This window comes from Carassius carassius, chromosome 1 (genome assembly GCF_963082965.1).
Source record: "Carassius carassius chromosome 1, fCarCar2.1, whole genome shotgun sequence".
NCBI classification, from domain to species: Eukaryota; Metazoa; Chordata; class Actinopteri; order Cypriniformes; family Cyprinidae; genus Carassius; species Carassius carassius.
In genome coordinates this window covers 38363376-38507554 of record NC_081755.1, presented here as the reverse complement: position 1 = coordinate 38507554, position 144179 = coordinate 38363376, and the positions used below count along the sequence as shown (strand labels likewise).

At 36.9% G+C, this 144179-nt stretch overlaps 6 protein-coding genes across 9 annotated transcripts; 2 read left to right on the top strand and 4 right to left on the bottom strand.

The window, feature by feature from the left end:
* Nucleotides 1-18865: 18865 nt before the first annotated feature.
* On the top strand, nucleotides 18866-42577 carry grifin (galectin-related inter-fiber protein). 2 transcript variants are annotated; one of them, XM_059531520.1, is made up of 4 exons: nucleotides 18866-18977; nucleotides 41507-41586; nucleotides 41820-41982; nucleotides 42097-42577. In XM_059531520.1, exons 1-4 carry the CDS (start codon nucleotides 18972-18974, stop codon nucleotides 42256-42258), a joined length of 411 nt encoding a protein of 136 aa, XP_059387503.1. In that variant the 5' UTR covers nucleotides 18866-18971; the 3' UTR covers nucleotides 42259-42577. The 2 variants fall into 2 exon arrangements, with proteins under 2 accessions (XP_059387503.1, XP_059387422.1); XM_059531439.1 differs by lacking the exon at nucleotides 18866-18977 and adding an exon at nucleotides 39732-39830 and having other exon boundaries at nucleotides 42097-42573.
* A 3150-nt stretch (nucleotides 42578-45727) lies between these two features.
* Nucleotides 45728-48329, top strand: LOC132121645 (neuropeptide FF receptor 2-like). Its single transcript, XM_059531311.1, has 2 exons — nucleotides 45728-45838; nucleotides 46558-48329. Exon 2 carries the CDS (start codon nucleotides 46732-46734, stop codon nucleotides 48019-48021), a length of 1290 nt encoding a protein of 429 aa, XP_059387294.1. The 5' UTR covers nucleotides 45728-45838; nucleotides 46558-46731; the 3' UTR covers nucleotides 48022-48329.
* Nucleotides 48330-62665: 14336 nt separating this feature from the next.
* On the bottom strand, nucleotides 62666-67494 carry LOC132149570 (carbohydrate sulfotransferase 12-like). Its single transcript, XM_059558946.1, has 2 exons — nucleotides 67318-67494; nucleotides 62666-64993 (listed from the first exon to the last, which is right to left on the bottom strand). The coding sequence occupies exon 2, from the start codon at nucleotides 64938-64940 to the stop codon at nucleotides 63630-63632; it is 1311 nt and encodes a 436-aa protein (XP_059414929.1). The 5' UTR covers nucleotides 64941-64993; nucleotides 67318-67494; the 3' UTR covers nucleotides 62666-63629.
* An 819-nt stretch (nucleotides 67495-68313) lies between these two features.
* Nucleotides 68314-79666, bottom strand: eif3ba (eukaryotic translation initiation factor 3, subunit Ba). The gene is made up of 19 exons (XM_059558935.1): nucleotides 79424-79666; nucleotides 78845-79037; nucleotides 77993-78112; nucleotides 77636-77693; nucleotides 77393-77521; nucleotides 77147-77304; nucleotides 73397-73528; nucleotides 73222-73288; nucleotides 73091-73137; nucleotides 72003-72213; nucleotides 71844-71916; nucleotides 71631-71753; nucleotides 71455-71533; nucleotides 71234-71372; nucleotides 70320-70445; nucleotides 70157-70234; nucleotides 69939-70047; nucleotides 68860-68972; nucleotides 68314-68775 (listed from the first exon to the last, which is right to left on the bottom strand). Exons 1-18 carry the CDS (start codon nucleotides 79524-79526, stop codon nucleotides 68872-68874), a joined length of 2046 nt encoding a protein of 681 aa, XP_059414918.1. The 5' UTR covers nucleotides 79527-79666; the 3' UTR covers nucleotides 68314-68775; nucleotides 68860-68871.
* A 5898-nt stretch (nucleotides 79667-85564) lies between these two features.
* LOC132149558 (guanine nucleotide-binding protein subunit alpha-12-like) lies at nucleotides 85565-115826 on the bottom strand. Of its 3 annotated transcripts, none has more exons than XM_059558913.1 (5): nucleotides 115456-115826; nucleotides 115037-115364; nucleotides 106890-107105; nucleotides 87753-87803; nucleotides 85565-87051 (listed from the first exon to the last, which is right to left on the bottom strand). In XM_059558913.1, exons 2-5 carry the CDS (start codon nucleotides 115331-115333, stop codon nucleotides 86482-86484), a joined length of 1134 nt encoding a protein of 377 aa, XP_059414896.1. In that variant the 5' UTR covers nucleotides 115334-115364; nucleotides 115456-115826; the 3' UTR covers nucleotides 85565-86481. The 3 variants fall into 3 exon arrangements, with proteins under 3 accessions (XP_059414896.1, XP_059414903.1, XP_059414885.1); XM_059558920.1 differs by having other exon boundaries at nucleotides 115538-115825; XM_059558902.1 differs by having other exon boundaries at nucleotides 115037-115825.
* Nucleotides 115827-123001: 7175 nt separating this feature from the next.
* card11 (caspase recruitment domain family, member 11) lies at nucleotides 123002-139108 on the bottom strand. Its single transcript, XM_059558857.1, has 23 exons — nucleotides 138900-139108; nucleotides 136746-136883; nucleotides 136129-136454; nucleotides 135777-135956; nucleotides 135552-135698; nucleotides 133743-133868; nucleotides 133452-133646; nucleotides 133136-133285; nucleotides 132986-133037; nucleotides 132737-132843; nucleotides 132540-132643; nucleotides 131031-131083; nucleotides 130799-130934; nucleotides 130419-130617; nucleotides 130194-130320; nucleotides 129676-129916; nucleotides 129412-129496; nucleotides 127830-127925; nucleotides 127602-127722; nucleotides 127109-127291; nucleotides 126215-126339; nucleotides 124184-124299; nucleotides 123002-124043 (listed from the first exon to the last, which is right to left on the bottom strand). The coding sequence occupies exons 1-23, from the start codon at nucleotides 139099-139101 to the stop codon at nucleotides 123839-123841; spliced, it is 3414 nt and encodes a 1137-aa protein (XP_059414840.1). The 5' UTR covers nucleotides 139102-139108; the 3' UTR covers nucleotides 123002-123838.
* Between the last annotated feature and the right edge of the window lie 5071 nt (nucleotides 139109-144179).

The following is a 144179-nucleotide window of genomic DNA, read 5'->3' as shown; positions in this document are numbered from 1 at the left end:
TAACCTGACCCCTGAATAGTAGTGTATAATGGGCACGGTCTCGTGGTATGATTAGATTTAGGTGAAAGTCTTTCTGAGCCAGAGAAGGCTGGTCAGCTCTTGTGAGTGTATGTGAGCTTTCTAAACTCATACAGTGAGCGTGGGAACAGACTGCATTTCCACAGGTTACAGGGATCTGATTTCCCACGAGAGAAATCACAGAGGAGCAGGTTAACTCGCCACATTTGGACTCATTTAAGTGACTGCTGTAAGCACATGGGGCTATTAAATGAAGAAACCGAGCGGCTCAAATGAGCTGGAAAAAGTGTTGTGAAATGACATAGACAAACTCCTTTGAGTCTGACCATTAAGTCTTTGCTCATTAAGGCAAAATTGATCCTTTAATTTATATTTTCCCCCATGACAGATGTGTACTTCTCATAATGTTTCACTCATTTTCTTGTTTTCCCTTTGTTTCAGCTTGATAAATATGCATCTGTTCAGCTGGTGTGCTTCTAATGTTTAGTTCAGCCATAAAAACTTATATTACCACAAATATTTGTTTGTGGTAAAACATCAGGAGTGTAATTCTGGCCACATCTGGAGCATCTGATTGGAGGGAGGAAACAGCAGGGGGTCTTGGCTGTCCTGTAAAGATCAGCATAGTTGGGCACCAGTATATGTTCAGTTTTGAATGTCAGTCTCCAGTTTGAGATATCCAAACAGGTTAGTCATCCAGCTTTTTCACAAATCTGTTTCTGTTCCACCATCACCAGATCAGCAAAAACCAGGTGTTTTTCATAATACTAGTGTTTTCATTAGGGTAAACACACCGAGCTGAAATTCGAGTTCAATATAAACTCTATGGTAAGGATAAATGCAAACCTGTTAAGGCTCCAGTTAGTCTAATTTGCATATATGAGTAGAGAGATTCTACACAGAATGAACATCCATAGCTGATAACTGTGTCATCTGATCTCTCCATGTTTCATTTTGTGGTCACTTTGATTTTTCAGAATGCTTGTGGCAGAGTAAACATTCCTCAGTCACATGAGGCTTCCAGAAAGATGTTCTTGTCCCTGAGTAAACCGCGTTTGTCTACATTTAAAATGCGTAAACAGCTTTTTAAATGCAGCAGCAGCAGCAACAACAACAACAATAATAATAATAATAATAATAATAATAATAATAATGACAATAACATTTTTCTTCTTTGAAAATTAAGCTGCTTGTTTATTTTTAGCTAACAATTATTTATTTAAAAAACGATTTACTCTACAGTATAGTATTAGTAGTATTAGTGGCTATTTGTATATTTGAAAATGAAGTTAGATGATTAGTTAAGGTATGAATGATACTTTTACTGCATTTTTAAGCTAGGCTATTGATCATTTCTGCAATTCTAGTAGATTTTTAACATTCTTTTTAAATAGTACATTAATAAATGATGAAAAAAATGTCAAATATTAAAAAAAAATGTTTATTTATACAATTTTATTCCATTTTTATACATTACAAAATTATAGAATGTTTATTTATACAACCATTGTAAAGTGTTACAAAAATAGCACACTAAAATTTCTCAACTGTAATAAATAAATAAATGCAAACAAAGAAGTTAACCTTTTTCTTTTCCTTATTCTTTTCTTCTATCTTGTCTAGGGCACCAATGAACAAGGAATGCCCCCCCCCCCCTCTCTGGTCTGCATGCTGAGAAAAAAATACAAGAGACTCCTAAAGAGTGTGGTTAGGCTGACAGAAGTCATGGAATGAGGCCAAACACATGTCCTTTTAGCCACAAGAACAAGTTTGAAGCTTGTACAATTACCACCTGTTATCCTCGACACACACCCTCATTCCACGCAAGTCTTTTGGGCTCTTGAAACCACTTGATCTGAGGAATGACACTTATGTAAGATCTCTCAACTCTGAGGAAATCCTTTAAACACCTCCTGTCCCGTCCAAGTTAACTGGGGTAACCTCATGTCCCGATCATCATGGAGCCGACTAGCATATTAGGCCCACTATTAATAACCTCTGATTGTGTCCAGTCGGGTCGGCAGCAGCCATAGACAAGGCCACACTTTCCACGTCTCTTTCCCACAACCCCCAGGCACCTCTGAGCAAGTCATCCATGCCTTAATGTGCCTCCTTAATCAAAGGCTGAATGTAGAAGTTGTCCTGGAGGTTGGCTGTGGCGATTGCAGCATTAGCGAAGCACATGCTCGCCTTTCAGGGTCCAACAATGAGGCCTGTTGTGCTGCTCCAGATCTGTCTGTTCTGATTTAGGATGGAGCTCCAACAGAGACAAAACAGGGGAGATGGCATGGGCTCTGAAGGGACAACATGTCCTAATGAGGATGTGTTTGTGAGCAGCACAACTGTTGATAATAATAAGAAATGTTTCTTGAGCAGCAAATCAGCATATTAGGGATTATATGACACCAAAGACTGGAGTAATGATGCTGAAAATTCAGCATTAAGAGTATTTAACAGTAACAATATTATCTATTTTTTTACTGTATATTTTATCAAATAAATGCAGGCTTGGTGATCATAAGAGACTTACATCACAAAAAAGTCTTACCAACCCCAAATTTTTTAACAGTAGTGTATATTCCCTAATATAATTCTATTATATGGGTGCTTTACAGGTATGAAAGGGAATTGAACCCATAACCTTGGAGTTGCTAGCGCAATGGTTTACTGTTCAAACTACTTTATTTTATTACTATATAATTACTTTATAACTGTTTATTTTATTTGTTGCCAATTGTGTTGACAAGTGCCAGTGTTACCCAATAAAATGGGGCTACTTTGAAGGAGCCTTTTTGATCACTTCTGACGTGCAGTGTTTGTTATGCAATGCTATTAAGGACTGCTACTAAGTTCCACCAGGCCTTTGGTCTTTTGAACTGTATGTTCTCCACATGTTCCTTCCTCTAGTGCTAAATATATGAAAATATGATTTCCAGGTTTCAAATGATGGGCTCATCCGAGGAGGCCTGATTCCCTTAATCAAGGCATGAACCCAAAATGAAGTCAAAATAAAGGTTGAGACAAGGGGGCTATAAAACTGTATACCAGCAGTGTTTTCAAATGTTTCAGTAATCACAAAAGTTAATTACAAGAGTGTGTTTTTATTATCTGACGAGCCATTTAGAAAACATAAATGCTGTGTTTACATATAACAAAAACATAACAAACTACTCAACTGTTTTGTTTAAGATAAATAGACATTTAGTTAACTACTAGGGGTGCCGAAAGGAAAATTTAGATAGCGTGAGATGAACCTCAACATACTGTGCCTAGAAAATTTACTATAAAATTACTTTTATATATATATATATATACATAGATAAAGGAACAGACCTCCCTGAAAGTCATGTATAGTTTACACACTGGCTCAGGTCTTGTGCTGGATATGAAATGACAAATGAGGCATGTTGCCCTGCGCTGGAACTCGCTTCACCAATGAAAAACACATCTCTCACAGCAAAAACTTTCCATGTAGAGTGTTTTTCTTTATGCTACGACTGATTGTTTTTGAAATGAGCATGACTCCAGTATGGCATTAGCTGATTTTATTGACTTTGAGAAAACGTGATTCACTTATCACCATTTGTAATCCTACTCTGTTTCCATCACGCTGTCAAAAAGCGGTTAGTATAATCATGTTATTTTGACAGTCAGAGCCCAGTTGTATTTGTTTGGATCTGGGGTCTGATAAATGCTTACCGCTCACTGACCTCACATTTCTATTCATTTTAATTGCTGAATCAGGAAGCAAAACAGGCATCATGTAGGCTACTGTTGAGCGTTAGCACATTAGAAATGTATGGATGTAGACACTTGAAAAATTATCTTGAAACAGAGTTTTCCATGAAAGAACTCCTAATGTGCTGCTTATTAATAGTTAGTAAGGTAGTTGTTAAATTTAGGGTAAGGGATCTGAAATATTGTCATGCAGAATAAGGCATTGTGTGGTTTATAAGGACTAATAAACAGCCAATATGCTATGCTAATATGCATGCTAATAAGCAGTTAATAGTGAGAATTGGTCCTTAAAATAAAGTTGCCAAAACATCTTGACCCACCCACAACCACAAATAAGATTCTTTCTTTATGTAGCCTCGTCACATAAACAAGTTATGAAGATGCAACTACAAACAAGACTGAAGAAAAATATAGTTACATTTTGACTTGGAAATAAACAGTATGGTAGACCTTGAAAACATGCACCGCATGTGTCTGATATAAATCAGATGCATGATAAGGACTATTTCAAGACTTTCATAATCACAATCTATCCAGTTGTTTTTTGTTTTCCTTGGTCGTTCTCCCATTGGAAAACTTCATGACATTAGGTATGGTCTTGATCTTGTATCCATGATTCAAGCTGGCACTTTCAAAAACACAGCCTCTGATTCCCAGCTGTCTTACATCATCATTCTTATTTATGCATTGAGTTTTAGCAAACTCGGACTGTCCTGCCAGGCCTTGTTATCGTGTATTTTGTTTAAATAAGCTCTCGATCTGAGCCAAAACTGCCTAAATACATTTCAGACTCATTGCATGTGGACAAAGTAAAGGTGTTCATAACATGGCCGGGGTTTCACAGTTTTTATTGTGGCTGTTTACAGTGTGTCATGGCAGACATGTTAAAGCAGAGGATCTGTGCTTTAAGAAGGCGTACAAAGCCTCAGGCCGGGACACAAGCGCTTTTCTTTCTCTCTGTATGTGATTAGGCTCAGCATCAGGCTGTTTAAGAGAACTCTTTCTTCTTGGAGAGAATGCGGCTTTTAGGGGCTTTATGCAGGGGTGCGCTGGAGTGGTGCTTCTCCTTTCTCTCTTTCGACGAGGAGGCTATTTTGATTTAAATGAAGGCTATCTATCAGAGGGTGGGAAGGCTCTTTCAGATCTGAAGAAAGGAGATGCTGTCAACAGGCCTGTGTGCGAGCTGTACGGACATGCACACAGCAGATGTGTTAAAGAAAGCACAGCCTGTCGCTACAAACTCTGAATAAGCTCTCTTGGTTTTCTTCAGAACAGCTTTATGCTAATTTTCCTGCAGACAGTCAGAGAACTTGGATTGTCTTGGCCTTTGGGCCTGTGGTGAGCGCAGTCATGACACAATTTAACCACGGTGACTAACTTTTCCCTTCTTGCTTTTATTGTAAACTGGCACCAAGAGCACGATGTGCCAGTAAAGTCTGAAGGGGAATAGACGCCTCACTTCCCCACAGCTCCTCGATGCTGCCTCTTCACTCATGTGGTTTTACCATACCCTCAGCTGAAGTAGTGCAATATAACGTAAGCAGATCTATCATGTTCATTAAAACTGACGGAGGCATACATTTCCTCAGAATTTCGAGGATTTGAAACAGCAAGTAAAACAACTGAAACCAAAACACATAAAATGTTAGTCATTTGACTATAATTATGTGGAATAAGAACTAATTCTGCGATCCTTTTGCCTCAGAAATCGGATGTCAGAGTTGGAAATTATATATATATTGTAATTTTTTTCCCCTAGGTCATTGTCATCGGGGACAGTACCACTGTACTTGTTTTGTTTTTTGTTTTGATGTTTTATTTTGCAAGAAGCACCAAGTAATGCCCGATGCACCTTCAACAAAACAGGTGCATGGCAAAGTCAATAAGTGACTGTAAATTGCCATTGTATGAGTTCAGAATGGGAAGATCTCCCTTTAATGTCACCATTCCACAGTTAAGTGTCCATAAAAGGACTTGAGTATTACTCATCCCTAGCCAGCCATGGACAACCATTTTTTTCTCAGTGCATGAATGGAAGGCACCTACAAATTCAGAAGAGCCTCTGCTTTTGCTATGTCGATGTCTCCCAGGATAAGATCTATTGCTCATCTCCCAGTATGGTGCTCGGAGTGACAGAAAAAGAGTGAAAAGGATGACTGATAGTGTGTGCATCAATCCCAGGGGTAAATAAAAGAGGCTTGGCTTGGAGAGCCCGAGGCGAGCCATCTGCCAGAGTCAGTGAGAGCTGCTATTGTCCATGCTAGAGGAATGTTCAGGCAGATTGAATAGGGTTTGCATGGGTCATTCCTACAGGGACGTCAGCATGAGCAACAGGGGTTGTACTCCTTCCACACAGCAGATACAGCCTGCGTTTTCAGCAACATGTACCGAGCACATGTATGCTTTGATGACCTCCAAAGCCAAGGAAATCCTAAAAATAAATGCTCTTTGGTGGCATGAAGAACCTTTCCATTTGACAAAAAGATGTTTACAGTGGAAAAAGTTTCTGTAGATTTTAAAAATGTTCTTTATACTAAAGTGGGTCTTCGGAGAACCAAAAATGGAAAATAATTATTCTTTGTTGGCATCTTTGGTTCCATGAAGAACCGTTAACATCCTTGGAAGTTTTTCATTCCATAAAAGGGGACGGATAGGGAAATGTTCTTCAGATTGCAGAAGAAAAAAGAATGTTTTAACCAAAATGGAACCAAAAATTGTTCTTCCATGACATCACTGTGAACCCCCCTTTGAGAACCCTTATACTGAAGAGTGCAGCCCGTTTTGTGATCTGAATTAGAACGTTGGGAGCGGTTCGTAGGTTAGTTTGAAATAGCCCACCAATGTTGTAGATCAAAGCAGCTTAAAATGTAATCCTCTTACAGTCATCGTTCATTTCACAGACGTTTCTTTTGAACAAATTGTGCTGTTTTCAGTATTCTGGTGTTTAGTTTGAATGTCCTAAAAACGAGAGCACAAACTGCATGCTGCGTAATGCGGTCGCCTGGGCTGTTGTCCATAACTGGCAGTGCCTTTGATATTCAGACGAGTGAGAAACCATCTCAACGAGCCACTGAAACCTAGTTTTGAATTATTAGATGGTGAATTTGTCATGCGCAGTGGAAAGTTCTCCTCAGATGGAGGGACAAAGCCAAAGGCGGCCTGCAGTCAAGCAAAGAAGCAGTAATGTGTGCGTGCTTGGAGGACGACCTCTGACCCTCTCAGCAGGTGTGAGTGACCAAGCTTTCATGGGAGAGGCGCGCAGAGCATGTGGGGCGGGGACTTGAGAGGGACAGATGTTGTATGGGGAATGCCCCAGGGGAAAGTGTGGCGCTATAGAGGAACAATCGTACAATAGAGAAAGACTCTCACAACCAGGCCTGTCTCCACGGAGAACAGTTGCCATGACAGCGACAGTGAATGCTCTTGGAGCTGAATGTTACTAGTCCTTCCAACTCGACATACTTTCATATACTCTAGTCAACTCTAGAAGCCTTCAGGCTGTCAAAACTAAAATCTATAATTTGTTCTGTGTTTTAAGTACTTGGCTGATGAACACTTATTATTTCCAAGTCAGATGGTGCCAGTATTGCCTTTGAATATTACATTTTCCCTCAAAAAAATTATATATATATATATATAGAGAGAGAGAGAGAGAGAGAAAGAGAGAGGATACAATATTTTTCAATGAGTTTTAACACCTTTGCATTGATGCAAATGGACTGATATCTGTGTGCTTTAAAAGGATAGTTCACCCGAAAGTTACAATTTTGTACAACTTTACTCAACCTCATGTCATTTAAAACCTGCATGAGTTTCTTTCTCATGTTAAACATAAAACGAGATATTCTGTGCGAATGCTGGTAAGCAAACAGTTGACGGTCCCCATTGACTTCCATAGTATTTCTTTCCCTACTATATGGAGACCAATAACTGTTTAATTCTACACAATTCTTCAGAATATCTTCTTTTGTGTTCAACATAAGAAACAAACTCACACAGGTTTGGAACAACATGAGGGCGAGTAAATGATGACAACATTTTCATTTTTAAGTGTCCGATGCTGAAGTGTCCAAATACTATTCATATGCAATGTATTTTGAATTGTAATTCTGATACATGTTCAACCATCAATGCTTTTTTAAAAGTGAAATCATGTTAATTTCTAACTCAATTTGTGCCAGTTTTTCTTTTTAAAGTAAATTGCTTAGCAGTCTGCCCACTAATTTGGTCTAAACATCAGAACAGCTAATTTCCATGTGTCCTGGTTAACATATTTAGGAGCTGAAGAGCTGTGGTGGGTTAATGGCACTTGTGGCAGACGGCAGGGCAGTCTGGGAGGAGACATGGTGCTCTGCTGGAGGCCTGCAGTAGTGAACTCATGCTATGAAGTCACTGGCACTGCTTTACACAAGGAACTGTGGAATTCACCGGCTACAGACAATCCCATCGCTGGACTACAGCAGCTCCAAACCACGGGGATCTGCAGACACAAGATAAGGATAAAGGCTGCTTGTTCTTAGAACTTTTAAGTACTTGCCAGAAATTTCCTTAGTTGTAGCTTATTAGTGTCAATCAATAAGTTAAGATCCACAAAGACGGCAAACTATAAGAGTACAATGTGTTCAGCCACAGCTTGAGATTGTACAGAAGACTTTAAGAAACACATTCTGATGTGATTAAAACAATCAGATTTCCCACAGGAACATGCAAATTCCATAACTCATTGCCAAATATGTCATAATTCAGAAGTAACAAACAAACATGAAATACCAAATTTAACATTCAAAGCACTTTTTTGGCAGAAAGCACTGACACAAATCACAGGAGAGAGCTATTTGAGTCTGGATAAGTTCAGAATGTTTTATTATAAGGCTTGAAACAACATTTCAGAAGGAAAAATGGGGTGAGGGATGAATTTAATTAGTTTATTAATCATTGCAGAAATTGAAAATAGTAATGCAAAGGAAGATGGAGAACTGCAGTGCAAAAGTTCAAAACGCAGTGCTGCTGAACTGGAACAAAGCCAAAGCGTACAAGTGCTTTCTAATTACAAAATCAATACAAAATGTATTGTGAAAGGGAAAACTTACACTTGGTGGAAAATGCATTGCTTAAAGTGACTAAACAGCTGTTGGGCTTCCATAGTGTGTATACAGGTTTGGAACAACTTGAGGGTCATTAAATGATGAAAATTCTCATTTCTGTGTAAACTTTCCCTTTAAGTGTTTATATCTAGGCTCAGTGTAATATGACTGAATTGAGAAGTGTGTTGAATGCAGTCAGCAACTTTACTTATAGCTAGATGCGACAGCTAAACTTTGTTGCTTGTATTTAAATAAATACAATTAAATAAAAATTTTTTTAAAATTAAATAGGACAGGGTCATGAAAGACTCAGGAAAACTGTAAATTATGAACAGAAAAAAAGGGTGCATTTTTTGTTGTTTGCGTGACTTCGCTCAACAAATGCTTTTGTTTGGTTCATCAAGGTCCCATTTGAGCAACCATTTGTATGGCATCTGTCGGTCTGCTAATGCATGACATTAGCTGAGCCTGGGGTCAGAGAGTGCAGAGAGTTTAGGAAAGCATTGGTCTGGCTGCTGATAGAATGGGGCAGAGGCTTGAACTTTAGCCACTGAGTGAAAAGCCCAGGTCAAGTCAAAAAGTTTTAGCCTTGAATGAACATCCAGCTTTAGTCATATGTTCATCTGGATTCTTTCCACACATCCTTGACTTGTGAACAAGCTTGAAGTCTTTACTTTTGTTATTTACTGTAAACTGTGGGATTGCTGGCACAGTCAGGTTAGATAAAGTACTGATATTTCATTGACTGTTTAATATGCAGAGTCATAGATTGAGGTACTGCTTACTGGTTTTCATGGTGGTCTGAGAGATCTGTGTGGATTAAGTGGTTCAAAAGATAAATTCTCTCTTTGTTCTCTTCTGGAGCAAATAAGCTGCTTGCCTGGGGCAAACCAAGGCATTCATGAGAAAAAGACAATAAATGCTCACAATTTTATTCACAAAGTAGGATGTGTTACAAAACTGAATAATCAGTATAAAATTGTCTTTTTTATATTGGAAAGCAAGACAGGCCTCAATCAAGACTGTTGGATTTAAAAAAAATCTATTTTTAATTTACAGTGTGAATGAAAAAGATTGAATTTAGGATTCGGAAGGTCGACTTCAGTGAGAGGTTAAAGGCAGCTTAGCTGCAGCATGTTTCAAATGTTATCATATGGACGTTGATGTAGTTGAAAATGTGAGTCAGTCAGAGGTCATAAGGCCTCTTTTATGTGCTGGAAGTGGCAGCTGTAGCCAGTGGGCCTGTTATCTGACACGCTTCAGGCCTCTTTTATGAACTTCACCCTTCTTTATTGGGGAGTGTGCTCACATATGCTGTGTTTTCCACATCTAAATCACCCAAATTGACAGTGGAGGAGAAGTAGAAATTTGGTAATATGCAGTTAAAATATGTCTAATTTTTGCACCAAAATATCTTGACAAGAGGAGATGGAATCCTATTAATATGCATAAAATTGGTTTGTGCCAGTATTGCCAATGCCAAACACTCCTTCAATCTTCCATTGTTTGGATAAACAGACAGTCCCATACTAAATTTAGGCCACATGTTGCTAGGTCCGACTGCTCACGCAGATTTGTTTTGAAAGTGGAAAGTGGAAATTGTTTTTTTTTAAACAATAAACTATTTTTTTAAGGGGTACTTATAATGGAAATAATATACTGTAAAGGAATATACTTAAATGCAAAATGAATGTAATGTTTTCAGACAATAAATAGCATATTATTTACAAATAAAGCCAATTGAATTATAGTTTACATTTATATTAAATGCAATTAGCTTAACCTGACAGTGATTGATTGATTGATTCATTCATTCATTCATTCGTTCGTTCGTTCATTCATTCATTCATTCATTCATTCATTCATTCATTCATTTTGACCGAAATAAGTTGGACTTAAGAACCTCTTTTTAAATAATTTAATAATTCAATTTTTTTTTTTTAGCTATGGTTTGTGTGTGTTCACAAGTGTACCGACAAGCATTTATTATAAATGTACTTACAATACAGTTACTTATACTAAAATATACTTTAATGTAATTTATTTTGTAACATATGTCATGAACTAAAACTTATTTTTTACATGTAAGTAATTAGGAAGTTGAGGTAAAGTACATTTAAAATATATTTTATGGGAAGTGTAATTTCTTGTACTACAGTTAAAATTAAAACCAAGCACTTGTGCTTTAATATGTTTGAAATGTTAGCCAGCACATCAAAATAAGTGTTCTTCTTCAAAGCAATGTTATTAAAACAATGATTTCAAATGCACTTATGTACATTAATACAAAGTGCCCTTTTTTATTTGCTCAAGTATGTGCGGAATCAGTCATGAAAATGTATTCTATTTAAGTGCACTCTAGTACCCTTTTATTTTATTATTATTATTATATATATATAGATTCTGGGATGCACAAATGTTTTGTTTTTGTGTTGTATCCCCTCTGTTAGTATAACATACTTTTAAATATTATTCCAGTTCACACAGTATTTGATCGAGAGGGATCACAGGTCAGTCATTCATAAACTGTCCACACAAGCAGTCAGGATATGGCCATCAATCCTCTTCACTGTGTTTTTTATTGTTAGCCAAGATAAACACAGAGACCTTATCATAGGGTGAGGGTCCATGCTTTGGGAGGAAGTTTTTCCTTCCAGCCAGCCAGAGACTGATTTTTAGGGCAAAGTCATCCTCCTCTGACATCTTGTCATATTCTTCTTTGGGGTAAAAATGGAAAAAACATAAATTTCCATTCAGGTTAGGGTGTCCACAGGAAGCTCTGTGTTTTCATATCAACCTGACCAGCCACTGCTCCTCTGACCTGCGTAATGTAAATGTGTTTAAATTTCCAGGAAGACCCCTGATCACAAAAACACCCAGCCGTTTGCCTGGATTCCACCCTCGTTTCCCTTTCAGCCGGGACGTGGACCTGGACACTCAGAGGTCTCAGATGTCAGAGAAACATTCCTCATGCGCTTCCTACCGCACAACAATCATAATATCAGTCATCCTCTGCTGAGACAGAAGCTCACAGAGAGCTGAGATTGCAGTCATGCTTTATAGTGTAGTCTGTTGTTTTGTAACACATAAGCACTTCATCATCTACGGTGGAGATTCCCACCATTGTCCACAGATTTTCATAGGCTGTTTTGGGAGTTATTTATCACATCCCTACTGTCTCTCTTGGACTGCTTACATGGAGGCCCAAACATATCTGCTAGAACCGTAAATCCTGTTTGGCAGTGTATTAAATGTCTTAAAGGAGCCAATGTGTTGGCTGTTGTAATCATCACAACATTCGACAGACAATGCTAAAGATAAAATAGCACTTAACATGTTTTATTGTACAGATTTAAATGGTTTCATCTTATTTCAGTATTATAACCAAAGCTAGTGATGCTACTACAGCATAACATATTTAACTTTTCAAAACAGTACAGTTTTCATGACATCTCTGTTAATTGTATTCGATCCTAACAAGTGGACGCTGATCACAGCAAATTGGGTGATTTGTTTGAGTGTTGCTTAAATGTTGCTTTTACATTGTTTTTTTTGTGTGTTTGTTTTTTTTGCAACCAACTGGTCAGTGCTGTTTTTCAGTCAATTTAAATAAATGATGCTGTCTGTTACTAGTTCCATTTACGCTGAATCTGTATTAAAGGTAGCTAGCTTTGAAAACATAATCACTCTCCAAAGCCATGCTTCTAACAAAACACATAACAGAGGCAGACCAGAGGATAACCAGCGTAATGATGAGAGATAGCGTTGTTGGAGGGTTAAATGCAACACTGTCAGACTACCTTATGTCTCATTCAGCAGTGAGAGAACATTATAGTACAAAGCACATAATATCATAATAATAATGCTTGCTCGGTCTGCAATAGTGTAATGGAACGTGTTGATGACGTATCATGTCTATCACAAAAAGGGTGTGTAGATGTATGCAAATACATAAATTTACATGCAATAGGACAGCCTATCGTGGCCCCCGGACCTAGGAATATGATTGAACAAACATTTTATGGTCCTACAACTTCCAAAGCTGATATAAATACATATAAACCCATTTAGACCACTTAACTTAGTGATTGTAATTGGGATGTGAAGAGACTTTCATTCAGCATAACAAAAACTTTTTTTTTTTACCAAATCACCTATACCCTGCATTTAAAGTTTTATCTTCTCACCCTGTTTGAGGTCCTCGTTGTGTGCCAGATAAATTTCTTAAAATACTGTATATAATCCGATAATCCTACAATTACAAATGTAATGCCTTTTTGGATATCTTTAATATAGTCAGTCTTTTTTGTTAGTCAGTTGTAAAGTGGGTTACTTCCTTTATTTGACATTGTTTTGTACACTAGGCTACAAATGCAGACGTGGCCGTAAAACCTCAACTTCCCAGCAATCCAAAAGGCAACAAGAAATCAAAATTCACTATTTACTTTATTAATGTACATTATTGATCTTTATTGTGCACGTTTCATGAGGGCATGTCATTTTAAAGGAAATAAATTGTTTGTCTTTGCAATCTTGTTGCGTTTCTGGTGAATGCCCACTTTTCATGATCAAATTAATTCCCTTTTAGATAAAATCAAGTCTTGCCCTATATCCTGTTTCACTTGGAAGTACATCACATTATAAAAGTAAAATGGTTTGTAAATGTAGTTTCATGTTTAACAGCAATTTTTAGCAATTGTTCCTCATCAGAGAAAACCGTGGAAGGCATTTGTAACTGAAAATAATACTGAACTCAGTTGTTCCCCTTATTATCTGACTTGTTTTGCTAGCTGATGTTATGTGTGGGAACATGGCGTAAGTTTATTAGTGCTCGCTTTGATCCGATAAAGTCTTACTGTCTGTCTCTCGCAGAGGAGTGAACAAACAGAGCGAGCACTGTGAGCGAGGGCCCGGCGCGACTGACCACCCTCCTCCACTCTTCCTCTTCCCTCTCCATGGGTGGGACTCCCTCAGGGCCGCAGAACCAAACACACCATCTCTCACACTGAACATTATCATTGTTCCTCTAATCACACGAACCGTGAACTCTGACTTTTTTGGGTAGGGCCCACACGGCAAGTGGCGTGGAATTGGGGTCCGAAGATCATATCGCCCGCTGTGCCGTGAATACCGAGGGAAAACTTGTCAGATTGTTTCAGTTGGGCTAATGCCATATCAGATATGAAACTGCCTCTCTGCACAGGAAATGAAAAATAACTCTGGAAAATACTTAAAAGCACTGATTAATAAAGTGAAAGTTGCCTTTGAGAGCGACCTCAGCGTGTTTGAGCTCCAACATGCTCCAACAGTGATCTAAATAAAGCAAAAACATTTTAAGATAAGCAAATCATAATTCTTGTTGGTGGTTTGATATAATTTTAAGTGCACTTTCTAGAAACACCCACGCCAAGGCAAGTGTTAAGATAGTCTGCCAAGTGCAGCTGAAAAGCTCATAATGGCGCATATAACCTCCATTCATCCTTGTAATTATGACTTCCCATCAGACGTATTTGTCTGAAGCACCAGTTCAGTCATACGGACTGAGAATTAATGCTAGGAATGTAATGTTCCCTCAGCAGGAAATGTGTTTGCCTCAATGCACATAGTGGGAAATAGACACTGGGCTGCTGAAAGGATCTGTGTTTATGTTGTGGCCGGCTCAGCAGCGAGGCCAATAGCATCGGTGGGCTTCCCAAGCCACACCATGAGTCAGTTTTTCCACTCGATAGCCACTAAGCAAACAGATCAGCGCTGCTGGACACAGATATGCAGAGAGCACAGGAAGTGCTGCTGTTGAACATCCAGGGGATTTTTGTGTTTCCATTGGAATGCCTCATTTAAGTCTCGCTGTGTTTGTGTCTAATCATGCAAATTTGAATGATGACTTAAAGCTTGGACAGATTTGTTGGTAAATGATCTGCGTTAAACCGAAAACCTATATTCATCTGACAGTTTGCACATTGCTGTTCTCCATCTTGCAGGTCAGTTCTGAACAGTCCGTTTTGGAGGACGCAGCAGATGCTATGATCTGGCCTAAAGCATTATTTTACTACTGTGATAAGCTCAGCTGAATCAGCTGGACTACTTATTTAAAGAAGTATTTAAAATATATAGTAGTAATACCTAATAGAGGTGGAACTGATGTGGTGGTGAGATGATGGAAGTAAGTGGCAGTTTATTCAGTTAGGTGGGTTTTTTTTTCTTTTGCAATTGTTTGCAGTTGTTTTTAAATAAAGTGACGAATTCAAAAGTGAAAGTAAAGAAAAATGTGTAATACATGTGTAATAAATGTGTTGGGTTTTTTTGTTATCATAAAATCTATCAAATAAATGCTGTTTATCAAATAAATGTTTATCAAAAAACAGTATATTAGAATGATTTCTGGAGGATCATGTGACACTGAAGACTGAAGTAATGATGCTATAAAAATTCAGCTTTGACATCACAAGAATTAACAACATTTTATAATATATTAATATAGAAAAAAAATAAGATAAGCGGTAACAAAATTGCTGCTTCAATGTATATTTGATCAAATAAATGCAGCCTTGGACAGCATAAGAGACTTCTTTCAAAAACCTTTAAGAAATAATAATAATCTTACGGACCACAATTTTTTAAATGATAGCGTACACCTTCTGAAGAATTCATTTTGAACTCAATCTAAATATCTATGCCAAAGTTTTAACCAGCACAGATAGCACCCGGTCAAGCTTCACCTCAGATGGTTAGTGAATAAGATGTTGGTTTTCCCTAAAATGCCACAAGCTCTTTAATGAGCTCACCCTTATAGTTACATAGGACAAAGGCATCTGTTAAATGGCTACTTACTAGAAACACTCATTAAGAGAATGTTCCTTCTGTCTTTATCTATACTGATTAGTCTCAGATGGTTGCTGTTTAAAGGCCCTAAGATTATAGCTCTTCTTAGAAAGTGGTGTAAATCTTCACTAGTTGTCATTGTGACAGCTTTAGGGAGAGTGTGTAAACAGAACTGCTCTGGCCCATGGACTGAAGGCATGTGTGACCCCATCTGACTGCTCGGGGCGGATGAGAGCTCCTGGCCCAAGTAAGATAAGAGCAGAGAGACTCTGACTAAGACCAACATCCTGTCCTAAACCTCTAACTCAACAGTTTTATTGTCAGTCTGCAAACCAATCACTTATCCTTTCTTCTTTCTCTTTCCTGTCTGCTTGTGCATGGTTGAGCTTTCATTAAGATTGCATTTCGATTACTTCTGCAAATATGCAGCCAAATTGCACTGATTGCATCAGTTGTGTCAAAATTTTACTCAGTCTAGCTTAAAACATACTTTATTGATAGTATAGTATAAAAATTGTGTTGGTTAATAGTATTGATAAAATTATTCACATTTAATCGTACTTAGAAGTAAAGATTTGTCTTATTTTTTTACTGACAAATTGTGCAACTTTTTTATCAGAATTGTCTTAAATATATTTGGAAACACTTTCAAAATGTCCGAATATGTTTTTAAGTACTTAAATGTATGTTTGAAGCAAAACTCTATGTATCATTTAAGGGTTAAAAAGGAACAAAACTGGACCATTTCTCTTTTTTTACATTATGTTAACACCCTAGTGACAACATTGTACCTTTTTTCTGAGAGTATAGTTGTGTCCCAATGCATTTTTTACTTTATAAAATGTATAAAATTTCAGTTGAAAGTTGTCATTTGACATTTGGCATGAACGTATACATTTGGCAGAGCTGTTTATAAAAATGATATGTGAGTTTTGAGTGTCTTAAGTTTCAGTCTAAGATGGACACATAAGTACTGATGCCATTTCTACTTGCCCAGCAGTCCTCAAGTACTGCATTAAAATGACAGGATCCATTTTATCCTACTGTTTGAGTTAGTGTGCTTGTAGATGTTATCATTTAAAAAATAACAAGGAGAGATGTTTGTTTTGACATCAGGAGAGAGCAAGGCTTTGTTTTTCCTCTCCAGCAAGTTTGCTGTGAGTTTGTTTTTCGTCCACACAGTGTGCAGTATCCGCTGCCATGACATATTTGAGAAGTCTCATCAATACTCTCAGAGAAAAAAGCTAGTTTAGGAACCACAATATCACAGTCCTCATTTTACTGTCAGATGAATTTTCATACTCTGTGTGAATAGATCAGTAGGGATGCATTGTTTTGATTCAAAGCCTTGTTGGCAGCGAATATTCACTGAATAGGCCTTTACTTAGCCAAGCATATTAAGAGCTGACAGAACTAGTTACACGTTAGCATCTGTTTATTTTATTCATGGCACCAAATAATGATCCTGCTGAATGTGAATGAGAGTATCTCAACCCATAAACCTGCTGCTGTTCTGCAAACCTATTATAATGTAGATGAAATATACAATGGCATGGTAAAAGCACATTTACAAATCAATATACTGAATAAGGATGAGCATTTGATTGATTAGATCTGAAATCAACTGAGATGTGAATGCTGAACTCTGATTTCTCAATTTTCTAAGATGGGAAGGGTGGTATAAAGTATGGCAGGGAAAGAGGGTTGCAGGAAACGGTCATCTCTAGAGACGTTTAGATAAGAGGTAGGACAAAGCTTTGGGTTACAGTTTCCTGAGAGCCATTTCTCTTTGTGTGCTTAGATGTTGGATCTTATGAGGCCAGTCTGAACTGCTAATGGCTGTCCTACAAAAACATTATTAGGTAATTAACTGGAGTGTAGCCTATCATAGAAATATGCATTTTATTTGTAATAATCTAAGATGGAAGGATGAAAACTCAAAAAAAAAAAAAAAGTGTAGTAGTTCACAAGATTACTGAAAGTCCGATTAGGTTGGAAAGTAATACAGATTTTTCTTTTTTAAAGTCCTACAACTGATATGTTAACTGACTGTACCTCTAAAAGGTACTCCGCTCCACCTGTCACATGATTCATTTGTACTCAGTAATGGTTTTGTGCCCCAGGTGCTCTCATGAAACCCCTCAGCACATTGAAAGCATTTGAACCACTTCGTTCCTTCCTAGCCGCTTCTTTTTTTAGTCAAAGAATAGCGAGCGAGATCGTTCAGATTTAAGACTAACACGGTGATTAGCACAGCTATAGGGAGGATCTGTGGATAAAACCTCCATCTGAAGCTACTGGAGATAACTATCCCAGCACTGCACTGGTGCTGTGTTTCAGAAGAATAACACTATAAATCATTCAAGATAGATACACCCAATAAAACTCAGGGTCACGGATATTCTGTATGTTGGCTGTTTATGTGAATGTTCACTTGATTGCTATTTAATATCCGAGGGGACCCTTGTTTCGGCACATTCCAGGCTGGGTCAGTCAAACTCCATGTGTGGATTTAAGCCAGTGGGGAGAGGGCAGGGATTTGGGACTGCGCCTGTGTTTGGACTGATAAAGGGGGTGTTAGGCGTGATGTGTGTCTTACAAGTTTCTGCTGAGAAAGATACTCCACTGCAATGTTGAAAACAATTAGCTTTTATTTTCAATTTGTTCGTTTTTTTAATTACTTTTTCTGCTTTTTCTAACTCTTATAGTTAGAATATGGCATGCATTTTTTTACAACATGCATTTGGAAAAATATCACAATGACATTATTGTACAGACTTTATAATATGTATTTAAAAAAATATATTTTTCAATATTTTCAATATTTTTTATATAAATACATATTATAAAGTCTACAGTTGGAGACCTATGAATGCTCTGATATTGTAGCTTGTGTTTGGGTGGCCTGAGTTCGAACCCGGTTTGGGTCATTCGCTGATCTCACCCCTTCCTTCTCCCCATCATTTCCTGTAACTGTCCGATCAAAAAGGCAAAGTCCCCAAAATTAAAATAAATAAATAAACTGATGGTCATGTTGAGACAACTAATTGCTAGCTCAACAGAACATACGGTTGTATATCTGTATCTACACATTCAAATGCAAGACAAACAATGCAAATCCAGGCTGTATATAAAGTTAGCTTTTTCTTTGGATTTTACAGTGGACATCAATTGGTGACAATGGACAGCTCCAAAAAACAGAAGTAAACAAAAACAAAAATATCAAGATTGAAAATATATTGGCATCCAGCAAATGTTTGGTTAGCCACATTCTTCAAAATATCTTCTTTCACACAGGTTTAAAACAAAATGAATGTGAGTAAATTAAAAAAATTAATTTTTGGATGAACTGTTGTATCAAATGTGCAATTTATTACTTACTATACTTGTATATTATATAATATTAATGAAATAAAAAGCCACTTAAGTGTTTCTTAACACATTTAAGTACATTTTTAATAAGTTCATTTTATAATTATGTCAAATGAAAAGCAATTACTTAAATTAAATTTTTTTATCTTTTATCATGCTTTTGAAGAAGTGCTCCTATTTTAATGTCTTCACTACCTGCAGTGTCATTCAATATTACATTTACAGTGAATATATTTTAGATATAAATTTATCAGTATACAAATACAATGACATTCAAGTTTTTAATTGAAACAACATAAAAGTATATTTTAGTTTACCCAGTAGCGGTTTTAGGCACGGGCGAACCGGGCAGCCGCCCGGGGCATCATTTTTTCGTGACACATTGGGGGCGGCAGCACGAGCAGATAAAAAAAAAACCTCTGCATCGCGAAACGGTTTTTCATCATTTATATCATTTCACTGTGCGTGGAATTGGCAAATTGGCGCTCCCTGCAGCTGCCGGCGCCCCTGCTTGCTGAAAATGTACAATGCACAGAAGCTGTGTATTGTGAGAAAAGTGTAAAAGGGGGCGGGGCGAGAGGCGCTGGCGACATTTCACCTCTGGGTCTCTGTAATTGAACGGACAGGGCGGGGGGGAATCCACACTATTAATATAATTAATAATAGGCTAAAATCAGTCACACACCTCGACTTTCTTCCAAATAATGCACATTTCATTCATAATGTTATAATACAGGCATATAGTTCCTGCAAATTAAACTAGGTAATACAAAACGATTATGCGGTCATCAAGGTGAATTGGTTTAGTTTTGACTTCTGGTCGTGAGGTCATGAGTGACAGTTGGGGGGATGGGAAATCTGTTGATTGTCGAGTGCCAAATAAACAGAGATGGAGAAGAAAGGTCAAAGCCATCAGGAGCCCAATTTCGAAAAAAAAAGAAAAGAAGAAGAGGAGAAACAAGCAAAAGATAAAGGTATGCAACTATGTTCTCTCTCTCTGTATGATTACAGTATCCATTTCATGAATGAAGGGCTAATGTTAATTGGTGGTGGGTATAACTCTTTGTTAGCCTTTTTGCTATGATGCTTGCTATGCTTATACAACAATAATTTGGTTTCAACTCAATCATGAGATCTAATTTATAATATTGTGCTTTGCAATAAAACTGTTACAAGTTCAGTTATCATTTCCATCAGTTGGTTTAACGTTAGGCCCTGTAAATAACCAACGGCATTTTCAAATCTGTAGGTTAAAGACGAACATTTGCTATTTATTTGCTACACAGTATGCTAAGTATAGTTTCCTAAGAATACAAGTCATAACTAAGAGTGTGTCATGCATAGAATTTGAGACAGTAACCAAAGAGCTAATGGTTCCTCCATGAAAGTTAGATTAATATACAAATTTTGGTTGAAAAATATCCTGAAACCCAAAAAGTTTTTGGTGATTAAAAAATAAAATCCCATTGTTTTTGCCTATACATATAATTTAAAGTCATTTTATTTTTTAAACAATTGAGTCCCAGTGACCATAGCATAACATGAATAAAATAAAATTTCTATATTTTTTTTTACCATTTGTTTCTATGCTCTAAACAATGTGATGACATGGGGGGGGGGGCGAAAAAAAAAATAATAATAAATGTTTTTTTTCCGGGTCTAGGAGGATAGCATGTAATAACAGACATTTAGTGTGTAAGAGCATGTTTATGTAACCCTTCTATTATGTTTTGAGTCAATTTGACCCCAGGCTGTTTTAGCTTTATAAAACATTATCCTATGGTCTTTTGATTTCAAATGCAATTCAATTGCAATTTCAAGGGCACTTCTAAAATATTTTGGAGCATCCTCTGCCACTGGTCAGGATGAGCCAACCACCTCCTCCGATACACACATGTCTCCACAAATATCTGATATTGAGGATGAAGACCTCTTTGCCTCTACTTCTCCCCAGCATGAGCTTTCAGGTGTGCATATCGTGTGTGTGTGTGTGTGTGTGTGTGTGTGTGTAGGCTACAAGACAACTGGACAACTGCAATTTAATGTAATTTTAATATTTCTGATAATTTATGAGTAGGACTATGTTTTTTCACTGCTATGTGTTTTGAGTAATATGCCAATATGCTGTCTGATAGAAATGCCTGGAGCTGAACTCCCACTGAGCCCCACTGGTGAGGATGAGCCTCTGTCAACCGACCTTGCTAACTGGCCCTCACATCTGACTGACAGGATTCGGACTGAGCTGATTCGCAGAGGACCAAGTAAGGTGCCACCTGGCTTTGTTTTCCGTAGGAATGAGAGTGATGGGAGAAGTTGCCACCACCAATATTTTAAGAAGACATTAGTAAGTGGTGAAAAGATGGCAAGAAGTTGGCTGATTTATTCAATTAAGAACAACAGCCTCTTTTGCTTCTGCTGCAAATTGTTTTCCAAGAGGAACATCAATTTAACAAGTGCAGGAATGGCAAATTGGAAACATGCAAGCAATTATCTCACATCACATGAAAACAGTACAGAACACCTCAATTGCATGAAAGCATGGAAGGAACTGTCAGTGAGGTTAAAAAGTGGGACAACTATTGATAAGCAGGAGATGGCACTTCTGGAGGCTGAAAGGGTGAGATGGAGAGCAGTGCTGACACGTCTCACTGCTATCGTGCAGTCACTGGTTATTCGAAATTACTCGTTCACACAGAAACACTGTTCACACCATCAAATGGGAACTTCCTCAAAGAGGTCGAACTTATGGCCAGGCTTAATCCCATCATGAAAGATCACCTTAACCGTGTCAAAAGAGGAACAGCAAGTCATAACAGCTACCTAGGCCATCATGTGCAGAATGAGCTGATTGATTTGTTGAGCAGCAAAATCACATCTGCTATAGTGGATGACATCAAGCAGGCAAAGTTTTTTTCAATAATTTTGGATTGCACCCCAGATATAAGCCACACAGAACAGTTGTCAGTGGTCATTAGATGGTCTCGCTGATGGAGAAGCCCAAATATTCTTCATATTTTTTGTTGATAATATTGTTGCTCTCTGCTTTTGTTACTTTTTATATATCTGATTGTATATATTTTTGGCATATTAATATAGTGTATATTTATTTAAGTTCTGATGACTTATACTCATATTTTGTGCAGAATGGTGTTCATTGTCCTTTGGCAATGTTGGAGGTGGAAATTGTGCACCTTAAAAAGTGTGTTTGCTGTTTAAATTGCAATAGTTAATAAATTACCACTTATGTTGTTATAATAAAATATAACTGTTTGTGCAGAACTTTGTTTATTTTTGTGTGTGTGTGTGTGTGTGTGTGTGTGTGTGGTGGGGGGGGGTGCTCGAAAGGGGTCTCGCCCAGGGTGTATTTCAATGTAGAACCGCCACTGAGTTTACCATAAACTTGTACATTCAGCAGTATACTTTAAGTGCATTTCAGGAGTAGACATGAAATTACACAAACATGTACTAAAATAACTACTTCAATGGATCAAAAGATTGGTTACTATTTCTGTGCTCTTTTTAAAAGTATTCAACTAATAAGTGTACTTCTTTTTCATAAAGAACATGTTGTCTGTATATGTATGCATTTGTATCTCCAATGGTATGCTAAATTATTATCTTAACATGGATAGAAAAGCTAAATGGATAAATTTGGTTCTATGGGTGTTTTGAATTTTGGTAGTTTCATACTCAGGGCAGTCAGTAATTTAGCCCACAAAACACACAGTGGTCAGCAAAAACCACATTTATCTTTTTTCAAAGTGAACCCATATTTAAAGACATCCACTTTTTAGCTTGCATAGCTTGTTTGTGGTTTTTGAAGACAAAATTGCATAACCCATGCACACATGTCTGATACATTTGCACAAAAAAAAAGCATGAGCTTAATTAAATTCCTCTGGAGCAGTAGTTTTCAGTGTGCAGACTTCACTTCTTTATTTGATTATATTATTCAGTTGTCTTGCACCTGCGTCCTATTTGGATGTTTGGGATGTGCACACCATTTTTGTGTTATTGAGTCTTTAACAAAACAAAAAAAACCTTGAAAGCAGCCATTTTGGGGTCACAACTCACTACCAATAAAGCACTGTTCAGGAATTAAACCTCAAATCCAAATATGCAGTTTGCATGTCTCTGTGTAGATGAATGACCATCAAAGATCTATATCCCATCTCTGTGCATCGCTGGGGATGTTAATGTTGGGGTGTAATGAGGAGACTGCATTGATTGTAGAGCCGTTCCCAGGGTCCGGCTCTCCAGGGAGAGATCTGGATTGTAGTGTGGATCTCTCCACCATCATTACAGCCAATGAGACGCACAATAGGTCAGGGAGATGAGATAACATTGTCTGCTGGGGAGCCGCAGGTGGGAAGCTCAACAGGGCATTATTAGGTGTCCTGGTCTCAGGGTATAACATTGCTCTTAGCCTCAGGGGCTCTGCCCCACCATCTGCCATCACACACTATCTCTCTCTCCCTCCCTCGCTCCTTGGACATGCTCATGCACATGCTCTTTACAGCACGATTCACATCTGCAATCAATGTTCCTCTGGTCGTTTTGAGTGAAAAGTATGATCAATTTACACTTGCTTCTTCTGTCATCAAGCTGTACACACAAAAAGTTCAATAAGACTGTTCATGCCCTGTTTCCAAGAACCTCTGGTTCTCTAGATCCTCTCCCTAGTCTGTCTCTTATGATTTTTGTTCTTAGAAACAAATGCTGTTTGTCAAATAATAAAGGAACAGCAACAGCATCAGAACAGTAGATAACAAAGAAAGCTGTAAGTGATATCACCACACAAAGCCTCTCGTCGCAGTTTGACCTGTTTCCGCTCTGTGTTGGGTCTATTGAACGTAAAACAGTTGGAAAACATAAAGTGATTGTTTCTGTCCTCAAGTTACCCCCGGTTGAGTTTCAGAAACAGTGAAAATGAAATCTTACAGGCATTTTAGACACACAGGAACTTGAGCGATTTATAGAAACTAACAACAACTTCACGACAATTGCACCATGTTGTTAAGAAAAAAAGTCTTCTCTTTACTTTAATTTTAAATGTTCAGTAAACACCAGGCAGCACTGAGCTCTGTTTGTAAATCCATTAGTAGTTAAGGGAAAAGGAAGTGCTCTTGTAAGTGAGAGAACAGTATAGAAGAATGCAAACAAAAGTATGTGATGAAGTGTGGAGGAAGAAGCTTTCAGTACCAAAATTTACATTCAAATGGGTAACAGGATGAAGACAAGAGAGCACCTGCGAACATCATGGCAACATGCTATTTCTGTCAGTCTCATTTATTTATAATAATGATCAAAATAATAATATTAAAAAGAAGTATTGGTTGATTAAACAAAATTAACAAAATTATATTTTCCAGATATTGCTTCAATGATTTATTTTATATTTTAGTACAGAGACTAATGCAAGCTAATCACTAAATTTAGCATATTGTCATTATAATATCACATTTAAGGGTTTTTATTTATTTTTTCCTCTAGTAAGTGTAAACATTCAACAATGTTCAAAAATTTGGGGTCTTTACAATTTTTTTATGTTTTTTTAATAAATCCCATATGTGACCCTGGACCACAAAACCATTCTTAAATTTGTAGCAATAGCCAACAATACATTGTATGGGTCAAAATTATTGATTTTTCTTTTATGCCAAAAATCATTAAGATATTAAGTAAAGATCATGTTCCATGAAGATATTTAGTAAATGTCCTACCGTAAATATGTCAAAACTTAATTTTTGATTAGTAATATTTGTTGTTAAGAACTTAATTTGGACAACTTTAAAGGCGATTTTCTCAAGAAAAAAAAATATATATATATATATATTTTCAAATCTTATTTATTCAGTATAAATCCTAATTTCAAAAAATTGTGGCTCATGGCTTTGTGGTTTTGAGGTCCAGGGTCACATATGCTCATCAATGCTGCATTTATTTGATGAATAATCCAGTAAAAGCAGTAATATTATGAAATATTATTACAATTTAACATAACAGTTGTTGTTTTTTAATATATATAAAAAAAATTATATCATTCCTGTGATGCAAAACTGCATTTTCAACATTACTCCAGTCTTTAGTGTCAGAAATCATTCTAATAGGCTGATTTGCTCAAGAAACATTTCTTATTATTATCGATAAGGAAAGCAGTTGTGCTGCTGAATATTTGTTTTTTTAAATGGCAATACATTTTTCTTTTCAGGATTCTTTGGTGAATAGAACGTTTTAAAGCATTTATTTATCATATAAATCTTTTGTAACATTTTAAATGTATTTACTGTCCCTTGTCAGCAATTTATTGCACCCTGAATGAAAGTCAATTCATTTATTGTATATTTGTACATAGCTTCCTTTGTATTTTTGGAAGGTGGTCCCTCGCAAAGGGCTTTTTCATATTCGGGGGTCCCTGGCTTCAAGCAGTAAGCTCTTGCTATGCTTAAGATGAAGAATAATGGTGGTTTTCATCTCCAGATTTGGTGTATGGATCAGATTATCCTGGGTGTCACTCAGTATAATATGTGGCGCATTCTGCACAAATGGTTTCTTTAGGTAGAACGGCTGGTCAGAGCGTGAATCTGTCAGCGTCTGCTTTGTGCACATTGTGCCCAGACCTCCAGTCCTGGCCATCCTTTGATCTGAGGCCAAGGTGTCAAATCAGAGATGATTCCTCTAACACACGTGTGGACCATCACTCCAGATGTGACACACAGCAGAACATCAGGGATATTGAATTAAGGCTTGCTGTCTGGCCCGCAGGCTTCAGAGCACGAGGGTCATTATCTGCATGTGGACAATCACAACATAATCGCTCAAAAGAAATCCAAAAACCACCGTGGGATCTTCACAGCTTCTTGGTCACATGGTGACTGTACTTTTAAAAGAGGCAAAACACTGTCTTCTCAAATGTCGTAATCTTTGTACCCTTTGAAGATCTCACATAACAGATGTAGGTGTTCCTACCTGTTTTGATTTTCAACAAGCCAAGCACATTTTTCTCGTTCTCAGTGAATTTTCTGTGTTTTATAAACATCCGGGAACTGCAGACTTGCTGTCTACAAGACCAAAAAGTGTGCAAGAAACTGGAAGTATGATTTGGGTTGCGTCTGGGAAAATACTCAAAAATTATTAAAGCAACTCACCTTGTGCTCTCACACATGGTATATTCGTCAGTAACAGACACCTCAGGCCTGATCTGTGACCTCTGAACCCTGGCTAACATGCTTAGAATTGCTAATTATCAACATATCTCACATTTGAACCATGTCGCCATATATCCTGAAACTGTTCTCGGCTTCTTTCCATTCATTAATCTTGCAAACATGTCTAATGGTGGGGCGTTTGGAGTGCCTGGTTGTCTTTGGCATTTCTGCCGTCTTGTTTTGAACGGGTGAAATGGACAAGCGTCTAGAGCATCTAGGCCAGATTTGTTGCATGACGGTGGATGCAGTAGATGCGCTTGTGGACGTCTAAGAGGCTAATGATTTTTGCAGATGACCCCACTCTGACCCTAAAAGAAGCCCTATGCCCCAGAAGACCTCCAATATCATGATTTACGCTTGTCTGGTAAACAAAACGTCTCAACACGGGCTAAAGCAGCAAAGCACATTAGCATAGGAATGCTAGTCTGACACTGTACAGACTACATTATAGTCATAGACCAGTTATCAATTATATAAAGAACTATTTACCCCTTGTTCTTTTTCATTATCTAATCATAATATAGAAAATAAGGTAACACTTTATTATAGGGACCAACTCTCACTATTAACTAGTTGCTTATTAGCATCCCTACTATTTACATATTGGCTGTTTACTTATCAAGCACATATTCTATACCTACACTTAACAGCTACCTTACTAACTATTAATAAACAGCACATTAGGAGTTTATTGAGGCAAAAGTTGCAGTCAATGGTTTGTCAATGGTGAGAATTTGACCTTTAAATAAAATGTGAGCAAAAAGGACAAACTGTAATACGCAGAGGTTTTTTTGTTTGTGTATGTTTGTTTGTTTGTTTTTTCATAAATTTTGATTGAACTATAACTATTTGACTATAAAATAGTGACAAAACACACTGCGTGCTATTAATATCATGTTATGTTTAATAATATATAATAATATACAACAAATGTATTGCTTGGTACTGCTTGGCAAGTATAAGAAAGGTTTAACTGTATTACTTGTTAGAATAATTGTTCATTCTGATTTTAAGTATTCGCAGTTCTACTCATAATAATTTTGGCAGATTATCCAAGATGTTTTACCAAACATTTAATTTAATTTTACCAAAATAAGAGGGATAAAAAATGGAAATAATAACTGAATTTACACAAATAGACTTCTGAACCAGTGCATTTGTGTAAATTCTCATATAATTTTGTCTGTTGTGTGAAACAGCTTCATCAGGATGATACTTCAAAAAAAAAAAAAAAAAAAAAAAACATGCAATTTTTATGATCCCTCTTATTTTGGTAAAATTATTACCATCTTGCCTATTCTGCAAGAGGTATGTAAACTTGTAAGCAAAACTGTGTTTAACATTGTGTCTTTTGTGCATTCACATCAGCAAACACTGATTATTGGTCACTTTACCAGTGATAAAATCATTATAACTCACAGCCACTCATAGCTTATCGCTTTAATATTATATAAAAGATTGTATATTAATTAACGTGTCTACTGTGTTTTGAAAATAAATAGTTTGAAAGGAAAGGCAGAAAAAATAGAACCCAGGGGCCACAAACCTCTGGTCTCTGTTTCTGCAGGAGCCCTGCTGGGCACCATAAGGCCTCTGCTTTACTTGCTGCCATTTCATTCTCTGAGATGAGGCCATTAAAAGCTGAGCAAACAGAGCAGCCCCCATGTACTAACAACTCAATAGACGGATTGTCAAATGGGCAGAATTATGAGAAGGATATGAATGATGGTAATTATGGTAAGTGCTGTATTAGTGTTTAGTGTCACCTTGACAGAATGGGTTTCTGTGAGGAGGACAGCAAAAAACTTTCCTTTCTGAAGGAAAGAGCTCAGTCCTAATGATCCCACGCAGTCTAATCTGGGCCTGTCATGGGCAGACCGGAGGGCAGGTGACATGCCTCCTGTTGATGGGCCGTTCAGTGCAGGACTCTGTACTGTTTTACCTTTTGGGAACTGACACAAATGTTGTCTTCCTGTCTTACAAAGGCATTTGCAAACAAAAAAAGAGTGTCACAGTTTTTCAGTTCTTCTCTTCATTTCTCATCTCCTTGCATCTCTTTTCTATTTTCTCTTCTCTTCTCTACACTTTATGTCTTGTCTTGTCTCCTCATATATTCTCATTTCTTCATTTTTTTTATTTTTGTTTCTTGTCATCTCTTTTCATGTCTCATCACTTCTTTTATTATTTTGATTTTGCCTGTTGTTTCACACTTTTTTCTTAATCTCATCCCATATGTATTTATTTTTTGCAGCATCTCTTTTTGTCTCAATTTCTTTACTTCTATCAATGCATTGTTTCATCTCTTCTTGTCTCTAATTTATTCTCTTCTCTTCATTTTTTTCTCATTTCTGGGGTTCTCGTTCTTCTTTTCACGTTTTGTCTTGTCATCTCTTCATGTCTCAACTCTTCTTTTATCATTTTGTTTAACGGAGTTCTGTCTTGCCTCTTATTTGTTATTGTTTCTGATTAATGTTTCATTAGTTTGTTTCTCATCCCATCTAATTTTATCTTCTCTTATCATTTAATCTCATCTCTTCTTTCGTGTCCTGTTTTATCTCATCACTGGAATATTTTTCTCATCACTAGTCTCTATTTGCTTCTTTTCTTTTATAATTGTATTTCATTTTCTTATTTATTTGCATCATTTACTCATATTTCACCTCTTCATGTTTCTTCTTATCTTATCTTCTTTTGTAATCTCATCCCATCTCTTCATATTATTTTGTCTCCTTTCTTGGTCTCTTCTTTTCTTGGGGATTTGCTGGTTCAGTAGTAAAGACAGCATGTTTCCTAAAAGGGTCTGTAAGTCTTACCAGACCATGAAGGAGTTTGTTTAGCTGAGATTTAGAGGCTCAAATCCTGTGAGTCAACAAGCGAATGAGCTGGAAAGGTCCTCCTGGGTCTCTGTCTCCCCCTCACAGTATTCCCTTGAAACAGAAGGGACCATTGAGGAGCATTACATCATGACAAGGGAACATTTGCCAACCTTGTGCATTATTCCTTGAACACAAATACGTGTGCTGGATTTATAGCTGTTCCCAGTAAGAAGAATATCACAAAACATATCTGAACCTACAAATCCGATTATTATTTCACAACTTACACTTCAGTAAACAAATGTTTAACTGTTCCTGGCAAACTACAGAGTAATATTAGTACTCTATTAGTGCTCTTGGCTTGCAGTTCAAGCATTGCTTTATCTGTCAAAGTTTCCTTATCATTGTCTTGCACAATGGCGTTATTGTTCATTTCTTGAGCTGACCTCAATGCAGACAGCCTGACTGTGAGTCTGACTGTGAAAAACCTGCAGCAGTATTTCCTGACATGCTTAACGAATCCAGGACTTTGGTCCAAGCAGATAAGGAAGACAGCAACCAAATATGAAAGCTTACAACTTTATTATCATTTCAGTACCTAAAGATCATACACCTGTGCAATAAAGAAGTTAATGATAAAGAAATGTTAACTGTGCCACAGCATCTCACCTCCTCGAGAACAAAGGCGTTCATTTCCTTTCATGGGTCCTGAGCAGGCCATGTTAGGCCTTTATTAGTGGAGCCAGGGCTGTTTATGGCTCCTCATAAAAGAATGGAAATTAAAGAGGATATGTGATAGGTTTTACACTGTGTATATCTCCTGCTGTTTTATACTGTTTCAGTGAATGTAGTTTATTTTTTAACAGACCAATATAGATTTGTATGTCTTCACCATATATTCCCAGAGGATATTTTTTGTTCAGGGGTTGCTCAGGTGTTACAGCTGTATTGACTTTATCTCAGTCATTGCTCTTGACATTCTTATTCTTAAAATTAAGAAAAATGTAAATAGAAACAAATGAGGCAATTAAGTTAAATAAAAGTCAATAAACAAAATAAAATAATGAATGATTTCTGCGAAAAATTTGAACATTTTGGCAAATCTGAGCAGTTTGATTGAGACATTCATCTCCACAGGAGACCCATGAGATACTTACTTTTTATGAAAAGCAGTAAACCTCAGCGAAAGTCTTCATTTGCTCTCATTAACGTGTAGCATAAACAGTTATACCGTAAGAAGATCTGATTTGTACATCTGAGATGTATGGACTTTCTTTGAGTAAGCTCTTTTGCATATGTTCTGAATTGTAAAAAAACATTTTTTTTTTTTCATCCCATCATAATTTACTCACCTGATGTTGCTCCAAATCTATATGAATTTCTCTATTATATGGAACACAAAACAAAGATAATCAGAAAAAAGATATATATGTCAATGGGGTTCAACATTGTTTTAGTTCCAACTTCATTAAATCCACAATAATAAAGTGATGCAAGTAAATAAAGTCATACAACGCTCTCAGAAAAAAAGCTGCATAAGCTGTCACTGGGGCAGTATCCTTCCAAAGATACAACTTTGTACCTTATTTACCTGTAAAGAGTGCACTTTAGCACCTTAAATGTTTTATTAGTACCTAAATGGTACATGTCAGCACCTTTTGAATAGGTACAGCCCCAGTGACGCTTTTGTGCCTTTTGTTTCAGGGATGATGTTTGAAACATAGACTAAATGATGACAGAATTTTAATTTTGGTGGAACTGTCCCTTTAAATATCATCATGCATATCACAAATAGTTTAAACAGAAGTCCTGACAGCTCTTCAGTGGTCTGAACATGTGAACAGTTACTTCTTTATGCCTGTGAGACGGTTCCTGAGGGCTTAGATCATCATCAAAGGGTGTGTATTTTGATCAGAGCTGTGGTCATAAGACTCACCACAGCGTCTGCAGCTGAAGGAATGCATTTCTGCAGGAGGTCTCCCCTGGGATGCCTATCATCTGTGATGGGCAGGCATGCCACATGCACTGCTCGCGCACACAAGCCCTTCTCTCCTCTCCCCCGTGATTTGTGAGGAGTCAAGAGTGTGTGACCTGGTCAGGGTCAGGGGTGGTTTCTACACAAACAGTAGCTGAGGACTTAGTCAATAGGAAAGGCACATCTCTTTAATATCTCAATGATTTCCCCAAGACAGCACTGAGATTAAATGGAGGTTTTTGCTTAAAAAAAAGACAAATCTGACATAATTTACTCACTCTCATGTTGTTCCAAACCTGTATGATGTTTTTTGTCCTCTGTGTAGCGCTAAAGCAGACATTTAGTGAATATCTGAATGTGTGAATTCAGTACACTGACAGTTACTAATGCTTAATAAAACACGTAAAAGTGGGAATCAAAAGACATTCGTGAATCATTTGTTTTGAAGCAGTGATTCAGAAACTGGCAAAGTCACACACTTATAGTAAAAGGGGCTTTGTTATGTTAATTTCAGTGGTTTGTTGCTAGGGCTTGATGATCACTATGAATCGATGAACCAATGTCTGTATGGTTTTTACCTGATCTCAGATCAGTTTTAAAAATGTGTAGATATTTTTAATGACAAATTTGTTTCATATAAATGAAGAGTTGTAGTTATTAGTCTGTTGGTGACATATTTAGTATGGAATTAAATTTGTTTCAGTAATAATGAACGAAACTTTATAAAACTGAATGTAACTTTTTCAGAAACTATCAAAAATATGCCATTACAAAAGAAAAAAAAAAACAATGAAAACGAAAAAAAATGAACTCAGTCGCACAAATTTAACAGGCTCTTCAAATATGCTTCATTCTTTGTTAATGTTTTTCATAGATTCGTTTTCGCTAATCGCAGATTCTAAATTCATTGCAACAGATTTCGCTTACGTTTCACAGTTTTTCGTTTGGTATTTTGACACAAACCTCTCGTGGGGGCGGGCTTAACAGTGATCTACTCTGATTGGATAGTGAGCTTTTGATGGACAGGTGCTCTCTGACCGGGAAGTACAGACGCCACCCAGTGGTGCGCATATTGGAAAGCTCTCGTGATTGTAATTTGTACTACTAAATATGTAAATAATATTTGACCTTCGATTGTCTCAGTCTGTAAAGATGAGCTCTTGTCCTTCAAGGCAGCCTGAAGTAAGCTTGTGTTACTGAATGACAATAATAACCCGCAACAAACTGTTGCACACTGTAACATGAAAAACTTGCATCGATGTTATTGGTTACTTCAGTAACACAAGCTTAGCCTACTTCAAGCTGCCTTGAAGGACAAGAGGAGGAGGAAGACGATGCCGCTCCGTGTCTCCTGAGAGCTCATCTTTACTGAGACGATCGAAGGCCAAATATTATTTATATATTTAGTAACACAAGGCACGGCGTATTGCATACAAATCACTGCAAGAGCTTTTTTTTCTTTTTCTATTTTTATTAATGCAGAGAACAAAAACATACAAAGGTATAAACATACATCACATAATATCCACCACAAAAAAAAAAAACATAAAGAATAAAAAGAGGGCCAAAATCTAAACAAAATTAAACAAGGAGATCAAAGGCAGAGCAAATGTAACAGTCCTTATAGCTTTCTTATTAGACACTGAGATTACATTCATATAGTTTTCCATTTCTTTTAGGAAAACAAAGAAGACAGAGAATTTGCATTTGTGAACGTGAAATTTTCAGGAATTTTTTTTAGTTAATAACAAAACGGTTATTTTCGTTTGTGGGGTCAGAGTCATAATACCCAAATATAATGTTTTTCATATGTACTGAGAAGCCTGGCAAAATCTTACACTTGACAAACACACCAATATCATCCCAAAGTTTCTGAGTGTAGTGACAAGACCAAAATAAGTGTACAGTTTCTTCAGAAATTGAACAAAAAGAGCATGTAAGATCAATGTCATATTTAAATCTTTGTATACACTTCTTTACAGGGTAGAACCTGTGTATGAGCTTAAAATTAATGTCTTTCACTTTGTATGTGAAAAAGATTTTTTTTGCGGTAGCGACCAGATTTAATCACCGCGAGAGCTTTCCAATATGCGCCCCACTGGGTGGCGTCTGTACTTCCCGGTCAGAGAGCACCTGTCCATCAAAAGGTCACTATCCAATCAGAGTAGATCACTGTTAAACCCGCCCCCACGAGAGGTTTGTGTCAAAACACCAAACAAAAAACTGCGAAACGTAAGCGAAATCTGTGGCAATGAATTTAGAATCCATGATTAGCGAAAAAAAAAACTTTGAAAAACATTAACAAAGAATGAAGCATATTTGAAGAGCATGTTAAATTTGTGCGACTGAGTTCATTTTTTTTCATTTTCATAGTGTTTTTCTTCTTTTGTAATGGCATATTTTTGATAGTTTCTGAAAAAGTTACAAAGTTTCGTTTATTATTATTGAAACAAATGTAATTCCATAATTTAGCCAAGCCATTCATAAAACAAACAAAACAAGTCCTACAATTCAACAAAATAACCCCAATTATACAGACATTTAATGGTAGGATATTGGATGATTTGTTAATTGCATTTAATAGACTACACATTTCAATCTAATAAAATATATATATATATATATGTATATATAATATTTTTTATTGCACCATTCTGACTAGATTTGAAACAGTGAATCGTTTATTGAAGCACTTGTTTCAGCTCATTGAAATTTTCAAAAAGCTTTGTTTCTCTCATCATGACAACAAAGTGTGGCCTGCTACATTTTATCAATTCACTCTAGTTAATACTACAGTATGCTGTAGCACGCATTAATAAAGTTTTGAAAATACTGTTATATATTCAGTATAATAAACTTTACTATAGTATGGTTAAAAACACTATAGTATTTGCTATAAATTACTTTAGTATTTTTCATGTGGGCGTGTAAAACCATTGTACCCTCAATGACTACAAAATACAAGTGCACGTTGATAAAATCACTGATTGAATCCCCACCAAAATCTTGCCAAAAGATGGCATCTGTGGCATTTCTGTGTCACACGGCATCTGAATTTGTATCAATAAATACAAATAATATTAATATTTCAATAAGTCAATTTATTCACTCAGTTTTTGTTTTTTTTTTAAACCAGATTATTTGAGCTATGCTATCTGCATTCATTTTACAGGTCTGTAAATTTACTGACTTCTATGTCTCCTACTGATTTTTAAGAGAAACATCTGAGAAAAAGTTGACTCTTAAATGAAACATATCTGAGAACACAATTAAGTCTCTAAGCAATAAAATTAACTCTGTTTGCCCTTTCTCTCTACGTGCCATGAGAAGTTAGGTCTGTCATCTTCAAAGGATCCCCAGCCTTTGCCCCATAATGAGACACAAACAGAGGTAAAGAGCAGGAGGCCAGTTGGCCAATCGGCCAATCAGAGAGCTTTATACATGTGTCTAACCCCCTTTGCTCAGTTAGGCACATGTGAATGTACATGCGGGCTGTTGTCATGACTATGAACCATTCACTTTCTGTTAGGGACAGCTGACAGATTTTGCACAGTCATGTTCAGACAGCAGCTGGGGCTAGTAGAGCTAATATAGCCCCCATCTGGACCTAGTTACCCTTTTGTAGTGATGCATCTGTCCATCTGTTGTACATGTATATCCGTGTGAGCGCATATTTGTGTGAATCTGTGTTTTTTTGGAAAAACAGATCCACATGAAGATGTGTTTTAAATCAGAATTTGAGTCATAACGTTGCTTTGGGGAAGATTATACTTATAAACAACTTCATATGCTATTTATTATGGTTTGGGAGAAAAAAAAATAGTTGGAAAAATGTCCTGGTGATATGTCCCATAGGGCAAAAAATATATAATCTGGCAAAAATATTTTTTAAATGTTGTGAACAGTGAAGCTCAGTGAAATGTGTGTGTATATATATATATTTACATTAGAAAATGTATATATTTAGCTCATTAATTGTATATTTTGAAATATATTAGAAATTGTCTCACATTTTCTTCTTCTTCTGTTGTTCTTCTAGTTCAAGTCTAAGTTCAAGTCATGAAAGCAGGTGGCTAAATTTCAGGTTGCAAAATTCAAGGCATGCGAGATGTGCCACAGCCAGGGAACAGGTTCCATGTCTTTCTACCCATGAAATATCATAGGATTTTATCCTTCATATGGCTCATTCCAACACAGGTGGGATGATTCATGATGCTTTGACTGTCACAGAGAAAAGCACACAAGAGCAGCCTGTTGTGTGACCTCGGTCTGGCACAGGGTGGGAAAAGGCCTGTCAGAGCTCCATCAGGCTGCCCTCGCTGTCATGCTGTAGTCTGGTCCCATCTGCACCATATGGCACATATTCACACGCCTCTGAGAGAGCAGAGACTCACTGCATCATTATGTAAATGAGATTATGAGATCAGTGGGGGCCTTGCATACAAGGCTGAAACTTCAGCCTCCTCTCATTATTATGCACACAGGACAGAGCAAACAAAGACACGGCATAATGACACAGTGGAGAATGGAGGCCTTTTAAAAATGGAGACATGGTCGACGCATGTTTGGCTTTTTGTCTAGACTCTCATGGGAATGAGAGCTTTAAACCCTGAGACAGGACTGAGATGTAAACAACAAACTTGAGGTTTGAAGAAATCAGGCCTTGAGAATCATCTGGGAACACGCTTGAGTTGTTTAGTGCTCTGTGTAGCTCATGTGTCTGGTTGTGTCTCTCAAAGAAGCATTTTATGGGGTGTTTTGGGAAGGGGTAAAACTTATCTGTGACATATACTGGAATAACGTATAGCCTGATTGTTTATAAAGGAAAGACGAATTCAGATGGGCCCCTTTTAGAGCTTAGATTTATGGAACATAATATCGCTTCAGTGAAGACCAGGGTAGCTTGCTTTTTATACAGTGGGAGTATTGGTAGCCTGATGATGCAGTTCACAGGAGTTTTCTCCCAAGTTCTGATGTTTGGTGATGTTAAACTCAATATTGTGTGAATTAAAGTGGAAAACTAGAATGTAGTTGGCTGCCTAGCTAAAACAATACAATTAGGTTATGGAGATGAAGTGCATCATTTAAAGGTCAATGGAGACAGTTGAGTTGATGATTAAAAAAAATGGCAGTAGAAATAAAGATGAAGAAATTAAGAAAGTTTTCTGTGAAAGGTAGGGGTAGGGGTATGGGGTGGGTTTAGGTTAAAAAGGGTACAACTATCTGTATATAAAAGCAATAGCAGTCTATGTAATGTCCTCATTTAGATGTGTGTGTGTGTGTGTGTGTGTGTGTGTGTGTGTGTGTGTGTGTGTGTGTGTGTGTGTCTGTGTCTGTGTCTGTGTCTGTGTGTGTGTGTGTGTGCTCTTGTTTTTATGACATATCAGGAGTCAGGACACAACTCTGTATAATGACATGGGTATGACACAGGTATTACAAGGAGAGGGTGACTTATGAGGACATAACCCATGTCACCATTTTTCGAAACGCTTATAAATCATACAAAATGAGTTTTTTTGGGAAAGTAAAAATGCACAAAGTTTCCTGTGAGTGTTAGGTTTAGGTGTAGGGTTGGTGAAGGGCCATAGAATATACAGTTTCTACAGTATAAAAACCATTACGCCTATGGGATGTCCCCATTTTTCACAAAAACAAATTAACAATGTTATAAAAAATTACAACGGTCTAGTTTGACGCCATTAGCAACAGGGTTTTTCCTTTCACAGATTACACTTTTCATGTATTCATTATTAATATAAGTAAATATTTGTCGCCCTCTCCTGGCCAACTGTAGACCTTGCCTATCCCTAATGTTCTGTTAGGACCTAAAATTTATTTGGCCAATGATTTCAAAAGTTTTACCACGGAGGCCGTTAATAACATTCAATTAACACTTTTACTAAGAGTAACAGTGATAATAATATATTTTTTTATTTACCTTTATATTAGCTTTAAATATTAATATATTCATCTGACTTATCTAAAATTATTATTTAATGTATAGAGAATTTAGAGAAGACATATATATATATATATATATATATATATATATATATAATGTATAATAATTATATAGAAAATATATATTATAATGTTGCTTTTGACTGGGGTGAATTTTTCAATTCATTTTTTATAATTCAATTTGACCCCAGAAAAAGCGTGAGTGAGTGAATGAATGAATGAATGAATACAACATCAAGTGTGTTCACCAGTCATAGGGTCTTACCATGTAAATATTCACTGCACATATTCATGGTTTATATTAAAGGTCTCTGAGACACAAACAGATACAGTGTGCTATCAAGTTTGTCATCAGTTTTCATAAGATTGGGACAAGTAATAAAGATGCAGAACATGAAGTCAGTAATGGTTTCACTTTGCAAAGCCCTGCACTGACAAAATCTGTAATATTGTGATCACGCTGTATAATGATGCTAGACAGCATCTGAACATATGAAGGTTGATGGGGAGAAATACAGCATATATGTGATGTTGGTGACTCAAACGTTCCTCTTCTCCACAGATTTCCCCCTGTGGCTTAGTTTCTAAATAAAAATGTATGTATGGCAATAAATGGAGAATGAAATTTCAGCCCATGCTGGTTTTATCCACAAGTGATTTTCTGTGATGAGAAAGTTTACAGTATGAGCACATGCAGCCAACACAAACACTGGATTCGGACTTCAATGGGGACATACAGAGGTCATGAAACATGCTACATTTACCAAATTAAATGAACATGTATTATAAATAATGCTGTTTGAAAAAGGGATATAGAGGACTTTTTCATTCTCACTTTATCAGACAGTACAACCTTCCCTCAAACCTCCACCATATTACCACACTGGACAGTTAATTTCACACTCCTTGACCCAGTGCATTCATGCATGTGTGAAATCACATATGCACTTTATGTAACACCTTCAACTGGGTTTTACAAATACATTATATGTCTTTTGATCTATCTATCTATCTATCTATCTATCTATCTATCTATCTATCTATCTATCCATCTATCCATCCATCTATCCATCTATCCATCCATCTATCCATCTATCCATCTATCTATCTATCTATCTATCTATCTATCTATCTATCTATCTATCTATCTATCCATCTATCTATCTATCTATCTATCTATCTATCTATCTATCTATCTATCTATCTATCTATCTATCTATCTATCTATCTAGCCATCTATCCATCTATCCATCCATCTATCTATCCATCTATCCATCTATCCATCTATCTATCTATCTATCTATCTATCTATCTATCTATCTATCTATCTATCTATCTATCTATCTGTCTGTCTGTCTGTCTGTCTATCTGTCTGTCTATCTAGCATTCTGTCTATCATTCTATCTATTTAACGTTCTATTGTTATATGTAAATGTGAATATCTTTTCTCACAAGACTCATACACTTAATTTCAAGATTCCTACAAGCCTGAAGCAGACTTCACCAGATAGTGTTTGATTTCACAGCCCCAAAATTAAGCGACACGATGTGTCACAATGCTTTGTTTGCGTGTTGTGGTTGATAGTTCATATTAGCATTCTGTTTAGACCCCCACTCACTTCCAAGCCATTTGTTGTCACTGTGTGTCTGGGCTTGTTATACCCGAGAGGCACCTCACAGCCTCACATGGGATGTAATCTAGCAGGACGGAGCCCCTGGCATGCATGAAGATGACAGCACACTGGGATCAGAATGCTGCTGTGTCCTTCCCTACTATCTCAGGGGTGGAGGAGGGAATTTAGGGTGGGTCCTCAGCCATGAAACCGCCTGGTCAACTGATGAGAATCCAGAGCCAGGGGCCATGTGTGTAAACACACACACAAGGAACTATACAAACTATATACGATCACTGGCAGAGAATAGAGTGGGTAATTTTGGACATTCAGTCTCCAAAGGCCATAGTAAAAAGAGCCTGCTTAGAAGAGCTGACTGATTTGGTTACTTGCTTTAACTTGGTGCAAAGTTTGAGTGATATTGTGCACAAGGCCATGATAGTATTGTTAAGGCCTTGGTGGTATAGAAATTCAGAGTATTTTGCAGCTGTAAGCAGGGACATACAAACAGCCCTGATGAGCTTTAGCGAGCCATTGTGACTAAATGCAGACAGGAAATTCCTGAGGGCTGGCAGATTTGATAGGCTATAAAGTCCAAACAGACACCCACATGGATAGTTGTTTAATACACACAATCAGCAGCCAATCATTCACTGCTACAGGAAAAAAAAAAAACATTGCAAATGTCACATGACACCTCTCGCTCATTAATGATGTCAACAATTCCTCTCAGCCAGCTCCTACAGGAGTCCCGGGCGGCTGAAATATGGCCATCAAAATCACATTATCTTTCCCCTCACACTCCATTGGCTGAAAAACAAATCCTGTGATTCATTTCAAAAGTGATGTTTTGTGTTGCATAATGAGCGATGGATAGTTAACCACATCGTTATTTCCATACAGTATATGGTTTCCATTATATCTGCAGTCATGTTTATTCAACTGGTGAAGTACCTGAAATTCTGACCTAATGTTATTGCTGATTGCATGTCACAAGCTTCCCATGTGGCTTAAGGCAAAGTTATTGTATTGCATTGTATTTCTACGCTACAGTTTTTTCTATGCATGAACCTGCCACACACAAAAGCCTATTTTGCCGCCAAAACCTTGCTAAGCTCACCCTCACGTGGTGTCGCCCTCTCTTTAAATGACCCCTCACTGCCATAACAGATCCAGCTGTAAGCTGAACAATAGACAGCCCTGACGACAAGATGGCATTACGGGTAAGGAAAACACAGGTCAAGTTTGCTTATTGTGTTAAGTAACAGCTAAGTATTAGTGATGCTAAAATGTCCTTGAGCACATAAATGGAAAGTTGCTGGTGTGATTAAAGCAGTTTTTGGGTCTGGCATTGGTCTTTAATTTTAATAATTCAATATTTGATTTAAAATGCATAGCTTCTTCATGGCGTGACACTTAACTCTTCTGCATAGCTCATCACTCTCTATCTCTCTGAAAGCTAAACTAATGCTTCTTTAATTATTTTCCATGCGACTGCACTTAAAGTAGTGGAGGCATTAAAACAGGCTCAGTTTCGATCTAAAGAACACTCCATCACTACCTGTGAAACTCCAGAAATCAGCTTCCTTTCCTTTCCAATGTCATTGAGAGGCTTTTAAACAACCAGTGATTTTTGGTAAGGCTCCAAATCTGCACTTTTCTAGTTCACAGATATTTGATTCTGCTTGCAATATATGTTCATATATGCTGCATAAAATCTCACGCGTATCTCTGCAAGCAGTAACCGGAGTCTGACGTCTAGCAGGGATGAGCATAGGAAGCGTGTCGAGTTTTGCAATTCCCCTCGGTTACCCAAACAGTCCTCACTCTGTTGCACCAAGCACTATGAAAGTGACTCATAATCCAGATAACAGAGCATGCGGCACAGCATAGTAGCACACAAACAGGTGCTGGCCTGTAGCTGAACTGATAATGTGGATGCAGGCGACGTCTCACCTATGCTCAAAGGAACGTCATCCTCTAATGGCATTTCAGACATAGCTGAGTTCAATTTTCTATGTCTGCAATCAGTATTTAAAGTCAGAAAAGTATTTTTATATGTCCATGTGATATCTAAACTGCTTTCATCAGCATAACATTAGAGAAGCAAATACTAAGTGCACATTCTTCTAACAAAGGAGGGTTATAGGTTTAAAATAAATAACATTTTATTTATTTAATTTTCTTATTTGTTTTTATTTATGCTATGCCTTTATATATTTTACATTTTTCAAACTGGGATTTTTCTGACTTCATTAGGCAATTAATTTTTATGCCTAGCACGACAAAAAAGGGGAAAAAAAGAAAAAAGAAAGAAAGATGGGATTTCTTTCAGCAGTGACTAATGTGATCAGTTACGGACAATCCTGGCAAGCTACTGTATCTGCATGAAAAACTTCTGCTTGCTTGATTATTAATCTCATAGCTTCAGGCTACAGAATATTGCTTTAACGTCTTAATTTCTTTCTTAAATGGTGATACCCGTGCAGTAAAACAATCATCTATTAATTCATGATGAAGTCAGAGATGTGATTCCTGAATGGAAGCCTTTGGTACTTGGACAATTATAGCTCCTAAACACCCTGGGTCGCCTGAACCATAAATACTCTACATTAGTGATAGATCAATGCTAGGCTTATATATCTGCTGATATAGAGCATCTGGACATTATCACCTTTGGCTGATACCCAGAATCTACCGACAGCCAAGTCAATGAATTTTATCTATCTATCTATCTATATATTTATATTTGTATTTGTGTATATATACATTATATGCTGGAATTATATTAGCCTCTACTTATCAGTATTGTCATAAACATCATCCTTTTGAAAAACCCTAAATGCACTCTCTCCTTTTCAGTGACGATGCTTGTTATGTTTTTAATGTTTTGTAACAGTTTGAGGCATCCTGTCCTGATGGTCTATGTCCAGGATGGAGTGTCATCCTGAAAGGAGAGACCCCAGCAGAAGCCAGCAAGTAAGTCTTCAGTCCCTCTCCAGCTAACAGGGAACGTTCTCAGAAGTTCAGCTAACGTTCTGGCAAGATTCTCTCAAAGTTAAACAAACACGTATCCAGTAATGCTAATAGAGTGTTTCTTGAGAGCCTAGTCTTTATTACTGCTTGATAGCCCTTCAAGCAGCGGTCTCATAGGTTTAGTATTGGCCAAAATAATTTGTTCATTATAGCGTATGTCTTTCTCTGTCCTAAAGGTTTGAGATCAATTTCCTGTGTGACCGCGATGACAGAATAGCCTTCCATTTCAACCCACGCTTCACTGAGTCAGATATCATCTGCAACTCCTACATGGCCAACCACTGGGGACAGGAGGAGAGGTGCAGCAGCTCTCCCCTCGGGATAGAAGAGCCTTTTCAGGTGATATAGCATAGCAAGCACTTTTGTATTGACAAAGTATCATGAGCAGCAGGAATTATGTTTGGTAATGAGTGAGGATAATTTAGTCAGCATCAACTCCTTGTATCTCAACAGATTGAAATTTACTCTGACAACGATAACTTCCATGTTTACATTGACGAAACCAAGGTGATGCAGTATAAACACCGTGTGGAAGACCTGAAGACCGTCACGAAAGTACAAGTGGTCAATGACGTCAATATCTCCTCTTTAGAGATCGCCAAAAAACATTTTTAAGTGGTGGGCATAGGGCCAAACAGATGATTCATTTGGAGTGAGCCTTGTGTTTGTATGGTGGGTTATTGTTTTCGCATTTCTGTTTACACACCTTTCAATACTCATAATTATCCTTTTGGGTTAATTATCCTCTGTAAAGGTGTGATATTTGGCATTGACATGCCTTACCTAAACTTCATATTCATATGAATTTGTAAATAAATGGAAGGTTTGAAAATAATCTGGGTGACTCAGATTTTGTGTTTTTCCACAACATCAATGTCAAAAAATAGATGCGCAGATCCATCTGGGTCTGCTTGTGATGAAACATCCTAAGAAATCAATACTAAAAATATGCTCACATATATATATATATAAAGAACAAAACATCAATAGTCTTTTTTCTACTGTGACATCACATGTATTCTCAAGGAACACAAAATATGTTTTACTTTGTCTTTGCAAATAAGCATTTTACTGTAGCATGAAAGTTTAACAATTAGTCAAACTAGCATAAAACTCTTTTTCCAATATAAAACATACGGTAAAACTTTAGTATTGGGTCCAATTCACACTAATAACTAGTTGATTATTAGCATGTCTATTATTAACATATTGGCTGTTTATTAGTGCTTATAAAGTACATATAATGCATGACATCCATAATCCTACCCAATACCCTAAACTTAACAACTACCTTATAAACTAATAATAAGCAGCAAATAAAGAGTTAATTGAGGCAAAAGTCATAGTTAATGGTTAGTTAAAAGTGAGAATTGGACCCTAAAATAAAGTGTGACCAAACATACTTATGAAAAAAAAAAAGTATACGTGTAGCGTGTCCAAATTCAGCCTGGTCTCATTGTTAATACATAGTTATTAATACATAACTTTAAAAGACACAAAACTTAAATTTTTGTACGTTTTGATAAGTGGTAAATCGTACAATACTGACGTTATTATGGCACCACAATGTAAAAATACTTACATTTTTACAGCGAATAAAACGTAAGATATTTACAAATCTTTCATGCCATAAAAATATATGTATCTTTTCCCTTTTTATAATTTTTTTGATAAATGTAAGATCCCTAAACCCCACCCCAAACCCAAACCTACCCATTTTATACAGAATGTTAAAAGAATAAAACATAATGGACAGAAATGTGTAGGAAAATTACAATTTTAGTAAAAATATAACATTAAAATGATATTTTGAGCCACTAATCCTACACCTACCCCTAAACCTACCCATAACCATTTATTAATACTACATACTGTTATAAATAAAAAATAGACAAACAAGCGTAACGTTAACTAAAATCATTTATTTTTTGCAAAAATGTCAAAAGTGGTACCAAAAGAAGTTCAAATGATGATGAATTCCAGTCGCAGTCCTCTCTAGCGGTAATAGTTATTATAGGGTACAGAGCAGAATGTAATGTCTGATTTGCTTCTCACTAAAAATTCCTTATTATTATTCACATTGAAATATGTTCAAATATATGTCACTTTTTCACAATTAACTGATGAATAGAAGGCTAAGAAGATTTTTGTAACATCATAAATGTGTTTACCTCCAGTTTTGATTCGTTTAATAAATGTTACGATCGGAGACCCAGTGAAATGCAGGAGACGAGAGATCCAATCGCAGTATGGGTTTTAATGGGTAATCCAAAGAGAAATCAACAAGCAGGGGTCAAAACCATAAATCCATCCAACAAATAAACGAACAGGAACGGGAACAGGAACTCGGAAGACGAGGAACTCGGAAGGCGAGGAAACTGGGTGACAGAAGGAAAGGACTCCATGCAGACAAACAGAAAAGGACTGTAATATAGGGAGGATAATGACTAACAAGTGAAGACACCTGAGTGCAATTAACAGGAGTGCAATTACTGTGATGAAGGGACAAGGTTTTGTGGGAATTGTAGTGCCTACGGTGAGGTGCCTATGGGGAAGTGAGACCACTAGTGGAGACTCAGGGAAACAGAGACCAGGCAGCGTGACAATAAATCCTTGCTGAATAAAAGAAAAGGGGAAAAAATATTACTGACCCCAAACTTTTGAAGAGTAGTATACAAGTGATAAGTGGTCACAAATCTTTCTTTAATCAATGATAATGCACTGTGTTCTTGTTTTTTGGCAGAGACTCCACATGACGTCAAAGACTGGTGAGAGAGCTGATGTGTAGCCTTACATCACGCTGGCTAAATATAGCTCAAACAAAGTGCTTTAATAAAGTGCATTACATCATAAGGGCATCACATCATATAATGTTACAGCTTAAAAAGCCATTAAAAGCTGATAATAGACTGTATACCTGCAGGTTACCTCTGTGACAACTTTCACCACACAATGTGAGAAAGTAAATATCTATATAAGGCAAACTTTCTTCAATAGCATTTATCCAGTTAAAGCTTCGAGCAGTGCCTGTAATACACTTTTTGTGTTCTTATGTTAGCCTACTTTTTGTTCTAAGTAAGGTGAACATATTATTATTTAATTGAATGATGCAGCTGGTCATGTGATCTCATGGAGGCACCCATCATGAGGCGACCCGTTCCATGTAGAATCAAACCACTGATCTATAATATAGAACTGGATTGCTCATGACGTCATGAAAGTGAAGCCGCTGCGCCGCCATATTGGTAATCCCTAGTGTGCGTAAACGTTCTATTGAATTAATAGGAAACTGTACGATTTTAACTAGAAAACATCACCTAACAAGTCAGCGTTTATATATCTGAAGTATTTCTGTACATTATTACAAAGCAAACACCCTAGGCATATAAACGGTTATTTTTTTAAAGGTTGCCAATTTCCCCTACTTATTAAAAAGCTACGTTCATTACAGTAGCGAACATCATGAACATGATAAACATCAGACAGACATGACCTCAACATATAAAACAAACGACAAAGTGCTCTTTCTGAAATCTGAATTTATTCAGAGAAATAACTGACTATATACAGTACGGATTTAAAGACATAAAGCTTTATTTCCCAGATAAAGTAGTAAGTTAAGCTTTTCATTTATAGAGCAATATTAACAACATAACTGTATTATCCATTGTAATATATTCAGATACATTTCCGATAATACGTTCATGTTTAACAATTCCTGAAAAATTATGTTCTAAAAGAAATAGGCTATATTTTGTTTTGGAACAGTTACCTGTGTCGTCAGTGCGCAGCAGACACACCCACCTAAATGATTTGAATATATCGCTTATACTGCCCCAAAAGTGAATCAAACGGATTTTTCTTGAACACAAATGTCATTTGTAGAGTCTTCATCTCGTGCGAATATACAAAAACCTATTAAAAGTGCTGTTATTTTGGTTATGTGCACAACTTTTTTAATTGGCAAAACATTGGTGAGTGCCGCTTTAATTACTCAGGCGCTACAGCTCTGTGTGTGCGGAGTGCTGAGGTGACTGACAAAACTGCTCCCATAGCAGCAGAGAGTCGTGTGCGCCGCATCCGCAGACGCTCATTTCTTCCCATCAGCTGGAGATGAAGGAGAAGCACACTGAACTCAGTCCTTCCTCTGAATGCACATGATGCGCTCGCACCTGCTACTGCACACATACCGTCGGTATGTATTAATATTACTCAAATGCATTCATTTTGATGCCGTTTTGTGCATTCGATAATTACTCTAATGCATGACAGGAGTAAACAAGGAGAAAGGGACTTAACTTGCGGGGACAAACAGAAGAACATTTTGCTTTAAAATAGTTGGATTTTCGACACAGTATGGAATTTATTCTGTTTAAGCAGCTAGATTTAAAGATTTGTTGTGGCTTCAGATCATTCGTTCCTGAGAGTTTGGGTATATGCAGTTTAATCTAGCTTAATTTTGAAGAAAAATAAACATGCGTTATTAAAAGACTGAGATATGTCGTATATGAAATTAATTAGTACTAGCCTGTGCTGAGAGTGCATTTTAATTATTTCTGAAGACCAGTAACACAAATGCTTGTTTTTCCTTGAGGTTTTGTTTGTTGGTTACAAATATGTAGCTCAAAACTGTCTGAAATGAGAGTAATTTTGCTAAATGGTGCCCTAAAGAAGCATCACACAATATCACACACAATTTATCTTACTTAAGCAGCTGATTTATTGTGGTTTGCATAATTCACAATGTAATCTAGCATGACAAATAAGAAGAATGTGGAGAAAAATGTTATTTGTGATATTTATCATTAATCAGGCACTGTATTTTAAGGCTTACAGTTTAGTCAGTGCAATTGCTTGAATTTCTTGTTACCTTGTAATTTAATTTCCCTCCTAATGTGTGTCATGTTTCCGTAGAGGGCGGTTGGCTAAATGATGGATTTCATTACTTTATTGGTTTTGGCTGAAGATGAAGACGCCTTGAGCTTTAGTAATTGACTCTGGGATGCCTGAAGCAGCCTTTGGATTCTAACTACCGCATATCAAAACATCACAAATATCCCCCGAACCTTTAGGAGAAACAAACGGAATATGAATTTCACCGCAGGCTTGCTGAAAAAAGAGCTTCTGCTCTCAAACGCCTTGCTGTCCTTGAACGCCTCTTTCCACGATGCCGAGGACTTCACAAACGATGCTTTCCTCCACCAGAGTGGAGAGCTGGAGAGACTGCTGCTGCTGACAATCAAAGAGCCCACCACTATCGCTCTCACCGTGATGTATTCATTATCATTTGGGGTGGGCTTCATTGGAAATCTCATGGCCATTCGAATGCTCACCTGCCAGAAGACTAAGAGGATGCAGAGCATCAGTGCCACCCGGAGTTTACTCATCAACCTGGCAGTGTGTGATCTGATGGTGGTTTGCATCTGCATGCCTATCACGCTCGGCCACACTATCTACACCGCATGGGTGTACGGAGACCTCCTGTGTCGGGCCGTTCCCTTCATCCAGGCCGTGTCCGTGTCTGCCAGTGTCCTCAGCCTGACCGTCATCAGCATCAACCGATACTACAGTGTTCACAGCCCGCTCAATTCCCTCTCATACTTCACCCAGAAGAAGATCTACATCACCATCGTATGCGTTTGGATCCTGTCCTCGGCCATTTGCGCACCTTTACTCTTCATGATCAAGCTGGACGAGATCCACTTAATCGACATCGTCGTGCCAATCTGCAGAGAGCTTTGGCCGCAGGCGAGACTCAAGCAGGTCTACAACGTGCTCCTCTTCGTAGCTCTCTACTGCATCCCCGTAACCTTCAACCTCATCATCAGTTTTCTGACGGGAAGGAAGCTCTGGAAGGCTTCTCATCATTTCGACGATTTTGATCCACACAGCCATGCCATGCACGCTATACATCTGAAGATGCGCAAAAAGATCGCCAAGGTGGTGGTCACTCTGGTTCTCTTATTCGCCATCTCCTGGCTCCCGCTTTACGTTGCAGACATCCTGATTGACCACGAGGTTCATCCACCTCACTGGGTTCTGCAGAGTCGTCCTTTTGCACAGTGGCTTGGCCTCACTAACTCCAGCCTCAATCCCATCTGCTATTGTTTCTTGGGCGATTTGTACCGCTCTGCCAGAGCAGTCAGGTCCAGGTATCATCAGAGAATGCTTTCCGTCCTTAGATCCTCCAGCTCTTTTAAACTGTCCAGTTTGCTTTCTCTCAAAAAGCAGAAATCTGACCGGCGACAGGGTGCCGTGAGCCAGGTGTCGGTGGAGACTCTTTCTGATTGGTGTTCTAACAACAGCCAAATGTTGTCTCTCCAAAGCCTCTCAGAGAAGATTGTGTCTACAAGCAATCCTGAGTTATCCAACTTGTAGTCAAGTAGCATAGTCTCAAAACAAAGCAGGGCACTTGTAAGGGATAGTTCACCCAAAACATCTTTTGTGTTCCACAGAAGAAAGAAAGTTATAGAGGTTTAATGAATTTTCACTTTTGGGTGAATGATCTCTTTAAGAATTGATCATTTGTTTTGTAGTCCTGCCGAAAAGCATGCGATTCCGATGATTTGATGCAACATCGGTTTGTATTCATAACTAACTGTCCACAGTTACATTGTATCGTCACATATATTGTACATGAATAAAAGTTGCTTGATGTAAAGTGGGACTTCCTTTAAATAAAGGACAGTTTTGTATAGACATCACTGACACAGACTGTACATAAATGCTCAATTAAGGCCTGTTCACACCAAGAAATGTTTGAATGTGAAAGTTCAGTGCGATAAATATTTAAATTTGAATGAACAGCAGACCAACATGAAAATTTGCACAGGCCTTTATTTGGGGGTTTCAAACTGGGGGCCCCACAAAGGCTCCACAGAATAAAAGATTTTACATAATATATAATTTAATTATAATAATTTAATTATTAATATTAATAAAACATTTAACACTATACTCTTAAACACATTTACTGAATTGGATATTATTATGCTTCATTCTGCTTACTATTGACAGCCAAGTTTAAGTAAGAAACAAATTTGCATTAGGTTTTGTGAAAATATGTACAGTATTTATTTCAAAGTAGCCATCTCTCTTTCCTTATTATTTACATATGTTAAATGCTACTTTATATTTGTAACTTTCAGAAGAGTTTCTCTTTGCCACCATTGACTTTTTGCCTTAATGGCTTTATGTATAAAGCTGCTATGAAACAAATTATTCATTGTGAAAAGCACTTCTGTAATAAAAGCTTCAGGTTATGCATCTAACTGTACTTTAATACTGGTTAAAAAAAAGAAAATACTCTGTAAACTTAAATGAAGTAAATATCTTCTAGATATTTAATCATTTTCTTTGGCTTGATGCAATTCAGTTATTTCGTATTCTATTCATTATTCTATTATCTGTTATTTCACACATTTAATGTGTTTCTCAAACAGTGTAAATATGTCAGTGTATGAATATATGTCATTATGTTTAAGAAAAGGAGACCATCACAATCTTCATATAAGTCACAATCACGACCTAAAAGTTTTGAAATCCCGTTTTTTAAATATAAAAACTTTAGTTATTGTACATTGTTTAAAATAGGTATACCATACTATCTTTATAATCATATAAACGTGCATTTGCATTCACAAAAAAGAAAATTCCTACTTGTTTGAGAGTTTCGAGCATGCATTAATAAAATGAAGGTCAGACAGAAGGTAAAGGTTCTAAATGCCATGAGAAGATTCATAGCAATTTTGATGTCATTAAACGTACTGTGCTTGATTGTGAATCATTACTTGCCTTCTTCAATAAAAACCAACATGAATAGAATCAGATATATTTCACCAAGTAGAGCTGCCCTCGGATCTTTTGGTATGAATAGATCTACACATCAAAGTATATAAGAACATAATGTACCACATGAAAAACAAACAATCATCAATGATAAATCTACAAAACAATTATATATATAATTATATAATATACGTGTGTGTGTGTGTGTGTGTGTGTGTGTGTGTGTGTGTGTGTGTGTGTGTGTGTGTGTGTGTGTGTGTGTGTGTGTGTGTGTGTGTGTGTGTGTGTGTGTGTGTGTGTGATTTTTTTAAATATTTTGTTCAGGTTCTGGGGAAATCTGAATGACATAGTAGGTAGGAACACTCCAAAAACAGAAACAAAAGAGTTTACATGAAGCCATGTATATTATATCCTCATTCAAACATTCATAGTAAAGAATCCTCTTCTCAGCAAGAGCTCCATCTTTATCTTCCACAGACATGCAATCATCAAAACTAGCAGTGCCCTTCATATTCATGCTAATTCTGATTAGCAACTGTCACATCACTCAATATGCAGAATGGGCTTGATTAGACTATAAGTATTTCACTTTAGTAAGAATGAGCGTCTACTGAGCAGATATTGGAAGCTGATGAATAGTAATTCTGTTTAGGAGAGATAAAGACTGCAGCTCAGTAGCACGTCTTTCACAGGAACGGGGTGTCATTGAAAATACAAGGAGCACTTCTTGAATAAAAGTGGAAAAAAATGAATAATGTCTTAGAGAGATGGGAGATGTTATCATCCCTCAGATGCACTGGCATTATAAGCTTACAATCGGAGACTTTCGGTGTAAAGTGATATTTTATATTTACCATAGAGAATATTCAAAATAAAAATGTTGATTTCATCAAACTTAACTAAACACAACCAATTGATTGCATTGTTATTTTATATAATTAAAAAACAAACAAATTAAATTTGTAGTTTGTAGTCCATGGTTTTAACGAAGAGTTACAAAATAAAAAGTACAGGTTAATGTTTTAATCTCAAATATTATACCACAAGTTTATTAAATATCTTTCAGGGTTTTTTTTATTTTTATTGAAAAATAAAATGTTTAAAATGAAGAACTAGTTCTATGAATCATGGAGTTCTAGCTCTATGGATCATCTCAAATCATGCTGGAGAACATCATCTTCAGGTTTGATCATCAAGTAACAAATCAAGATAGCCATGCTATAAAAATCAAATATCAGATGAGTCTGTTCTGTGTTATTGTTGTGTATTAAAAGAGTGCAATTGCGAATTACACAGCAAATTCTCCAGTCTCTTGTGCTGTCCAAACCAGCCCTGTGCTGCATTTGTTGCTCTGGTCTGTCACTGAACAGATCATTTCAAAGCCGTTTTTATTAATAAGAAGATGATTCTCCCGACTGCTTCTTCTTGGACGTCCTCCACTAGATGTCGGAACATGGCTGCAGGGTTTGCTCTCATCAGTACACTGATGTTGGCTGAGGAAGTCTGGCCCACGGTCATTACAGTAATTCATTCCAAAGGCCTGGGTTTTGTGCAAATCAATAAAAGTTCCTCCAAGATAATTAAAATGATTGTTCAATATTTTTATAATGTTACAACCCACTCCACCGACTGTTGTTTTAGTACGCAATTCAGCAATAACAAATTGAATCTGTATAAAAATCTGTAAAGATTGCATGCAAAAAAGTGTATATATACTCAAAAGTTTGAGAAAGATTATTATATGTTTTTTGAAAAACTCTTATGCTTCTGAAAGCTGCATTTATTTGTTGTGAAATATTTTAGTGTAAAGGTTTGTTTTTTCATATTTGTAAATAAAACAGATTATTGAGGTAGGTTTTACAAGAACTTAAGAATTTCACATTTAATCTAATGTGCTCTTTGTAATTATTTGCGAAATGTTGCCATTCCTGAGTGAAATTTGTTTCAAAGTAAACTCTACATCACTTTTTTTTTTCACTGTACAATTTAAAATGACTGTTTTTCATTTTAAAATATACTTATTCCTGTGATGGCAAAGCTGAATTTTCAGCAGCTATTACTCCAATATATTTAGTGTCAGATGATCCTTAAAAAGTCATTCTTATATGCTGATTTGCTGCTCAACAAAACATTTTTTATAATTATCAATGTTGAAAACAGCTGTGGTGTGTAACTTTGCATTGAAAAGTGGTTAGGACACAGTGCAACTCGTTTTGCTTGTTTTTTATTTAAAATCCTAATTTACTCAGGGACTTAGTTCAGAGGTGGAAAAACGTAATTTTCACTTTTCAAAAATACATCGATGTACCAGGTGCGGCGTCAGAGAATTTTAAAACAGGAGCTGAAGGGGTGCTAGATCATTCTTCCCACTGGTCACTCTTTTTACGCTCTTTCTCAGGTGGTCGCACGAGCATTATTGTTTTTTTTGCTACATGTTATACCTTCCGGAAGATATTTTTAAAATTACTTTCAAAAATTTGTAGGGACAATATCGACCCTGGCAAAAATTGGTGGGGACATGTCCCACCCGTACCCAATTATGCCTGTGGCTGTTTAATATTTTTATGGAAACCATTGCACAATTTTTGGGGGAATTCTTTGGTGAATAGAAATTTCAGATACACCTCTGTTGAATAAAAATATATATATTTTTTTATAAAACACTAACATTATGAATGGTAATGGATAAGGTTACAACCATTTGCAGTCTCCTCTATACAGCATTCAATCAACAAAATTGGACCATTAAAAAAAAAAAACCTTGGAAAGCTTTTAGTGATAGTAATATCTCAAGTATAAGAGAGTATAATGGGCGACTTGTGTGCCTCCGTTCTTTACCTTCCTAATCACCTTTGATCATCATGTGAACTCCATTGATCCAACCTGCAACAAATAGTTCAGTGGTTTCGAGTGATTTCCAGTGATAGATCCTCCTCCTTCACAGTGCTAATGTCATTTCTACGATTCATCTTAACCTTGGTTACATTACCATTAACCTCAGCAGGATGAGTCTGTGAATACAGACAGTCACACATCATCCAACCGATTCCGTCTATGACATTCCCATTAATGCTACTAATTTCCTAGGATAAATCGTAGATAGAGTCAGCAGAGTGAGAGCATGTCCTAAGCCCTTATCAGCTGTGCACGAGCATGGGTTGAATACACTCATGATGATCTGCACACCCGCTTCCCCCGAAAAACATCCAACATAAACAATGCCATACCATGGCATGGCTTGAAAATATCCAACACACAGGACATTAGTAGTACTCATGTTGTGCTCCAATGCAATTACAGGACACGATACTCTATATGCAAGTGGTTGTTTCGCATCAAGAGGACACAGATTATATACGGCTAATACAAATACTCAAGAAGTGGATCCCTAGAGCTCCTTTGCTTTGATCCATTACCTGTGCCGCATCAACTTGAGCCCACAAATTCTCTCAAGATGTCAAAGGGAAGACCAGAGGGAATATAAATATACCAAGGGTGGTAGCTGCAGGATATAGTTAAGATTGGGCTTTCGCTACATTAGGATGCAGACTGGAGACAGATGACTTCATCATCAATAAGGATGCAGAGGTGACCTGAATCTCCAGCCTGAATCACATCTAGAGTGATAGATCATCAAGTAATACATTTTAAGTGCTATTGTCTCAAATTTTCAGATCTTTAGATGAGGTTTTTATGATAACAGACCAATTAAACCTTTGCAGTTTCCAAGAAGGATGTCATGTGTCACAAATGGTCCATGTGTAGAATCCATTTAGAGGTAGTGTAAAAGACCTTTACGTAAGACAAATGACAGGGTCAGTAATGGAAAAAAATGAAAATCCTTGGTCCTTATACCCTGATCAGCCATTTAAACCAACAGGACATTTTTGAATTTCATGTGAGGGAAGCAGAAAAAAAACGGGCAAGTGAAAAGATCTGAGTTACTTTGACAAGGACAAAATAGTTGGGTAAGAGCATGTCCAAAACGGCAAGTTTTGTGGTTAGAGGTTAGTGCCTACAAAAAGTAGTGCAAAGAAGGACAACCGGTGAAGCAGCTTTCTACTGCCGAAATTATCTACAATAAGCATGTGAGAGTCAGACCTGCACCATTGAGCAATGGAAGAAGGTTGTCTGGTCTGATGAATCACATTTGATTTTAGATCTGGTGGATGGGTGCGTGTGTGTTGTTTACCTGTGGAAGAGATGGCAGAAGGATGCACTAAGGGAGGTAGACCGGTAGGCAGAAGCAGTGTAATACTATGGGTAATGTTGTTCTAAGAAACCCTGGATCCTGGCATTTATGTGGATGTTACTTTGACTTGTACCTCCTTTCCAAAAAATGCTGCAGACCATTTCATGGTGATTTTTTCTGATGGAAGTGGCCATCTTTCAGCAGGATAATACACTTGTCACACTGCAAAAACGGTTCAGGAATGGTTTGGGAACATGACAAGATTTTGCTTTGGCCTCCAAACTGCCCAGATCTCAATCCGCTTGACCATCCGTGGGATGTGCTTGACCAACAAATCCATGTAGGTCTCATCTTGCAACTTGCAGGACTTAAAGAATCTGCTGCTAATGTCTTGGTGCCACAGGACATGTTCAGAGGTCTTGTGGAGTCCATGCCTCGACGCATCAAGGCTGTTTTGGCAGCACAAGGGGGACTGACACAATATTAGGCAATCCATAATCATAACTAATGTTTTCTTTTCAAGAATGTTATCTATTTTCATTTAATAGAAAGTTTACGTCATTTTTATTTTTTATGCACCCAAAAAATCTAATAATTTCAGATATTAAAAAATACACTCATCATGCATTTTAATGTATTTTCAAATAAACTAGAGATCTGGACAAATAAAATCTGGGTCACATCATTGACCCCTTTTCTGCAGACATAGTTTCAGCATTTTTTAGAAAGCTGTTTGCACCGCAGGCCATATGCCCAGCCTGACATCTTTTCAAAAACATGTTTACAGGACACTTATGTCCTGTGGAGACAGCAAAGTGACAACAACTCCATCCCTGCGATGCTATCACCTTCTCTACAGAGGGTGAAGGCTCTGACTTTAGTGACATGGCAGATGTGTGATGGCTTGCTCTGCCATCAGCTGTAATAGCATTCCATCAAGAGGAGAGAGAGGATAAGTGCTGCATGTAAACATCTGCAATCATCTCCCTGGGTTATGTCCTGGGGACATGCCAGCTGGCCTTTCAAAAAGAAATAAATAAATAAAAAGAAAAAAAAATACTGACAGCAAGGTCAACTAACACCACTCTTAAATGTTCAACCTTATTATATATATATATAGCAAAAGGTTTTTGTTTACACAATATATGTGTGTGCATTGTGTTATGTATATATAAATACACACATACAGTTTAAATTCAGAAAATATTTACATATATTTACATGTATATATTTCTATTCATATAATTACATTTATATACAAATATATTTAATATATAAACATAACATATATTTCTTAAATATATACATGCATGTGTGTCTATTTATATTTAAATAATAAATATACACTGCACACACACATGTATCATGTAAACAAAAACTTTTATTTTCGGATACGATTAATCATTTGACAGCACTAATATACAAATACATATATTTAATACATATGAATGAATAACTAATGACAGCAGAATTCCAGTAAAATTAATCGGGTCCAGGGTAGAACTGCTACCCAGATTTGTAAATGCAGTCAGGTAATCGTTTGCAATAAAAGGCGCTTGTAGGGTGGGTCACAACCTGAGAAGATATGGATCACTGTGAAAAAACTAAGATGTTGCATAAATGTTCTAATCAAATCTGCCGAAAATTTTAATTACCTGTAATTTGGAAGAATCAAGATCTTCATGTTTTTTCACAAGATTTAAAAAGATCCTTCTTAACTGCATTGTCAGCACCTTGGTTTACAATTTTTCTATGGCAGAGGATTCTCTCACATGCTGATGATACTCAACTATATATCTCAACGAGACCAGATGAAACTTCTAAATTATCTAAGCTAACAGAGTGTTAAAAATGTAAAAACGACCAATAATTTTCTCCTATTAAAGATAAGACAGATATTACTTATTGGACCAAAAAACAGTACACACAATCTTGTAGACTACAGTTTGCAACTAGACGGATGTACTGTTACTTCCTCTACAGTCAAAAATCTGGGTGTTAGGTTAGACAGCAACTTGTCTTTTTAAAATCATATTTCCCATGTTACAAAAACAGCATTCTTCTATCTTAGAAACATTGACAAGCTACGAAACATGTTACTTGTTTCTGATGCAGAAAAGCTAGTTCATGCATTCATGACCTCTAGACTGGACTATTGTAATGCACTTCGAGGTGGTTGTCCTGCTTCTTCAATAAACAAGCTACAGGTATAGTCCAAAATGCAGCAGCTAGAGTCCTTACGAGGTCAAGAAAATATGATCATATTACCCCAATTTTACAGTCTCTGCACTGGCTACCTATTAAGTTCTGTATCAATTACAAATTATTATTACCTATAAGGCCCTTAATGGTTTAGCTCCTGCATATCTAACTAGTATTTTACCATACTTCAATCCATCACGCTCCCTAAGGTCACAAAATGCATTCAAATAATGCATCTCATAATCTTTGACTGCAGTTATATCTGATCAAATGTGCATTATTATTCTTTATCTTGGTTTAAACTAATTCATTTTACTTGGTTGGAACAGCAGCTACGCTAATTATGTCTCTATTTGTTTATCTGTTTTGCGTCTTCAGTCTGGATCCAGAACACCTGAGAAGAGATGATGCTGACCCCTCAGAGGAACTCAGATGATGCCAACCCTGAAACAACATACAGAACTACAAAATTTTGCTATAGGTTTGGTTGCATCAATTAATTGCTGTTAATAGTGTTCATCATCTGTTTTATTACGTCTTTAATTTATTTTTCCGTACATTTCTGCCATATGTACATAAACCAGTAACCACTGATAATTAAAATAAAGCTACTACAAAAATTGTGGAAACTTAATATTCTTGCAACGATTTGTATAGTAAAAAGCGCTATACAAATACGCTTGAATCTAATTGAATTGAATTATTGAACATAAAAGAAGATATATTGAAGACAAACAGTTAGTGGTTCCCATTGACTTACATAGTATATATTTTTTCCTACTATGGAAGTCAGTGGGAACCACCACCTGTTTGATTACCAGCAATCTTCAAAATATCTTCTTTAATGTTCAACATAAGAAAGCAACTCATACAGGTTTTGAACAACATGAGGGTGAGTAAATGATGACAGAATTTTCATTTTTGGGTGAGCTATCCTTTTAATGTCAGTGGAAGTTTGTAACTATTCAGCTATGATGTCAGCAACGTTGGTTACTTTTATGCACCATGCGCCTCAGCACTCTGTGACCCTGCTCTGTGACATTACTTGGTTGTCTGCTTCATGGAGTTGCTGCTGTTCCTAAATGCTTCCACTTTAATAATACATTTTACAGTTGACCAAGGAATCAAATTTCCCAAACTGACTTACTGCTAAGGTGGAATCCTATCACAATGCCATGCTTGAATTCACTGAGCTCTTCAGAACAACCATTTTTTCCCCCAGAAAGTTTGTAAATGCAGACTGCATGGCTAGGTGCCTGATATTATACACCAGAGGTAATGGGCCTGAATGAAAGATCTGAATACAATAATTAAGAAGTGTTTCCCAATACTTGTGTGCATATAAGGGAGAATATGGTTCTATATCTCTAGAGAAAAACTTTTCCTTCCTTATAACACCAGCTAAAATTAAACCTGTTGTCATTAACATTTGCTGGGCTCTTTCAGACATCTAATTCAATCAGAGGGGAGTACATTGGTTGACACCACTAATTTCACTGTGAATGGAAAAAAAAAATGTGACTGACATGAATTTATGCCCTCAGTCCATGCGACCTCTCGGCAGAATATTTTCATTAGCATTTCTCATTAGAGTTGTTGAAAATGATCACTGTGACATGCGCAGACACCACTGAAACACTGACAAAAAAGAGAGTGTCTACATTCATTAGAGTTAAAAAAAAAAAAAATCCCTGTAGTCCAGAGAAAAAAAGGGAGCGGCAGAAAATCAATTGGCTGTTTCTGATTAAATTAATAAAGCACAAAACACCGCCATGCCATTTTGATGTTTAACAAATTAAAATGGCAATCACTTTGCAAAACTCTCGTCAAGCATCTCGTCTTCTGTTTAACCCGAGAGGTCTATTTGATATCAGTGGGAGTGAAACAGTTCTCTTGATCTCAGGACCATAGTGCACGTTTACAGTTTTGCAGTTCAAATCCCAAATAATTTAATTATTTCTTATTTAATTCAAATGTGCTTTTATGCGTCTGCAATGAATAATAAGTCAGATTCCCACAAACCAAAGAGGAATCATTAATTTAGAAACAGACACCACTCTGGAGGCTGAATTAATAGGGTAAATATTGATTTTTAGATTATAAAATACAGCTTTTTTTAAGCAGGTAGCAGACGTTTTTAATTCATCTTTTTGGTATAGCCTGTGGATAAAAACTATTAAATGAGTCATGCTGCATATTGCATTTATCTTTTATTCCAAATATCTTTAGGCTCTATACCCCAAGATAGAACTGCAAACTACCCATACGGCTTTGCACATTACACCTATGATTATGAATAGATATTCTTATTGCTGAGAATAAAATTATGTTAATCTCGATCGCGATCTACGATCGCAAAACACAGCAAATATGCTGCTTAAACCCCTGCTTGATCCGGAGTGAAAATTTCTAATTTTGCAAAGAGCCTAGAGCTAGAAAAACTACCATGAGCAATATCATTCGTAACATCCCGTCCAATTTCCATTGTATGTTTTGTGCACTTTCATAAATATGGAACAAATCTGTGCAGGAATCAAGACCGGTCTTGTCTGAGTGGTTCATGTAGCCATGGAGGGTGATGTAAAGGAAAGAGCTCGGGCCACGTGTAACCGCTGCTCTGTGTGGCCCCCGTGACCACACTCTTCCACACACTGATATTTCCTTACAGTCAAAGGAAGAAGCTTCCTGTCTGTTTCAGTACATTGGTAATACCTACAACACAAAGGAACACTAAAAATACAAGTGTTTCCTGACACATCTTAAACACTCCTGTGTTCTTAATAGCCAGACAGTTTACCAAAGCTAGTGGGGAATGTTACATAAAGATAACGTAGGGTCAGTATCTGAATGCCTGGACACTGCATGATCACATGACCACATTTCATAGCTATGTAAATTCTCAACATGCAGTGGACTTGTGTACTTCTGTGCCATCTGGTGGTTAGGACCTGACAACACTCCAATGCTGATCCTGGATATTTAATTGCACCCATTTCCTGTATTTTATTGTATTGTATTGTACTTATACAAGGCTCAAGTTAAAATTAAAAATAATAATACTAATAATAATTCAATGTAATCTTTAGCTAATTTAAAAATGAATAATTCACTTTTATACTGAAAAATTGAGTAAAATAATTTCACTAAGAAATAGAATTTCTAGAAGTTTCACAATTAAAAAGAAACAGCAAGTAAAATTTCAATAAAAACAACATTTTGATAGAAACACTAAAATCGTATTTTCTTTTCCAGTATAATTTTTCACATGATTTAGTTAAATTTCTAGAATTTTATTCAATTATTTTTATTCTGATCGGAATTTAATTGCAACATTCATCCCTAATCCATAATTTACAATGACATAAATATATACACTTATATAAATGTGTGTGTTTAGGGTCATGATGAACATCGGAGCTCTTTTACTGAATAAACATGGTTCTTTTAGAAATGAACAGCATTTCCCATAAGCCAAATAAAGAGCAGATGGCAATTTCACAGTGTTTGCACCATGCATTGACTTTATTGAACTTTTTTCTTAAATAATACCATAATAAATAAAAGAAGAGCTATGTACATTGCCCAAAGGGGTGAAAAAAGCGAACCAAACCAAATGTCAAGAACATACTTGCTAAGACCTGATTTAATGTAATAGATGCTTCCCTTTTGATCTCAGCATGATCTCCTGAAAATATTTCATGCAACTAAGGAATTCCTATGACTGAAAAGTACACCAAAAAAACCAAACTTTCTTTTCTTAATATTGGCATCAAGACAATCACTTAACAATATAACACTTTTCTTTGTACAACGTGGCACCAGATGTATACAAAACAGGTCCTCATCTTGAAACAGAAAACAACAGCATAGGCAACTGCACACATAACAGAAATAATGGTTTATGAAATAGGAAAAGTTGGAACTGATCTGACAAATCTCAACAGCACAGCCAGAACTGTGGCTACAAATCTGATCTTTTCCATGATGCAACACATATTGTAAGCACAACTATACCCTTTTTATTTTTTTATTTTAAGTAGGAGCTTTGATTGTTTTAACTGCAAGTCAGAGACTCGCTTACAAAAATATTTTTTTTTAATGAAAACTTTTCTCCGAAGGCACTGCTACCTAATAAGACCAACAGTGCGGTAATTCAGAATCATGGCTTCCCCTCAACTGGGACGTCCCGTTCCTTCTGGCCCGTCACTTCCACAACAATCATGCTACACTTGTGCTCCACAGTATTATTCCCTTCTTCAATATATAATCTAATCTACTTCTTCCATCCTCTTATTTCTAACTGCCTTAGAGATCGATTTTATACATTTGATCAAATGTGCAAAATGTGGCATAAAAACCTGATGGAAAGTAAAAGAAACACTTTATTGGTAAAGAAAATACTTAAAAAAAAAAGGAATTCCTAATAAACCCTTATATATTTCTTTTGCACATGCCCATGTTCGACTCGTGACTAGATGAGGAACTATAAACAATACTGACAATTTTGCTTCAACGGTCTAAAGCGATTACGCCAAACTACTCTTGACAAGTAAGAAATAAATACCCTGTACCTGCAATTATATTCCTAACAATATCCAAACAAGGCCATTATTTTACCCTCTAAACCCAACAGAGCAAAAAACAGTAAGTTTGCTAAAATATTCATGAGTGATGCATATTTATGAAGGACTGCAAGGCACACATGCTAACATCTATAGCATGCTGCAGATCAGAGGGCTCATCCAGTCCCTGCTACATACTAACAGAATAAAAGGACCAAAATGATGAAAGGCAAGATTTGCTTAACAACAACAGGCCATATTATGAATACCCCTGCCTCTGTTAAAAAGAAATATATTTTTGTCATATACTCCTTTTAATTGCGTCACTGCAGAACGCTGGCAATTCTGTGCAATAAAGGACCATGAACTACTTTAAAAGGCTGAAAAAAATCAATGGAAACATAAAAACTGAGGTTTCTGTGTTTAAAAAAAAACACGCCATCTTAAAGAAAAGAAAATGCTGTAGGAGCAGTGATCCCTTTATGATTAAAAAAAAAAATAGTAAAACTTTTGCGTGCATTTCAAAATATTATGTAGCTTTTTTTCCAAGGACAAAAGTGCCTTCACTTTTCACATTTAACTGTAAAAGTTTACAAAAATATTGTAAAATACTCTAATATGTGCACTTGCTAAATGTACAATACTTTTTTTTTAAATGTCTTGTGATATATTAGTTCGGTGGTTCTTTAGGCAAAACATACAACTATACAACTTAAAATTGAGGGATAAAGGTCTCTTGCTGGGAATTATCACATCCATCCACATTTTAAGAATATACTAATGAGGTGATGAGTTTGTTTTTAAAACACTGTTGAGAATATATATATATATATATATATATATATATATATATATAAAGAAAATTGTGCAGGCTTCTTTGAGTAGGTATCCATCAAAATGTCTCTCAAATTGTCCATAAGGTCCATACGAATAAGACTAACACATTTAATAGGATACTGGGACATGGACTGAGGAAATATAACCTGTGTGCAAGGAATGTGTATTCACTACAGTATTTCTTTCAATGACTACAAGCTCCACAAAGGCCTAAAGGCTCTTTCACATGACTCAATATTACCCTCAGGACTATCGCAACACCAAAATTAAGTTTGCTGCACCATTTATCGCTGATCTATTCAAAGTGCCAGTGACACAGTCAGCCATGCTTTTCATGCTTTTCCCATTGATTATTGATCAACTTTACTTTCAGAATGTTTTTAGCCAATTACCTGAGCTGTAAGATCATAGCAATGCCGAATAGCTGATTGAGCTCTGAGGAAAAAGGCAGCAGCAAACGGGGAAGAAATGAACAACCATGTCCATATTATGGTTTTAAAAGCCCTCAAAATATAAATTCAGAGGAAAAAAAGAAAAAAAAAGGCGCTGCTAAAACATCACCTACAAACTTTGCGATAGAAAAATTTATATCATTGCCACAACGTAAGAAAATCGTTCCCTCAACTTATTAATTTGTGGCCAAGTTGTACTCATTCGTTCTCTCATTTTATTACAATCATGGCTATGGTGTACTATTTCACACAATTATTTTATTTTTGAATTGTTGCCACTTTGTATTAAATTATTCGCTCATTTTAGTTTAGCTAAATCATGGCCATGTATTAATTCGTTCATTTGTTTTAGTTTAATCGTGGCTAACTAATTCCTTCCCTCATTTGAATTTAGTTCAATCGTGGCCACAATCGAACAAGGAAACAAATAAGTAGAACATGTCCACAATCACTGATCTATATATGACTGGATCGCTCATCGTGTGTTAAACCGCCAACCGGAAGCGTTCGATCCGCCATCTTACTAACCCCTACCAGCAGAGAGCACTATTGAGTCACGGGCAAACCGCAGACCTAAAGATCACGCGATTTGAAGCAAATCAGTCAACGGGATTCGTTTTTGTGTTATGTGTATGTAAATTAATTTTTACTTCAGATGTTATCTGCAGTGTTTACGGTCTTTTTGGGCAGTATAAGAGATATATGTAAACCGTTTAGGTGGGTGTGTCTGCTGCGCACTGCCGACACAGGTAACTGTTTCAACACAAAATATAGCCTATTTCTTTATGTATGTTATTTTTCAGGAATTATTAATTATTAAACATGAATGTATTAGTATCAGAAATTGAATTGAAAATACAATTAATAATACAATAGCCTCTGTTATTATATTGGTCTATACTGAAATGAAAAGCTTAACTTACCAACTTGAAATAAAGCTTCATGTCCATACTGAATGTCATCAGTTATTTATTTATTTATTTTTATACTGAATAAATTATGATGTGTATATTTTTAATGTCCTGATTGATCTATTTCAGACTCTCCATGATTGCGCAAATGTTTACTAGCATTACCGTTACCATGTAAAATGTTGTATGATAAAAAAATTATTAATTTAACCACCGTTTAAATAATTACCTGCTTCAAAATGTATGGGGTTATTGAAATTATTGTTGAAACATTTGCAGCTAGCACCTACTGTACGAATAAAAAAACACTTAAAAAAATATATAAACAATTAATAACTGTACAAGGCGAATAAAGGTATATGTGTATACAAAGCGTAAATCTTTCTTCAGATTTCAGAATGAGCTATTTGTTATTTGTTGAGGTCGTGTATGTCTGATGATTATCATGTTCATGATGTTCGCTACTGTGATAAACATAGCTTTTTAATAAGTAGGGAAATTTTCGACATTGAAAAAAAATAACCGTTTACATACCTATGGTGTTTGCATTGTAAGAGTGTACAGAGATACTTCAAATTTAAAAACACTAACTTATTAGGTGATGTTTTTATCATTAAATTCGTACGATTTCCTATTAATTCAATGGAATGTATGGGAATACTAGGGATTAGCAATATGGCGGCGCACGGCTTCACTTTCATGACTTTCACTTTTCTATTATAGATCAGTGGCCACAATTTAACTAAAATGAGGGAACAAATTAAGTTGTGGAAACAAATTCTTCATTCATGTGTGGGTGCCGTACTTTTAGCTGTCAATGGAGAAAGATGCTTCTTGGAAGCAGACGATTCAATGAGTATCTACCTACTGGACCATGTGAACTAGCCAAACATCTGGACGCCGGTCATGTGAAAGGGCCTTTATAAACAGCATCATGTAAGAGAGCCGCACATTAAGAACCAAGCAGCAGGAGCTCCTATTGCCCTGTTTCTTGTGCTGTGAAAATCTTGTCATCACCGCAGTAAAGTTGGCGATAAGCGTATCACTCATGTACCAGCTTCTCTGGTTTGGAATATCCAAACAGTTTAAAGTCAGCTTCATATAGCCTATACAGCTCTTTTCTGGACTCCAACGGTATGCTGGCGAACCAGTCCTGCTCCCAACTGCTGACCGTTTGGTTGCGATGACTTCGGGGGAATTCAACGACATTGTCAACGCGAAGAATCCGCAACAAATGCTCAGCGTCCTCATCCAAGGTCTCCAGCTTCCCCACGAAATCATAATTTATCTGGCAGGGATGGCAAAGACGGTACATTTGTCTCCAGTGCTCGTTGAAAGGCATCTCTTTTTCAGTGTTAGGATCCAATAAATACTGAACGAAATTGGAGAAAGACGGACGAATCCCAGCAGCGAAAGCGTCCACGACCGATGCCGGTGGATCCGTGTAATTGCTGTATTTTCTCAACATGATGACTGCGAATCTTTTGTAGAAGTCCTCGTTCTCTTGTTCGAATTTGTTGCGATAGGCAGAGATCAGTCGCACGAAGGGATCCCTGATGAACAAAAACTTGGTATATTTCTTGAGCTTGATTTTCATGAGGTGCCGTGAGAACTTTCCATAACGCTTCCAGAACTTATTGAAGGTGAAGTGCAGGCTACTGTTGTGGATGAGCTCCTGAGGAACATCTAGAGGGTCTTGGTAGGGCAGCCCGTCCAATAACAGGCTCTCGCTCAGCACGATCATGATGCGCTTCCAGTTTGTGCAGGCCACCTTGGGAACATAACAGTAAATGATCCCATGCCTGTCGTCCACGATGAGGTGATCCAACTCTTTATTGGGTATGTCGTCAAAAGTCCTGTTCTTTCCGGGGAAGTCAAAGTAACTTTTGTTACTGCACACATCTTGGATCAGCTGCTTTCTACTCTCCTGCCTTTGTTTTTTCTCAGGGTCAATTGGCGTCAGATGGATCTTCCACTCTCGTCTCGGGACAAATTTCTCCTCTGCTTTCTCAGAGGACTGATTGTGGGGGTCTCCCGGGGGCGGTTCTCCTCTCACCTGTTCCGTGGGGTCTGCGGTTCCTTCTAAAAACTGGTTGACAAAAGCATCAATGTCCGTCAAAAACGAGCCCTCTTTGTCTTCCTCTACTTTCTTTTCTGGGTCACGACGGCTCTGTGGAGAGAGTCGTGACGGATGGGCTCCAGAGATGGTTGTGTGCAGGTAAAAATTTGAGGCCCCCACATCATCCCAGTATATGATTATAAGAAGGATCATGAAGATGGCACCCACTATCATAAAAATGCGGAACAGTCTCGACTTTCCCATTTTGGTTGATTTTGACTGATAAAGTGCCATTCTCACCTCAATTCCATTACACTATCGACAGCCCAGACTGCATTCATCATAATCTGAAGTAGAGGAAAACAAATCAGAAAAGGGAAGTCAAGAGAATGTCAGTGTTTCGTAATATTGTGGTTTCTTTATGCAATAACAAGTTACATTTCATATTCTCTTTATATGACAGAACATCTATATATCTTTCTAATTGGTTAATCGTGATTGAGCAGTCAAGTGTTGTTGAATAATGAGAGCAAATCAACATATTTCATGGCTCACTATGACAACTGAGCTATTTTAATGTCATGGAACACTGTCGAGACATGTTAGCTAGCTAACTGCTGGATTACACCACAATTTGCCCTCATTTACAGTCTGAAGTCAACTCTAGTTGCTTCAAGTCAGAGCCAGTCAGCAGGTTTTGAGCAGTCAAGAGCTGACAGACTTCAAAGAAAACTGCTTAGTGAAAGATGGGCATAGAGTCAAATTTGTTAGCTTCCGGCTTTGATCCAATCCAGTCGTTGGAGATCTAACATATCTGATATTTTTGAGCACGTATTGTTTTAATTTGTTGTGCATTTTCTAGCAATGAGGTGCATGTTTCTGTGTGAGTTTGCTGTGTTCATAACAATTTGAGAGTCTGGTAGTCTGTGATTCTCAGTTGTGAAGTGAAGCCCATTTTTTTTTCTCTTTAATCATTTATAGCCTTGGCAAGTGTATGAAGTCAAGTGTTTTAAAATCTGTTCAGATTTTTTAAAATGTGTAATCAGAGCTGTGTAGTAGCCTCAGATTACAAAAATTAGGTACTTGTAATTAGATTAAATTACATTTTAAATTATTCGTAATCAGACTAGTTACTTTTTATTGATTACATGATCACAATATAATTCACAAAATAGCAATAAATGATTCATAATTTATTGATACATCCTAATTTTTATTTTTTCATCATTCATCCCGTTTGGGAAACCTTGACATAATGTCATGTTTAATGCAGTTGCTGTTAATAGCAGCGAATGGAATGTTTTCTTTCACTTTGTATGTTTTGTATCAGTGGAACAAGATTGTCCTATTTAAATCAATGTAATAAATGAGACCAGTCAAAAGTAATCAAAATGTAGTCCAATTCTATTACCAAAAACATATAATGCATAGATTACACTTTTGTCATGTAATTTGTAATCCGTAGCAGACAACAGTTTGTTAGTAATCTGCCCAGCTCTGTGTGTATTGAATTCCAGCCTTGAAAATAGAAAAAAATAACATTTACCAATAAATAATATAGGCCTAATTAACATTGTATTGCAGTGTAATATGCAGGGTTTGCTTCGCATGTCAAATATTTTATTCTTGGAAGCTTTAAGCTTCATTTCATGTCCATTTTTGGCAAATATATCCATCAGCTGGCTATTATCACAAAATAAATTAAACCAGGGTTTGTTTGACCATAATAACCAGCTGACTGTACATATCCCTTACATAATCCAAAGGGTGTTTTAGTTCAAAAATATTTATTTAGGAAGCAATGCAATGTAACCCCTGACAAGGGTTATTTTGCCACAGGGGATGTCCTAAAGGCGTTTACTTACCAAATAAAACACAGACATTAAATATTGATATGATTATTAATATCATAGTCTAAGCCTACTAGTAGAAAGCGCAGAGACAGAATCTGAAAACCGCTACATATTAAACACAGTAATTTTCCACATATATGCGTGTAGTGTTGTAACAGAAACGTTATATTCGTCTGAAAAATTCGTTAATGTCTTATAGCGTCACAAAACAACACTCTGATACTGGCTACAAACAAACAAAATACGGTTGCATAGTAGCGTAGCGTAATAACGACTCGAGCTGACACCAACGTTTACGAGCTGACAACACGTGTGGATTTTTCCATTTATGATTAATTATATATTTAATTTTCGGGTCAAATATTATTCCGACAACTCAAACTGCACTGAGCAGCCACACATTTGCCATGCTCTCGTGTTCATTTCAAAGTCAAAAGCGAGCGCTCAGATTCAGCTGGACACAATGCAGCTCTTTGACACCATCCCCGACTGTGGGAGGAAGCTGGAAACACTCATCCGCGAAAACTCCTCCTAAACCATTCATTTACAACGCTTCATACTTTTTACTATACTGCAGATTTCGGTTCAATCGGGTGATGGCGTGTCGAATGTTTTTCATTGAAGAAATGAAGGTATGAAGTCAAATCTAGAGCAAGTGCAAAGACGTGCCTAACCACTTTTTGTTCCATGGGAAGTCATGAAGCTACTCATGTCTGGGATTCGCGCACACGGAATTAAAACAATGCTATGTTTAGTGTAATATGACCAAAATGACGGTGTAAAGTGACTAAACATGGCTGTAACGATAACGGTCTCACCTCATCGCAGAAGAGTGAATTTCTCGGCAGGCTGAGGAGCGATGTGTGCGCGCGGGGTGTTGACACAGCAGCGCTTTAGTGCTCCGCGCGCGCAGATGTCGCGAGATTTCCAAGCGTGCGCAAGACTCTGCCGCTGAACCGCACAGACATGAGTTTAGTCTGCACAGACTCTAGCTTTATTTTTACAAACCTTTATGGAGTACATGCTGTACCAGACCTCCAAGCTTACTAAAACCCTTTTAAAGAGGAAAAAGACCACATATTATGACATGTTGTTATAATTAGCATGCAACAATAGAGTTCAAGGGACCATTTAAATCAAAAGTGAACGAATAAAATTCTCTATTAGACGATCTAGACCAGTTCTAAAATATGGGGCCATTAGGGGGCCTCATAAATCTTCCAAGGAGGGCAAAATATGACTTTAACTGAAATAAAAAAAAAAAAATTCCCTCAACATCTAACAATTTTATGTAAAAAAAGAAAACCTGGATATATGAGAGTATTTTTAAAGTGTGATTTTCCGATATGGGAAAGCCATGGAAATTAAAGTCTTTAAAAAAAGTAAGTCGGAGGACTAAAAGCAGGGTAGGAGTGTAACTTTACACATAAATACGAATATATGAAAACATTGCAATCAGATTTCTTCACTCAGAAATTGTTCTATTATGCTCTTTAATTAGTTAGGGATTAAATGCACTTATATTATAAATACAATATTATAAACAACTTGCTCAGAAGAATAAAATGCTAAATATATTTAAATGTAATTGATATGTTAATGATCAATAAGGAATCCATTAAGTACAAAACGTTACTGACGTTGATATTTTTACTGTACTAAACTTATATATTATTCCAGTCCAAAATACACTATTCTTTGTCAGCCAAAGTTAGCACTAGACAGCACTTGGACAAAGCACATCACAGAAGTTTTGCAACTATATGCATCATGTTTTTGTTTCAAGTTCAACAAGAGAAAAAAACAACAAACACTTGAATTTCAGTTCAACTTTATTTCCTTGTGCATTTAATATCAGGTAATCTGAATGGAGGAGGATACAGACCACTGTAGTGCCATTTCCGCACACTAGAGTACAAGTTCGCCTTTTGGAAAATCTTAGGAAACAAAATGTTTTTCTTCTGTGAGATTATGTAAAAACTGTTTTTGGCATATTGTGCCATGGTAACACCCTTATGATGAGGTAAATCAACCAAATGCAAGAACAGGAATGCGTTATGATCAGATCCACCAAGAGCAGGCCTGAATGACGTTGGCAGGGCAGCTTCTCCCAGAGCTGGAGGATTTTGTTAAAAAGCAGCAGTCAACAGTGGCACAAAATTCTCCTTCTGCAGTGACCAGTATTAAAAGGCACTTGGACTGATGATAACAAGGAAAACTCTGATAGGGGATCCCTCAATTCTTCTCCAATGTTAGACCACACTAAAAAACGGATACTGAAAATAATGAAAGAAATAATTATGTCTGTGCCAAGGTATTTCAAATAGCATATCAGAGTCACATTGCTGCACACACAGTACCTGCTGTTGGAATTACAGATCTCCGATGGGAATAATTTCTTCATTGATGAAAAACTCAATGGTCTCTTCCTCCCAGTCATCGATATTGCTGTCCAGCTCATCAGTGTCCACACCTAGAAAAGGTCAGAAAATTCAGCGATTACTAAAATAGTCACATACTGAACTTTTAGTTTAGGGCTGCCACCATTATTACATTTTTGTAAAAAATTAACTTATTTAGATTTATTAAATTGTGCTAATTTTGTGTTTATTATACCGCAAACTAAATACACTATGTGTCACCCTCCCTTTAAACATTTAAACAATGTACAATTTTAATTTGGGCTTTATAAACCAAAAACACAGGAAAAGCCATGAATAAAGCTCGCAAATGTTGGTCATATATCTTTGGTTATAAACAATTACACTGTCTGTTGCCATGCATCATTTGGTAGGGCTACATTTATATTCTGACACTGCTGATGGGAAGCTGACATTCTGGTTGTCTAGTATCACATTTTTAATGAGGTGATACAAATTTACAAAAACAAACTTTTTGATACAAAAATACAAATTTATCAAGTCAAAAAAAAAAATATCTGGCTGTTCTATTTCTATTTAGCTTAAAATTAAAATGTTGCCACAAGTGGAACTTTATTTTTTTTTTTAAAAATATGTCAATTTCAAAACTGCTCCAACTGAATTTCACACAAAGGTTTTTTTTCTGCAGTATACAGAATATATAAAATTATTTCTAAAATATATCATTTTTAATTCACAATTTCCACCTTACAAAATATTTGTAAGCTTGGCATAAGGCTATTCATTTACAGATCCAGAAAACATCTTGAGAACCCTAGAAGTTTTGCTAAAGCCCTCCGGTTATTTATAATATTCAGTATTTGGACTATAAAAGTTCTTTATTTGACTGGCAATGTGATTGTTTAATCTTTTAAGCTATGCATCACAGTTGTTTAATAAAAAATTGTGGATGGATCAGTAAATGCAACAGGTGTATTCTAGAGAAAGGCAATGAGAGAGGTCACTGATGGTCAGTAAAACTCCATGTTAAACAGAGCTGCCCTCTCTGCATTAATCACCTCCTCTGAGTTCAAGGCGGAGAGGTCTCTGCTCGTTGTACATGTCTATGGCTCTCTCGCGGTACTTGCGATAGTCCTCCATCATGGTACGTCTCTTGTCCACCAGTTCCTGTGAAGCACAAGGCACTCATTTGAATTTGAGTACTGACCATTTGATCCATATATATATATATATATATATATATAAAAACAGCAACAACAACAGATCAATTTCATACCTTTGATGCCTTGGACTGACTGAGACGATCTTTCTGCTCGAAGATCTTGGAGTACTTCTTCAGGTCCTTCTTAATGAGCTGTGGATTTCAAAATGTAAAGTGAGATTTGAGTTGACTCTGCTTGACAGAAATGAGAGAGACCCTGCATCTGACCCCTTCTCACCTTTATTTGCTCTTCGGTCAGGAGAGAGGGAGGACGGGGCCTCCACAGCAGCTGGCAGAAACGCTCTTTGTTGTTCTTCTGCAGCAGTCGGCCCTGGAATGTCCACAGCCAAAAGGCGTTGTCCACCTAAAAATGTTTAAATTAAATTTAAATTAAATCAGTTTATACAAAGGCATCTGATATGCATTTTCAATCCACAGAGGAATAATAATAAAAACTTCCCTGTATATTTCCTCACTGAAATCCAATCTTATTTCATGTTTCTTATTCATTTTGGGGTGCTAATTCTAAAAATAGTGACTATTTTGCTATTGCACCACACATTTTTAAACAAAATGGATTTCATTGCATTTTTGCTTTTTATAATTATTTGTAAGGTGTAGTCGACTTGTAATATCTCTTAACTAGTAAAGAATCATGATTCCCCTCTTCCTCTGAGCCAGTTTACAACTATCGGTTCAATTCTGAGCTGATTTCTTACGTGTATGAATTCTAAAGACCTTACTTGATGCCTAATAAAAAGCCAGGTTCAACTGAATGTTTTCTGCTACATCTGTGGGTGTTTTACCATTTTACCACATTAGAAAATTAGACTGGGATGGAAAAAACGCTTATTTATAAACTTGTTTATGTAAATGTTTTTCACATTAAATGAAGTGTTTAAGCCCATTTCAACTCCTTATAGATTGTGTTTAATTTATGATACATTTTGAATACTTATGTTTTGTCTTTAAAACTGAAACGCCTGAACAATCTTAATTCTTAGTTTGTGAAAAATTATTAATGTATTTATTGATATTTTTAACTCAACGTCAAAGGTATTTTTTTCATAAAAGATTCTTACTGACCTCAAACTTTTGAACGCTAGTGTAAATGAATGATTATAATATTTGCAATTGAATCAGATAAATCACCTTGTGGCTCCACCAGGAGACAGATGTCACAACATATCGTCCAGTGGGGTCCCATTCTACATCTGAGGCCATGTAATGCTCGGCGATGTTCATCATGGTGCAGTCTGACGTGTCCACAAAAGCAAGAGCTCCATTCATGCTACAGGATGAAGCAGGGAAAATGATTCAAATGAACCACTCTAAAAGAAAGTACAATCTCAACACATTTAATGAGTACAGACCTCCTCAATCCAGCCAACACCAAAAACTGCCCCTGTGGACTCCAGAAGATGCTGTTTGCCTGTTGCTTGTCAAACATTTCTGAAACACATTTTTTTAGTTAATTTATAGATCATGTACATGTATATATAAAAATAAAATAAATCAAGAGTAATACATTCACAATGTGAACACTCACTTATTAAGTCAATTTTGCCATTGTTCTTCACATGGTAGAATGATACATTGATTCTGGGAGATTCACCATGCAGCACAGCAAATTTGCTGCCATTTGGTTCCCAAGCAAAGGCAATGATGCTCTCTGTAAGACAGACAGAGATATCAGAAGATATTAAAGATAGTAATAAACAAGAAATAGCTATATAATGTCTCAAGATCCATCTCTATTTACCTTTCATCTCCACCACATCCACAGGCACCTGCTTCTCTCTCATTCTGAAGATCTCGAAGTTGGTGACAACACCCTAAGGTAAAAAGAAATCGAGCAAATCCGTGAAAAGGAAACATTAAGATTTAGCATCAAAGCACGATTTCAAAATAGCTGTTATACCTGTGTTCCTTTGGGAGTCCTGTCCACCTTCACACAGAGATAGTCTCCGTTTTTCTGCCAGTGAAGTTTGCAGTCCACAACATTAAACAGGTTGCGGACTCTGATCTCATTCCTGGATGGAAGCTGCATGAGTGTTACTCTTGCTGGGATGTCCTTATCCTCAGGGACCCAGAATGCAATGATATTATCACCAGGTGACCAGGAGAAATCCCTGTGGACATAAAATTCATTCTACATTAGAACAGAACTTAAAATAAGAATAATTGGAATTAGTACTTTAAAAACAAAATAAATAAAATAATGCATTTATTTAGCAAGGATGCATTAAATTATTCAAAAGTGACTGTATAGGCTTTTATTTTTCGGAACGTTAATGATGTGCACCCCTAAAGGGAATAAATGCAAGATACACAAGAAAAATATATTTCAATTTTCTTTCACAATTATGTCGTTGGGTAATTATCCTCTATATAAAGCCATTATTAATATGCAGGACATTGAGATCACTTATGAATGCGCGTTTGCTTTTTACTTTCACTTTCAAATGCGTGTTCACACGTAGCCTACTCTACTACAGAGCAGCACTACTTTCGACACATTTCACAAGATTAGATGTTTGTCAGTGGTGCTCAGGATGTGCAAATCATTCGCCATCGTCCCATCAATCATCTCTCCTTACCTCTCTCTGTTTATGTGGTTAAGTGAAAATTTATGTACTGTTATGTAAAAGGCAACCGCTAGCAAGCGGCTTACCATGTCCCTTTAGTGGCTCTGTACAAAGCATTATTAGTTTTCCATGCCTTTCCGAATATGGATTCACTTTTCGGGCACATCCCTACTGAAGACTAAGTAATGATGCTAAAAATGCAGCTTTGCATCACAGGAATACATTACATTTCAAAATACATTCGAATAAAAAAACAGTTAATTTAAATTTTAATAGTTTCACAGTATTCCTGTTATTTTTTTTTTTCTGTTTATGACCAAATTAATGCAGCCTTGGCAAGCGTAAGAGACTTCTTTTAAAACATCCCAAGATTTTGAACAGTAGTGTATTTATGCATTTTTAATCGTTTTATTATACTCACTTAATTCCATTAATCTTCAAACTCTTCTTGTCCAAAAGTCCCATTGACTAGAAAAGAATACATTTTGATTTGTTAGACGACTGAACTCTTGAGGATTCTCAAACCTTGTATCTCTGACACAGGACACTTACCGGTGTTTCATAGATGCTCAGCGTGTCCTGCGTCATTCGGGCAAAGAACTTCCCATCTGGACTCCACCTGAACAGAACAAGTTTATATTGTTACATTGAATATATTATGTTATATATTATAGTTTGACTATAATGGAGTGGTAAAACATGCCATGAAAATCGGATCCACACTTACTTGAAAATTGGCCAGTGGGCAGAGCTTTCACAGTGGAAGCCTCGTTTCTTCTGTCCTGTGAGAACATCCCAGATGATGATGGCCTGTGGGTCGTCTTTAGTGTCCATAAGAGGGCTGAATGTGACAACATATCTGCAAAAACCAAGTACATAAATGTGTAACAGCATGAGAAAAGAAAAAAAATCATCTAACTGTACCATGCAATAGTCAATGATATTGATAGTTACCATCGACTAACAACCAGGGTTATTAACTAAAACAATTCAAATAAAATCCATATCCATATCTATATATATATCTATATATATATATATATATATCTATATCTATATATATATATATATATATATATAAAAAACTATTTCAGCTCACTGCCAAGGCAACATCTCTTTAACGTTGATGTACTAAAACTAAAAATGGAATGTAAAAATTATACGTAATAAAGTATTTTTTTAAATGACAAAAAAAAAACCACACAAATTACTAAAACTTTAAATTTAAAATAAAAACAGAAAGTTTTAATGTCCCTCCATGTTATAAGCAAAGTTTTTAGTTTTTCAGTGAATTTTATAAATTAACGCTGAAACGATTCCTTGAGTAACTCGATTACAAAAAATTATCGAGGCAAATTCCTCTGCCTCGAATCCTCTTTTAATTTATTTTAAATCTCACGTCATGTTCTTTTGCAATGATTTTTTTTTATGTGACAACCCGTTTACGTCAACCACAAAGCGGAAGGAAACACAAGGGCTCGCTGCGTCCAGAATCGCATACTGCAAGGAGTCAGCAGTGTTTTGATTTGAGGGCGGGCAAACGTAAAGAGAACGTCGTGGCGTGTGTCCATTGCAAGATAGAGCTGGCATACCATGACTAGAGCCGTATGATTTCCACGATGCAGAAAACGGAAAACCAGTCATAAAAACGGAATTTACAGTTTAATGCAGAATGGCCCGGAATTTGCCAAATTTTGAATGAATTAATCTAAAATAGGTCATTGCACTTACATCAAATCACGATATGGACTAATATCTGTAAATATTAAGCCGGAACAGTCTATTTAAATATAAATCCTGCATGTTCTGTGTGTCTCTGTTAATGAATGGAGCAGAAGCGGGACTTCCTTTAATCACACACACACTGAAGCGAGATTTCAGCTTCTGCTGTCTCACTAAATAAGGACATGAACACATGAACAACATCTCCAGAAATGCTCTGACAGTCACTTCATGAGCATTTGTCTGTTTGATTTAAGTAAAACTAGCGTCACATCACATACACAGAACTGTAAAGGGGTGTAACGGTTCACTTGTTTTCTCGATGCATCGATTACAAACGCTGACGATTCATATGCACCGATCTTGAAACATGATTTTTGAATCACAAATCGCCGATCTCGGACAGTAATCGATTTAAAGGGGAAGTCGTGGCCTAGTGGTTAGAGAGTTTGACTCCTAACCCTAGGGTTGTGGGTTCGAGTCTTGGGCTGGCAATACCACGACTGAGGTGCCCTTGAGCAAGACATCGAACCCCCAACTGCTCCTCGAGCATCGCAGCATAAATGGCTGCCCACTGCTCCGGGTGTGTGTGTGTTCACTGCTCTGTGTGTGTGCACTTTGGATGGGTTAAATGCAGAGCACGAATTCTGAGTACGGGTCACCATACTTGGCTGAATGTCATGTCACTTCACTTTAAAATGCTAAGAATCTAATGGATCGTGGTTTCTATAGAGATTCAATGCTTTCAAAATATATACCGTATTTTCCAAACTATAAGTCAAACAAACTTTTTTTTTCATAGTTTGGCTGGTCCTGCGACTTATAGTCAGGTGCTCCTTATTTATCAATTAATTTGACATGAACCAAGAGAAATGAACCAAGAGAAATGAACTAAGAGAAAACATTACCGTCTACAGCCACGAGTGCTGCTCAGTGCTCCTGTAGCCTACACTGAAAACAGAGCGCCCTCTCGCAGCTGTAGACGGTAATGTTTTCTCTTGGTTCTTGGGTCTAAATAAATGCGACATAGTCCAGTGCGACTTATATATGTTTTTTTCCTCGTCATGACATATTTTTGGACTGATGCGACTTATACTTAGGTGCAACTTATAGTCCGAAAAATACGGTACACATTAAATTACTACAAGCACAAATTAATTGAGACCTTAAACAGTGTTCGTGCCTCGCATCTATCCTTCACGCTCCACTGTTTACCACCTGTGACTGTCACAGGATTGCGCTCGCGCTCCGTTCTTCTCTGACGGCAGCTGATGACGTGTTATCTCTCCTCAGGACTCGTGGCCAGTTAAACTAAAGTGAAGTAGCTTTACTTTTCTGTAGTTTGTCGATGGCTCTCTGCTGCTAACCAACGCCATTACCTGAGCCATCGAAAGCTGCGTATTTATTAAAGAAGTTTCCACACTGAAAGAGAAGTGATCTCGCTCTCATAGACGTGCCAGGCTTTATCTGCAGCTAAACTGAATAAAAGCAGAATGAACTGATGAAACACAAATAAATACAATTTATGAATGATAAAGTACTGATTGACATCATCATTTATTACAGTCCAGAAACTATAAAGTATATTTTCTACCTTATTCTGTGCAAAAAATTTAAATAATAGCTAATTACATGTAGTAGCCTATATAAAACAATAATAAAATTGCCATTAGGAAAAAAAATATAGATTACAAATGATTATTGTCGAATTCATTGTAAAAAAAATTTTAAAATAATAATGATCATACATAAAATGATTGTATTTGACATTTCTGTCACTTCTGAAATGATGACTACGTCGCTGGTGTGACAATATTAGCTTATACATAATACTCTTAAAGCTCTTTTTTTTAAATCTTGGCTCGCATACATTTTTCATTTGCCATGTCATGCCATAGCATCATTTAACTGGCATTTACAATGGACAAATGGTTTTAACCTACGGCCATAAAGGCTGCAGTGTAATTTGCCCCCTGACTAAGCATTTAAAGAATTTATGGGAAGCATTTAAATAATCCTGTGAATGCACTTAAAGAGTGCATAATCGAATACCCAAAGATTCACAGCCCTAATATATATATATATATATACACATGTATGTATGTATGTATGTATGTGTGTGTGTGTGTGTGTGTTTGTTTAGAAAAAAAAATGGGTGAAAAAAACGGTATTGATTCTCAAAAACAGAATATCAACATAAAAAAAAGATTCATGGCAGTTGTTTTGTTTTGAGTTAACATCCCGACCACTAGATGTTAATGTAGTGTTATAGGGACTGATTATTGCAAATGCTGATTCCACTGTGTTTTGGTTATATCTATCTATCTATCTATCTCTCTCTTTTTTTTTTTTTTTTTTATTATTATTGCTAAGGTTTTCATATGGTGGTGTGTTCTTACCAAATGTTGCTATAAATGTGATTGTATCATATAACAACTGCTGTTAATAGTGTCCACCACTGATAAGCTACTACTAAATATTGTAGAAACTTAATTTTCTGTAAAGTTGCTTTGCAACGAATTGTATTGTAAAAGGCGCTGTATTGAATCGAATTGTGTTCTTAATGACAGCTTTCCTAAAAATGTATCCTATTCCTAAAATAAGAAATATCCCAATATATCGCCTTGCTGACAGTATCGCAACATATCGTATCAGAACTCCTGTATCGTGATACGTATCGTATCGCCAGATTCTTAGCAATACACAGCCCTAATGTCAGTCAACTACAAATATGAACCCATTTCTACAGACATACCTCTCACAGGGTGAGAAATCAATTAGCTGAACCCCCTGATGACTGAACCTCTGGATCTGCTTGAACTTCTCACCGCCCCAGAGAGCAATGCCTCTCTGATGAAATGTGGCCAGATAGGTGCCTTTTGGAGACCAGCGCACGTATGTTTCAGTCCAGCGCTACAAACAAAACGTAACAAAAAGATACTGAATACAGTAAGCAAGGCCACCTGGGTATAATATTCTAAAGATGAACGGGTGAACTCACTGCTCTCTCCTCTACTTCAATAGGCTCCTTGACATCATTAGCAAATATGCCTGTTCTTTCACCAGAGTCATAGATTACACTGTACTGATCACGACAGTCAGTATCCTCCATCCAGTGACGCAGATTCCCCTGAAACCAAAAGACCAGATGTCAAATTAACAACCAAACTGAAAAGTATGTAATTATACTGCAGGGTTGGATTATTACACACAATCAGAACAGTTCTGAAGAATAACTACTCACAAAATCTTTAAAGGGCTGCTTCTCAGGAGTTTCCCACTCATCACAGATTGACATGTACCTACAGAGATGAGAAACTTTTTATTAGAGCCAAAAAATAATACATCAGTCGATATTTAGCATTTTGTTAATCATCGCACCGGCTGAATTTTTCTTCTCTTTGGCCAATAAGCATCAGAAAAAAGGCATTTATTTTTATAAGTTAAGGACTTTTAAATAAATTTAATTGCAGTTTAATAGTATTGATATCAGCTATATCAGCAGCCTCTGCTTTCTAAAATATTGACATCAGCAATCAACAAATGCATATCAGACGACCATTGTTTTAGATTGTCGCAATAACAGTTAAGGACAACATACTTGTCAAAGTCAGTGAACAGATTGACACGGAAAGTATGCTGCTTGTCCAGCTTGTAGCCATCAGCGTTCTTCACAGCTTCATGAGCATGACTTGGTGTAGAATACTCCAAGAAAATGTACCTGGGAAGATGAAGCACATTAATTATAACTCAAAGAATAACAATGCTTTCATGTTCATGTTAATCAGTATTAACTTATATAATAGGTTACAAAAGCACTATTATCCAAGCATCAATTTCTAATATTCATATTCCTTTAAATGTTACGCTATATGTATGTGACCCTGGAGCACAAAACCAGTCAAAGTAGCACGGGGATATTTGTAGCAATAGCCAAAAATACACTGTAAGGGTCAAAAAGATTTATTTTTCTTTTATGCCAAAAATCATTAGGATATTAAGTAAAGACCATATTCCATGAAGATATTTTGTAAATTAACTACCGTAAATATATCAAAACTGATTTTTTTATTAGTATTATGCATTGCTAAAGAATTCATTTAGACATCTTTAAAGTTTTTTTCTCTATATTTTTTTTTTGTGCTCTCAGATTCCTAATTTCCAAATTTCTGTATCTTGGCCAAATATTGTCCAATCCTAACAGGTCATACATCAATGGAAAGCTTATTTATTCAGCTTTCAGATATAGAAACCTCAATTTTGAGAAATGTACCCGTATGACTGGTTTTGTGGTCCAGGGTCATATATCATTTATAACACACACACATATACATATATATATATATATATATATATATATATATATATATATATATATATATATATACAATGATTGGCAAATTGACAACGATGATGCATCTCTACTTCCCACAGCAAGCAAACCATTGTTTACCCCTTGGTCTTTCCATCTGCGTCTGGATAGAATTCATTGGTGATTTTGCCAAACTTTGAGAAGATCTTCTGGATGACGTTCTTGAGTTTCTCCAGTCGTTCTGGTCCGACCTGGGGCACATTATCCACCACCACGACCGAGTCGATACCGTCCGCCTCCAGAGGTCTCTCCCGGAGAACATCCCCCAGCAGCTCTGCGGACGGAGAAAAATATCCAACAAAAGCCACATCAGCATTTAAACATGCTATGGTTTCCGGATATTTCAGCAATACACTTAGCTTTGCGAATTCAAGAGCACAGCAGCTGCTGACGCAATGAGAAAGCGCTGCTGTGACGCGTCTATTTCCCTTAAAGCTGCTTTTGTCCCGCTAGCGCACATGCTCAACTGAAAAACGGATGCGTTAACTGGAAGAAAGTGCGTTTAATCTACGACAATGCACTTAAGCGCTATCATATGGTACTAAACAATAAATCCGAAGGGAGTTGGTATTAGTCTCGGGCTAACGTGTTGCGTTTTAGGGGTTTAGCGTGTGAATCGTATCTCGTTAGCAGGCGGGCTAAAGCGCAGGCCTCTCTTACCCTGATCACTGATGTCATCCACGAAATCCTCCGGATCACTGAACGAAGGCTCTTCTCCGTCGTCGTACTCCATTTCGGCCTCCATATTCTCCGTATCTCGCATTTAGAGATCGATTCTTGTCAGTCTGGGTTTGTGAAAAGGTGGTGGTGAATTTCACTGCATTAATCCAGAGATTTTACTCACTCGGCCATGTGCACAGCAGCCGGCGCCAACCACTGCGAGCGAGAGAAGGACCGTACTATGTGTGGGGAGGGCGGGTGAGGGCTCCTACTGAGCGTTTGAGCAGTCATGTACAACACAAAATTAAGAGCAAGATGGGGGGTTTAATTTAAAATAATATAATATGTCTTTATAATTGTATTCATTTGGTTCGAGTGCGCTAAATGTGTCATTTTACTGTAAAATATAGAATGCTTGACCCCTTTACTATCAATTTGGTCTTTCCCTTTGCTTATCTCCCTGTGCTTCCTGTTCATGTGACAAGTTCCTCTAGTCCGAATGCGTTCATATTAACAGTCGTGGCCAAAAGTTTTGGCATTGACATAAATTTTGTTTTGCAAAGTGTGCTGCTTAAGCTGTTTCTAGATTATTATATAGAGTGATCAAATGCATTTTAAATAATTGCTAAAAGCTTCATTGGCCAAAAAATGAACTTTTCACACACACACAAAAAAAGAAAAAAAAGAAAATATTTTTTTTTTGTCCTGTCACAAAGTGACCTGCTAACATTGACTAATCATATCAGCAGCACTGGCAAAAACACTATCATACTAATTAAAAATTAAGAGCAGACTGATTATTAAAGAAGGGAAGAAGCACTTCCAATCCATGTGTTCTCTTGTTAGCAATGGTTACCTCCATAGAAAATGTGCAGCAATCATTGCATTACCACGTCATCAAGAACTTCAAGGAGAGAGGTTCGACTGCAGTGAAGAAGTCTTTAGGATGTCCCAGAGTGTCCAGCAAGTGCTAGGACGTCTCTTGAGGAGTCAGCTACAGAATCATGTCTCCAGCAGTGCAGGGCTTGCTCAGAAACAGCAGCAGGTTGGTTTAAGAGCATCTGCACACACAGTGAGGCCAAGACATTTGGACAATGGCCTGGTGTCAAGAAGAGCAGCAAAGAAGCCACTTCTCTCCAAGAAAAGAAAGTCAAAGAAACTCAATTGGTAGCACTGCGCTAACAAGCGCAAGGTTGGGGGTTCGATTCCCCGGGAACACATGATATGTAAAAATTGATAGCCTGAATGCACTGTAAGTTGCTTTGGATAAAAGCGTCTGCTAAATGCATAAATTTAATTAAATTTTAAATTTAAAAGAGTCAAGAACAGACTGAAATTCTGCTGGAAGTACAAGTTATTTTCTCTGATGAAGCTCCCTTTCTGACTGTTTGGGACATCTGGAAAATCGATTGTTTGGAGAAGAAAAGGTGAATGCGTTCGATGTTGTGCCAACAGTGAAGCATCCTGAGACCATCCATGTGTGGGGTTGCTTTTCAACCAAGGGAGTGGGCTCTCTCATAATTCTGCCCAAAACACTGCCATGAATAAAAAATGGTATAAAAACATCCTGCAAGAGCAACTTCCAGCGATTCATGAGGATTCATGAGCAATTTTCCATTATGATGGAGCACCATGTCACAAAGCAAGAGTGATAAAAAAGTTGCTAGAAGATCATTACATTGAAATTTTGGATCTGTGGCCAGGCAACTCCCCAGATCTCAATCCCATATAGAACCTGTGGTCAGTCCTCAAAAGGCAAGTGGACAAGCTGAAACAGACAAATTATGATAATCTCTGAGAAATAATACGGATCCATTAGGATTTGGCCCAGAAGCTAATATACAGCATGCCAATTACGAATTACAGAGGTTAATAAAAGCCTTTAAAAACTTATGATATGCTTATCTTTTGTTTTTCAGTATACCAAAGAAACGTGTGTAAAATCTACAAATACTGAAACAGTAAACTTTGAAAAACATACAATTTATGTTACTGCCAAAACTTTTGGCCATGACTAGTATGCAAAAGCTGTAGATAGATAGATAGATAGATAGATAGATAGATAGATAGATAGATAGATAGATAGATAGATAGATAGATAGATAGATAGATAGATAGATAGATAGATAGATAGATAGATAGATAGATAGATAGATAGATAGAAGATGTTTTTATTAGAGGGTGCTCACGTTTATTTGTGACCCTGGACCACACAACCAGAGGGTAATTAAAAATCTGAATAAATGCTTTCCATTGATGTATGGTTTGTTAGGATAGGTCAATATTTGGCTGAGGTACTATTTGAAAATCTGGAATGTAAAGGTGAAAAAAAATCTTAATATTGAGAAAATCTCCTTATCAATTCATATTACTATTTAAAAATTAAGTTTTGATAATATTTACAGGTCAGGAAATTGACAAAATATCTTTACTTAATATCCGAATGATTTTTGGCATAAAACAAAAAAAATGTATCATTTTGACCCATGCAATGTATTTTTGGCTATTGCTACAAATATATTTGTTCTACTTATGACTAATTTTCTGGTCCAGGGTCACATTTTTGCCTGTGACAGATATATAGACTTGGATTGAATGTTATTTTAGATTTATTTGGGATGAATTTATTAATTTGGTAAAATCTCAGAGGCTTGTTTGTGTACCCCAGTCATCTCCTTTTATACCATTGTACCCCATTTTGGGTAGCTGTACAATTGTACCCATACCCACTGATCTTTGATTGTAAATGAGTGTAATATACAGATGTGTGGTACACGTTGTACGTTTTTTCCAGTGACATAACATTTAAATTCACCGGTAGGGTGAAGCCCGGTAATGATCTGGAAATGAAATCCTTTAATCTTCGGGGCAGCTGGGAACATTACAAGAGAGTAATTTTTCAAATACATCCTCAGGGCATGACTGCAATACACAGTTTATGTCTAGCAAATGATTTAGTTCATTACTAAAACCTATAAGAAGCTGTTTTGTTTGGATGTTTTCCAGCTGATTACACTGATTGACAATGACCTGTGGCAGAACAGAAACACAAGGAAACTATTAAACACAATAGGAGACTGTTATGCATTGAATAAGCACAGTGGTGTATAATAGAAATGATTGTATTTTTTTTTGAATGAATTATATATTCACATCTATGTGAAACGAACTGCTGTTCCATATAGGTATAGGCTTTTTAAAGTTAAACTAGTATAACCTCCTTAAAAGGCCTTAATAATAATTAATGTAATGCATCGCTGCTTAATGAAAGTATTCATTTATTTATACATTAACCAAATGAATGGCCAATTATTCTTCTGCAAGCAAAAACTATGAATTTGATATTGGACATAATTTTCTTTATAATCTTTATAGATCTTTTTTTTATAGAATTTTAATTTATTGTTTCTTTTTTCTCTAGCAGTGTTTAATTCTATGTTCTAAAGGAGATTTTCAAAATGTTGTCTTTTAAATAGACAAAGGCTTCTTTACACGTACCCAATAGGGGGCGCTCTTCTCTTGTCGCAAAGAGTTTGACGTTTATCTTCGTTTGTCTTCCGTTTGTGAGAGATTTCCCAGTCATGCAAGAGTCAGATGATTTGTTCTGTCTGGACAGACTCTGGCCATCTGCACAATGATTGGTGTCCTTCTAGCTATGTTTTTGCGGCTGCGATTAGATTACTAACAGTAAAGTTCCCATAGGCACATCTTTTCCATCTAATGTCAGAGTTGACATTTTCTTTCACTCCTTAATACTGGAAAAATCACTGCTGGATGTGTATTTGAAAAACCAACACAGGCCTAGCAGCCAGATTAAAAGAAAGGGCAGACTGAGACATTGTTAAACAGTCTGGCAATGACTGCTGCCCTTATTTAATAATAAATATCAGCATTCAATTTTGAAGTGCAATGAAAGGCAGCCTGGAGGAAATGTAAGTATAACACAAGTCATGAGTTTTACCTCACGCAAATAAGCCATGGTCGGCCCAGAAAAGGCACTTTGTGTGCTTAGACATTATCTTCTTCTTCCTTGAGCAGAAGATTTACAAGGGTTACATGGGGAATATTTGTTTAGATGTGTCTTACCATAATAGGACCTCTTTTTTCATAGTCAAACATTAGCTTCCTCACAGGAAAGAAAATGTTCTCAGCAACTCTTATATGACAATAAAGCCTAAAATAGCTGGTTACAAAGATGGGTGGCGTTTTGAAAAAGATGCATCTAAGCTTGAAGTTAAAATGGTACTTACTGAGCACAGGCCCCAGTTGGGGGTAACACTTCCTCTGCCACTTAACTCTTGCATAACCTCTGTTTATTTGTCTTTGTTTGAACTTGCTCCCAAAGCCATGTGCAGGAAATGCAGTGTGGAGATAGTTCGGTTTTTCATTTGTGGGAAAACAGCAGATTTAAATTTGACACAATTAAGACACCAGAAAACTAATAGTAATAAGATACAGAAACAGCATTAATGTCAGATAAACTATCTTTTAATATACAAAGGCTTTTGGCCTAGTTGGGATGTGACCCAAAAATGAGTCATATCCTTTCTCACCACAGATAAAATGTAAAAACTGAAATGCAGCTCTGGTCATAATGTGTCAAAGGCTGATTGTTCAATAAAACTGAAGTAAATTCATCTGTCACATTGCCTATGATTGATTTTAAAACCTTTTTTATTTAGTTTTGTTTGATAAATTATTTTAGTGTTGCTGTAAAAGGACATTCCCAGACATTCATCTTCCTGTTTTTGTTATCAGTCATGTTTATCTGTGTGACACTTTTCTGTTATTTAGTAAATGTTTATTGTTTTATTTTTCACACCATCTGTGTTGGTCTTTGGCCTTTGTGTCAACAATCCTGTGCGTCATATAAATATTGGTTACTTACAATTATCTCTGATTCATCTTGTGGATTTCTATTGTACAGTCTGCATTATCATGGTGATTTTAAATGTTAAAAGCATTTTTTTTTATTTTTTATTTTTTTATTTTTTTATTTTTTTACTGTATATTAAACTTTTAAAGTGTATATTCAGTTGCCATATGCAGTTGTGTAGGAACAAGCCCAAAAGTATAACTCAACATTTTATTGTATTTATACAGGTCATATATACAAAACACACATAATGAAGTTAAAATCTGGAATTTCACACTTTTTACAATCACTGGATACATACAACTTTAGGGAAGCAAAAGTTGAAAAAAAGTACAGTAAAACACTGAAAGAGTGTTGATGTAGACATTCTGTTAATAGTGACACTCATGAGATCCTGAAAGGGACAAAACACCAGAGCAGCAAATGTAACGTAAATTACAAAGTAGATTGAAATCACAACTGGAAATAGTTTCTTTGATTATCATTTTCCAAATATAATTTATATCAAATTAATTACGAGCCATTTGCTTATCTTGATTGGGGGTTATAACAGCCTTCATACTGTGTCTGTGTTTCTTTTCCGCTGTTTAACTTTCAAACTCTCCCAATGGATTTATGGTCTTAAAAGAGGAAACAAGGACAAACACAGCCTTAACTTAAAGAATCCAATCGATTTCTTTATGTGCACAAGAGGAACCAGAGAGAGATCTGCCAGAAAATGCATGTGTTTTGCTCCCACTAGGAAGAGCTGTCATGGACAAAGGTTTAGGGTGTGTCTAATATCTAGATTCCTGCCAAATTTCAGTAAGCCAACATGGCACTGCGGTGATTATGAGGAAGGACAGAATTTAAATACATTTAGGGCGCAGAGAGACATTGTTAAAGCTGTTTTGCAAGAAATGTGTCACGGTTTCCATTGTAGTCCACAAACAAGAAAGAATGCAAGAAAAGGGCTTGATGCTCTTGTTAAAACTTGAAAACTATTTGATAGCTTATCTCAAGTTTTCCCTTAACACAAAACAAGTGGACACCTGCACTGTTATTGAAACAGCTGGTCCTCCGAGGAGACTGGGAGTCAGTGACTGACGACAAAACCAGATCTCTGGAAAATGGATCAAACTGTGCCACCTCCAACAACTATTACTTCTTAGCATTGGCAGACATCACCAGGAAGTCACTTCACACCCCGTTTATGAAGTAGCCATGTAACTCAACATGGGTGCAACAACTTGGGGGCTCGTCCGGGATGGCAACTTCAGCTAAAACCAAAAGCCCCCAGCTGTTCACATTCATCAAGATCCAGAGAATAAAACTCAGTCCCCAAACAGGCTTGGCTCCCTCTGAAATCTCCTTGTAAAGTCATAAACTACACAGGTTACATACATTTCGAGAGGATTTACATCATATGAATACTCATAAAGTACATTTGCTGTACAATGACATTTAAAGAATACCATTAATGCATTATTTAAGTTAGTTGTGTTAGGCATTACCAGTGATTTGACCCTACTCTATACTTCAAAGCTTGTAGCTTAACATGAAGAAACACATAAAAAGCAGAAGAGACAGGTAACGTACAAAAGCTGCTATTCACTCTATGTACAAAAACCCTGCTAAGTTGTTAATGAGAATTTTGCATGTCATCTATAAACTCACAAGTATAGAATAAGCAAAATGTGATTTAAATGTTAGATAAAAATAAACCTGTCTAGTGACATGAAATTAACTACTTGTTCAATCAGGGTGTTCAGTGCAGGTTTGCTATTGATATTTAGGATGTTATTTGTGAAATGAGCCAGTGTAACGTTATTGTGCATTGAGATATCCTTGAGAAAAGAGGTGGAAATTCTCTGTGGTGATTAATTATCAGTCTGCTTCATTTTCTTTGTGACAAACTGTAATACCCTTTAATTTTCTTGACTTTTCTACCATCCACAGTGTCTTAAAACACATTAAAATGAATGAGGACAAAGAGAGATTCATGTCATTTTTATACACCATGTCTCAAATATAAAGGACTGGATATTGGAGTGCATGATTAACTGACACATGATGTTTCTCCTGCACAGTTGTCAAGGCAAAATAGGTTCAAATGAAACCCAGAAGGCATTTTTTTCCCCCTGCAATCGGATGGGAAACGGACTCAAACAACGGCAAAACTGATAAAAAATTACCGTAAAAGTCACTGCAACATTATGTCTTTAAGGTTCTCCTGAAGAATTGTGTCTTTGACAGCATGAAAGACGAAGCGAATGTTCTCAGTGTCAATGGCAGTGGTGAAGTGGTGGAAAAGTGGCTTGCTGCGGTTGCGACGTTTGCGGTTGAAGCTTTGCACAAGATAGGCCTGCACGTCCTCCAGTCGGTGAGGGTCTCCTCTGAAGTCGGAAAAGTATTTGCTAATGTTGACTTGGCGTACCTTCTCCACCAGAAGGTCCATCTTGTTGAGGAAGAGGATTATGGACACATTGGAAAAGAGCTTGTTGTTGACTATGGTCTCAAAGATGTTCATGGACTCCACCAAACGGTTGGTGTGGCGGTCTTCCATCAGCACCTGGTCGTACTCGCTGGAGGACACCATGAAAAGGATGGAGGTGATGCCGTCAAAGCACTGAAACCATTTCTGTCTCTGAGAGCGCTGGCCGCCCACATCTACCATCTTAAAAGGGATCTTCTTAATGACAAAATCATGCTCCACAATTCCCTTGGTGGCCTTCCTGGCCAACAGGATGTCCTGTCGGCTCGGTACATAATTCTGTAAGAAAAGGTTGAGTAAAATTGATTGAGTAGCAAATACATTTGGTTTGTCTTTAGATAGCAGGATTGATTTCAGCACAAATCATACAGATTTTTAGCAATTTACCTGAAATATTTTTTATTAACACTCTTATTATTTGCACAGGTCTTTTAGAGATTTTTCTTTATAATTCACTTTCTACTAGGGTCTTCTTCCATTTACGCAACCTAAAACATACATACTACACTTAAACTTTCTGATATTTTTGAAGTCAAAGGTAAAATAAGAAGTTCCTATAGACAATCTTTTGTACATACTGTGGCCACAAGGGCAAACAAAATGATCTTCAAAGCAGCTTTCATAGGGCCCACATCCCACCCAAACTAACATGTATTTGTTTTGTCATTGGCCTTGGTTTCCATGCTCACACAAAACACTTCCAGGCTTTTTTTATCACTCATATGAGACACACTATGTGTTCTTGGCAACCTTGGCCAATATCAGTCTCAAAGAGACCATTTACTTTCATTTTGCGAGTCTCCAGTCTTCAGTTCCACCACCTCTGCCGGGAAACACAAAACACTATTCTGACTAACTCTGTCTTTCTAACTATCTTTCCAGATGACTATCTTTGTTTATTTAATCGATGTTTCATTATCACTGATCATATACCATAAAGATCTGGCACTATTACATGATGCTTTGTTATCATGACTCACCAGTTGTCCAATCCAATCCAAGTTGTCCAGGAAATATTTCACTGATTCACTCTGTAAAAAAAAAAGACAGGATTTTACTCTTTGTGCAATAATGGACATTTCACATTTATGATTGAATTTAAATGAAGCAGAACAAACTAAATATGATAATTACACGTATTTCATTGGCGAAGTCTGGAGTCCATAATATTTATTTATTAACTTTTATTCAGCAAGGATGCATGAAATTGGTCAGAAGTGACAGTAAAGACATTCGTAATGTTACACAAGATTTCTATTTCAAATAAATGCTGTTCTTTTGAACTTTCTATTCATCCAAAATCCTGACAAAAGTATCACTATTTACACAGAAATATTAAATGTAATATTAATAAGATCAAAAAGAAATAAAATATACAAATGTTTATAGAGTAGCAAATCAGCATACCAGAATGATTTCTGAAGGATCATGTGACTCTAAAGACTGGAGTAATGATGCTGAAAATTCAGCTTTACCATCACAGGAATAAATTACACTTTCAAATATATGAGCATAGAATGTTAAACTGTTATATTGTGTTAATGTTGCACAATATCACTGTTTTACTGTATTTTTGATCAAATAAATACAACCTTGGTGAGCATAAGAGACCTCATTTTATTCTCAAATAGTACAGACCCCAAACTTGTGTAGTTTTTCTACTCAGGAATGACAATTAAAGTCTATAGAAAACACATTCTCATTTCTTATTCTCACATAGTGATTTATTTGCAAAACTCTATTTTAACAGTTTTATTAAAACAAATAGGGCAACACGATCCCAAAAACTGTTCTAATTCAGGAATGGAAAGTCTAAAAGTAACAGGATGTTCCTATCTTTGTCTGAGAACTATGCGGGACACTCATAACACATAGTGCCCATCAGCAGAACTCCAGTTAACCCATTAATGTAGCTTTTACACATAATGCTCATAATCTCATGTTACTTCATAAAATGCTTTGTGGGGAGTCAGATGAAAAATCATTCTTAAGTATTACTCCCTTGGACCAACATTTGGTTAAGGAAGGAAAGGAAAGGACATGATGTGTGGCCAAGTATGGTGTCCCATATTTAGAATTTTTGCTCTGGATTTAAACCATCCAAGTGTACACACTCAGCATTGAAAACATACTCAGCAGTGAACACACACACACCCCAATCCCTGCCGGACCTGAGAATCGAACCCACAACCTTCGGGTTACTGACTCTCTTTCCATTAGGCCACGACTGCCCCTGTGCACATTAGCACATTTTACAGTTTTACTGTTTACATTACAGAACGCTGGCTGTAATAAATGTATCCTATAATCACCAAACATTACAAATAACAGGCACATGAATGCCTGCAGGCACTAGCTCAGAGTTTCACTCCTATAACTACAGGAGATTCAGGTCAGAGGTCGAAGCCCATTCCATATATAAAGCTGACTGATGAGATGTCTGAAACTCAGGGTGATCGGAGCCAGTACAGCATGTTCACACTGGTCTCGTCCGAGAATCAATTGCTGCCTTCATAAGCCAAAATCTACTGATAACTGCATTTATTGCCCAATATCTGGAGACTTTGCCAAGCAAAAAAACATGTTCTGTCTTAATAGAGTGGACTCCTTAAAATGAAGCAATAGAGAGATGAACTAAACTGCTGTGTTGAGCATTATTTCCTGACAAAGTTGTTTTCGCGCAGCCTTTACGATGGCAGACACTGCGGCCTTGGCGTTTCAGTGAACATTGTCTGGAAAAGCAAATTGTGTCCTCTAGTTTGTGTGTCTCACAAAGGCCCCTGGCCTGGCCCATGCTCCCAACAGGAAACAGCTGTGTGTGAAAACAGGGGATTAGTCGAACAGTGCTGGCCCTCTATAACAGACTGAAGCCCAACACCCCAACCCTACACAAAACACACATACACCACACATCATCAGAGCTTCACACACGCACACACAAGCCAAAAACAAACATTTTATATTTCACATATTGCCCATATATATGATGCACATTTTATATAGGAAACAAAAAAATCATTAAATAACTTATTTTTAATATTTTTGGAAATATTAAATTGCTATGTAATGTATTCATTTATATATATATATATATATATATATATATATATATATATATATATATATATATATATATATATATATATATATATATATATATGTATATATATGTATATATATATATATATATATATATATATATATATAAACGAATACATTACATAGCAATTTAATATTTCCATATAATATATAATTTATCATTTTTGTTAAATGAAATAAACATTATTAACCTAACAGAATTATATTGTCATGACTCAAAAATTATCTAAAATAGAAAGGACCCAGAATTAATTTAAGTTTAGATGCACAGTAAATTACAGCATTTTAAACCTTTACAACTTTGATTAATCATGAAATGCACCTAGATTTTATACTGTTATATTTCAGTGACAGTTTACATTGTTGTACATTATAGAGCCCTATGATTTCCGCAATGCAGAGAACGCAGACGGAATCGCGGAATCCAGTCATAAAAAAACGGAATTTAAAGTTTAACATGGAATGTCACGGAATTTGTCAAATTTTGAATGAATTAATCAAAAGTAGGTCATTGCACTCACATCAAATAGTGACATGGACTAATATCTGTAAATATTAAGCCAGAAAAGTCTATTTAAATAGGAATCCTGCATGTTCTGCGTGTCTGTGTTAATGAATGTTTATTACACACACTGAAGCGCGTGTGATGCTTGCTGTGATTTCAGCTTGTGTCGTCTAACTAAATGAGGACGTGAACACATGAACAACATCTCCAGAACTGCACTGAGAGTCACTTCATGAGCATTTGACCATTTGATTGGAGTAAAACTAGCGTCATCACATACACAGAACTGTAAAGGCATTCACGGCAACCTGTCAAAATAAAAGTCTAGTTTAATTTAAAGACAAGTATTGGCCAGAAATGTTCAGCAGAATGTACATAGCCTACTACTACTACTACAACTAAAAAGAAACAAACATTATTTTTTATAAGGAATAATCACACAACATTTCTTCCATGTTTTATTTTTAATAGTAAATCCCCTTCGTTTACCAAAAAATAAAGTTTGCTTAATTTTTTATAATTAAAATATAAATTAAATGAATGTTTTATGCCTTCATTTGATAATCAGAAAAATGTAAATTCACAACAGAATTTCAGAGGGGAAAAAACATTTCATAAGGCTATTTTAGTAAATATTTAATAAATTAAGTTGTTTTTATGCATTTAAATAATTAGACTAAAACACAGAATTAAGTAACAATAAAACATATGGTGAAGAAAAAATTAAACATTTCATAGGGCCCTAAACATGTAATTTTTGTTAAACTTTTAATAAATTGATGTGAAAAATTTCAACGGAAAAAAACGAAATCCAGAAAAATTAAAACAGAAAAAACGTAATTTGGATAGTAAAGAAATATTGGCATAATAAATTCATCTCTATGTAGTATAGTCAGAAACTGCAGTAGAACAGAGCTAAAGCACAGTATTGTCAACTGACCCTTATCTGGGCTTTCTGATTGGTTCATGGTTATTAGCCAATAAAGCTGGAGGTCTCCCTCCTCCCTCCATCTGAGCTCAACATGCGTTGAGTGTGGGAAAGATCTACGCTGAGGCCTTGCAGGCCAAAGCCACAACTTTAGCACAGTGTAAGAAAGTGTGCCCATGGGTATTTGTGCAGTGAGTAAGGGGAAGCATGATTGAGCACGGTCAAGTACAGAGGCCTGAACCCTTTCCCTTCCCAGCCATGATGTCAATCTCTGTCCCCTTCAAATAAACAGCAGAGCTCCAGAAATGAGATTCAATTAAAGGCATCCCTCATGACCCTGGTCTCAAATATAGACCCTAATCACGTAGAAACTTAGGGAAATGCCTTGAAGGAGAACATTTTCAGGTTAAAAAAAGATCTTGAGAAGCACACAGCATAAATCTCGCAGTATTCTCGGTTTCCATCAAACAGCATCGGTGTCGTCTTGGGAAAGAGCTCATATGAACAAAGCTGTGTGGAAGGGATGAATGCTTTTCTAAAGTTTCAGCGGGTCCATCAGGAATTCTTTTCACCGCACTCTTTGTTATAACTGACAGTAAAACCTTCCTCTGCATTGAGTGGAGATCTTACTCAAGTGATGTTTAGCTGCCAGATCCAGCAGCTGTGCTTTGTTGGTGGATAACTGTTCCACGGTGACTGAGAACAGACATATCACTGAATGTTTTCATTTCTCTCTCTGTAGGAAATGTATTGTGCCGATCTAGAAAATTAAGAAATTCAGCTGTAAATTCCTACTTTTTTTTTTCCAAGAAACATCTTTAGGCTGGCTGAAAGGACTAGTTCACCCAAAAATACTTATTTTCACTAATCCTCATGTCATTCTAAACTTGTTTTTATTTATTTATTTTCTATTGGACACATATAAAGAAACATAACCGATTGACAAAATGAATTGATCTTAATATGCTTAAAAAAAATAAAAAAAATAAATAAATTTTTTTAAGGTAAAAACACCTTATAAAAGCATTTAAGAAGATTTTTAGCAGACTTAGGGACAGATTTACTCTCGTTTGGCATTAATAAACTACTGTCAGGATTTACTAAAGACACGCAGTGGGATTTTAGCACTGAAAAGGTGTGGACAGTTATTTTTGCGACTCACTTTACTGAATATGCATTTGTAGGAGTTTCCCTTACAATTGTTACATTTCTGGGAGGAGAGTCACGCAACATGATTTACTGAGATTTGCACACGTCAATTTACTGATATTTGCTGCATTATTTAATGCAAAAAAATAATTTCTTAAATCAGATGGTATTCTGTGCTGCTCTTGGTAGATTGTGCTGGTCATTATGGGAATGAGATGTTGCGTCTCTGTCCTTTAATGTGCGCATTTTCAATAAATCACCCACATAATTTTCCCTCATCATCTGCAATTTCATGAAATTGTGTACTATTGCTAATTTGCTGTTTAGTATATCTTGCCCAATGACTTAAACTTTACTTTGAAGTAATACACTAGCTTTAAAAGCACTTGCGATATAAAATCGAATCATTTGTTAGAGTTTGAACACTATTTTCCACTATTTGGAAAAGAGGAACTGAGACATTATTCAAAATATCTCCTTTATAAAAGAACAAAAATTCTCCTTAAAGTCTCCTCGAAAATATCAAACCAACAGCAAAACTTTGAAATTAATTTCTGTTTGTTTCAGAGAGAAAAATCAACCCTCTTCTGCATTGACGATGTCCGCCCTCGACTGTGTAAATATCAGACTGTGTAAATAATCCTCACGCAAAACAAACAGAGCTGGTTTTCTCGGTTCTTGGAGTGGGACAGACTTTTGTTTGGTTTGGATGCAAGAAGAGAGCTCATATTAATCCCCCACATGGAGCTCCTTCACCTCCAGAACTTCACAGAACCTCGGGCTGCTCCCACACTGTTGATCTAGCTGAAACCCTACACCTCGCCTTTCATCTCTGAGGATAGACTCCTATTATGATTTCTGAATCGGAGGAGACCAGTAGAAGGAAAGTCAGGGAACTCAGAAAACAATTTGGAGACTTGCATTATGCCAGAGGTATGTTAACAACAAAAGTTCCTAGAAACTAAAAACTAATGTTGTGAACCTTTATGCTGATTATATGTACATTACCATTTAAAAGTTTGGGCTCAGTAAGAAATTAATACTTTTATTCAGCAAGGATGCATTAAATCGGTGGCAGTCAAGGCATTTATAATGTTACAACAAATGCTGTTCTTATTTGTCAATAATTTATTTCTACATATTAAAAACAGTACAACTGCATAACACTGACAATTATAAAACATGACACTGAAGACTGGAGTAATGATGAAAAAATTCAGCTTTGCCATCAAAGAAACATATATATTTTTAAATGCGTTAAAATAGTAAATAAACTGTACTTTTAAACTGTAAAAGAAAATAACAATATTACTAGTTTTACTAAATGTTTCTTAAATGCAATAAAATAAATGCAGCCTTGGTGAGTAGAAAAGACTTCTTTCAAAAACATTACAAAATCTTACAGTGTATATCAACCACAATAAAAATGATGATTAGTCATGGCTGACAGCACTATGAATTATATAAAATATAATGCTGTTTTGTTAATATTGTTTTGTTAAGTGCACATTCAGAGGAACAAGACTGATAGATGAGTCTCTCTGGACTATCCAAATGCGTCTGATGGAGCTCTGTACTCTCCAGAGCCACATCTAATATATGTGTCTTTATAGTACAGTGACACATAGCTGCTCTCAATATAGAAAATAGACAAAAAGTCAAACACAGTGGATAGCATCTACTGCTGAACAATATCCTGACAGTATCAATATCTGTACACTCTGTAAATCTAATGCATTGCTTGGTTTCAGACCAATGATAGCCAGTCAGAAGAACAGAAACCATCTGCTCTGTTGACCCACAAGATAACTAAAATATTATATAAGCTAGTGCCACAACTAATAACTCGTAAATATTAACGTTTCAATTTATCGGTTATTTCTTTGATCCAGTCAAAAAGACTGAAGATTTTAGTTCCACTATAATACTGAAAAAGCACTGTTGTCCAATGTGCTAGCTACCAGTTATGCAATATACTGCTATTGTACTTTAAATTATAATAGTTTAAGCATAAATACCACTGTAGAAGTCAGAGTTGTTCACATAATCAAAACCAAACATAGTAACAGAAACAGTTGGTTACTGAATTTGTTTCGCGCTTATAAATGTCAGGAATTATTTACTATAATGCCATTAGTTACTGTTACTGTTATATTTATTTGAAACATTTAATGTCCAATGACCAATGTTTCATGAAAATGAACTAAACAGCGCTATACTATAATGATTTTTTAATTTAAAACCTTATCGATATAAAGCTGAATTGCTGATCAGTTTATTATGGATTTATATGGATTTCATCAGTTGGTTGTTGCAGCCCTAGTGTCATCATTTCCTTGACTTAGTTTAAGTGTGACCTCAGCAGCAGACAGAGACTGTCAAGTTCTCTGTAATGTGAGAATGTGTAAAAAGTGTGAGATGCTGTGTTCGCTCCTCCTTCGACACGCTATGGCTCTGCGGGTACTTCCCTCTTTTCTCTCCAGTGTCTCACCTCAATCAGTTCTGCTCCTATCTTATCCCTTCACCTAATGGTGGCCCCTCAGGGAGCCTGACCCTAGACAGGCCTGGAAACCAACCACTGGCGGGTGGAATAAAAACAGGGGTGGGTGTAAGACGTTTACCACAACAGCCAAACACCCAAGGACACGGCTGCCTGTAAAGTCGGTTTTTCCTCTTCCAGTACAGTGCTCCCGTTGGGTCTGTTTTCAGTAAGAACAGCCCACTCACCATCTGTTCCACAGGGGCTCAAAACTTAATATCTACTGCTAATCCTCACACTTTTCTCATGGACATGAAAGCGGTATTGAATTGTGTACTGAGCTTTTCATTCGTTCAATGTCACTCTAAGCCCATCATTCCCAGAGAACAATTATGACTGATAACTTTATAAACTGATAACCATTGTGACCAAATGGTTAACCAATTTATGAGCTAACCATTCAGATTTTTTTTGTGATCCGATTTGGTTGATTCATTGAAAAGTTTTGACTCCAAAAACTTTTTTTTATTTTTTTTATTTAGCACATGAAATGTATTGAAATCACGTGCAAGCACAGTTTTGCATAACTAAACAAAAAAATCTATGCAAATTTTTGTTATTATCCAGATTTTGTTTGCTGCCCAAACTATTTTTGGAGAAGGCAATAAACATTGCATTGTTGTAATTCCATGGAAAAAAGTAAAAAAAAGAGAAAAAGACTCATGCACATACTTTCATTTCTATCATAAGGAGTGAAATAACCTTGATAAGCCACTTGGGCGTATAATCTCCAGCCTAGGAATGTCAAGGCAATGGAAGTGTTTGTCATGCTCATATCAAACCTCAGCAATGTCTGTAGAGTACTTTGACTAAGTTGTCCTATAATGGCCTAGATAGGGCAAACAGACAGATAGGACACTGGAGCAGGCCAAAACGAGCGTACATTTATCGCTCCTGACAGTCTGTCTACAGATAGCACATGACAGACGACAGGGCAGTCGGAGAAATATGGCTGAATGCACTAGTGACAACTCTCAGAGTCAAAAGCCATTCTGCCCTGTCACTTCCATTCTGCCTCCTAAGAAATGAGGGGTTATAGTGAAGTTAGCGAGGACATGATGCCTGGAAAAACCAGGCGAAAGGGGATGTAGGAAATGATAGGAATCTGGGAACATAAAGACGTTAGATTACAGGTCAGGTCTGTAAATACAGATCTGTTTTTGACAAAAGAAAATGTACAGTTTATATTTCAGTGCTCCTTAGTTTTAAGTCATTTTAGATAACAGGGGCTACTCTATTAATAAATGCAAATACAGAAATGGTGAGAAAATTATCCTAAATAATAATTTAAAACCCTTCAGTCTGTTAAGGAATAGCACTGTCATAATGTAGATTAAGAGAATCTAAAAGCATATTAGTGATCAAGACACATCATGAGGAACAGTCTGCACAGCTAACTTTCTTCAAGCATTCTTCTCAGATGTACAAATGAATCTAACAAAACATAAAAAATGAGAATATGATTTAAAAGAATATAAAATAATACAAACAAATAAATGAAGAAATAAATACCTTTTGTGACATTTGCATGATAGGTAAGCACCTCCCATTACATTATCATTACAGTAATATGAAAAAATTATTATATATTATTTAAATGGTAAACTACAGCCAAATCACAATTGTAATTATACATTATGATCATATTGGCTGAATTTAATGCCCATATACTACTACTACTACTACTACTACTAATATATTGTATTAATAAATAAAATAAATGTCTTTAATAATATAAACTGTAATACACTAATTACATTAATGATCTTTTTTTTTAGCATTAATGTCACAAATGCAAAACATTAAAAAAAAATGGGAAATTAATTCCCTTTATGTTATGAATAGTAAATAGCAAAAAAAAAAAACTTTTTCTTTGATTTGAGAGTGAAATGTCATCCACACATTTTAGGTTGCCCTTCTTTAAAACTGCAATCTGCAAGAAACACCGGTCTGATTGTCTCAGAAGAACAGAAGCGAGTTGCATCAAAGACTGCCACCAAAAGTACAATGTGTGTTTATTTGGAAAAGATGGGAAAGATTATCCAAATACAGTGAAATATAAATATCCATTTTTCATCTCATTTCCGCATACCCTAAACAGGGGAAGTATTAAAATTGCTTTTAAGCTATTTTTGTAGATACTGTATGTGAAACAATTCAGTGGAAGGACAGGAACAATTTTAAAATCAGCAAAAATGTCATGAAGCCATTTAGTAGCAAAGCTATTCATCTAATGTCTACATCCGCCTCATTACGTGCTTTTCTTGCACTTTGTAAATAGAAAATAAAAAAAACACGAAGGAATCAATAAAATGTTTTCTGGAAGTGATCTCGGCAAACATCTCGGCCAAAACTCACAAGACATCTGGTCAATATGCCTTCATCAATCTTGCCACCACCGATTAACTGCAGTAATTAACCGCAACTCTCTCTGAACCATGAATGACATTGCGTCTGGGTTTCGTCCATTTATTCACTTCTCATACATTTCAAACCGGGCTCTAGCTATGAATGTCCCAGTCCAGTGTCTATATCCCAGCTATCTGAATAAGTCTGGCTATGTTCCGGGGTGGAGTGTGTTACCCGTTGACCGGGAGTCAACCGAGCAACAATAGTGCATTATTCATTATTCAGTGGCAGGACTCAGCAAGAAAAGTTCTCTCACAGCTCAGCACTCCTTTACGCCCGTGTACTGCACACACGCTTAGGCAGCTTTACTTTAATTACAGTGCGTGTAAAAACCAGGCGACTATTGACTAAGCATACTTTGCTCCGGCGGCCACAAATGCTCAGCAGTAATCGCAGCCACATCCGTTGGAGTGAGAAGCCAGACTGATTTAATAAGAAGAGTGGATTTACAAAAGCCCAAAGTCTAGGGAGGTGCCGATACAAATTAAGATGTCGCAAGACAAAAATGGAAGATAACTAATGTTAACTAATAACTAACTAAGATGTATATGCAACATTCATGATCTAAAGAGATTTAAAGCGGAAATAAAACTTCTCTCATCATTTATTCAGCTGTAAGGTTTTTCCAAATAGAATCTGAAATAACTGATGCCAAGGATGTCCTTAAGTTTTCTGCAGACAGGTGTTCAAATTTATTTTCACTGCAAAGAAAACTGGCTAACCAATAAGATTCATGATTTTTGTCACATGGTAACTGTTATATAAAACTACAACTACTACTAACTACTAATGTCCACTCATGGACATTATTTTGCTGAGTGACAGACTTAATTTTCATGCCGAACATTTGTGTTGGTGTGACCAGGCCTTCAGAGTATCTTACAGCTTACTGTAAAGACCTGAAAATAATATTTTTTTTAATAAAATGTTAAAAGAAATTGTGTGTTTTATGCTCAAATAGTAAATATAGTGCCAAAGTAGTTTTATAGACAATACTGCCCTAATTAGAATGTACAACACACCACAAAATAATTACACAGTGTAATAATATTAATAATAATAAAATGGGTTAATGTGTTTACATTTTTATCAGCTTGCACCAGCACAAACCCTCATTACGTGTTAAAAAACTACTAGACACGCAGTGGGAAATTAGCACTAAAAATGCATGGGCACAGTTATTTTTGCATCTCACCTTGAATCTACATTTTTAGGAGATTCCATTTCGATCTGTAAATTTCTGGGAAGTGATTATATAAATGAATTACGCAACATGATTTACTACGATTTGCGGTCAAACATTTACTGGTATTTGCGACATTATTTAACGACCAAATAAAGCATGTCTTCTCTTGGTACAGTTGATTGAGCTGTTCATTATGGGAATGAGATGTTGTGTCTGTGTTCTTCAATTTGTGCATTTTCACTAAATCAACTGCAGAATTTTCCCCCTTATCTGCTTTTATGGAATTGTTCTCTAACACTAATTTGCCCTGTTTAGTAAATCTGGCTCATACATTAATTGTGACAGTAATAGCTATTTTGTTCACTGACCCCACTGTGGCTCACAAAAACACTGGTCCCTTTAGGAACATACAATTGAGTTAAGCACTATGTTGAAACTGCACTTTTCCAGCTCATTCTCACTATTCAATTAAGCCATGTAAAATGCAAAATAGCAGCTCAGACATTCTGCAAACCATCTCCTTTAGTGTTATGTAAAAAAGAGAATATCCACCCATGCATGAGTAAATGATTTTTCATTTTGAGTAATCCATTTTTCTGCTAGAAGAAGTACTAGTGTTTGACAGCAGTAGACACGCACTGGCTTCTGGTTATTTTTGTGTTGTGCTGCATGATGTTAAGGCTGGCTGTGTTGTTTGGGAGGTGGACTGGTCTCTGGAGATCTACGCTGCAGCTTCTCAGGAATGTGAGCTGCTTATCTCCAGCTCTTCTGAGGAAGGCTTATGTTCTGCTATAAGCCATCACTCCTAGTCCGCTCAGTAAACAAATACGCCCTTCCTCTGTATGGATTCACTTTATATATTTTGGATTGACCCTCTAAGACCATCAGACAATTCAAATGGACCCCACATTTACAGAGTAGAAACAGAAAAATAGAGCAATGCAGGCTCAGGCCCAGTGAGACCTCCAGGGGGCATCGTAAACTATTAAAGATCATCCTTAAAATTGTTGTTTCTGGGTAACTACGCACAGCACGGTCACTCACTCGGCTGCCAGGAATCTCGTTAAAACATCTTGTACAGAAAAAGTGGGATAACAGGAAGCTTACCAGCATCCCTCTTATTTTCAGCCGTGAGGAATTTAAGACACATCCAAAGAACATCAATCTCCCTGAGGAATGTTGATTGCCGCCCAGCTTTTGGGCAATGGAGGAGGTATGTTTCTTGGGTCACGAAATAAAATGTTCTTATGTGGGGCGGGTGTGTGAAACCTGAAAAAAATTTCTTAATTTCTGCTCTTTGTGTATATGAGATAACAAGCCCACTAATGGAATGTTTCAGCACATATAATGATGTTCTGTGTGGTTGTATGTGCTGAAGCTCACAGGACGGGGCCCACTGTCATTTGGATGGTTCTCTGTGTGAAGGACACCCCCTCCCTCTTTTTCACAGTCTTACAAAGAGACATCATTACTCTTTCTGCAGATTCTGTCTTTGGCAAAAGCCCAGCGAGCTTCCCTGTTATGGCTGAGCTTTTCACGGATGAAATATGTCTGGAGCTTCATATTTAACAAAACATAGATCTTGTCCTCTGACAAAAGCTCTCTCATAGGTGCTACAAAACACAGAGGCAGAAAAACTGGAATGATTCTGGCAAATTATCAGTGCTGATACTACTAGATCTTAGTGCTGTGTTTGACACTGTCGATCATAACATACTTCTAGAGAGACTGGAAAACTGGGTCGGGCTTTCTGGGATGGTACTCAATTGGTGGTGGTCATACTTAGGAAGGGAGAGGTTATTGTGTGAGTATAGGAGAGCATAAGTCTAAGTGGACGTCCATGAAATGCGGAGTCCCACAAGGCTCAATTCTTGCACCGCTCTTGTTTAGCCTGTATATGCTCTCACTAACTCAAATAATGAAATAGAAGCAAATTGCCTATCACAGCTATGATGATGATATCCAGATTAACCTAGCTTTATCGCCAAATGACTACAGCCCCATCGACTCCCTCTGCCAATACATTGATGAAATTAACAGTTGGATGCGCCAAAATTTTCTTCAGTTAAACAAGGAGAAAGCTGAAGTCATTGAAAACAAAGTTCTCAAGGTGAATGCATACCTTGACTCTAGAGGTCAAAGAACTAAAAAGCAAGTCAAGAATCTTGGTGTGATTCAGGAGACAGACCTTAGTTTCATGTCATATCATAGCAGTATCTAAGCATACCATCATCTCAAAAACACTGCAAGAATGAGATGTTTTGTTTTGTATTGGTCTCCTCACCGGCCTTCCCAAAAAGACTATTATACAGCTGCAGCTCATCCAGAACGCTGCTGCCAGGATTCTGACTAGAACCAGAAAATCTGAGCATATCACACCAGTCCTCATGTCCTTACACTGGCTTCCAGTTACATTTAGGATTGATTTTAAAGTACTTTTACTCATTTATATATCACTCAATGGCCTAGGTCCTAAATACATTGCAGATATGCTCACTGAATATAAACCTAACAGACCACTCAGATCATTATGATCGAGTCAGAAATACCAAGGGTTCACACAAAACAAGGGGAGTCTGCTTTTAGTTATTATGCCGCTCGCAGTTGGAACCAGCTTCATGAAAGGGATCAGATGTGCTAAAACATTAGCCACATTTAAATCTAGATTCAAAACTCATCGGTTTAGCTGTGCATTTATTTAGAATTTATTTATCATCAATAATTATTTTCTATTTTTAACTTTTTTTATCATTTTAAAAGATTTTAAAATCCCTGTTTTATTTTTTTGAATTTTTTTTCTTTCTTTTATGTAAAGCACTTTGAATTACCAATGTGTATAAAATGTGCTATATATATAAACTTGCCTTGTCTTGCCTTACGAAAATAATGTCACAATGCAAAAAGTTTTGACCAATAATACAAAACACAGTTTTTGTGAGAATCACCCTGTTATGAATGCACAGCCTCTTAATTTTCACTTTCAAATCTAATCATTTAATTTAATTTGAAATGAATTACGCTTTACTTAAAATCCTAAAAAATATTCAAAAAGTTTTACGATCATTATTCAACTTAGTGTCTCACTTTACTTGATACTGAATACAAGTGACCCACCCTTCTGGATGGATATGGAGATTATGGTGAGTTTGACAGAAAGGAATTTATGATGGCTCTGACTCAACTGTGGTGAAGCTGCATTGCACAGAGAGATCTCTTCTCTGGTCTGGGCTGTGGCTGAGATCTAGTGTGGTTTCTCAGGGTGGGGGGGGGGGGGGGTATCAGCCTTCAACAAAGCAGCAATACAGACTTCCTGTCCATGAACTCTCCGCAGCCTTCAAGCAAAGCAATGTTTGTGTCCAATCACAATATGACCAGAGCCGCATTCCCGCTAACAACGAGTCTTGTGATTTTGGCAGCCTTCTGACAATGGATCTAGTCCATTTTCTTTCTTTCTTTCCTTTTCCTTTTTTTTTTTTTGTTAATGTGCTAGTCTTAAACACATTAAACCCAGTTTTCCTTTACAATTTCCTCATAAATACTGGTGGAAGGAAATTACATCTCAGCACAAATCCTGTCACTCAACCATTAAACTCGAATCACAGAGATTTATCAAGATCCATTCAGCCAACTCAATACAATCCCATAACATTTATCACGGTCAATGGTCATACAGATTTCTGACATTAATTTAGGGTTGCATACTGACAAAAAGTCTTATGCTTGTTTCTCATGGTCAATGCCAATGCTTTTCCCTAAAGAGATCCTCTAATAGACTACAACCGAGTACTGAAGGCCCTCCCTTGCACCGCCACAATCCTCCCAAGAGCTGGAGGAACAGAGCAGACACTGGTGGAAACTGAGCCAAGTTCCTCAAAAAGACATGCATTAACTCTGCAAGTTAATTAAAACGCTGATGTTCGTGAGATGATCCCACAAGCATCTTGAGCTTCAATGGAAGAAGAACCTCTGACCGTCTGTACAAAGAGCTACATGAGCAATATCACAAATTTACTAAAATATTTCTTTGTATCATAATGTCCCTTTGTTTTTAAATGTTAAAATCCAGAAACCTGATAGTGTTTTTCAAATTCTGAATTGATTTAATGTGATCTCTGATATTGTACTGTTTGTGGGATCCAAAGAGAGTTTCTGGTCTCATTGGCATGTACAACTTGCAGTCCTTGTAGAAAAGCGACTTTTTGTTAAGAAAAAAAAAGATCAGCATTTCCATAGGCGCACTTTTGTTTGGGGTTAGAAGCGAAGACTTGTAGGACAGGGTTAATTCTGGGTCAATAGGGAACAGGAGTTACTCAGTTGGACAGGCTGAGCCCTGTAATGTCCTCCCACTCACTGACTTCTGAATGGACTCACAAACAAACATGCCTTCACAGAGGAGAGAGAACAAAAGAGGCTGGGACACTAGCCCTTTGACCCAAATGGCCAGTTTGACGAAATGACCCATATAGGGTCAAAAGACTCATGTCACAGACCGAAAGGAAAAACAGCTGGGTCAAACTCCACAGACATCACACGTTTCATTACAGCAAAACATGCAAATAATGGCTTAAAATGGTAGAAGTATACTTAAAAAGCTTATTCGCGTAGATGTTGGATGTTACAAGATTCTTAGTTACTCTCTTTAATGCCCTGTATTCATATTTTACTTTCCATCATTTGAAGGTTTTACATTCTAAGTCAATCTTTAATTCTATCTACAGTTATGAAAGTGCTGTGTTATGGGTTTTGGGTTTTTCTTTTAATCTTCTTTTGCAATGGGAAGAAACAACAGACATTGCAGTCTGTTCATTTTATTCAATATTCCATTGAATTAACTAACTGTACTACACTGGAATCTCTCATTTTCTCTTTAAATCCTCAATCACATCTCTTTGCTGGTCTATTTTGCCAGGGTGCTTTAAGACATTATGTTCCTTCCTTTTTCTTCACTTCTAATGATTAACAGAATACTGTAGCATACAGTCATGGCAACAAATATCGACACCCTTGGTAAATATGATCAAAGAAGGCTGTGAAAATGTATCTGCATTGTTAATCCTTCTGATCTTTTATTTTTAAAAAAATCACAAAAATCTATCCTTTCATTGGATAATAAGAATTTAAAATTTTGAAACCTCTATTTGCCAGTTTAAAAGCTCTGAGTTTTCTCCTATAATGTCCGATGAGTTTAGAGAACACCTGATAAGAGATCAGAGACCATTTCTTCATCCAGAATCTCTCCAGATGCTTCATATTCCCAGCTTCTCCTCTTCAGTTCACCACACTCACTTTCTATAGGGTTCAGGTCAGAGGACTGGAATGGCCATAGCAGAAGCATGTTTTTGTGCCCAGTGACCCATTTTTGTTGTTTTTGAGGTTTGAGGTTTGGATTATTGTACGATTGGAAGATCTAAACATGGCCCATTATCAAATTTCCAACAGAGTCAGTCCCTTTTTTATTTTTTTTTATCTGTTGGTATTTGATAGAATCAAAGATGCCATGTATCTAAACACGACATCCAGGACCTCCAGCAGAAAAATAGGCCCACAATATCAAAAATACAGCAGTATATTTCATTGTACACATGGGGTACTTTTTATCCCTGTGTGCACCAAAGCCATCTTGAGTGTTTGCTGCTAAAAAGCTCATTTTTTTGTTTTATCTGACCATAGAAGCCAGTCCCATTTGAAGTTCCAGTCGTCTCTGATAAGTGAATATGCTGGGGGGATTGTTTTTGGATGAGCTAGGAGAATTTTTCTTGAACCCCCTCCAAGCAACATGTGGTGATGTAGGTGCTGTTTGACTAATTTTTTTTTACGGTTTTCAGACTCAACTATTTTCTGCAATTCTCCAGCTGTGATCCTTGAAGAGATTTTGGCCACTCAAACTCTCCTCGTCACCGTGCATTAGGGCGATATAGAAATGTCCTTTTACAGGCAGTTTCGTAATATTTTATGCTGATTGGAACCCCTTAATTATTGCCCTGATGGTGGAAATGGGAATTTTCACTGCTCTAGCTCTTTTTTAAAGCCACTTCACTAATTCACGAATCTGTGAAGCTCAATTATCTTTTGCTGCACATCAGAAATATATTCTTTGGTTTTTCTCATTGTGATGGATAATTAAGGCATTTTTGGCTTGGCTTTCCCTCCTATTTATATTTCTTTTATCCATGGCTTAATAATTTCATGTTCATAATCACCCTGTTGTGCTCAAAATTGTGAATATGAATGGTAATATACTTCAGAGATATTTTACTCATAAGAATTTCTAGGGGTGCCAATAATTGTGTCCAACATGTATTTGAGAAAAACATTTATTTCATAACTATATTTCCTCCCATTTTAAATTCTTATTATCCAGTGAAAGGTTAGCTTTTTGTGATTTTTTTTTTTTAAATAAAAGATCAAAAGGATTAACAATGCAGATCAATTTTCACAGCCTTATTTGATCATATTTACCAAGGGGGCTTATATTTTTGGCCATGACTGTATATCGTCCTTTTGGCCATGGTTAGATCCAAAATTTACAAAGATCCTACTCACTCTGTATTTTTTATTTTTTTTTAGTAATGAAATAATTTCAGAATTTTGTGAAAATCTTATCTATTATTATTAAATTCAGCATTAAATATATGTAGACATTTAGCCATCATGCTCTACAGATATCAGTTATTAAAGCGTTATTTTAAATTTTTGCCAGTTTGACAGCTTTTTTTAAGTCACAATTCAAGTTTGACAAAATCTTTGTAATTACTAGGGTAGTATATAAAATGTTAATGCACAAAATAATGCTGAACTGAGTAATATCTTAGATAACCTAAACTGGCTTCATTATGATAATCCAGTGGTTCTAATCTACCCACTGCTCTGCACATTTTGTATGTCTCCCTTATTTAACGCACCTGATGCTGATCATCAGCACATTAGAAGAGAAATCCATGAACTGATCAGAGTGTGTCAGATAAGAGACACATGCAAAATGTGCAGAGCAGTGGGTCCGGAGGACTGGAGTTGAGAACCATTGTGATAATGTATGCCAATCTGAAATGTGGTTTTATCCAAAGAGGTGGTAAGTTAATAAAAAGTAAGTAAAATATGAGTAAATAGTCTTTTTCTTTTGTCCTACAAACAAGACTGTCTGTATTTAATCACAGTAAAAAGAGCTGATGATGTAAACTCACATGCAGGGGGTTTTGAATGAGTTCAAAAATGAGTTCATCTGTCCACAGATGAACTCATCACATCATAGATGTCTGATTTATCAGATAACAGCCGTCTGTTCTGAGCCTTTGAAATTAGTATGACCACAGCAAAAGGTCAGTAGCTACTTCATCAAAATAAGAAGCATCAATGAGATGCTTCAGACACTTTTTGGCCTCAATTTCTGATAAAATGTAGATTTAATGAAGGTCTTTTCTCTTTATAGACAAAAGAACGTGAACACTAAGTCGTCAAATCATCTCATGCATAAAGGAAATTTATAATTTGTGCCATTTCCTCACTGGTTTCCTCACTGTCTATCATGTCCTCCATCCGGCTCCACTGACCTAGATCTTCAGGACTCTCAACAGCACTTAAAAAATTCATAAGGATCGAGAGGTACTGTGACAGAGATGTGTACGTGAATCAGATCGCTACAGTGCACAGTTAGAGCAATTCAAGTTTGAGAGACTCCTGTGCACAGCTTCTGAACTCATTAAAGTCCTGTGGCAACATACACGCTGAGATGAGATGCACATAAATAAGTCAAGCTTCTTCTGTTTTTCTGCACTCAGCAGCAGGTTTAATTAAGGTCTCCCTGTGTCTAGCTTTAATAGCTAGGCCAAAGTTTTCCATCTAACTGACACTGAAATATTACCATATTTCCCGTACCCCTTGGCTATCAACTGGTAGAGATCATGGGTTTGATTCCCAGGGAACACACATATTAACCATATACCTTGAAGGAAGTGTATTATTAAAAAAAACTTACTGAACATTTGAACAGTAGTGTATTTATATATTTAAATGACAATAAAAATTAAACCATTTTCCAAAAAAATCACACTAAATAATATCACTATATATTGCAAAGGTTAGTCAGATTGTCTGAATGTGCTGCCTATTGAAGCTACACTTTAGGAGGCAATCTATGAACGATCACCACTGTGCTCTTGAGCAGTGCACTTACCCCAGGTAAATAAAAGATTATTTGTTTTATGAGAACACACATTGCCAACTACCCAAAGAGCCATTTGGCTCTTCCTGTGAAGAGTATCCAGATGGCACAGGTTGTCAGGAAATGTATTGTGATTACACTTACCAGCTGAAACTCACTCCGTCGGCCATAGGCTTCTTGAATGCCACTATCATTCCAGAGTGTCTGCAGGGCTGGGACATACAGTTGAAAGGTGCAGGGTTCGACAGGCATGCCTGCTTTATTTTCGAAGGACATAACAAACATGCCGTGCTTCTCGTTCTCAGAGTTCTGCCAGGGAATGCCAAGTTTGTCTCGGGCATCCACCAGTACCCGCATCCCCTTTGAAAAACAAACAACAACAAAAAAAGACAGAGAAGGAGAAATAGATTAATGCCATGTTTGTTTGTCTAGGGTGTTTAACAGCAGGGTGTGTCTCTAGAGCTGAGCTTCTATAACAGGAAGATGAAGCAATTCTTCTTGAGACAAAATAAAGATAGTAGCATTGTTTTCAATGTAACACCTACAACACTTTAAACCTGCCAAATGTCTGTCTCTGTAAATCTCCCACACTTAGTTTCAAACAGTAACCTGTTTAAGTTAAAAGGGACAAATAATTGAAATAATGATGTACTAGAGTGGGAACAGCAATAAGAGATTAGCCAATCATATAAGAGGCTTAAAATCAACATGAAGTCAGAAATGACCAGAATTATTTATGTTGTTACATTGGTCTTATACCTTTTCTACATGTTTCAATGAGTGTGTAGGCCTGTGTTTACACCAAGATATATGTTCAGTGAAAAAACTATTGTGATAAACATTTGTATTTGAATGAATGGCTGCTAATGCATCTAAGCGCCACCTACTCTGAGTATAAATTTGCATTTTCGTTTCTTACTAATTGGTCTGAACAGACGAAACAAAAATTTTTTTTTTAGTTGATGTAAACAGGTCTTTATTCTAAACAAAAATGTCAGAGAGAAAGTACAAACATTTTGTAAAACGTCTACTCTTTTGGTGCAAAAAAACTTGCCTAGCATTATAATTATACATCTGGGTATAAATTACATACATACAAAAAAAAAATTTAATACTAATACTGATAATAATCTAAATCGTGCTTGTACTGCATTTAGAAGAAGCTCGGATTGCTGCAACTCAGTCATGACAAGTATACCTGAAAAGGAAGATCTGATCCCAGAACTGAAACACTCTGAAGCCAAAAATTAAAACAGCTCTGTTGAGATCAGCAATCACACTGAAACTTATCTTCCGTGATGAGCCTCCTCACTTCCAAGCATAACTTAAATACACAAAACCCTGAACTGAGCCTCTGGCAATTACCAGGAGGGAAGAGCAAGAAATATCCTGAGATGCTTTGTAAATGCAACATAAGGCCATCGATAATAGCTGCAGTACTATCAACCAAGGCAAAATCTTCCAGCACATTTCACCTTCCTTTTGTTGCAGTGGAATAACATCCTGATATTCAGGGTCCCAGAATGGGGTCCTGGTCCCCTTCTTCTGCTCTTCAGTATGAAAAATCGACACTAGCACTCAAAAATGCCCAGAGCAAATGTATGCTAGAGTAATTAGAGCAGCCAGCATGCCTTTGTCTCTGAAGAAGATAAAGGGTCCCTCAGGCACAGGTGCTTTGTGGGATTTGACCCAGTGACCCGGGCGAGTCCGTTTAATGCCATTCCAGCACATCAGGTCAATAGGTTGACCGTAAAGGCAATGAAAACTCCTAGTCTGTCCACATGTGTGAGGGATTTGTACATCATCACAAGACGGTTGCATTGCAAAACCAATAAAACAGCGGGGCAGTGGCAGGAAATGAATGTGGTACAGTCCTGTTAGTCTGGCTGTCTCCATCAAATCCTGAGATTCCCCCATCTCCCAAATCCCAACATTCCCTGAGCCATCAAACAGTTCACAAATGTCAACAGTTGATCATGCTTAAGGCCTCCCTGCTGTTTCTTCTTAATGCCCTTAATATTGTGCCTTAGTCCAGGGTTGTCAGGGTAACTTCCTTCGGGCCAAACTCAGTCACGCTTCTGCCTTTATTTGTCTTCAGGGGGCGGCCACCCAAACTCACCCATTCATCTCTGACCTTTTACCCACTTCTGGCCAACACTATCAGGGAAGCGTAGACATATCCTCCTCTCCTCCTTGGCTGGATCCATTGACACCGTCAGGGCGAGAGAAAAGAGAAAGCGGCTAGGCAGCTTTATCACAGCGGAGAGGTCAGTTGCAGGGCTTCCAATCTCTTCCTGAGTCATGGCAAAGTCCCAAAAATATCTCCGAAAACCACCAAAACCTCACCTCGCCATGAGCAAGGCTCCTATCGTTTCTGAAATGCCTCTTGAAAAACAAGCCTTAAGTGTTTGTTTTCAATGGTCTCTTCCAAAGAGACTTGTTTTGTAAGTCTTCAGGAAAAACCATCTGGTTTTTCATGTGTCATTTTTAAGTCTACAACAGACAATTCTTGATATTTCCTTTGTTGTTTGTTGAAAAAGGGGGGATTTCTTGAATGTTCAGTCAACAAAGAGCAATAGCAATATTATTCAAGGATCTTGGTTTCTGCTGAGAGACATAGCTGACAGCGAATCCAATCCGTCGGCCCTTATCTGACATGCATTAGACGGGCCCTGCATGTCAAGCACAGTAATTACTCCAGTGGTGGTAATGGCAGTGCTGTGATTTCGCAGCGTAAGCAGATGTGGGGAGCGGACCAGGCAACCGCTCACAGCTTCCATACCGCTGAGCAACCACAGCTAAATCAGCAACAACTCCTTAGCCATAAACAAGCCGCCTGTGAAGGAGCCTCCCAAGACTCCAGTCACAGAGGAACTCTCAGATTTATCACACAGGAGGATGGGCTTGATATATGCTTGCTCCCTGTGTCCCTCTTTAGCTATTTCCTGTATCCTCCCCCGCAAGGATCTTTTAAGCAAGATGCATGCAGTTAAACCTTTCGGTGTGGTACAACTTTTTGGTAACTTGTCCCTCCATACACGCTTTCCTTATGATGGTGGCGCAAAAACACATTCTGGGCCGTTACTAAATACCGCAACTATCTTCTCAAGGGTGTAGTATAAACAGAGGAAATGCTCCACTGCCAATGGTGTCTCATTGCACAAGAGATCAAGAGCTTTGCAATAGGGAAACTGACTCTTGAAGGGTCAGAGTGATGAGTGAGGGGTACGAGGGGCCAAACGGAGGTGAGATCTTATCGTGTCCTGACACGCAGTGTCACTATTAGGTCAGTCTTTAGATCACCTTCCAATCAAAGATAGGACCATTAAAGAGTTAACAGAAATTACTAGATAGCTAGCTACTGATCTAGGATGTAATACATTCCCAGACATAAATTACTCTGCCTTCTCAATGTGGGTTTACAACAACAAGGCAGGAAAGACTGATTGTGTGGTCTATATAAATCATTTATTTGGACATTGAAGACTGTACATACAACATATCTAGTTTTTTTAATGCATCCTTTTAGTATATCAAATGACATTGGGTGGGACTTGATTTTTATCCATCTGGTTTTGATTGGATCATCAAACCATCAAACAAGTGATATAGAATTTAATTAAATCTAGATTTTATCTAAAAAGGTTGTCTTTAAAAAAATAAACATTGGTTGTAAAAACATTTTACACCCTTTCCAGACAAACCACTTCTGGGCAAATGGTGCTGCAAAATTCAAAAAAGGCATTACTGGAAGTATCTGGAAGAAGTTGAGAAGACTATCTCCTGGACCTTTGCCACTGTAAAGTGGCTGAAATGAAGATAAAGTTATCTTTTAAATAGCCAATCATTTGATCAGCACATAGGCTGAGATTCGTTCACGCAACCTCTGGGATTGTTTGTTCTAGTTTTTTCCACCCTTTGGAAAAGTCTGGACTGGGGTTGCTCCAAATTGGTGTCAGTGAAACAAATATCACCAACACTGTCATCATCCTAGAGCCTTCAGAGGGATGGGCTGAACAGGGTGATGACAAACGGTCAGAGGGGAGATGATGGCACAACTGGCACACATTGTTTGCAGCAGTCGCTGTCTGTGCACTGAGGAGAGGCATTTCCTCTGGCTCTGTGGACTGTGCGATACTGCAAGCCCGCAGAGACCACCATTGTGGAGCTATTCCAATCTGACCTTGACTTCATCAGAGACAAACAAGGTCTCCAGTCCAGTTCTCAAGCCACTTCACACATATTTAGACTGTAAAATTAAATATTATCACATGCTTTCCTTTTACTGGCCACTGTCCTACTATCTGAACTGAATTACATGAATTGCAAACAAAAGTATTAACACCAATGTGGAACTTTTATACTTCCTAAAAAAATGTAAATAAAAAAAAGCCAGGAAACCTACTTTAAAAGTTCAACAAACTTTTAAATTAAAAAAGTATCATAATTCTGACCCATATTAAAAAACAAAGCTTGGTAGCTTTTAGTTAATTTAATTTGTCATCTGCTAGTTAAAAATTGTTAACTCTGCATGGTTATTTCTAACTGACCTGATCCTGACCTGACTTTTTGTTGTAACCTAATGTAAGTTGATTAGACATGTTAAATAATATTTTGACATGAATAAAATCAATTAATTTAAATGTTATTGCACCACATGAAACGCGTTTTGTTAATAAAAAGTGTAAAGTTTTAAAAACACAGAGTATGAATGACTTTTAGACTTTAGAAACCTTGACAGCCAATCAGAATCCAACACGAATTTAAAGAGCGAATATAATTATAGTAGTTTTTAGTGTACTATAAATTACCTTTTTGTGTCATCTGGCCTTTATGTTACTTTTTGCTTCCTAACCCTCCCCAAAAGTTTCTCAAATCTAAATAAAGTTGTTTCATAACCTTTTCATAACCTTGAGATGTTTTTAACAACTACAGTTAATGAAAGCAAGTGTGGTGACTTGTGACAAGAAGCCATGGCAAACCACACGGAAACACAAAACTTCAGGCACATTCTTCACGGCCATTTGCTCTTTTCACTTGACTGGCAGGGCAGTCAAGATTGGACCATGTAATCAACCAACACATACTGTATATTTAGGGGGTTTAGTGCGGTTAGTCATAAAACTGACTTCAATTCTCGTATACACATAGATGCTCCAAAACACAGGCCTCAGCATTTGCCTCTGGAGCTAATGAAAGAGATCAGAACTACATTATAATGTTTTCCTCAGTTCACTATAGTCACGTTGTGGTGAAGGGGTCTCATTGAAAATAAACTGAGATGACATCATCAACACAAAGAAAGCTCAGTTCTGCTGCTTTGCTCCCCGAGTGGGTTACAGGAGGATCTGATCGCAATCAGTCCCAGTCGAAACAAAGTGAAGGTTTTAGCTCTGCCTCAGTCTTGTCCCTGTACGACATGGGCTCCTGGAGTCACTCTTGTCCAGAAAACTATAGACAAAAGCTTACACATTTCTCTGGGTGTGGGAAGGACGCGTGATGTGATGTCTGGCAGTTTGGCTAAATGTTTGGTGGACAAGAACCATGGAGATAGAACATGTGGACCTCTGCTCTGACATCCTGAGAAACATAACCTTTTCCATATAAAGCTAAACTCTTCCACTGAGCCAGACCTCTGATCTGGCAGCACTGCTTTTGACCAAATTGTGGGTAAGATAACAAGACCAAGGATAGAAATATTTATCATTTTAGTTTCCCACTGAATGACTGAACATCATAGTTTGCCAGAATACAGACATGTTTATGTCCAATAGAAAAGAAAAGATTTTATTATATGTGGAACAATGACAAAAATCTAGTTCAAAACACATGCACCGGGTTGCTGGAACTGTAATCTTTGTATTCAAGTTGGTTTGCAAAACTTTATAGCATTTTTTAAAAACATTTGGTAACACTTTAGATTATGGAACACTCATCCACTATTAACTAAGAGTTTTCCCTCAATAAAATTCTAATTTGCTGCTTATTAATTAATTTGTTGTAGTTTAGATATTTGGTAGGGTCTAAAATACGGTCATGCATTATTATGAGCTTTATAAGCCAATATGCTAGTAATATGCATGTGTTAACAAGCAACTAGTTAATAGTGAATAGTGTTCCCTGATCTAAAGTGTTTCCAAAAGTTTACATTTAATGACTGAGAAAAATGTCAATACATTTAAGTGTACTGAATGATTATTATCAAAACTGCATTTATTTATGTTTTTTTATTCGTGTAGAGCATGCGAATTTTATTTCTTGTGACAAAAGTGCACGTGGCAGCAGGAAACAGGCATGTTTGCAATGAAACTTGGTCTTGGTCACCTTTGAATAACTTAATTTAACTCAACGTATTTTTAAGAAGATTTTATACAGTACACGAGCAGATCAAGATATATTTAATGATTAATGCGGGTTTTTTTCAAGGTAAAAAGTGTTTTATTTATTTCGTATTTATTATTATTATCATTGTTTTTTACACACATCATAGTAAACGAGTTTATATTTTATCTGTCTTGTCAATATATATATATATTTTAGAAGATTATTTGCCTTGAAATGACACAGTTATATAATTTTCAGTTTTATGTCTTTTTCAGCATGTTTCAAATTCTGCCTGTTGTATTATTTTTTTTAAATAAATTATTAAATAAGACATAATCAGCATTATATCACTGATCCATATAATTACATCTAATCTAACATGAATTCATTGTACCATAAAGATGACAGTGGCAAGACGATGCACAACACTGATTTTTGAACAAAGCTTTCTAATAAACACCTCAGAAAAGCTCTGACTCAGTCAACTAGACGTATTGAACTACATGAAAAGACTGTTAGATCTTCTCTGTCTCTATTGTAACATAGATGCAGGCTGTAATTAGAGGCTTCTGCCATCAGCAGCTAATTTCAAAGGCTTCACTATGATCACATCAGATGCCAACAGTAAACTTCCAAAACCAAATATAAAGCCAAGAGATAAAGAGAGGAAGACATGAGTGCAGAAAGTACACAGATAGAGGAAAAACCAGGACATATTGAGACATTTAAAGATACGTGAGCTTAGAAAGCACATGAGCTGATCACAATGATAAGTCAGACACAATCTCTCAGTTCATAACAGAGCCAGGGATGAACCTAGACCAAACAAAGTGACTCAATGTACTGCTAATTGTAAGGGCAGCTAAGCTTAGTCTTGTGGTAAATACGAGAGAACATCTGCCAGCCTGTAAATGTTAAGATGCTGATTTGTGATTATTGGGTTATAAAAAAGTTGCTTCTAAAGGCCAAACATTGTTCCTCGTGTTCCTCTGTAACTCCAACAGCCCCAGGCCTGATATCTCATCTCACAAACACATTCCGGGATGCATTTTCACTCCTTTCCTGTTAACTCCGAGCTGTGAGTTATTAAACACAGACATCTTAAATAGATGTGCTTACAAGGAAATGACCCAGGAATTATTCCTTGGGATTCTGATTTGCGGTAGAGCAGATGCCTAAAGCAACTATCACATGACTAACAGCAAAATTAATTAGTCAGATAGAGAAAAAGTGAAAATTTTAACATGGATTGGGTATCCAAAACCTTTGTGTAATCAGCTAACCTGGATATTTGCACTCGTCTCATATGCAGCTAAAGAAAGGGTTGACTGTAGCTCATGAGAGTCTGCATGCTTGACAGATGGTTGATGTACATGTGATGAGAGATCATGTGAGCACTTTCTGATTTACAAATAACTTTGGGGAAGTATTAATTATGCTGAATGAATATATATATATATATATATATATATATATATATATATATTGCATTTGTTTCTAATTTCTGTAGAGAATGTTTGTTTAACTTACTGCAACAAAACTGCATGCCACAGCAGAAAACAGGCAAGTTTGGGCGAGGAAACATGGCCTTGGTGACCTTAAAATAACTAAACAACCTGACACCACATAATTATAGGATGTTTTGATGCAACACAACAGAATTATATTATTAAGATTATTAATTATCTACTTTTCTTTTCTATCTATCCATACTAACATTCACCCATTTATGTCTTCAATTTAATTTCTTAAGGTGAAATACATAAACTGCATAAAAATGTATAGGTGGCATGTCAAATCAATCAATCTCTCTATCTATTTATCTATCTGTATAACTTTAATAAATATTTTCTCTATCTAGTCAAATTCAAGTAGAATTTTATGAAACACAGCAAATTCACAAAACTTTTGACAGACAATTATGATGTCAGAAACAACAAAACCTCAGGAAAACGTGTGACCGTTACCTTAATGACGTTCTCAAAGATGGTGTCCCTGAAGTCGAGCAGCGCTTTCTGGTCAAACTCTTTCCCGTGGATGATCCTCATTTGTTTGAGGAAGGTGGATTTGCCGCTCTCTCCGGCGCCCAGCAGCAGGATCTTCACCAGACGCCGCACCGAGCGTCTCTCGCGCGCGATCATGGCGTCGATCTCGCGACTGCGTCGCTTCGCGTCGCGGTCTCGTGCTTTCCCGTTACTCCTGTCATCGTGAGCGGCCTCAGCTGGCAACAGACACCGGCTCAGTGTGCGCACCACGCCGGCCATCCTTTCCAACTTGAACGTGGTCAGTTACCACCTGATGTATTCATTAAAGTACCAAAGAAATTAACTTTATGTTTTATACCAAATCTATATGGAATAGGCAAGCATCTGCTGTGAATATTCACCGGTTAAAACTAAACACTAAAAGAAAAAAGCTTAAGCACAATAAAAATGTTCCTCCATTAAGAAAAATGTAAAGGCGTTTACAATGAAGAGGTCCTTCCCCAGCAAAGCGTCCACTGCTGTCCGTCACAACTATGAAGAAAGGCAGCTGTCTACTAAACTAATCCGTTGTTCGTGGTAAAAAAAAAAAATTAACCTTCAATCGCTAAATGTGTTCAGGAGATGTTATTGAGCTGGAATCCGTATTCCTTTATATTCTGGCAGCGACATAAGTTCTAAAAGTTAATTCTGGAAGAGCGCGAGCCACTTTGTGATGTTTCCTCGCGGTTCTCTGAGAAGTTTGTGTTCTGGACTGACGCCCCTCCTGCTGTGGGGCCCGTGGCCGGTAGGGGTCCGAGCGAGAGGGGCGTTTGTACTGGCGTGACGGGGGTTCCAGCCGGTGTCAGAAACGTCATAATTTCACAGAGGCCCCTTGCTGTCTATCATGCACTGCCGTATGTGTGGCAGACTATTAAAACTTTACATGAAACCTGGCAAAAGGCACGAGAAAAAGGTATGATGCAAACATGAAACATTTGAATGAGTGACCAATAAGGATGCCTGCGATAATGAAAGGTTATCTGCAAACATTCATTTTGCCGTTGATTTATATATATAGGCTATTCATATATTGAGAGTTCATTTGCAAACAGATAACAGAAAATCATGTTTTTTCATTGTGCATTCCAATTAATCTCAATCAAACTGCAGTTGGGTTATTTTGATTACATACAAATAACTTTAAAAATACAGCTAACCAACACAATAAAACACAATTAAAACATGATAACATAATAAAAAAAAACATGATTTATGAAAAAAATAATTATATTGCAAATAAACACACACACACACACACACACACACACACACACACACACACACACACACACACACACACACACACATATATATATATATATATATATATATATATATATATATATATATATATATATATATATATATACAGTATGTGACCCTGGACCAGCACCAATCTAGCACAGCCAATTGTGTGGGTCAAAATTATAAATTTTTCTTTTATGCCAAAAATCATTAGGATATTAAGTAAAGGTCATGTTCCATTTATATTTTGTACATTTCCTATAAATATATATATATGCATCCTCAGATTCCTCATTTCAAATAGTTGTATCTTCGGCCAAATATTGTCCTATCCTAACAAACCATATTTAATCAGCTTCATAAATCTCACTTTCAAAAAATTGCCCCAATTACTGGTTTTGGATCCAGGGTCATATATATATATATATATATATATATATATATATATATATATATATATATATATATATATCTTGGTGACGTTGCCACTGTTCTTCTGGATTGAGTCTGTCTCAGTTTGTTCTGTTTCTTCATGTTATTCCAGACAGACTGATGATGATGAGATCAGATCTCTGTGTGCAGCACTGGCTGATGTCAGACTCCTTGTGCAAACAAATATCTATTACAATTACTGCCAAAATGAATGTTTGGGAATGTAAACTGATATTTCCTACTGACACACTACAGCAAAATATTTTTTTATGAAAATGCTAGATACTACTAGATAAATACTAAATGTATTTTCATTAATATATTCATATTATACTTAGAAGTGTTGATGGATGTATCAGTGTTTTCTGCACCGCTTTACTTCTGTGAAACTCACCTCTTTTATTCTGCACCGAGGTGAAATAAATCTGTGAATTCAAGCTTGCAGTCTGTACTGAACGTGACCCAATAGATTCAAAAGAGTCTACTGTGAATAATGTGAAGAAGTGTCTTTTTGTTGCTGCATTACTCTTGTGGGCTGCACAGAAAAAAAACAAAAACAACTCTACCCGTGTAGTCTGATTCATGCACAAATAACTCTTATGAGCCAGCTCGCTTTAGTGGCTCAAATTATATGATGCAGCAAATATAGCCGATTCTCAAAACAAATTCATTCAAAGAGCTGATTTATTTAATGAATGACTCAGAAAGACAAGATTTGCTTTGAATGAGCCTAAAACACTGCTCTGTATATTTACAGCATCAGCAGTGAGGGTTTCTTTCATACAGTATGTAAAAAACTGACATTAGATATACAGAAACTAATAGAAATGAAAAGGAACCAAACTGTAAATAGAGAGCTTGTGAATTAAAATTGATTTAGGAAACCTTTAAGGATAGCCAGCCCTAGTCAATGACAGCAAAATAGCTTTTTATTCTCAAAAGTTAATATTAAATGTTAAATATAATGCAGAACTTTCAAAAAAAACTTTTGCTACCTCCAGAAAATGTGTTAACCATAGAAGGGCTATATTCAAGTCATTTTTGGAAGTAGTTTTAAGATGCTGTCCGCTCTCATGAGTCATATTCATAGTCCGATAAAAACTTTTTGAGCATGTCTCCAAAGTGAGCTGCAATGTTGACCATGACCAGCCAAATCCCACTTTATTTTAGTAACCCCCTATATTTTCTATAAGGCTGGGGGTAATATATTCCAGCACCGTTTGTGAAAAATTGGATTTAGTTTGATTACAAGTTGGCAAAGTCTGCTACATAGATTTTAGATTCTTTGTTCAAGAGTTTTAAAATGCTACTGAGATTTCATTTAAAATTAGAAATTAGAATTCAAATTACCGTAGATATATAAATATTCCAGATTTAGATCTGGAAAATACACTTCCTGTGCTCTCCTGCTTGCATTAAAATAAAAAATAACTGTATTCAGCAGAGGGCAGTGTTAACCTGCGCTTACATTCATACAGTTCATTTGAATCATAGTTTCTCATCCACATAACATCATTTATTTATTGTAAAATGAGCTATGTTAGATACATAAGTGTCAAACAAAAAGAAAAGAAAACCCACAGGTAAAGAGCATATTCCTAATCAAAACATAATTTATCATAGATTAGTATTAATTATTTTTTTTGCATTTGATTTAACATTTTCTACACTAAGACACTCTCTGTGTGTGCCAAAACAGTATTACACAAACTGTCAGCAATATAATATGATATTTAATATTTAAACATTTGCCCACCACAGCACTAAAACCACAGGTGCAGAAAAGTAGAGCGGGCTAGTTTTGTGCCACTGACCACCTACAACTGAAAAACAGGACTTCCAACATTAGCATATACATAGTGACGATTTTTTTCATTCCTCCTCCAAGTAGATTATTTGATGTCATTCACAGCATAGGAAAAACAGTCTCTGATTACTGTGGTTGCGATTCAGAGTTCTTAATCCTATTTGTTGAGTTGATGTGCACAAGGAAAACATTTAATGGAAAAGCTTTCAAGTTGATTTTCAAGCAGGAGGTTAATTGGACTGGGTTTTTGGAGGGAAGATGAAATCAACATGCACATGAAGCGCAGCTGAAGAGGCTTTCAGAGAGCAACACGGCCATGATTACACATTTTGATCAGCAAATCAGAAAGAAACACAAAAATATACAAGTATCCATTCTTCTCATTGGGCAAATTGCTCTTGACAGCATTCTTGGAGAGTCTTTAAGCAAGCTAATGCTGAAATAACCAGCACTGCCATCCATATTTCCCACTATGCTTTGAAGCAAAGGCAGCAATGGAGCAACAAGTGCTATAACTTTGGGAAATCATTGGACTGTTCATTTGTTATGGCGAGAGTTGTATTTAATTTAGCATAAGATGCTTTGGAGCTTTTCTAAGCAATGTTTGCATGCTATATATATAAACTAATTTAGAACTTATACTATATGTATATGTATACACACATATTATGTAAACAAAAACGTTTATTTTGGATGCGATAAATGGCAATTAATTGTTTGACAGCAATAATATATTGCCTCTATTCAGCCCATTGAGTTACAAAAGAGACCCCTTAGCATGCGGTGGGTTTAGTGGGGGGTAACTGAGAATGATTGGGGGAAAATTAAGTGAGACGAGGCAATGGCTCCATCACGTTATAATTGGATGTGACGGTTCATGGGATATATCCCGTTATTAAAGAAAATGCCATTATTAACTAATTATAAAGTGAGTTAATAACTCACTCACTTAGGCTATCATTGCTTTGTGTCACGTCATAATAAAACTTGAAATGGGCAGAAAATGTGATTACTATGTCAGTTTTTAGTGAGCATTCAGCTTGATCAAATGAAATGTGTACCTTCGTGTCTTTTTGATGATGAAATAAGCTGACTATTAAAAAGAACAGCTGAACATCAGTTCACAAATAAAAAATGGACTTATTTACACTACTTCACCCATTAATGTAAGATTACTAGAAAAGACGATAATTTTATAACAGTTTCAGTGGCGTAGATGTGTACGCACAGTATGTGTAATATGTCAGTAAAAATGTTGCATGGATGTTGAGTCCTACTATTACTATTACTAGTTCTTTCTGTTGGTTTTACATTTAGTTTTATTTTGTTTTGTTTTGTGCTTTGTGTTTTTTATTTATTTTATTTTGTCTTGTGCTTTGTTTTTTGTTATTTGTGCTTTATTTTGTTATTTCTGCTTTGTTTTTTGTTATTTCTGCTTTGCTTTATTTTGTTTTGTGCCTTGTGTTTTGTTTTGTTTGCTCATAAGCCCGTTCACCACTAAATGTTGTTATAGGGCAAGCACTACGTAATGAATCTTTAAAAATAAATACAAAAATAACCAATGTCAGACTGTTAAGTTATGGGTGAACTATTCTTTTAACCTTGTTTTCAAAAGGTTATTTAAAACTACTCCTCAAGAACATACAGAACAAAGAGTCGATAAAAGAATGTTTTCCAGCACAAACGCTTTCCAAATGTATTTAACAAGGGAATCCAAAAGTCAAACAGATTCAAAGCTTTGTCCAGCCTAATTAAGTGAGATAAGAATAAACCAAACTATAGAGGAAAATGTCTAATTAAATAAATAAAAAAGCAAATAATTACATTTATGCCACTCTTTGATCCCAGCATATCGACTCTCATAGATGGACAAGTGTGTGTGTCATTAATTTTTTACAATCAGTTATTAGACTGAAGAAGGTTTGCTAGAAAAAAAACAAGCCCACGTTTATCAAGAGGAGGGAGGAAGAAAGAAAAGAAAACAAGAAAATACTATATTTTAAAGAGATAATTTAAGATTTAAGAGATGAATATGAGCATTAAACACCTTTCAAGTTTGCAGATGAGGAGCCAGTTCTTTCCTCTCCTAATCAAGCCAATGATCTTGAAAATATGTTTTTGTTAACAACTGTAACAAAGGCACAAAGTTCTCTGCACATTCGAAAACGTATTTAACCGTGCAGAAAACACATTTATCTGTGCTTTGGTGAGCAGCTAGAAGTAGAGCTAAATGCTTCCCAGAACCAAGGATGATCTGATGGCTTCTGGGACTGTGGGTGAAATAGGGAGATACAGATGGCCTAGACACAAAAGTTCTGATGTCTGTGACAGACACTCTTTCACGGAGAGTCTATTATGACATTTCAGCTCCGGCGCTCCTCACACATTTGACTGATGGAAGCAGAGACCACCGCATTTCACAGATTGCCAAGCCATCTGCCATAGCGAAGTAACACGCTTGCGACGTACGCAACACTTCCTGTAGCGATCAGCTGTGTGAGAAAGGCACAAACAAAAACCGCTGGAAGGTATACGCCAATGAAAAACTCAATCAGGGTTGTAGAGACCGGATTTTCATGTTGTGGGTTTTGAATATATTATGATAAAGGATACAAATTAGTTTGTGTATATAATATTTAAAGTACATGTACTACAATGCGCAGAAACCAGCATTGTTTGTCTGGGACTTTCAAAACATAATGTATTATGTTATATTTATATTTATACATAATGTGTTATATTTTCATATCTCTACTTCCTCTTGGCCTTTTATGCATTAATATTAACCGGGGTAAACAATAACCTGGGATATTTAAAAGCAAGCAACCAAGACATTTCACTCTAAAAAACAACAACAACACATAAACAAGATGAGTCTAACTGGAGAAATAACAGTCTTTTAGGGTTGTAAACAAGCTTATGTGACGCGTTCTGTTAAATGAAACCGATTTCTCCTGGTTTTAGTGAGCAGCGACAGATCCGAGAGCCTCTTCAATGGTGTTTACTATCACAGTGGAAAGTTGGTTTACCGTCAAGAGTTGTTGTCTGCAAGTGACGCTACTCTGAAAGGAACCACCACCAACACCACATGAAGCAACAAGATGTCTGCTTGTCAGGGACCAACTGAAATTTCCACTGCGCTGCTCGTGACACACACTCTCCAGGATTTCTCCTCTTTTTAAGCCCTTTTACTCATTTTCAGTTCTCATTTCAACAGGAACAACTTGTCAGTTTCTTTCTGAAGCACAAAGCACATGAAAATCAGCGTCAGATCTACTGTAGTTGAGTCTTAACCCAGAAAACAGAAACTTTGCTTCTTAAAACAGTTTATTACATAGAACACACCATGTTGTGTCAGCAGTACATTCCTGTGTCTGTGTATAAAATAATATTTACAAAAACAGATAAAAATCAAAGCTTGGGAGTGGGAGATTACACACAAAAAAATTGATGCCTTGACTTAAGGATGTACACCCATTGATAAGACGGCAGTAGATATTATACAAAGATTAACTCCGGCTTGTCTTCTAGAAAACAGACATTTCTGTTTAATTTTATTAAACAGGTGCTAAGGCTGGTACATTAAGTTTCCTCTTCAATGGTATCAATCCCAACAATAAATATATACATATCAATATGTTGTATGTTTATATATATGGCAATACAAGTGTAGTTGACATCAGTCATTCAATATATTTTCATAATTCTTTTATAATTATTACACATGCTGTTTTTATGACTTTGTAGTATATGACTGAATATTTGTACTGTAATAAATACAAATCATTAATTAAATATATGAAATATATTTAATTAACAAAGATTAAAAAACAACAACAAATAATCCAAATGTATAGGTCAAAGACAAGACATCCCATTTTAGTCTTCGCACCAAGTTAAATTTACAAAAGTGATTTTATATACACAGAAAGCATATTATTCGCAAGAGAAGGGTCAACTGTTTTATGTAAAAAAAGAAAAAAATGTAATGATGTAAAATTAAAACATACTTTATCTGACCTATGCTTATTAAAATGTATAAAGGTCCAGTCTGGTCTTGGAAAATGTTATTATGGTTTAATAAAATGGGTATTTTGACCCATTTGCTGTCAAATTTGTTTTTAAGGATAATGGAAGAAATTGGTAAAGATTTATAAATAGAATGAATTAGTCATTCATTTTATTATGTCTTCTAATGATTCTTGTTTTAAACATGCCTGACTATATCTTTTGGTATACAACTACTGATACTATGATTAACATTTTAGTGGGCGTCTTCTGTAAATCATGGTAAAAAGGTTATGATAGTCATCATTTCTTTGCTTAGAAGACAAAAGTTAAACAGAACACATTCGAATGTACAGGAAAGATGCTTAAATTATGCTTAAAACCCCTTTTCATCTTTGATATATAGTCCCTTTTACATTTCTTTACATTCATATACATTTAACCTTGAATGTTACCTTAAAAGAAATTCATATTACTTGTTAGGTACCCATAATTCATGGTGTTTCTAAATGGCAAACTATGAAAACTTCTAAGATAAGAGCCCACTTTATGATGTCAATCAATGACAGCTTAAACATACTCCAAAATAATGCCAAAAAAAACACAAAGTGGTCAATTACAGTCATGAGCTTGACATGTCATGTACATTATTGTACAGTATAATGCCTCTGAAATACAGTTTGACCTACGGATACAGTAAAATCTTGGCAAGGATTAAGGTAGCAGCTGAAATGAGCACAGAAATAAGCCACATGTGTGTTACTGACACAGAGATTAGAAACACGTTCCAAATGTAGGTTTGTATTAAAATAAATATAGAAGTCACTAATATTAATTGATGTAATGTGCCTACAAAGACAAAAGTACATACTGTATATTGCAACAATGGTGGCATCTTACAGTTATACACAAATCAGCCAGAATACAGCTGAAGCAAAATTCAGTGGGCAGCCCTATAGTGAGGAAAGGATCATGTTTTATTGACAACAGCTCTGCTTCAGGAGAATAACAGATGAGAAGCTCTGGGATGAGAACAGTTCCACTGCTTACCATGTGAATGTAAGGAGCATCACATGGTACCTCGTCCACGTGTTTGCTTTGGTTTTTTTGGTTTTTGACAGCCGAGAGAAACACACCTCACCTTTCACGCTTTTGACTTCCTGTTCACACGCCTGTGCTGCATGCACACATTCCACCCAAGGCTGAAAACAGTTTTGGTGCACCGTAAGCCGTTACTTGCTTGTGTGATCAGGTCACAGCAGGTCCTGCTCCACCCAGACCGTCTTCTTCTGCTCTTCAAAAATCTTTTCCTTGATGATCCTGACGAGATCCTCCACCCCACTCCAAGAGTCGGGCTCCACACTGGCGTACAAGCACGGCAGCGTCTCCAGCTCCTTCTCCTTGGAGCGACACATCTTCAAGAACTCCTCCTCAGAGTCCACCTTCAGAGGGAGCCTCCTGCTCGAGGAAAAAACACCAGAAACGACCACTGTATTATCTGAGGATCATTTGACCTCGAATAATGAAACTAAGCCTCTTCAAACTGAAACTAAAAAATGAATATGACACTCATTTAAGAGTTAAGCAAGATAGAAGACCTTAATTTTTTGATGTTCCTTTCGCAGATTTTGATGAAGATCACGATGGGGTAGATCTCTCTCCTCAACAAGTCTTTCACACAGCTCAGATCAGCTTCCAGGAGACAGTGCTTATTCTAAGAAATAAAACGCTGATTTAATATAATAGCTTTTCCCTAAAAATACACTTTTTAAACTTTCTTGTATTCAATATTATCAAAACGCAACAGTTACTGATGGATCTAGACGATATTGTAAATATTAATTTACAATATATAGCAGAAAAGAGAATCGAGAGCTCGCCCAGTGAGGTGTCGGCTCTCATTTTTTGTCCTGTTTTTGGCACACCTCTTGAACAAGTGAGATTTGCAGTGGAAAATTACTCATCTCCTGACACATTAGCAAGTGAAAAACAATATGCAGCCTCTCATCTAACCACCTCATAAACCCCCAACAAGCAGATTGCATCTGCAGCCATCAGGAGCATCAGGTCTGTCTCCTACATACCACTGTTCCTTCCCCTTTCAGTCACATTAAACACACTGAGACTTACAGAGCTCTTTGTTTGAATAAAGTATTTTTTAAATAAACCTTAGGGTCCACTTTAAGTTTAAAGGGGTCACGAGACAGATTTTGTTTTATTGCAATATGTCCCTTGAGGTTCGCTTAACCCTTAAGTTTCTTAAAAAGGAAAAAAGACCATTTTGACCCTCTTTCAGAAGTGATCTATTTTAAGAGGTATCTCCCTTAAAAAAGCATGCACATAAATGGCCACTTTTATGATTGGTTAATATCACTGCATGGAAAACAGTATCAATGTTCTTCGCTATTGCATGTGAGTAAGTGTTTTGAAAACAAATGCATAAAAAACCCTTAAACATAAAGCAATATAAAACCCAGATTTTAAAAAAGCCCTGTACAGACAAAGCCACTTGTTTCCAACACTGGGGTTTTCTGAAGTCGTGTACAGAGATGCAAACAAGCTGTACCTGTACTTAAAATGGATACGTCAAAGTGAACCTTGTTTTATTATTCCATTTGTGCTGTTGTCAGGAGTAGCTCAAGCACAAGGTGTTCATGAGATACTGAATGGGAATCTGTATACTGTATCTAGTGTAGATCATTTCATTGATTATAATGCTTTAGACCCAACATGACGCAACGCTCGCTCGTGTCCGGTGTAGCCAAGTGTCATCCGACTGAACTCCAGTGGGCATGGCCTAAGGCAGTGGTTAAGTGCTTAAGTGCTACGGGACGTGCGCTCCTTTACAGATTAGAGGAATAAAATATAAGTTAAGGTGGCAAATAGGTAAATAATAGAGAATTGCACTGTTTGTTCACATGCATCAATCAGAGAAAAGTGAGAGATGTTAAGGCATGGGCAACGCTTAGGACACACACTCCATTATGGAATAAAAGAAAGGAAAAAATATTTAAGGTAAGTTGGCAAATAGGTAAGCGCAGAAGGAGAGGATGGTTGCTTGGTCAATTTAACATGTGCAACAGATGGAGTGTCCGGTAGCAACGAGAGATGAGTAGATGTGCCTGCTCAAAACATTGGATGAGAAAAAGTAATGGATGAGTACAAAATGCCAATGATATGAAATATAACATTAAAAAGTGTATAAATGACTCTTTTCCTAAAGACACACTGTCTAACAGTGACATCAGCAGGTAAAGTTTCAGTGGGAGTCTGCGACTCTCTCACCTCCCCTGAGGGCGTTATGATATAAAACTTGCTGGATATTTTAATGGTTCACAGACTTCTTATATGACAATAGATCAAGGGAATTTTGATTCCTCAAGTCATGACCCTTAACAAGTAGTTAGAAAGTTGGGCTTGGTGTAGTGTGACGATCCCATTGGTGTCTTCAGGAAAGGGTTAAGCTCTCACGAGAGCAAGCGCTTCAAAACGACACTGCTCGGCTAAACAGCGAACACATAAATATCTGACAAGCTTCTTGAGTAAGCAGAAGAAATGACAGCACATAAAAGCAAAAACGTAATTGAGCTGTTATTAAATTCTTCTGAAAAGAACATTTATTACTGTACCTTGAAGGCAACCGCTTCGATGTTTTCTGGAGTGATGCATTCATATGTGCAGGCCTGCTTTTCTTTGGAATAAATGATGGGCTCTATCTTCTGTTTCATGAGGAATTCATCTTTTGTCAGAATGTCTGGAAAAAGACAAATTAATCTTTCTTGTGAGTAGGCATGTCAAGGAAAACATTGCTTGCATCTAGGGAGGGCATCGTAAGGATTTTATAGATTGTGGTTCTGATTTGATTATTCTTATCAACTCCAGTTTCTTAAATATTCCATTTAGCATTATTTTGGAAGAAGAGCCCCCGACTTATTAAAGCAAAAATTCAACTCTGCTAAGGATGTGTAGTCAGATACACACTGACATATGAACAATGAGTCAGTAATGACACTTGAGTCTCACATTCTAATTATGTGCACATTAACTCATCCAGAGTGATTAATGATTTATTTAAAGAATCTGCTAAGAGGAACCTTTCAATCATGAATTTAACTATTGTGCCTAGCTGAACTCTGAAGCTAAAACCATTTCTTATTCAGTATTATTCTTGTAAAGCAGGCCGTTCAACTTTAGAAGTTAGAAAATATTTAGTTTTTGTTTTAAAAAAAAACAAAAGGAAAAAGGATAATAAATCTAAACAAAAGAACAAGTAAATTAATCAATTAAATCAATCAATCACTCTCCTCATCTGAGTGTTTTCTTTTACATGCATTCAAAAGCTTGTGCTTAACATAGACTGAGTGGGGTTTTGCTTGTAATGTAAGAGGTGAAGTCATGCAACGAATTAAAATGAAGTTCTTGTTATCAAGATGAATCTATCATACATGTGATAGTTAATAATGGCAGCTACTGGTAAAACACTGTCTCTATAATTAGGACAACCTTCCTCCAGCCACTTCTACCTGGTTTGCATATATTGAACTCCATAGCACCTCCAAGATTAAGGAACTTCTGGACAATGGTCTTGGCGAGGATGTTGGGGGTGAAGAGGACAGGTCTTTTACGCAGGCATTGGTGTGGAGTCACTAGACTGTACGGGATCAGATTCAAGCCCTTGTTTAAGTCGCTCTCTGGGTCAGAGGTGTCTGAAAGAACAGAAACAGTTCACGGGTCAACTCTGAAAGCAGTTTTCCGCTAAAAGTCAAATCTAATTCCGTATAAACACTAGAAATGGACATGTGCAAACAAAAGGTCATTCTCGTTCCTTTTAACCAATTTAGATCATAACTAAAAAGGTAATGAATTATATATTTTTCAGTTCTGGAAAACAAGCTTTGCAAATTCCCTGACATGTTCAGGTTTCATTTTCATGACAGTATGAAACCTGTCTGCAAGGCATCCGCTGTAAAGATCCCTTCGAAATAAACAAGTAAAGATGAGGGTGGGCAGTCTTACCCTCAGGCTTCAGCGTTTCAAAACCTGGTCTGGAAACTGATGATGGATTTCCTCCATTGACAATGCGGACACGCTCACTGCTGTTCATCCTCTTGTACTTGTTATCCACCCTGCTGACAAACTGACACCAGGGATCTCTTTTAATCTCAGCAAGACTCTGCTCTTTTCCTGTCTGCAGTAAGACCTCAGCACTATGGCAGGGAGAGCAAACTCAAGAGGACCTGTTACCTGTAATATCTGAAAGATGAAGACACTGGCTCTGGACAGACGTGGACTACATTTGGGGTCTTGAGTTGGTGTGGGCTCCTCAGGTTGTAGAGTGTTCTGTGAGCACAAATGGAAGTCAGAGAGTTTATTAGAAAATAACTCATGAAAAGTGATATTTACCAGGGCTGCGCTTCCCAAAACCATCATAAGCTTAAGTACTGTACACCCATTGAAACCAATGGAGCTACGATCAACTTACGATGGTTTTGGGAAATGCAGCCAAGGGCAATTTATGAGAAATGTGTCACTCAAAAATCATTAAGGGAATGACATCATGAATATGAATTATCTGACATATGACTATACACACAACACCTACACTGTATTCAGCAACCCTGATGAACAACTGTATGAACTACTTTAATATGGAGAGTAGCCAATCAAAGCAGAGGTAATTTGCATTAAAGGGCACCTATTATGCACAATTCACTGTTACATGTTATTTAACATAAATGTGTGTTGGCAGTGTGTGTAAACAACCACCCTATAAATGATAAAAATCCACCTGATCCTTTTTTTAATGGATCATAGGCAGTGTCTCAGAACAAGCCGTTCGCAGAATCTGTACAATGGGATTTTTACAAGCCCCGCCCACGACTGTTGACAGATGCTAGAGTATTAGCAGAAACCCCGCCCTGAGTGAGCCGCATACAATCCTCCATGTTTATCTTCATGGTAGAGCATCTTAAAGAAGCATTAATGTAAGAAATGTCTTCTTATTACAGCTATAGTAATTCATTATAACATTATATATCAGTTTTTCGTTGTTATTTCATTGTTTGGGTGATATTAACACTGTAGACTGCGGTATAACTACTGTATATTACACTGCAGTCACAAATCAAATATAAACGTGATTTCTTTCTTAGCTGTTTACCTTCACAGACATAACAGACTGTTTTTGTAACTCATGTATGTTTTTAACATAAACTTGTGTGTATTTGACAGTTTAAGCGCAATAAGACATGAAAGAAAACTTTGTTTAGTACTCTCATGCTGTGTGACGGCAGCTTTCTATGCGCACAAATGTGTGCGCTCAACAAAAAAAAACGTATATCAGAAGTTCAAACTAATATGGTTTAAAATGCATGATTTCAGTGCGATAGACATGATATTCAAAACCAAACAGATGTTTTTAGCAGACATCTGAGATACAGCTGTAAAGGCAGGTACAGCCCTATTCTGGAAAAGGACAAAGAAAGGTTCATGACTGTTTTGCTTCAATAGGTGTTGACTGATTTTTTTAATGGAATCAGATCCACAGCTGTCCAGTACATAAATGAAGATCTTTTTTTCATTAGATGGACAAAAAGAGTTATGATGCACAGGAGCAAATCAGTCATACAGGTTTGGGATGACATAAGGGTGAGTAAATGATGAGAGAATTTTCATATTTGACTGAGCTATCCCTTTGAAGTGACAGAAAGTGTTGAATACGGTCACATTAATTGGCATTCAAATTATGTCTCGTCAGTTCTGACTCATCAACAAACTTGAAAGCCAAAAGTGGGCGCATTTCTCCAATAATCCAGAAGGAACTGACCCGGAGTCCTCGCAGTGTTTCAACTTCCTCTCGACCCCCTCGACACATCAGCTTCTGCATCTTCACCAAGAGGAGCTGCTGGGCTCTGGGGAGGAGGTGACAGCCAAGTTCACTTTACAGCATCTCTTCACAGTCAACAGATATAAAAATGCACACCCACGCACTCACCTACGCACTGACAGACAATCTGCAGCAGGCAACAGACAATGTTCACACTCGTTTTGAAACTGACACTATAATGGTCACTCAGTTTTCAGTCCTCACCTGGAGTAGCTCGGTATGGTGCCTCTCTCCGTGTCCTTGTTGGTGAAAGGGTCCACTCGGGCACACAGCCACTCACATTTGCCCTGGTGCATGGTGTCCAGAACATGAAGCACCTCATCACATCTTACGTTCAGTGAGCAGTTGTCCAACTGGCTGGAGATGTTCAGATTGAGACGGATGTAGAAAGAGTCTCCAGATACCACTGTGCCATCTTCAATGTCCTTCAGCAGCCGCCTGTAGCCTGGAAACAAGAAAGCGGGGTCAAAACAGGGACCCAATAAAAGCACAATAGCCACTGAGGTGCTAAGAAGTGACTCTGAGAACAGTTTGTTGTGGATGCAACTTAACACAACACTGAATAAGATGGTGTGTGTGATGAAAACATTTAATTCAGAGTGTGAATATGTTATTAGGTTCCTCCCAGAGTGGTGCAGGACTTTTTGAAACATTGGACCTTCTAACCTCCCCTATGCACATTGAACTCTTGAAAAAAGCATCCTCTTTTTAAGAGAGCTCACCATCATAGTTAGACTTATAATGGAGATGCACTTGTCCGGTGCATCTCTGCAGGGTCCAGTGAGCTTCCTCTTTGGTGCAGGTTTCCAAAGCCACACTCTGAGCTTCTCCACGAACATTGCCTTCCAACTAGGGGATAAATGAAACCAAACAGGAAGAGATTACCACTGCTACAGCAGCTTTTTTGTTGTTTTGGTTGTGGAACATATGCAGGAGTTCAATCCCACCATTAAAAGATGATGTCCGACTTTGACTCCGGCCCGGTCTGTTTCAGAACCAGACTGCACAGAGGACACAAAGATGCCGCTATCATTTCCACCAATCAGAGTGATGTCCGACAGAAGGTTTTCTCCAGAGAGAAAAAGGCTCTGCACTGGCCGCAATGTGTTTTGCGGAGGGCCCGAGGTCAATGAAGGACGAAATGGTCTGGAGAATGAAAAAGGGCGAATGCACAAATCAAAGAGGAGTGATAACATAGATGTACAATTCGAGATGACCAAAAGAAGATTTATTTCTCAAGGTCGCCAAAATGGAAAGTTGATTCACTGCCTCGTGAAATGACATAATTATCAAATAAGACTATTATTATAAGTAAACATCCAAATACCTCTCCAAAGAGAATTTCCTGAAGATGTTATTGACTTGCTCCAGATCATAAGAGTCCATTGTCTCAGACTGGTGGGAAGATGAAGATGAATGGATGGATGAAGGCCCATAGAAGGAAGAATCTAAGTCATGGTCATCTACAGTAAAGAAGAGACATTTTTACAAAGGCTAGTCACTTAAGTGTATGATTCAGCGGTGAGTGGGTGAAGTGAATGATTTATGGCTGTTCATACCCATGTCGGCATTGTCTCCACTGTCAGTATCTGCAGTGTCTGAAATGGGAATACTGAAAGAGAGATAGAGCATAGTCAACTTTTCTCTACAATGCCACCATCAAATTTCATAGTTTGCTTTACAAATCAGACACATTGAACTAACCATCGTAATGAAGAACCATTAACAGTTTTACTGTACTGTTGTTTTACACTGAAAATAATATATAAAGCATTTTAATTAAATATGTACTGTATATAAAGTAAAATAATAATAATAATAATAATGTACATCTATTTATTTATGTAGTTTACATCATTGTTTATTGATTTATTCAAGTCATCATCTAAGACTATTTAATGGCAAGAACTAAATAAATATATTTTAAATGTTTACCAATGATATATGTTTTTAAAAAACAAGTCAGCATGGTCTTACTATAGATACTTCTGTTAAACAAGGGTTACTATGGAATATGGTAAACATATCATTAATAATAGAAAGTATATTGTTTTCTTTTGATCAGCGTGTATTAGGGGTGTAACGGTACGTGTATTCGTACCGGACCGTTTCGGTACAGGGCTTTCGGTACGGTGCCCGTGTGTACCGGATGCAATATTTTGTATGCGGAACATAGGTACATTTTTGTGTTTCCAAACGAACATATTAAGTGGCGGAAGTCTCCGCGTTCAGCGCAAATCAAGCCCTGCAGCTGATTCTAAGGCCGGTGACACACCGGCTGCGTGGAGTTTCTGCTGCGTGTCAGTTGCGTGACGGCCGTTTTCACGTTTTCTGTGTCTTTACACACCAGAATCGTGCCTGACGCGGCGCTGGCGCGCTGCTGCTACTGTAGGTGACATAGAGGGAGACCGCCGACAGACCAGGATCTTGTCTTCACGACAACAATATCTATACTTCATGTTGAGCATAAATATAAAGCCTACTGATAAAGGACACCGTCAACAGTATTGACAGCAAAATAGACTATGTTTGACAGGTGCAATATGCCAGTGTGTCACCGGCCTAAGGTTTTCAAAAGGCATCACGCGAGTGTGAACATCACTACAACTAGGAAAAAAACGATTGTAATTCAAATGTAGCTCCCGTCGGCATTTAAACAGACCTTTGCTCTTAATTCCGATCGGTCCAACGCTATAACGAATTTTTTTAAATATGAGCAGGCCTACAAGCTGGAATTGGTAATGCTGCACTGTAATCATAGTTATTTATTTATATTTGTCATTATATTTTATTATATGATATTGGTTTGAGACTGACAGTATTTTATTTAGTGGAGAACTTTGCAGCAGTATTTTATTTCTTATTCTTTTTTTATTTTATATATATTATTAAAAAGTCTTTTAAAAAAAGTGTAAACAAATTGTTAAAAAAGTTTATAGTAATAAACAACCTGCAGTTTAATGTTTGCATTTCTTTCCCTTACTGTACCGAAAATGAACCGAACCGTGATTTTTGCGTACCATTACACCCCTAGCGTGTATGTTACATAGAGCTCTGATTTTAATTACCATTTGTATTGAGAGTTTGGGTTCTCCTTGCTTCTCCTGACAATTGAGTTCTGGTCTGGGGGCTCAGGCACGGTGGACAAGATACTGTCATTACGGCACCGCAGCTGAAGAGACACAAGCACATACACACCATGTGCCTTCAAATTAAAGCTACTTGGAGAGATATACAAATTAAATGAAAATGCATTAAAGCCTACATTTTTATAGCAGATCTCTGCAGGAGAAATCACTGCACTGGCACTGTTAAGACTTGTGTTGTCAGTAGCTGCAGGTTCTAACAGATCTCCGTTTGTGAAAGACATGGCTATAATGAGAGTTGAAATCAAAGGGAATCAGGCTTACAGGAAATTCTCTTTGAAAACATTCAGTGAACAATACCATACAATAACTACATATTAACTTCAGGTTCACACGCAGCACCTTCAGAGCTCTTTAAAAACATTTACCTTGAAATTGAGGACTTTTGGGTCCAGCTGCTGGAGATTTTGGTCTGTTAATCTAATAAATGTGAATGACAGGCATTAGAATGCAGAAACATTCTTGAACAAAGACGTACAATGAAAGATTTAAAGACATAGCTTCATGTTTGTACTCACTCTGCCCTTAAGGTTACTTCTGCGTTGGAGCTTAGGCTCTTGATCATCAACAGTGTCTTCTCCAGAGTCCTCTGAAGGTCCTCCTGTATTTCCATCAGGTTGCCCAAAGTGTTGAGCTATAATTAATGGAGTAATGTCTCGTGGCAGACTCTGAGGGGGAAATATCATGATAAAATAAAAATAAAAATAAAAAAAAAACAGCCAATTAGCCAGTAACTGATATGGTGATAAAGTCCTTCTAGTTTCAAATGGGGGAAATGAGAAAAAAACTAAACAAACTACACTAAACTTTTCAATTACGTAGATCATTTCTCACCTGATCCAAACCATTTTCTTTGGCCATCCGTCTCAGTTTGCACTCCAGGTTGACTATCTTGGCTTCCTTGCGTACAATTTCTATTTGAAGTTCATCGCTCCTCTCTTCCAACTCCCGTATTTGCTTGCGGTACTTGTCTTTGTCAATCAGACATTGAGACACGAGGTGTTGAGCATCATCTCTTGACTTAAAAGCCTGTAGGACAGAGAAAACTATCCATTATCGCTAGCTCTTTTAAGTAACAGCAAATGAACTAATCCAAAGCCATCAGTAGGAACATTAGCACTCAACCTGGTCCCGCTCACGTTCCACCTCTTCCAGCTGCACCATGACCGTGTTCATGCGGTTCTTGTACATTTCGCAGTCCTTCACCAGAGTGGAGCACTTTAATTCAAGGTCCTCCTTCTCTTCCAGGTACTGTGAATTATTAGATAAAACATTTCTCATATAAACCCATCAGTGGAATAAAGAGCAAAGTGGCATCATTCAAAATGGTATCACATGACCCTGAGAGGAAACCTTACTGTTAGATAATTCAAAAGCAACAGTTTGTAGGATTCCTTTTCAGCACATTATTAATATCTACCTCTCAGACCATCATTCCACACTAAACAGTTTCATGTGACTCAAACCTTGCTGATTGCATGTCGAAGAGACAAAGCTTCATCATTTACAGAGAAAAATGCTCTGCGAAAGCATAAATTTCCATTTTTTTGTTGCAGAAATTTGCATAGCACAACAATTCTTTCAAACGAGAATTACTTTCCCTGTCAATAGACAAACAAACACTAATATATATTTGGGAATGAGGGATGTCTGGCTTTAACAAGCACTCTACATGCATTAAACTCGACTGTAGTGTTAAAAGAGATCCTGGTAAGCTTTACGAGGGTTAACTCAAATGTTTGTTTTTTTTCTTTTGTGGCAAAAGTAGGTCTTCAACACTCTAAAATGTACATTTTATGCAGATTATGGGAAGTAGAACAGTTGAAAAGCTCCAAAAGAGGGCTGAATGTGATAAGAAGTCACTCCCCTCCCCCTCCCTTCCTGTCTTAGCCCGAATTCTGACACTTTTCACACGTCACTTCAGATGCGCTTCTAATTAGAGCTACAGCACACTGCAGAAGGGGCCACTTAGAGCAGCCAGTCCTCATCAGCCTCTGTCACTTCTCGTTCATGTGTGACAAGAGAAAAAGCCTTTGCCTACACTTCATTATTCCTAGCCGTCAACTAAAAACTCTCATGCTGAGACCATATTAAATATGCTTAATCCCCTGTGAGGCCAATTTAATATCACATTTGGCATATTCATTATGAGGTCACCTGATCATTCGGTAAGTGACCATACTGACCAATACGACCTGATGCTTAAGGTGTCTGCCAAAAGTGAGCTGTCTCCCTAGACAGCCTTTTCAAACACTATACAGTCGGTGGACTTAGTGTTTCAAATAGCAAGCAGCTAAGTTATGCTGCCATATAAGATGACTAATTTTTTAGCAAAAATCTATTGCATTGCTTGCAGATAAAGTAATTGCTAGTTGCAATGCATCTAGTCAACAAAATAAGCCTACTTATAATATTTCATTAAATACGGATACAAAGTCGTTCCTCTTTTTTAATGCTATGTCAACACCAAAGGCTATTTTCATAGCAAGAACAGGAAAGCATAGTTTAAAAAAAAGACACACTACAGTTCAAACTGTATTTGGGTCAGTAAGATTTTTTTTATGTTGTTGAAACAATTGTCTTCTGTTTAAGAAGACTACACGTCTTGGTACAGTAAAAAATAGCAACACTGTGAATATTATTAGAATTTAAAATCACTGGTTTAACTATACTACAAATACTTTGCTGTCACTTGATCAATTTAATACATCCTTGCTAAATGCAAGTAACTAAAAATGTATGTACAGTATGTATTGTAAAGTAAAACAACCAAACAAACAAAAAAGACTTACCGTCCCCAAAATGTATGAGTGGTAATGTATTTCATTAGTTATTAAAAGCAGTTTATTTACCCAACATTTGTGTATGTCTGTGCATTGTTTGGAAAGGGGCTTGAAGCTGAAATGATTATTTCAGTATGAGGTTGGTCCTAACCTTGTCACGGAGCTCCTCGGCCTGTCGGACCTCTTCGTGCAGGTTATAGAGTCTGTTGACCAGCTCCTGACGATCCTCTAGAGCCTCCTGTCGGTCATGCTCCAGGATATCCAAGATGGCCTTGTCTGAATCAGGTAGAGGCCCGGGCTGTGCATACAAAGAAACAAAACAACTTTGAAATCTCTGACTTTAAACAAAAACAAAACAATAAAAAAGCGCCTTCACCTGTATGATAGACTGCAACTCCTGGATTTTGATCTTCAAGACCTCATTCTCTCGCTCCAGCTCAAATATCTGCTCTTTCCGAGGTCGGTTCTCAATGTCATTCTTCAATTTCAGAGATTGCCTCCTTTCCATTTTGCACTCCTCCTCCACCTTGTTCAACTTGTGCTTGAGTTGGTCAATCTAGAGCAAACAGAGAGACAGCAGTCAACATTTGTATCCCACATTGTCAAATCATTTGTGTAAATATGAGTGACCCGTCACTTTTAGCCATAAATACAGAAGACGGGGAGATTTCTAAAGAGAAAAAAAATCAACTCGAATCATCCTGCAGTGCTTGCAGAAGCCCTCTGACCTCCAGCTGAAGGTCTCGGCTCCTCATCACAGCCATATTCTTCTCCTCGCTGAGCTGGGCATATCGCATAGCCAGCTGATAGTTGTCATCCTTCACCTTCATAAGTTCATCGTTGTAGTTATTACGCTCTTCTTTCATCTTATTGTAGCGTTCCTGGAAAGTCTGCAGCTCCTGGTTGGCCAGTCGAAGCTTCTTGTGCTCATCTTCTAGCGTGCGGCATTTGGTCATGATGTCCACTCGCTGCACTTCTTTAGCCTTGGACTGCTGCTGAAGCTTCATGACTTCATTCATTAAAAACTGGATTAGGCCTTCCTGGCCCTCTTCCACTACAGAAAAGAACAAAATGCAGTCAATTAAACATTACTATGGTATGGTATCCTTGAAGTGTCATGCAAATATCATGATATATTTATAGTAATTATTTAGCACCACCTGACACCATTAGTGTACCATAGTAGCACCACAGCAATTGTTTATGAGGCTACTGCACAAATGTGAAAGGGGATTTATGGCAGATGCTCAACCCAGAGGGGAAGCAGGTGGAAGGCAACAAACATTTTTAAGGCATGGTCGTAGGTCATTTATATGGGCAACATTTTAATTTAAAGGTGACTCACCGACTATAGTGGAACATCTGCGTGTAGGCTCCTTCCCCGTGACGAGTTTGTAGAGGTCAGGATAGTACAACTCTAGACTCTCTAGAAAAACCACATAGCCTCGCTCTCCCTTTGTGTGCAGGATATCCAACAATCGACCTGAAACATAAACCACGGCGGCATGACGCTTGTTGAACTGAAAAAAGTGCAATGAGTTATTTCTACCTGACGTGACCTTTATAGATTACTTTATGTTAAAGTGATCAGGATGAATCATTATCAGATAGTGCTTTTTTTATCTACATTTTTTATCTAAATAGTCAATATTTTGTCATGCCTCATATAAATAGATAAGTAAATTTTTCAATCTTGGCTAAAATGCTATCTATATGTGTTTCTGTGACATTTTGTTTTTTGTGTGACATATACATACATACACAGATCATGATTCAAAAATCTATATGACAATTTTTACAGAAAATAAAATGTTATACAGTTATTGCCTGTAACATCTTGTGATCCATGATAATGAGTAACAAATTATCCACAAAAATCTAAATGAACTATTTGAAATGAAAATAGCAGAAACAAATAAAGACTTTGGACACCAAATGTACCTGTAATTATAGAATCACCCATATTACATCAAAGATTAAAGTTGGAATGAAATGGAAATATATTTTCTAAATGCAAGCTATACTGATCTCACTGTGGATGATTCATCCGTTCAGATGAAAAAAAAAAAGTCAGCTACATCTAAGACAGTAATATGCAAATTAACTTAATTAACAGGATTTTCACTTTTGGGTGAACTATCCATTTAAACATGCATCTAAATAAAATAAAATGAAAAGAACGGGCAATCTCTGACATTACTGATTATGATCTGATTTTCATTAACATCATTATTTTTTTTTCATTATTGTTGATGATCCAAAAAAAGTATTACATTTTGTTCATGAAATGAATTGTAATATCCGATCATTTCTAGCCCAGATTAAATAAAACTAGGTCCTCAGACTGTCAGGGTCCTGCAAACATATTATACTGATATTAACTGATATTATTCAATCAGTCTCATTGTTTAAGGGCCACACAGGTCCACCATCCTGTACATAACTGACAGCTTAAGTACTGACTGTGTTTGGTATAATATTAAAAAAGGTTTCATTTGAGTTTTAAGATCATTCTGAATGACTTTAACCTCCATCACGAAAGAGACAACTGAAAATTAACCTCAGAGCTTGAAAAGAAAGAAAGGAAAGAAGAACATTTAAACTTTGAAAACAAGCATATTCCATGACAAACACTGTATCAGTCACCGAGTATGTGTTTGGAATAACGTATTCAAATTTCATTTGATAAGGCATTAATCCACTTTGTTGCAAGTGTGAAACAGCAGCAGCCTTGCAAAGAGAGCTCCGCCCACACAGTCTTCTGATTGGCTGTGATTTGTGATTGATTTTGTTGCATCTCATGGAAATATTGCGCCTGATGTGGACAGACAAATTACTCATCGCATTGTGTTTGGTTAAACTCTGTAGTGTTGCTGTAGCAGGAAAGTCCAGATTTGTCTTTGATGAAAGCATTGCATTGTATTTTAACTCACTAGAGAAAGTTGTGGCACAAAAAGTACTTGAAAGATCTTCTGCATTACGTGCCAAACTGCCGGTCCCAGAGGGAAAAGAGAATCATTAGGGGGCTGTGAAAATCCCAGCCGTGGTAAACAAGCATTTCGATGTGCTGCTTTGTGACAAACAAACAAAACAAAGCTGCTCAGGCAAAATCCCTGTCATCCGTTTAGCCTGTGGCCGTTCGGAAGTTGAAAAATGACATGGAGGTTCAGGAAGGAGTCGTTGGGAAAGAAAAACTACAACAGCAGCTCACAGGATTAAAAGCGTCCATTCATCATCACATTACACCACTGGAAAAACACAGTGAAAGATGGGGTGACCGAGTAACTGATTGATGATGTGATTTGCATGTAAATGTTTTCAGCATTGAATTTGCATTTCCATATTCCAGTGTTTAGTATTTTCTGTCACCGGCATCTATGAATGTTGATGTCTCTGCAATACGATTTGGAGAGCAAAACCAACCTTGGGTGGATCCGTATCATATCATAAACAATGTTAGGGTATACGCTTAAGCGGACAGGAAAACACTGAATAATACCTGCTCGGTTGACTTTGGACTCCAGCAGGCGAGAGTTGAGCACCTCGTCTTCGTCTTGTTCATCGATGACCTTGCATTGGCGCAGATATGAGGTCAGCTTGTTGGGGTTCATAAAACGGCACAAGATGTACCGGTTCTTCTCTGCATTTTCCCACAAAGCCTCCCTGTAGTCTAGCAAGTTCATTGAGCCTCCGTTCTCCATTCTGCAGAGGCCTCTATGAGACGAGAATAGGAAAGAATACATTTTAAGACGCGGTTTCAACACTCCTTTCACACCCATAGAACTGACAGCGCATCAGATAAAAAAACAAACTTGTTATTACACGTTCAAAGATAAATGTGCCCATTCATCCATGAAAAAATTTATCGACATGATCTGATTTACTTCCTTCATGCAGTTTTAAGGTATGGAGTGAGTGATTTATTTGCCTATTTTTAATGAAGAAAATATAACACTGAACACTAAAAATAAAAGAATCAAAATAAAACCAAATTTTGCGATGATAAAAATAAAACCAAGCATGTTATGAATCGTTTTTTTGTGTCTCAGAGTGACTCGGTCATGCATTTGGCAATGCAACAATGCAACCAAACTTATAATAATAAGTGCTTATAAACCAACTGCTCCTTGTGTGCAAAATTAAAGTCTGATGGGTTAACCTTTGAAAATGAAGAAATTAAGACAATCATAATTATTATCATTGTAGTTATTATTTTTAATTAATTGATTTGTTTTAATGTAAAATATTATAAAAAAAATTATATGCTGGTTTATTTATTTATTTAATTATTTTTATTATTGAGCCACATTTATATATAAATCACAACATTTTGGACACATTTTGTACCATACAAACAAGCACAGGAAAGCTTTTTGTTTTTTTTACTGATTTGTCCCCCCCCCCCCAAATTAAATTTTTCTCCTAAATCACGCAGCTTTAAATATAATCAACTGTTTCAAAGCAATCTTCCATTTCTGCTGATGTCACTGACCATGCAGGCTTTAATCAGGGTAAATAATGAATTTGATAAAATATCATAAAAATGAGGCTGTAAGGAATAGACTTATAGTCTTTACAATGTAAACCACACATCATCGTTAACTTACAAGTTTCAAAATTATGTCTTTGAATTTTTGTCAGCTGTTTTGTCAGCTGAACAACTGGTGTGTTAAAGGACAATACAATTCATTAAAAAAAAGTGTATTTCTATCCCATACCATGCTACATGTTTTCTACTGTTTTCAAGTTGACGTGTTTGCTCAAATGCTAATTATAGTTTACTTAAATGCAAAATGAACTTCTTGTTACAACAGATTCATAAAATATACAAAAACATGTTATTAAACTGCCACTGACATTTGCAAATGTACAATTTTTAAATTACAATGATTGTTTCCACCATTTTAATACCCATGTATTTTCTTTAAATATGTTCTCTACAATGTCAACAATAAAACACAATTCATGCAATAGTGACCTGCAGCTGTGGCAGCTTTGCGGCACCATAATGACACCTTTGTGTCCTGCGGTGAGCGTCATGTGTCTGTTTGCAGTCACACACTGCCTAGTTTCAGAGAGGTGAAATAAACCATATCTTTTTTTGAACTGTGTGGATAGTGGCTGTGAAGATGCTACAGCACATGACTGAAGCAAAAGCACAGAGGACAGTTTGTCTCTAATACTGCTGAACTGAGTTGATAGTCTTCTGAATATCTGATAGTTGCATTAGTGTACGGTGGGGAAAATATTTATTTGATCCCCTGCTGATTTTGGAAGTTTGCACACAAGGAAATTAAGGGTATGTAATTTTTATGGTATGTTTATTTTAATGTATAGTGACAGAATATCAACCAAAAAATCCAAAAAAACAACAACAATATTATTATCATTATCATATAAGGGATCATTCAGTGAGTGAAATAACTATTTGATTCCCAAGCAAATCATAACGTAGTACTAGTACATAACGTAGTAACCCTTGTTGGAAAGCATAGAGGTAAGACGTTTTGTAGTTGGTCACCAGGTTTGCACACATCTCTGGTGGGATTTTGATCCATTCCTCTTTAAAAATTCTCTCTAAATCCTTAAGGTTTCTTGGCTGTCGTTTGGCAACTCCGCTCCCTCCCCAGACTTTCAATAGGATTGAGGTCTGGAGACTGGCTAGGTCACTCCATGGCCTTAATGTGCTTCTTCTTGAGCCACTCCTTTGATGCTTTGGCAGTATGTTTCGGGTCATTGTCATGCTGGAAGACTCATAAATGACCCATCTTCAGTATTCTGGCTAAGGGAGGGAGGTTCTCGTCCAAGACTTTACAGTACACTGCCCCGTTCATTTGCCCCTTAATGCAGTGAAGTCGTCCTCTACCTTTAGCAGAATATCAGCCCCAAAGCATAATGTTTCCACCTCTGTGCTTGACTGTAGGGATGGTGTTCTTGGGGTCATAGTCAGCATTTCTCCCCCTCCAAACATGGCGAGTTGAGTTAATGCCAAAGAGCTCAATTTTGGTCTCATCTGACCACGGTACTTTCTCCCAAGCCTTCTCTAAATCATTAAGATTTTCTTTGGCAAACTTTAAACAGGCCTCTAGATGTGCTTTGTTGAGCAGGGGGACCTTGCGGGCGCTGCAGGATTTCAGGATTTCAATTTGCGTAGTGTTTACCAAAGTTTTGCTTGGTGACTGTGGTTCCAACTGACTTACGATCATTAACAAGTTCCTCCCGTGTAGGCTGATCCTTCACTTTTCTCATGATCATCTTTACACCATGAGGCAAAATCTTGCATGGATCTCCAGACCAAGGTCGAGTGACGGTTATTTTGTATTTCTTCCATTTCTGAATAAACGCACCAACAGTTGTCTCCTTCTCACCAAACTTTTTGCTGATGGTCTTGTAGCCAAGCCTTGTGCAGATCTACAATCTTGTCAATGACATCCTTTGACAGCTCTTTGGTCTTACCCATGGTGGTGGGAGAGATTGGAATGGAAGATACAGATCGTGTGGGCAGGTGTCTTGTTTTCCTAACGAGCTGACATTAGCAGTAACTTCTCAAAGTGGCAGGACTAATCTGGGTTCCACATGGACACATAACCAATCTGTGGGAGCCAGAATTCTTGCTTGTTGGTAGGGGATCAAATAATTTTTTCACTCACTGAAATGCAAATCAATTTCTAACCTTTATATACTGTGTTATTTCTGGATTTGTTTGTGGATATTCGGTCATCTGTTAAAATAAACCTGCCATAAAAATTCATAAAGACCCTTCATTTCTTTGTAAGTGGGCAAACTTTAAAAAAAAATCTGCAGGGGATCAAATAAATATTTTGTAATTATCATCTTTGAGAACACTGCTTTTTATGCATCTTAAAGAAATGAAAGTCTGTGTGTGTGTGTGTGTTTCCCCCTCCATACAATGGTGGTCAATGATCACCAAAACTGTTTGGTGCAATTTCTTCAAAATGTCTTCTTTTTTGTTGCACAGAGGAAAGTCAATCAAGTTTTTTAATGACATGAGGGTGCATAAATTCTGACAGGATTTCATTTTGGTGTGAACTACATAGACCAACACTAAAAACACACACACACACACACACACACACACACACACAGAGGAAACAACAGAGGAACGTAACCTGTGTCAACAGCTCTTGGACAGATTGACACTCGATTGCAAAAAGATGAGCAACATAGAAACCGCCTAGCAACCACCCAAATACAGTAGCAAATAAAGAAATTCCACCTTTCAGTGTTGTTCAGTCTATTTCCAACAATCAATGCTTCACATACACAAAGATTATTTAGGATCAGTAAGATTATAGTCATGTTTTTGAAAGGAATCACTTTGGCTCACCAAGGTTGATCATGAAATACAGTAAAAATACTAGTACTTTGAAAATGACAATTTCTAAGATTTCTATTTTTAAGATATTTTTAAAATGTTACTGTATTTAGTGTCAAATGATGCTTCATAAATCATTCTAATGTGCAGATGTGTTGCTCAATAAACATTTCTTATGATCATCAATGTTGAAAACAGCTGTGCTGCTTAATACATGTTTCAGGTTTCTCTGATGAATAGGCAATTCAAAAGAACAGCATTTATTTCAAATAGAAAATCTATTTAATGCATCTTTTATGAATAAAAGTACATTTAAAAGGAAAAATCTGAACATTTGGTTGTAAACTGAACCATTTAAAATTTTGAAATCACGTCATGCTAATAATAGGGTTTATAGTCTGATGGCGAAAAAGCATTCCTGATCACCTTATCACAGTCCATTCTTTGGAAGCAACTAAATTACAATGAAACTGTTAAATGATGAGACTTTCTCTGGGGAGAACACTTCGACGTCTGTCTCACCTACTTTAAAGAGACAATACAATGTGTCTTTCTTTGTTTCTTTTTCTGGCCTTTGAGCCAATTTATTCCTGACCAAAAAAAGTTCCAACATGCTTATGACAGCTCATATTTTCCCTGCTTTTTAACGAGACATAAATGTAAATTAATGTGCAGTAACATATTAACACAAGGCTCTGCATGACAAATTTCTCTGCATACATTTTTGCGGCAAACAGACACATTGAAGGTACAGCCGGCCCCCTTCGGCTGCGTAATAACAGCATTGTTCTCCAGCGCTCCATGGGCCTTAGCAAACGAAATCAAACCAATTCTACTGATATGCCCACACATGCTTTTGCATAATCCTGTGTATCTATCATCCCAAACTCCATTCCTATATCTGCCCTTTCGCTTTTGCCCCCCAGGCTCTGGAACAGCTGCGTATGTGAGCGCAAACCGACTATATTGGCCTCACTTCCCCATCCCTACCAGACAGGAGACATTTGATCAGACCAGAGTGGGTTTCTGGTTAAAGGGAAAGAAGAACTGCAGACTATAGCCAGCATTTGCACCATTTCTTTAATTTCTAATTTGGGAGGGAAGAAGACATGTCAGATACGCCACATCAGCAGTCATGCATCTAATATTAGCCATCAGCATCCATTGGTGTTCAAAAAAAGCAAAAAAAGTTTCTCATTTTTGGAAATCAGAGAAACGCGTGGGAGAGTCTGTGAGTAAAGTTTTGAAAGCAATTGAGGGTGAGAGCATTCTCCCACGACGAAAACGCCCCCCTTTACGAGATCAACATCACTCTTGTTTGGGAAACTAAGGGTTCCTCCCCCACATCTTAGCACAATGGTTAACAGCGATATACTGTCATTTAACATTTGGCTTTGTGTTCATGTCAGGACGTGACTCAGCCGAGTCAAAAATTTAAACATC

Excerpts from the sequence above, each read along its gene's own strand:
- grifin (XM_059531439.1), top strand. Across the intron at positions 41,587-41,819 it reads ACCCCAGCAGAAGCCAGCAA|GTTTGAGATCAATTTCCTGT; the intron begins GTAAGTCTTCAG and ends TCTGTCCTAAAG. Across the intron at positions 41,983-42,096 it reads GGATAGAAGAGCCTTTTCAG|ATTGAAATTTACTCTGACAA; the intron begins GTGATATAGCAT and ends GTATCTCAACAG.
- LOC132121645 (XM_059531311.1), top strand. The coding sequence starts at position 46,732 with ATGAATTTCACCGCAGGCTTGCTGAAAAAAGAGCTTCTGCTCTCAAAC.
- LOC132149570 (XM_059558946.1), bottom strand. The coding sequence starts at position 64,940 with ATGGCACTTTATCAGTCAAAATCAACCAAAATGGGAAAGTCGAGACTG.
- eif3ba (XM_059558935.1), bottom strand. The coding sequence starts at position 79,526 with ATGCGAGATACGGAGAATATGGAGGCCGAAATGGAGTACGACGACGGA. Across the intron at positions 77,522-77,635 it reads AGCAGCCCTTTAAAGATTTT|GGGAATCTGCGTCACTGGAT; the intron begins GTGAGTAGTTAT and ends TTTTGGTTTCAG. Across the intron at positions 72,214-73,090 it reads TTGAAGATTAATGGAATTAA|GGATTTCTCCTGGTCACCTG; the intron begins GTGAGTATAATA and ends TTATGTCCACAG.
- LOC132149558 (XM_059558913.1), bottom strand. The coding sequence starts at position 115,333 with ATGGCCGGCGTGGTGCGCACACTGAGCCGGTGTCTGTTGCCAGCTGAG. Across the intron at positions 107,106-115,036 it reads TCTTTGAGAACGTCATTAAG|GGGATGCGGGTACTGGTGGA; the intron begins GTAACGGTCACA and ends TGTTTTTCAAAG. Across the intron at positions 87,052-87,752 it reads TGGATTGGATTGGACAACTG|AATTATGTACCGAGCCGACA; the intron begins GTGAGTCATGAT and ends CTTTTCTTACAG.
- card11 (XM_059558857.1), bottom strand. The coding sequence starts at position 139,101 with ATGGAGAACGGAGGCTCAATGAACTTGCTAGACTACAGGGAGGCTTTG. Across the intron at positions 132,844-132,985 it reads CAAAAGTCCTCAATTTCAAG|CCATGTCTTTCACAAACGGA; the intron begins GTAAATGTTTTT and ends CTCTCATTATAG. Across the intron at positions 130,618-130,798 it reads AGGAAATTCTCTTTGGAGAG|ACCATTTCGTCCTTCATTGA; the intron begins GTATTTGGATGT and ends TTCATTCTCCAG.